This window comes from Neopelma chrysocephalum, unplaced genomic scaffold, assembly GCF_003984885.1.
Source record: "Neopelma chrysocephalum unplaced genomic scaffold, ASM398488v2 Primary Assembly neopelma1_143, whole genome shotgun sequence".
In the NCBI taxonomy this organism is placed as follows: Eukaryota; Metazoa; Chordata; class Aves; order Passeriformes; family Pipridae; genus Neopelma; species Neopelma chrysocephalum.
Genome location: NW_020897805.1, coordinates 111,930 through 253,340, shown reverse-complemented (window position 1 = coordinate 253,340; position 141,411 = coordinate 111,930). Strand labels below are relative to the sequence as shown.

Below are 141,411 nucleotides of genomic sequence, written 5' to 3'. Positions count from 1 at the left end.
CAACCCGTTATCCCTCTGCTTGGCCCTTTGTGCAGTCACTCAGATATGTCTCTAAGCTGCAGGGCTACACTTATAATCACAAGCAGTGAAGAGAAGGAGGTGGGGGCACTCTGTAGCAGGGCAAAAGGCATACAGGGGCAACTATGCTTCATGCAGACATCCAAAACCCATCCTTTTCAGCACCGCAGCCCATTCTCATTGCAAGACACTATAGCTGATGCCTCTCCTGCCACCATCACATCATTGCCTTGAGGAAAAAACATTTGAAAAGCTGAATAGTGGTAAAGTCTGTGCAGTAGATACCTTGAAGATTTCCTGTCATGTTACCATGGTGAGTTGTGGGGAAGGGGACATGCAGCCAGGTGACACTTGGTGATGGACACAGTGGACTCAAAAAGCAAACTATCAAGGAAGAAGCCTTGGGCTTCAGTTGGTTTCCTTAAGCCACATTAAGTAACTTGTAAGCTGTAAATTAACTTCCTCTGGCTTAATGATCTTGATCTTCATCACTTTGATGCGATTCTGTAAGATCTTTCTTGCAGCTGATTTTCACTCTGACTGGCATAGCCCAGAAAAGAACCCAGCCCTTGGGATTTAAGCATTAAAAAGGAATAGAAGAGACAAAAATACAGGTTTTTGCTGGTAGGAATGCCAGCTGTTGTAGGAGCAATCTGAGATCCAAACACATAGAGTGTAAGTAGTCCACTGGGGATATGTAGCATGCCCCCTTCCCAATGCCTTGGTTCATAGCAGAAGCCAAGTTCTTATCACCGCTGAACAGCTGGAAGTTCTCTTCTGGAAACTTCCTCTCTAGGTATGGGTCTGGAAGAGTTCCCAGGAAAGAGTCAGCCACTATAGCTGAGACTGCATCTACTGCAGAGGACCAGCTCAGAGGTCGAAGTGGACTTTCCTTCCCTGCCTCATGCAGAACTGAAGGAGTCAGGCTGGCTCACTGGCAGAACATCCTCTTCCAACAGGTCAGAAAGGCCATGGCAAGTGTGCAGTGACAGAGCTTTCCCTGGTACAAAACACAACCTTTTGGTTGTTGTTGTTCAAGCTTTCAGTCATAAGCAGAGTGTGCTTGGTTGGGATCCAGGTTCAAGCCCTCACTCTTCTTTCCTCTGTGTCCTTGGCCAACTCTCTCCACTGAGCATCAGCATTTGACAGAAGGCACTGTCTCTCTCTGGGTGTGCCTGTGCTGGCAGGTACACTAAGAACTGAGCTCTGAAGCATGGCAGTATGCAAGAGAGGTTGGAGTTGGCTGGATGCAAGAGGCATGGCTTATTTGTTCAGGCATAGCTCTGGAAGAATACACCCCAGAACAGAAAGCTGGCACATGCTGAACTTCTCTCCTTTCAGACCTCTGGATGGACTCTTCTGCAGGGCAGACATGCCCCCACATGGGCTTGTATCTGAATGGACTAAATGATGGATGTTATCTTGACTGAAACCTCACAGCTATTACCTGGACTCTAGGATTTGAACACATAGAAGTTTGTCTTTAGCAGGACAGGAAGTGACAGATATCAGACCTCAAGAAGAGATGTTCCATTTGGAAAGTCTTTAGGCTCTGAAGCATATGCAGAAAAACCTCTTTCCTGTAATACAAGACCATTTTAGGCCTCAAAATGCACATCTGCTGTGTACAAGATATTCACACAGTGGACAGGTTTATGAACTCCCCAGTTACACTGTTAGGTCCTCTCTCTGGCAGTAGTTGCAATGTTAGGGCCATAAATATATTCCATGAGAACAGTTGCTTATATTTCCAAGCAGTGTATTAGCATCTAATCCTCTTAGCTTCTTCGTCTCTTTTGCATAATATTATTGTCCAGTAATATGAAACATGGAAGGCCCATTTTGAACCATGGTGTTCTGCCTTTGATTCAGGTCTTCTGAATCAATGCTCTAGCCGTGGTGCTTGGCTTTTCCATTGACTGCTCCTGTTGCATTTCTGATCCGGTAGGAATGTGGCTAAAGGGCAGCTGGAGCTTTCCCTCCTAGTAAACCTAAAGTGTTTTTACTAGGCAAAGTGTGGTTCATCTGACACATTGCCTACCTGTCACAGAGATGCCACCCCTTGTCCACGTGATACCCATTTGCTTTTCATAGCACAGCACCATCAGAATCAGTCATCATCCAAGAGTGTAACAGGGCTATCTTACACAGTTGATTTGCATATGTAGATACTGGAAAACACCTGGAATTTCCTGTGTTTAAGAAGTCATTTCATCTGCCTCTCTAATGCAGACACCTCTAACATGGAACACAACTGCTCCATTAGCAAGCTATTATATGTTTCCTTGCGAAGTCTGGAGAGAAATGAAGTATATTGGTAGCCAACCAAGTTGAAATCCATGTACCCCTTCACTTGCATCCATTTGACAACTGGGACATAAAATCTAACTGGAGAGACCTAGACACTCAAAATCACCATGCTGATTGTGCCAGCACTAGAGACATACTTGCAGGAAATCAATGCACTGGACCAGTGCTGACCCAAACAAAGGGGAAAGCAAGGCATTAGCACTCTGCTTCTTAACTCTCCACAGGCTCCACAATGGATGGCTGCACCCACTTCCCCTATTACCCCAAACTAGACTGTATTGGAAAAGCCCAGGAGACCTTCTAGTCCTACATTACATATCATGCCATGGGACCAACTCCAACCAATAGCACCTTCTCCTCTGGCAGACAGACTAGGGGCTCTTCATCTCAGAGATATTTTCCAATATATAGGCAAAATCCATAGCCATTAAAGGAGTGCTGGTAAAATCACTAGTATTAAATTGAACTACTATGCTTGGGCTTGAGGGTGTTTTATTGTTTGGTTTGGTTTTTAAATTGTTGACTGGTTCTCTCATCACTGAGGAGGCTAAGGCATAAGAGAGGCAGGACACCTATTAGGTGAAAAAGCATGTGTCCAGTGGCAACAGATCAGGAGGCTAGCTTTAAACACAACCTTTTACAAATAACTGCATCTTTTAAAGGCTGTCCTTCACTAAACCAAATTCTAGTATCCTTGCTTATCTCAGAATTTCACGATTCGGCCTGCAGTCTTTTGTCAAAATTGTATGCCTGGATCTGAGTACGCAAATTCAGTGTTCTCTGCTGGAACTGCACTGCCATTAAAAAGCACAGGAATACAGAACTAGAGATTATTTAAAAAGAACAGATGGAAATGAAAACAGTCACCTCTGGTCAACCTGGAGATTTCAAAAGGCACTGAATGGCTCTGACCTATGACATCATCTTGAAAGCTGTGGTTTATGCAGCCTCAAACCGGATACCTAATTTTTTAGGAAAACCTAGCTTTTTGTTTCTGTTTTGGCTTTGTCTAGACTCAGAAAGCACCTTACATATATGGACAGAAGAAAAGCTGGGCATTTATCTGAAGTAAATGGGTGAGGATTCCCTGTTCCCAGCAGCCAAGTAAGAGCTGGGAGAGATGGACACTGTGACCCTCTCTCAAACTTCCTTTGGTTGGTGTAAACAGCAAACTAAAGGCTGACAAGAATTTTTCCCCCTCTCTCATTGTGGTCTGAATTGGGAATATTGCACAGAGGTTGATAGAGCTGAGTAAAACAGAGCACTGCAGCCAGAGAAGCTGCCAAGTGGCCATCAGGCGAGACTATGTCAAGACACAGGGACCTGGGCTAGGACCCAGCAGGTCCCTGCAGGTCCTGACCCCTTGCAGGTCCAGGACTATTCCTGTCTCTGGCAGCAACACAGCTTCCCCCCGGCCTGCCGCCACTGCCGAGATGTGCGGCTGAAGGGGATGGCACATTGAAGCAATTTGCAAGGCTGCATGACAATTACTGACACAGATGCTCCTGTGTCAATATGGGCTCTTCTCTCCATTCTGGTTACAGCGATGGGTGTGTCTGGCGGGGACTCCTCTAGGCACGGGCCAGTAGGATTATGGGGTTGGGAAGGGGCCATGTCTGCCTGGGCTTGCGAGGGCAGAAGCAGACTCAGAGGTTGTCCTCGCTCCCTCCCCTCCTCCAGTCTTTTTGTCAAGATCTTCAGCTACCTACCACCCCCATACTTTTCCCTCTGTTCCCCCCTACCCAAATACTGTAGCTTTCTCTCTGCACAATCCCTGCCTTGCTGCCTGTTTGGGGATTAGGGATGTGTTTTTGCCTGCCAAAGCCTGAAATGCAGGGAAAATGCTCACATCCAGTATTCAAATGTCATCAAACTCCATCCAAACAGAGAAACGTCACCAAGGTGACATAAGGACCTCTGATAGACACTGTTAATGCTACATATTGTCGTCACTCAGCACAGGATGTTGTCCTCCTGAATACCTTGGATGATTCCAAGACCCCTGGGGATGTGGTGCAACTAGTGATCAGGTCTGTATGAACAAAGGGTCCTTCCCCTGGCTGTAGCTTCAGCACCAGGTGGAGAGACAAGCAGTCTTGGGCCATTTGCTGCAAAGCCTGTGCCTCATGGCTGCTCTCTCACCAGTGCCTGTCCGAAATTTAGACATGGCAGTCAATGATGAAGGCTGAGATATGAAGCACTCTGCCAAACTTCTTCTGGCACACCTTGAAGTGATTTGAGATATCACTGCTTTGAGCTGCTCATCTTTGTTTACTACTCCCTGTCTCATGGGAGCACGTCGTGGTCCCCCCAGGCTGAAGCAGCTGAGGCCCAGCCACGTGTCACCCTCTGCCAGCACAGCAATGGCAGATGGGTCTCCAGGAGAGGGCAGCTGGGCCAGTGAACTGGGAGGAGGTCATGTCTGTGACCTCTCTACCCAGCAAAACAGTGTCTGCTAGGACACAGTACATAACACCGTGCCTCTCCTCCCAGAGAAGGCCATCATTGGCTTAACTCTAGGACAAAACCATCTTGGGATGCATCCTTAGTGTCTTCTGCCCTCTGAGGAGACCCGCAAAGGGGTCTGCCAGTGCTGCACAAAACTGAACAGGCCACCTGCAGCCCCAAACCAGCTTCTTCCTGCCCCTCCTCTGATGAAAAAAAAAAAAAGATGTACTGCTCCTTTAAATGTGGTGCATGTTAAAAAAAAAATTGACAAGCTCTCTCACTCTCAAAAGAGTGAGAAATTTTCATTGATTGATTTCTTCATGGCTTCTTAAACAGATAATTAATTCACCGTGAACCTGCGGACACGCCGTCGTGAGTCGTTAATATTGTAAATTCACATATACTTCAATAATCGCCTGACCCCCCCGTCACCCCGAAAAACAGATAGCTGTGCAGCGAGGAGGAGGGGAATGGGGGGGGAATCGATTTTCGAAGACATGAAGGGATCACCCAGCAAAGGGAAGCTATTGATTCTCTTTTATAAGACACCGCTATAATATTTATTCTTTTGTAAACAGAATTAACCCAGCATCATGGGTCATTCCTATCGAACAACTTTCCTCACATGTGCACAGCAATGCTGATTGTATCAGATGAGGTAGAAACATCCAAACTGTACCACCCATTCTGGCCCACACCTCAGCATCTGCTCAGCTCACGGCTGCCGGGTCCCAGCGCCATGGCGCAAACCCAGCTGGCGCCGGGCTGGCCACAGCAGGGCTCGGCTGCCCAGGTATTAGCAGCCTGGGAAGCAGCCATGCTTTTCTGACCAAGTGCTGCTGGCACTGTGGTGGTCTTGGGCTGCCGTGTGCTAGCGGGGAGATGGTTAGAGGGCTCCTGCAGCCGGAGCCACAGATCTAGCACTCATGCTGGGTGGCTGAGTTGTGACTTCCACCTACCAAGAGCTGCTGATAGATGAAAGGAGAGGGGGAATTGCGACACAAAGAGGAACTTCTCTCCATGTCCTAATCCCCTCTCACTCTTGAGAGGTTTCTTCCCTGCAGACTCTTCGAAGTCACCCAGAAACCCCTTCAGCAGCAGATGGGGCAGCAGTTGGTGTGACAACTCTATCTTATCCAAGCTCCTTTCTGCCCACCCATGCCAGGGTATGCAGACCACAGGATCTGTGCAGGGCATCACACTCCAGAGCCCTGATTCTCAGTAGCCCCTTGCACAGGGACAGCACAGGGACAAGGTGCAACAGGGCTCCCTGTTCCTGAGGCACGAGCTGCTACTTCTGAGGGGACAACTGCATTTCATCCAAATGAAAGGTCATCCCTGAAGGAAGTAAGAGCCTGAATGTCAAAAGTGACAAGCAAAAGCCAAGGGGAGGCTTCTGGATCAAGCATCCCAAGGAAGAGCCAACAAGGTGTGATCCAGTCAGGAAAGGATCTGTAAATCCTTCCTGGAGCTGTTTTCTTTCCTTGAGTTTATCCGCATAAACATAGAATCACTGTTGCCCATAAGAGACTAGTTATACACATTCAAGTCTCTTGAAGATGCATCTTTGTGGGACATAAAAATGTGTTTTGTGTAGAAAAAGATGCAAATCTTTGACTTAGGTACAAACACGCCTGAGGTCTAGAAAAGTCTGGAGGCTGTAACTGTGAAACTCCTGGCTGCCCATCAACTCCTGAATTGCCATCAAGTACCACCATGCAGTCCAAAGCAAAGACAGAAACCATAACAACACAGGGCTTCCTTGCACTTGCCTCACAAATGTGAAACCATGTTTTCCAGCAAGGACTTCCCAAGAACTTCCTGGCACGAGAGGTATGATTCAGTTTTTACAAAAATAGAAAACCACATCTCGGCCACGTTTCATGGGCTAACTCCAAATCTCACCTGCCCAGAGCCCGGGGCACCTGGGAGAGGTGCCTCAGGGGTTCCCCGGAGGAGCCCCGACCGAGGCGGGCGAGGCCCGCGGGCGCTGCCCGGGGCCGGTGGGGCTGTGCCCGCCTCGCCCCGGGCGGCAGCGGCGGGACGGCCCGTGCAGCGGGGATCCGGACGTGCCGGGCCGCCGGCGCTCCGGCTGGCTTCCCCTCGCCTTCCTCCCGGCCCGGCCGGCGGCCAGGGCGAGGGACAGCGAGCGCTGAGTGGTGGCCGCGGGTTTGGAAGCGGCGGGGGGAGCAGCAGCCGGGGCCGGGCAGCGGCGGCGGGGCAGCGGAAGCCCTAATTAGAAGCGGGGCCGCGGGCAGGCAGGGCTCCATTCAGAGGGCTGACAAAGGGAGGGTCTGTGGAGCAGAACCGGCCGGCACTGAAAGGAGAGCAGCAGAGGGCCCCGCGGCGCCCCTCTCCCGGCAGCGCAGCGCAGCGCCCCGGCCGGAGCGCACCTGACCCGGCCGCTGCGGCCCCGCACGGCGAGGGGAGGCCCGGCCGGTGGCCCGGGAGGAGGGGAGCGGGGAGCGCCAGCGCCCCAGGTCACCTGCCGGCCCCTGCCGACAGACGAGCGCCTTTCCACTCCAGCAGCGCCCCTGAATGCGCTAATTAGCCCCCCCGATCCCGGTGCTAGGAAAGGCCACACCGCTCATATGACAGCCACGAGGGCCGTCGGGGAGCGGCACCGCGCCCCGGTCCGCCCCAAGGCCCCGAGTGCGACGTGGCGGAGCAAAGCCTGGGTTGGGTGGGGGTGCCAGCGCCGTGGCACCCCCTCTGTGAGGGCACCCCTGCAGCGGCGGGGCTCGGGGAAGGTGCCAGCCCTGGAGGTGGAGGGGGCTGTCAAGGCGATTGCTATGAAAGGCTGAGGGGAGAAGTGAACAAGAGGCCCAGAGCTTGTTGAAGGGCAACATGTACATCACAATTAATTCAGGACTCTTCAAAAACAAAGGCTCTCTATCGCTTTCAACATGTTTATACATAATATAATAATGGCCCATCTTCGCGAACGAAGATTTGGGGAAAGGTCTTTTACCTTTCCAGCCTGCGCAATGGATTTTTTAGGTGAGACACAGCCTGCGCTGAACTGAGCCCACCCTTTAATCCTAAGGTTCATCTGCCGGGGCCAAGCAAGCTTGGACAATGGCAGTGAGGTCCTCAGGATGTAGGTTTGTTTAGAGTGTCCTTCTCATAGATGGATGGCCACACAGGGCTAACGACCTCCATCAGGCCAGGAGACCGGGATTTGAACCCGTGGTCGCAGCGGTGAAAGTCCTGCACGCTAACCACTAGGCCACCAGGGGTCTCGTCATGTTTATACAATAGTGGACAGAAAGAGCAGCCGAAGTGTCATCTCCATGGCCCCCTCCCTATCTGTTGTCTTTGCCTTCCCACATTCAGCCCATCTTCAGCACTGTCTCCTCTTCAGACCCTTTCTTGCTACAAATTCTTTTTTTTTTAACCGTGCCACAGACTTTGCTGTCTACAAGCTTCTCAACGTTCCATTGTGAGCCATCCATGGCTGTGATGCCCCATGTGCTCCCACTTGGGGATAGTCAGCACAGGGAAGCTCATGGCAACAGGAGTCCTAATACAGCAGCCATGCTTTAGGAAGGTACTGCTGGCAAAGGGAAAAGTCCACCCTAGCTCAGCCCTCTTTCCCCTGGACTTGAATAACATCAGATTTAAGCCTTAGCAGAGCCCACTCTATGACATGTATGAAAGCAGGTTCTATAAAAAGAGGGAAGAAGACCACCATTTCCTTCGAGTCGTATAGGAATCCCCGGGTTAAAGTGGCTGCACCAGGGCCATATGGTCTTCTCCATCTAAAGAGCAAGACAGCTGAGATGCACCAGGCTTCGCTTGCCAAGCAAAGGGACAGAGAGGTAAAGGGAGCTATATGAGACCTCAGGAATGGTGGTGGGATCAGTGAAAGAGGCAGGGAAGGTCACACATGAAAACCAAGGCATGTGGCTTGGGTCATGAATTCCTCCCCAGCCCTTCCCACTTAACTCCCCATGCAAACACAAAGTTGATGGCCTACAGCTTTCTCCACCTCATGGTCTCCATCATGAACCGGCCTAGAAAGAGGGCATCTCAGTGCACACCTACACCTCTCTGTGATGGTTCCTCTTTCCCTTCACTTTGGAATATGCACCCTAGCAGACCCCAAGACCTTACATCCTTGCAGTGAGCATGTACTGATCTCACTCAGCCAACACATACCAGTTAAACCAGGCTGACATACAGGCTTTTGTCCTAATACCAACACAGAACAAACCGCACAACTTGATTTAGCTGGATGTGTTAGCAAGATCAAGGATTCATCAGCTCCCAGACCCTCCCTTGTGTTGCTCACAGCCCTCACAGCAGTGTGGTGCCCCTCCCTGGCTCTCCAAGCACTCCAAAAACATGGCAGAAGTCAAAGCCCCTCACAGGCTCTGGTACTGGTAAGGAAAAAGCTGCATAATATAGGGGAGTAAACAGCAGGCAGTAAAACAAGGCCAAGGATTAACCAACTCGTCTTTGATTTTCCTCCCCCTGCATCTTCTCTATTCAGCTTCCAAGGGCTTCCAACCGGGGCTGCTTTCTCACCTGTACCCCCTCTGAGCCCCAGAGGCCTGTATCGCACCCCAGGACCCTGAGAACGACTGCAAAGAGCCAGGAGGCCTCACGTGAAAACCCAACAACCCTGGCGAGAATGTAATTGCCTTCAAAGCCAGCAGTGCCGGCATGAGAGGCTGCCTTTAAGTACAGCCATTCCACAATCACATGCTTCACCCAGGTGCACAGCATCTTTTGCAAAGGCCCAAGGGACTGAAACAGCTCTAGCAAGGCCTTAAGAGAAGGGAAATTGCTATCAGAGACTCCTGTCGACTCCACAGCCCACCAAGGAGGCTGCTGGCTTCTACAGGCCATCCCCCATCTGTTGGAATAGCAGGAAGTTTTACGTTAGCAATAAAAAATAAAAAATGCTGGAGTCCAACTGGTGACTGAAGTCTGGTGCCAGGCTCTGCTGCAGAGACATCACAGCTGCTTACAGTGCCTGCTCTGAAAGAGGTACTCATTAAACATTTGCCTTGGGTTTGTTTTCCCTGTTTGCTAAAAGCAAACATTCACAACAAAAATCTAAAAGGGAGGACTGCAAATCAAAAGTTTGATTTAATAAAAAACAAATAGCACCACCCATCTAACTCTGAGCTCTTCTTCCTTTGCCTTCTGCTTTTAGCCTTTAGGGGTTATTTTTGAAAAGCCATGTGGACTAGAAGTGATTTTTATTTTCTACTTGAGAATCCTAGATTTTCAACTAAGAGATCAGGCTTTTTGAGAAGACCCCAACTAACCAGTATACTCTTTAGAGCTGGAAGAAGGTGTTTCATATCACAGAACTACCTCAAGATGCAGAAAGGACTTTCCTAAGCTAGGTATTTTTGGTGGAGTTCCTGCCTTTTTGCCCAGCTATGGAGATGCTTTCAATAGCTGCAAATACCTTCCATGCATAAACCATGAATACTGGCAGATCAAGGCTGAGGAGTTGGTCAACAAACTGGACTACTAAAACACAGAACACACATCATGCCAGGCTGCTTAGAGGAAAGCACTCATCAGTAGAATTGAGACAGCAGAGCTGTGAACAGAATTTAGAAGTACTAACATCTCAATGTTAGAAATGCATAAGGTCTCCAATGGGAGTGGGAAGCCTACAGCTGGTAAGCCAGGCAGCACCCACCACTTTGCATCATATGGCCCAATAGCACATGAGCTAATACTAATATTAGTACCATTCAGCTGCATCTGAAGCAGTTTGAAAAGTTTATTTAGCAGGTTCCACACATTACCCTGAAGCCTGGTGAGCTCTGGCTGGTTGCAAGCCCATCTACTGTCATACTAAGGGCTGAGCCTTCAGATATCCCACTGTCCCAATTTCAGGAAGCTAGTGCTCCCCAGGCACCACTGCTTTTCTTGCACCCCATACCTCCTACTGCTGTGTAGCATCCATGGAGCATGACATTACCTGCCTGCAGCTCTCCTGGTGGTGCCCCTGCACCTGGAGGCCTGCCTGTCTTTGGGCCCACCCTTCTCAGCATGGCCAGCGCCAAGCAGGTCTCCTCCAGCTCTTGGGCACCTGGGGGGAAGCTGGTCTCCTTGTGGAGCCGCGCTGTGAGGCACTGACATGAATCGATCCATAAGCCGCCCCGATGTTCTCTGCTTCTGATTGCTACATTTTTTGTGACAAATTGATAAACTGCATCTCCACTCAGTTAAAGATTTGATCTCGCTCTCTTAATCCGCTATCAATAAGATATTAATCGCGCACCCGACCTGTTCTGTTCCCCGTCTGCCTGCAAATCCAATAATCATTTCAGAATTCACAGCTGAGTGGGGCACTCCCTTCAAACAATTAATTATAGGGGAGTCTCATTTATTTTCCCTGTAACTCTCTTCCCCCCCACACCCCTCCCCTGCCTGCCTATCTGTTTCCTTCTTCCCCCTCCCTCCTTCCCCAGCTGAAATTCATGCTCAGCAGAGACAGAAGGTGGGATTGCAACTTAGACTGGGAGCTGAAGAGGTCCTGTTGAACTCCCTTCCATTTGCTGGTCCACACAACAGATTTAACCCCACTTGCCCAGCCCCCAGATTTCTCTGAAGGTGGAGGCCAAATTCACCCCGAAACTCAAACTCTGAAGAATCCCCAGAAATGCATAGTCCCTCCAACACCAACCCTGGCATTTGTCCTGCCAGTGAATTGGGATTTTCACCTCTGGCCAGCCAGGACAGGGTTTATTCATGCCCAGAGCCACATGTGTCAGGACAGCTCAGGTGAAGGACAGTTGGATGAGAAATCTCTGTGTGGGATGAACTGGTGACAACTGAGCTTTATCCACATATCACTTTGACATCTTCTCCTAATAGCCCACACTGCTATCTGAGTGCATCTTGATTTGTACTTCAGAGCTTTTAGTTTCTGTCCCTGGTCCAGAAGAGAACCAAGCTTCCTGGCCAGCTGTGCTCTCAGGCAAGGTCTCACTGCACCGTTCCTTCCCTGTCCAGCCTCTTATGGCATTGCATCTAAACAGCCAGCCCATTTCAGGTGATGCTGTTAGGTACATTAGTCTTTGCAATAATTTCTAGCCACAGCATTCGTATGAAGGCCAGATACACAAATTAAAGTAGTTTGTGTCCCAAACTTGCTACCTCAAGTGCTGGAGACCAAGAACACAGCCCATGGGGAGGTAAAAGGTTGCAAAGAGCACCACAGAACATTGCAAAGTCCTTCACTGTCCATGTAACAAATACTAAGGAAAAAGTTAGTGTCCCTCACTGTCAAAGGACTCCCTCCTGATGTCCTTCTTTTGCTTCGTACTCTTTATTATCCTTCCCATTTACCTCAAAACCCACAGGAGACAGAAGCACTCTGACCAGAGATGGGAAGGGCTGGGAGAGTGGAGCTGTCACTAGCAATAGCTGCCGTAGGCATTGGCAGGAAGGCCAGAGGAAAGAGTGTCTCTGCTCTTGTGTGGGGACAGGAGCAGGGCTCTGACAAGCTCTTTAAGCTCCCCAGGCTCCAGAAAATGCTGCGCAAAGTGTTTTAGCAACAAAAGTCTTGAGAAGAACAAACACTCTAATCCCTTAATGAGCTGGCTGATCCCCCATCTTGGCTCTGGCTTCTCTAAAGAGACACACGCTCCCCTCCTCCCTGGCCCCCAGCCCCCTTCGGAGCAACCCGCTGCGGCCTCCTCAGAACTGATTCAAGGTGCTCTTCGGGATCCAATCCAATTACCCTGTGTCCTGCTGAGCGGCCCCACAGACAGACTGGCTCTTTCAGGGCAGAGTCTTATGGCCTGTTAATCCTCCCCTCATTAAAAGACCTTGTTCCTCCCTTCTCAGAGGTGGAAAAAAAAAATACCACAAAAAAACCCTCAACCCCACACTGGGAAAAGTTTACGCAAGAGAGCCCCAAAGTGGACTGTGAAAGCTGGCCTGCAAGCTGTGGCCTCTGCCCGCTCTCAGGGGTCACCTCTACGTAACTCAGGAGTATCTTCGTCTCCTCCTGCCCTCAGACCTGGCTCACGTATGAAGAAAATGGGCAGGAAACCATCCCTCGCACTGTTCTTGCACTGTGGCTTTATTGGCTTCTCTTTAATGGGCCTGTCATTAAGCCAGGAGGAGGCTGGGTGGGAGGGTTCCCATAAAACTACGGCCTCACAGCTAATGAACGCAGCACCTGGGGGGAAAGGACACAGGAGCAGCAGTTGTAGTTGGTCACACAGGGCTGAGCTGGCTATTGGCAGCCTCACAAGGACAAGGTTCCTCCTCAGAGAGGGAGGAGAGGAAATGTCAGAGCAGCCCCCTCTGCCATCCACCCCTCTGGTACCACACATGCAGGAGGGACTGAGATCTCTGTCCAGAAGGTGGCTATTCCCACACCTGGGAGTTCTTCTCAACACTTAGCTGGATGGATGAGCCAGAGACCAGTCAGCTGCAACCACCTCCTAACAAATGTGTAACAATGCCATGATTTTGCTCCTTTCTCTTCTGCTTCCTTCTGTTGGACGATGCAGTCACAAACCCCGGTGTTTTCCCTCCAGCTGCACGTGCTGTCTGAAGTCTGACCAGCTCAGGTTCAAATCCACCAGTCTGACTGTAGATACTGCCACTAGTACCAGTACTCATTAGCCCATCGATGGAGTGTAATGAAGAGAAGGACCACTCCTCTTCTGAGGGAAGATCCATTTACGTACAAGCCAGTCACTCCCTGAAGCAGATGTCTTCAACTCAGCCTATTACACATGGCAATAAGGAAGTATGGTAATGCTAAGAAAATACTTCATAGTCACGTTTTCCAAAATAAATGATAATTCTGATTGTTACTGTCTGGTAAGCTGAATTTACATCCCCACCAGCACATCACAGTGCAGAACTTCAGTCCCAGGAGTGTTAAAAGCATCGCTACAGGTGGAGATAAACATGGTACGTTTAGATGGAAGATAATAACAAAACCAGAGTTAGGTAGGATGGTAGGATAACAGCAGGGACTTCTCTGCAAAGATAAGGAGAAAAAAATGAAGCAGAATAAATCAAGTGAGAAAATTCCTGGCAGCAAAACTCACTGGGAATATTCACTATTTAAAGCTATAGAAGATTGTAATGAGGAAAAAGGCTACAGGAGTGCCAGAAGAGCCTGAGCAGATATTGTGGTACAATACAGGGCTTAGGGAATCACAGTTTTGTTCAAGAAGTCTCTTGCCAAATTTAGGACAGCCAGTCAGGGGTCTCAGTTAGAGGTAACCTAAGCGTCATGATTTCTGGGCTCAGGAGAACGTTAATAATTCCCCAAAATCTTCTCAAAATTGAGGCAGGCTCACAATTCATGTGAAAACTACTATGGAAGTGGTCAACCTCCCTCTGGAGCTGTCATAACATGTATGAAAAGGAGCCACAAGAACAAAGCAACTAATTTTTGTGTGGCGAATGGCTCATCCCATCGTGGGCTAACCCAGGCACAGGTGAATCAGGCTCTGCTCTGGCTATGCACTATCAGGAACATCTCTAACAACATACCTGGGATGCTCTGATGCAATGGGGCTCAGGATTACAGGTGACTGAGAAGGATTTCAGCAATAACAAAAGGCATTATTAGGTCTTCCCAAAATTTTGTTGTAGCAAGAAATTAAAGCTTGGACTTACTGAGCATTTTCACAGTACGTATCTGAATTTTTTTCTTATAAGACAGCAAGAGGGGAGTGAACATATTAAGCTTGAAATGACATTTTTCAGTGAGGTTTTGGTTTGAGTTAAGTTTTTGGGAGAAGGGAAGGAAGAAACATTCAAATTTCTGACATCTTCTTTTTTCCCTCCTCAGCAAAAAAAGTAATTCCTTACCAGTCTGTCAAAGGCCCCAGGGAGGTGAACTGCATGATCTAATTGGGCATTATCTCAGTCTTCTCCAATTTCTCTCTTGTCACACAGTCTGCTTTTTGACCTATGCCAAGAGAAACAACGTTGGCATGTATCCTTTTTGGCTTTGACAGAGCCTGTTTCTGCTCAGCTCTCTTCCACAAATTCTTTCCAGTTATGCCATCTCATCCATTCACTTTGCGCTTGCACATTTAACACCATAATTACAACACACAAGATTAGAAATCAGACTCACCTTTTCCCACCTACAGCTGTTTGTTTCTTGTTTTTTATACTCCCTTCAGTAGAACCAGTGAAACTCACTCGTTCACTTCACTTTTTGTTAATGGTCAGGTTCATTTTTTTATTCTTTCCTATTGAACCAGCCATCTGCAGAGAACTGCTTTGCTCAAGAACTTGGTCCCTGCTCACGGGTTGTCTGCCATCAGGTGATAATTCCTCCCCATCTGTTGTTTGAAATTATTTTCTAAATAATTTCTGTGAATGATTCCAACTGTCTTGGTCAGCTTTGACTGGGTGGAGTGGTCACACACTCCATTTCTTTCCCCATGGGTCTTCAGTCACTTTTAAAGTCATGTCTTAAGTGACAATCTTAGAATTTTTAGGACAAAATAATATTCCATTAGCTCCCACTAAATTTTACTTACAAGTCCCTTGTTCCACAAATACTCTGACTAGCAAACCTGTCTACTAGAACACCAATCAGAAAACACACATCTAAGAGAGAAATCCCAAGGAAATTTAAGTTTTTTGTTGGGTAGTAAACTAGCTGAAAATACTTTCTGTGTGATGATTGAAATTATTATAGCCTGAGTTTAGCAATGCTGCTGCAAATGCAGACCTGGTCCTTTGACACCACACAGAATGCTGAGAGCTCTGGACTTGAGCCAACAAAATATTTATGCACACGAGCAGCTTAAGAAATAAAGTGCGTGGTTAAATATCTAGCTAGATCAGGGCCAAAACATTTGGCATCTCATAGGATTGCTCCATAAAAATGCTCTTCATTTTAAAAAAGGTCATGTTTCATAAAAAATATATTAGGAATTACCAACTTCCTTTTTAGATGCAATTTAACATGGTTATCTAACATAATGTCACGCCTTTAACCCTTCTCTCTGGAGGCAGTTATGTGGAAGAAGGGTTCTTCTTGTGTCTTGTCACTCAGTTGCACCACAAAGCTAATTTCTTGCCAAGGTGTCGCCTGGGAATCCCCCCAGCAGTTGTGACCAGTCTCAGCCCATTCCAGCGAAGAAGGGAAGGTGGTCTGAGGGACACAAATATGCAAAGGCTCATAATTTATAAGGGGTATGTTTCAAAACAGTGTTTGTAGCAGGACGTCAAGGGACTGGCCCAGATGTGGAGGTCAGATACACGTGTATGAGCCAGACTTGCTCTCTCTGTTTGTCAAGCAGTTACTTGCACCGTGTTTAGCAGAGAGACTGTGAGATAGAGATCAGAGCCCTCTGTGCTAGCTACGGGCATGAACGCAGAGTTACTGTCCCATGGACCTTCTGTTGAAATAACCACAGCAAAGACTGGGAGGGGAAATGGAGCCTTTCCAACAGGCAGAGCAAAGAGCTTTCCTGTCTCTGTTTCCAGAAGCAGTTACAGGGGCTAGCGGTGAAGAAGACTACAGGACATTAGCAAGACCTTCACACTTTAAATACCACCTCACGAGTTTAATGGAGCTGACACATGGTCCACCATGTTCTCCTCTGTCCACTACCACCTTCACCAGTCTATCCCTGTACCCAGTGGGGACACTGGAAGCCCTTGGGGGCAAGGAGTTGCACCAGTATCTCCCAGAAGCGATAGGTCAAGAGGAAGTCAAGTCGAGCTAGATGGCCCTTTACTGAATCCTCCCTCTTAGGGCCATAAATAGCTCTTTCCTCTGTGACCTTCGGCCTCTCACAGCCCTTCCCCGCCTCCTCCCCCTCCCCAGCACAGGCTGCTCCTTGCCCTCTGCAGATCATTGTCTCCCTGTTAATTGCTCTGTCTAGGAGGAACAGGTCAGCAGCTTCAGGTGAGAGCCAGAGAGAGCTGTTAATAAGTAAATGATAAGAAAAAGAGTTACAGAATGAACTTGTTTCTTTCCAAGACTTGCCTTGCAGTTTGGCAGTCACAACTGTCCTGTTGCAAAAGGCCTAAAGCTCTTTTTATCTCCTCAACACAAAACTCTAAGCTCAAACATGTGACCCCAGCTCTAAAAAGTTTGTGGTTTTGTGTGTGTGCATGGGTCTTGCCAGCTTAGAGGCTGCCCTGATAGCCCCACTGTATCTTCCTGTCTGTGTTACTAAACAAAACAAAGCAGGAAACAATGTGCCCCCAGATCGTTCCTACTTTTTAATTACCCACAGGCTCCCTGGCTGGGAGATGGTTCTGTCTCTCAGGCAGTGCATGGCCAGGCATGTGCCACCAACCAGCCCCACTAGACAGCATGGACAAAACCTCCAGCCCCATCCAGCATGCCGTGCTCCCTTGACACTGTGCATGCCACACTGCTGTGCCCCATCATGCTCTAACGGCAGAGGGTGCTTCCTTTGATGTAGTGTGGCCCTTCCCTGTGATGCCCTCACTCAGCAGGAGCCCAGTGCCACAGGGGAGCCATGGTGCTGCAGAACCAGCAGTCACACCCATCTGCTCCTGTCTTTAAGAGTTACAAAACACATGAACTCACAGGAAATCTCCTCTCAAAACCCACTACGACATGAAAGAGAGATGAAGCATTTGGAGTGCACCCTAGCCAGCAGCCCCATCCCAGAAGAGACATTGCAGGAAGAAAGTTCTGACGTTAGGAGACCTCAGAACAGACTTGTTCCCAGCCCCAGAATAAAGCAACAGCCAGAGGGCCCAAATTTCCCCTGAAAGCACTACCCTGGGCTTGAGCTGGCTGGCTCATTGGAGATGCTGTGGCTCCTGCCCCTGTCCGTGCCATAGTCATTCCTGTTTCTGCCCCTTCCCAGGAGGAGATGCTGCAGGGTGGTGGCCGCACTCCTCCGCTCCCTGCCTTTGTGAGCCTAACCCTGTGGGGTCTCATATTCCTTTGAAACCTGAGTTGTGTTGATGGATATATTTGCTGGGTGCCTCCCGTCTTTCCTGGGCTCAGGCTGCCCTGTCTGGAGGTTCTGTGAGGGAGAGGGGTCTGGAGTTTAAGAGCGTTATTGTTACCAGAGGAAGGAATTTTTAGTCCTATAAATCAGAGGCAGGCAGCAGTAGGGCCAGCATACTTGGGCTATGTGAACAAACTTCATTTCCTGGGAGACTGGCCTTCAATCACCCTCTGTCATACTCCACTGATCAGAGGTGGACATGAGAGGAGTTCATTAAGGTGGAAGAAAAATAATATAATAGGTCCTCCCCATGCATGCACTATTCCCGACCCCTGGGGGTGGCAAGACATCCCTTCCTTGTGCTAAGATCCAAAAAACACACACACACACAGAGCCACTCATCCTGAATATGCTGGTATTCCTCTGCCTAAGTAAATTTCCTTCTAAAAATGGACATCTTGAACACAGACCGAGCTTTTTCTGGCTACTTTTCAGATGAACTCAGTTCCACTGCCTGTTGACTCGCTTTGTAATTCTTGGCTGCACTCTGCCGGAGAAGAATCAGGTCCAGCACTTGAGGCAAAAGGAATCGACAATTTTCCGAGCAAAATAGAACACTCAAAGCTCTCCTTGTTGATTTGGTTTTCTGACTTTCTGATTGGACCTTTTTTTTTTTTTTAGGGGATATCTCTTCTGTTTCTCTTTACCATCCTTCAGCACTACTGGTTTTGATCAGAATTAGAAAAAAGGGCAAGAATGTCAAGTAGGCAAAAATTATAAAAATAAATACATTGAATGAAAAAAACAAAATATTTTGAGTTAAAGATATGGAAAAACTTCCAAAGGGACAATTGTTTACAAAAAGTTTTGTGTTTTGAAGAACTAATTGTGAGCCAACCTGCTGTATGGAAACACAGAAAAGAGCTCTAGTAAGGCCCAAGAGACTGAGCTGGTGTCTGCCTTGGGCTGGTGTAGTGGTGATACCAGGTGGAATAAAAGTTTTTCAGACTGCTGAGCTTGGTTGGGTTGGTGGCATCTGTTTGTATGCTTTTCACAGAAAGCATAACTGAAAGAAAGGCATAATTGGTTATTTTGACTGCTTTGAAAACACATTTCTTAGCAGTTCTTATGTTTATAAGATAAAAATACAAACTAGAGTTTGGGCCCACATGACTCAGGAAATTGATATGAGATAAATTAGGATAATTTGGAGGTGCTGCCTGAGTCCAGCTTGAGGCTGGTGGGCAGCTGGTGCTCTCAACTCCTGTGTGATAAATAGAGGCACACATGAGCTCCTTGCAAGTGGTTTTAATAGATGCCTAGTTATGCTGCTGGACTCAGATCCTGGAGAAATTTGTGGTTCTGGCCAGGCAAAAAAGGGAGCCCAGGCACTGCCACCCTTGGGTCCAGTGTCTTGACTCTCCATCTGTGACATCTAGAAGGACCAAATCCAGCCAGCAGGAAATGAGGAGGGGTTTGTGTGAACTGACCCTAGAAACAGAAAACTCTGGAACCTAGAGAGTGCACTTTGGAGCCAGAGCCTCTACTCACAACCCTGACTTCACATGGCAGTGCCTCATGGTCTTCACCTTAGCACAGTCCTGCTGTTGTCATTTGTGCACATCCCAGCAGTGGTGGCCAACTGCAGCAGAAACACTCCTTCAGCCTTTGCTGGCAAGGGAAATCCCAGAGATCCACATCTGGGAAAAAAGCAGAAGGTTGGTGGTCTTACAGGGACTAAGGGATACACTGATTCAGTGCATCCTCTGTGAAGATCGTACCAAGGAAAGCCTTTTCCTTATGATCTCTTTTGAGAAACATGCTTTCCAAGAAAGGCAACAAGGTCCATCCACAAACAGGTGAGCAATCCCAAGCAACAGCAGACTGCTCCTGGTTTGAGAAGTGGCTCTTATATTGGTGGGTATAAAATGAATCATTTCTGGTTAATAACCAGAGGCTGAAGCTGTATGGCAAGGCAAAAGAGAGTAGTACTTAATCATCCCACAAAATGTTGGAGGATATTCTCAGAAGATTTCTTGTAGGGACATTTCCTGCATAGAAAAAATAGAACTGTTTAGTACTAACGTCTTCTCTAGAGACATAGATCAGACATTTCAGTGGCACTTGATGAATTGTCACTGAAGGATTTTCAGGCCTCCCAGATGAAAGAGGTTGTTAGAGAACAGGACTATGGAGTGGCTTTTCCACCCTGGTTGTTCATCACCAGAAAGGCTGTTTGCAAACCTGGCTTTCCATTTACTGCATGAAATCTTTCAGAATGTACTTTTTAGACTAGTATCTAAAAGGACAGCTGTGCAGTTGTTAATGGATATACACCTCTGTTGGCTTTGAAGCTGTTCAGCATATCTGCATTAAAGAAAAGTTCAATTGGTTTGTTGAGAAGTGCCAGAGAACAAGGATGAACTAACTGTAAGCTCTGCTGGACTGAAAAGCAAAAGGAATAGAACAACTGAGCTAAAAGGCTAAGGCCATCGCTGCAGCAGAGGGGAGAGAACAGCTTGCAATACTGGTCATGCGCTGGCTAGGGTGAAGGGACTATGGCTGGAGACATCCAAGGGTGCTGTCAGAAGTAAGTGTATGACAGAGATGTACCCTGTACCCAAACACAGCTTTGTGCCCCAGCCCACTCCCACTACATCAGAGCTCTGTTTGGGTCATTAGTGCTTGTTTTAATTTATTTAGCCAATTTTATCGCTGGAAACACACGGTGATTTACAACCCTTCCTGAATGAACAGATTAATAAGCCTTCTCCTCACTTCCCCTAGAGACAATTAGCATGTAGCCATGATGGGAAATGACTATGAGGAACACACAGGCAATATGCTGTGAGAGCTAGACATTGGGCTGTCACTGTTTTCTCCCTCTCTTCTTTCGTTTTGTGGCAGTGGCTTCTGCAGTACCAGCCAATGCCTGGCATGAACTGGGCCCTGGGGTCTGGCCAGGGAAGGACTCCCTGTGTTGGGGGCTCATACAGTGCTGTGGACACCACACTGCCACTGTGTAGGTCCTGCCAGCGTACAAACACTGTGGATGGAACTAAGCACACAGTATGGGGGGTAAATCCCTCAGCTGGAGATGTGCAGGGAAGAGGAGGAGTGAAGTTGCCTTTCTGAAGATCACCAAATCAAAACCCCATCTCAGTGTACTTCCTGGGAATGGCTCTGTGTACCTGTGATACTTGGTCTACCACCCCTCTCACGCTTCCAAGCAGGTGCATTCCTGCATGTGCTCTTACAGACTTGGATTTTAAAACAATAATCAAGAATTCAAACTTATTCTTTCAAAATCAAAGGGAAGAGAGATGGCAAAAATGTGCTGCAATTTTCTCACAGGTTTTTTTTTAATCTTACTGAAACCTTTTTTTCTCCAGTTCTGAGAACTCAGAATGACTTTTATTCTTCAAAACAGAAAAAGATTTATATTCTGAGAGAGAAAATTCGAGAAAATTTTATCAAAATTTTAGCAAACTTGCAGTCCTTTTTATCTGTACAGGTATTTTTTAAATATCCTTTCCATGTATGTTCTCATGAAGGTGAATATGGTAAACCCCACTTTATAAGCAGGAAAACTGAATCACATACAGATGAAACCAAACATTGGGATTCTGCCTCTCTGGGGCATCTTCTTTTTTTTTTTTTTCCTGCAGAATCCCATAATTAGCTACACAGTGTGCTCTGATCTCCTTGTACAGCTGAGGTTGTAAAGGTGCTGTTAATAATCCAACACTACTTCCACTGCTCTGCTGACCCACACTCATCACCTTGCTAAAGAAGTCCTGTAGGAAGCTGACAGACCTTTCAGCTGCCCTGAGGCACAATGCAGGTGGTGCAGAGCTGTGAACACAGGAGTCACCAGAGGTGACAGAGGAGTGTGTACATCACTGTCCCTCAGCAAACCCTTGGCTGCATCTGCCTGCTATCCTGTTTTCCTCCTGAGCAGCTCAGTCTTGGTTCTGTCCCAAAACCCCATCTGTGAGTGTCTCAGACTAAATCATGAGCCCTAATGAAGGTTTGGGTGTGACTCCACTGGCATCCCAGCAACTCCTTGGAGTTTGCTGGTCGCCTTTTGCTTTTCTGTGCCCTGTGGCACATGGTCATTGCCCACCAGCACAGTGTGTGCTCACTGCCTTCCCAGCAGCTGCAGCTCACAGGTCTTTTGGGGCATATGCCCACAGCAATTGTATAGCCTCCTAAATAACACTGCTGTGATTTTGCTCTCCCGTTCGGGTTCCAGTGACTGTGCTGTCCTGGCAGATTGTCCATGGCTCCCCATGGAGCTCATTGCTATGGCAGGGCCCATATGGATGTCTGTAAGGAGAGTATCTAGTGTTCACTTCCAGACATCATTGAGGAGTCCAATTTCTCTTTGCTGAGGTAGAGCCTGTCCTCTCCTGGGAATGTCTCATCTCAGCCATCTCTTTGCTCAGGCTGCCCAGGGTTGCTTCCACCCCTAGTTTCCACAGACCCCTACTCCCTTCTCAGAGCAGCAGTGAGGCTGAGGTGGCAGCAGGACTACAGTGTGTTTCTACAGCAGATGATGGGTTGGAGAGGCCAAGGGGAGCGACTTTTCGGGTGTAATGGTGCTGACTGTGTTGCCTTTCCCTCCTCTCTGAACCCAGCCCTGCTGATAGACATTAGTGGGTGGGAGGCTGGCTCACTCCAGAGAGCCTTTGACATAAAGGGAGTTTTCACCCCACCTCTCCATCAATCAAAACTTAAACTTATTTGTGCTTATATGCTACTTCTTAAGTAGAGAAAATAAAAACTGGGTTTAGGAGAGTGCAAATATTTAACAATAAAAAAACCACATTAATTTACCCTTTTTCATTTCTACAGAAGGATCCTTAATGGAGTCACATGACTCTTATTCTAAGTGATAAACCACAGGTCATAAAGCACCACTTTATCACTCTGCACAAGCAGTATAAATAACAGCTATTACCCAACCTCACTCCATCTGATAAGCTCAGAGATTTTCTAATATACATTTCTGATTTTTTTAAATAATATTCATGATCATTTCCTCTTGAGTGTTATGAGTCTCTGGCTATGTGGCCCTTGAAACCAGGGCCTGCAAGCCCTTGTACCATCTCCCTGATTTATGGCCATGTTGGTTGGGACTGACGCCCTAATGAAATCTGTGACACTGCATTAATGGGGCTGTTTGTTACCACCGGAGTTCAGCGCTGGCTGTAGTCTCAGGGCTGTGCTCAGGAAGGTACACGGAGAGTCTATAAAACCCACCTAGCGGGCAGCAAACCCACCCTACCTGCACGCACTGTGGCACCACCCCACGCCAAAGCTGTCTGGTGAGGTCAGTGAAACCCATCAAGGGTGCAGGTAGCGGGTCGTGGCTCTACAAGGAGTGCGCGACAAGCTCAGGGTCTTCCCGGGGACCACGGCTACACACACAGACACACGTCTCTCAAGCGTGTAATTAATACCCAGCCCCCGGTGTGCAGTCATTCAGTTGCACAAGCCACAGCGAATGTGCACCATCAGATTACCCACTAACAAGCGCGTGCGTACAGAGTGTAACCGACACACATCCCTTCCGCAGGCAGGAACTCTGCAGCCTCAGTGCAACGTGCAGGCAAAGAAACATTGCCCACACCTCTCCACCATCCTGTCCACGGCCGGGTTCCCTCTGGCTCCAGACCAAAGCTACAGGACAGCATGTAACACCTGCCTGCAATGCATGTGTGCTTCTGCAACAACGTTTTCCAGTGCGATCTACTCTCATCAGCTGAGATATCTAAGTCAAATAGCCACCCAGTTCTCATCACTGATGGCAGTTTGGAGGATGATTCATGTCCTCAGCTCAGAAAAACCGAGCCAGCATGTATGCAACGAAGATCTTGTATATCCACTGCACAATAAAACATATCTGCAAGACAGTTATTTTAATACCAATATACCCTATATAGGGATACATTATTGAGAACTCAATCTTGAAGCCACCATGGTAAGCAGAAAGAACTCCAGCTTTATGTAAGCAGGGTGGGTTGGTACCTGTCCTTGGGCTAAGTAATCACCTCAGAATATCTTACCACATGCTTTGGTATGTAGACCTATTAAAGGCTGACTGCAAGCCCTGAATCCCCTTTTTTTTTTGCAATCAGACACCATCAGCATGCATGTTCTCTTGAGTTTTATTTGCTCCTATTCTTCCTTGTTTAATTTTTCCTTTTTAAAAATAGTGTAGGAAACAAATGCAAAAATTTATGTTCATGCAATGCCAACTCCCATGCAACAGGAAATAAAAATGCCAAAAGGGAATATTTAGCCTTAATTCTGCCTTGGGGTAAAACACTGCTATAATCATATATTACCTATCAAATAATTCAACAGAGTACACACTTTCTTCCACCTTAGGTACATACAAGGAAGAATCTTAATTTTACAACTTTCAATGCAGGCCTATTCATTGAACTGAAAGCCTTTTTCAGAAACATTTTGGTGTGGAAAGTGGCAGTATTATGGAACATATTGTTGTGCCTATAAAATTCAGTGCCTTTTTTCAGGATTACTTTTGTAGTATTTTCAATAGTCAAAATGGCTTACCAAGAATTCAGGGCTTTGAGCAATTCACATCTTCTTGAATTATGAAATAATCACAAGTAATAAAGCATTGAGCTTAAAAATGACAATTTAAAATCAGTAATATTGACATGGCTGAGTTTCATTTATCCTGAAAAGGAAACAGCTTTGACAAGATCATATTTTTTAATAAAACGAGTGTGATATTTTTCTATCAGGTCTCTTTAATTCCAGCATCATAAAAATGTGGTATATCTTTATTGATAGACTTTAGGTGGTGCATTCTCTTCTCTACAGCATATATATGTTAATGATTTTCTCAGCACTGACATACAATATGTTTAACCAGACGATTTTTTCTTTCACTCAGAGTTACTTCTCTGAGCAGTAATTTAGTGGGCAGTTCTCAAATGACAACTCTGAGAAATACACACACCATGTCTTGTTAAGAGTGTATTTTAATGATGTCTTGCTTGACCATGTTTCTTTTTTGTAGAATTGTAAATAATTCCTACTATTCTCCTGATCTGCAGCTGCAGAGACGCAAGACTGGAGGAGACCAGCTATGCAATCACAGCCAGTGCATTTGCAATCACTTTGCAGCAGGTGTTTAGTCCAAAAGAAACCACAATTCTCTCTCTATCCCACAAACCACAGAATAACTCAAACCTGCTTGTGCTCAAAAGACACACAAAAAACCCCAAATCAACAAATTACTTGAAAAAAGTAATAGCACATCACAGCAAAATAGCAAAAGATATCTGGAGCCAGAGCATCACCCACTGCTGGGAGATGCATGGGCAAGGGAGTGTGGTACGTGAATAGTCACAGCTGATCTCACTAGCTGACTCTAGTCAGGCAGTAGATGTGCTCTCTTTAATGATATCACTGAACAGATTACATAAATGAGTGAGAATTTATGTACAGAATTTGCATGTGTTTGCAACTGATCTGAAACTTATAAATACATTTCTGTATTTACACGCACAAGTAAATTAATATTGATTTCCAACCAGCAAGCACCAGCAAAATGGCATTCAAGTGCATGTTTCCAGGTGCAAAGTATTTAGTTGGACAGCAAAGCAAGCAAATTTGCAATGAGAACAGTGAAACTGTGGATGCAGTTCTGGAAAGAATGATTTGCATTGTGTTGCAGCAGTGCTGGAGGTTGCAGATGCCCTGGAGATCTCCTGGGCAAGGCACTCTGCAATTGTATTGCAAAAGAGCTTCTCCCCAGCACACACTAGTGAGACAAGTGCCTCAGCTCAGCAACATGGGTGTAATTGCAGAGTGGGTGCTCACTCCCTGCCCAAAGAGCTTTATTGTATTGGGTGCACAGCTCAACTCAATGGGTAGGCCATTAAAGATTTACAAGCCATTGACATGAGCTGGTTCAGGGACATTGTGGCTATTGCAAGTACCAAGTCTGCTCCTGCGTTGCTTCATTTTCAAATCCCTGCACTTCATTACCTCCCTGCATAGCTGCCATCTGCACACACTCAGCACCCCTGTTCCCCAGCTTCTCACTCCCCAAGCTCTAACATATCCATGCATTCTCCAGAGAGGACTCTCTCCCTGACTACCCACATTCCTGAGCCTGTATCTACTCCTTCCCTCACTTTCCTATATAGCCTCTTACCTTTCCTAGAGCTGGGCCACTACCCTGGGCACACATGCTGGGGTCCCAAGGCACCATCCTTCACTGTCCTCCTGCAGTGTGTCCAGTCTGAAGAGAGAATTTTGGATCAGGACTGGAGAGGGCAGGGGGAAGAGTAGCTGTTGGGGCTGTGTGAGTCAAGCCCAACCTCTCCCCTCTTCACCAGAGAAGGCAATTACTTTACCGAGGTTTTGCTTTTTAGCCAAGGTTTTACAATTACATATCTCTGGATTTGCTTTTGGTTTTTTCCTTCTCCTTTCCCTGAAACTCCTCCTGATGTTTGGTGCATTTTTCTTGGGTATGCTTTGTTGTTTTGGGGTTGTTTTGTTGTTATTGTTGCTTGCAGCCACCAGAGAATTCCCCTTCCTCTTGTTAATGGCTCATTAACTAGCTCTCTCCATGCAGGAGTAGGGCCTGGGAATTGCTGAGTTCTGGAAAATCCTCACCAGCAAGGAACCTTTTGCCAGCAACAAAATCCTCTTTTCAGAAGGGGCTCTATGAGATGGGGCATCAAGGGGAGATAGTCGCTGGATGGGAGGGATAGGGACAGAGCCCACGGGAGTGTAGGGCACAGGCATTGTTGCTATTTCTTGAAAAAAGACGCTGGCTCTTGGGAAGAGGGGGGAGAGGAGACAGGAGTCGGATTGTTAGAGGATTCAATGAGCTATGCCAAATGTATTCGAAAGGTGCTTAAGACAGCCCAGGCTCCTCACCAAACATACACAACTGTGAAACAGCACAGCAGTGCCTGACGGCTGCAGAGAGGCAGCCCAGCTCCCCCTGCCCCTCGCACATCACACCCCTGAGAGACGGGCACTGCCCCCTCAGCCTGTGCCCTACACCAGCACGGCATGGCCATGGTGTCAAAGCTTCCACCCATGCCTACCTGGACTTCTGGCCACCCCAAAAGCGGTGCCTAGCCAAACCCCTCCCCTCCCATCTGCACCTTTCCAGGTAGAAAATTATTTATAGTTTTATATTGTCTTATTCAAGCAACCCCATGGCCAGGCCAGAGGGGAGATGGAGGATTTTTCATAGGTACGAAAAAGAGAATTCAAAGCAAGTCTTGGGATTGACAGGACTGAAACCTGTTTTCTGGTGGCTTTGTGTTCTGATTCCTTTCCCTCCTTCCATAACCACGACATTAACCACAGTGGACAGCTTTTCCTCCAGTGCCTCCCATTGCCCCAGAAGGACACTCAGCTTATGTGCTGTCACTGGCTCCAACCCATGTGCTGTTTGGCCACTGGGCATGGAGAGGTGGCTGGCCATCAGAGTAGTCCTGTTGCTGGCACCAGTGGGAACATCCCTTCTTTACCCCATCATTAAACACATTTTGCAGGCACAGAATAGTTTGGTGGGCTCTGTCCTTGTGTCAAGTATGGTTGACATTGACAGGTAGGTTAAACATTATGGCAAGGAAAGGGACAAATGACAGACAGTGCAATTGTCTATGCTGAGTTACCTGAGCTTAAACTGACAAAAAGGTGATGGTTTCATTTCATCAGTGTCAAAATGTACCCTCACCTGCAGCTGCAGAACATAGCACAGCTTAGGCTCATGAACATAAGCAATCAGTTTTTCACACTTTAATCAGGTAGCTCCTATCAGCAACACTGCAGAAATCACTTTTCTCAGGGGTCTTGTGGCCCAGCTCCAATGGAAAGATGAGTTTTCTTCACCCATGAGGGCTCGTATCTCTGGGCCTTCTGAAATACCGTGGGGCAATCAAAATTGAACCCACTCCCACAGTCTCTCACTCACCAAGTGAGTTCCACAGCCAGAGCAGAGATGTGCAGAGCTTGATGTCACATGTGCAGTGATTGTGGCAATCGTTTATGATTGCTGCACCAGGGTCACCTAACCCTGTGGCCATAGTCCCAGCAGGCCAGCCACCTCATTACAGGGCATTTTTGAGCTGTATAGTTCTAGCTCATCTACACATTACAACATCTGATAAAAGCAACAATTTCTTACCTTGCATTTTTCATACATCTCCAAGCTCATCACAAATGATGTAATCATGATTACCCCCATTTTAAAGGTGGGGAAACTGAGGCACTGCATGATGGATGACTCAATGTCTCCCAAAAGACTGGTGGCAGGGACCACAGAGACACTCAAGTTCCCTAAATTTCAGTGCAGTGTGCAGGCACCGGATTATCCTGTGGGCAGTATTCACTGTGTGATGCCCACGCTGGTCTCAGTGGAAGCTTTGTAACATCAGCTTTACACACAGGGTGGTCTAGGACTTGAGGGTGGCAGGGCAGAAAGGAGACATTCCCTGACAAGCTTTTGCCTCAGAGAAAGACTTGAAAAAAGTTCAGCTCAAGGTCCTAGTGAAAAGGACGCCTGCAAGGCCACCCGCACCGCTCTCTAGTTGATCCCAAGCAGTGAATTCATCTGGCTGAAGTTCTGGGGAAAGTGAAAAAAAAGTACATATGAGGAGACAGAAGCTAGCCCCATTGACCACTCACACTGTTTGACATTAAAAAGTGCTGACAGCAGAGAGGGAGGAAAGGAATGGACGAAGGGACACTTTCATCTCATGACAGTCTCCTGCCAGCCCCAGCCACTGCGTCTCCCTCTCGCCCCCCCCTCCTGGCCCCTTGCTTTCCTAGGCATTTTATTAAATAGGGTCACAGCCTGCATTAGAGTCCCTCCCACGGCCCTGGCAAAATGAAAACACTCGCCAGTCCCCATGACCCCCACTCTCCCAGATTTCCGTCTCCTTTGCTGTTTCCCCCCACTCCAGAGCTGAGATCTCCACCCCACTGCAACCTTGGAGTTTCATAGCCTAACATCAAGGCAAAGGGCTCCAGGGAGGAATAAGGTCTCCCCCATTTTTTTTCCTCTTACATTAATTATCTCATTTAGTTGAAAGAAAAGTCAAAAAATGAAACTTTTCCTTGGCAATTTATGATGCTGGAGCAGTAATTTATTGCTTGATACAACTTTATTTTGTTCCCTCTTTACACACACAGACAGAGATACATACACGCATACATACACTTAAGGAGACACTAACCTGAATTTATCACACTAAGGACCTGCCTGCTAAAAGTAAAGGACTGGACATAATTTACAAGGCAGGATGGGGAGGGGTTCACATGTGGGGGGAAACATTTAGAAGAGTTAATGTTTGAAAGTTGGTCTTTGAAGGCAGGAGGCTCCTCTAGATAGAAAGAGAAAACCTAACTAATTAAAACTGATGTATCAGTTTCAGAAGAAGAATGTGCTGGGAATGAAACTGTGCATGGGCAAAAACAACAGGCGGCTGGCTGGGTTAGCCATGACTGTGTAGATACCCCCAGAGAGAAGGTCCTGATTTCAGCATCAGACCAACAGGGTCAGAAATCTAATTCACTGGGGCAGTCACCAGAGCTCCCTGCCAAAGTGACTGGTCCGATGCAGGACACAACTTGGGTGCAGAAGCAAATGTGGGTCATCAGTAGGGTTTGAATCACGGCCATGGCATGCCAGCAATGTGACCCACTGCCGCTCAGGCTGGAGGAGGAGGGAGGGGACCCTGGGCTGCAGATATGCTGGGAGTTGTTTCAGTAGCAATCGAGCATTGTGGATGGCCAAAAGAGAGGACTTGCCTGCACCAAAATGCTGACCAACAGGGCAGGCACCAAAAGGGAAAGAGGGCACAGAGTGACTGGTCCAAGTCCACTGGAGAGCCACACTTTTGGCCAGCATTCACACCTCCCCAGCCAGCACCATAGCCTCCTTGTGTCATGCTGAGGGAGTTCAAATGGGAACATCCTGGTTTCATCTCTGTATTTTCTGGTGTACCTTCCTGAAGTGTCCTCCTCCCACTTAGGGATACCCGTGGGGGCTCTCCTAGCACCTTACCCAGCCAGCTCTCTTCTCCAAACCTGTACAACTGATGGGAGGAGAGGTCCCTCCAGATACTGTATCTGGGAAGATGAAGACAATGAAGTCTGAGCCATTAAGGATGCTGAGATGAGAAACATGTGCAAAATATCTCAACCGCTAGTTGCATTTCTTCTGTGCACATGAACTTCCCTAACCTCATAAGGCATCTCTATCTTCCAGCTAGGAATCTGAGCCATAGAACACATCCAGTGACTCAGACCTGGGTCACATAGCAAGAAAAGGCAATTAAATCTGTCAGCCAAGAGCCAGGTGAGCCCCTTGCAGCCAGACAGTTCTTCCACTCCAGGGGACCTGCAGCTGATTTTTTTGGGCATTGACTTTAACCCCTATTCCACTGCCTTTGTACAGGACTCTGCACATGATTTCCTCTGAATCACAGAATTCTAATGCACTTACAACCCTCAAATCCTTAAAAGCATTAGGAGGAGAGGTAAGTATGGGTGTGGAGGAAGGAGGCAAAAAAAAAATCATAAAAGTGATTTCATAAATGCTCATTACCCAAATGCAGATTCTTTCCAAAATGTGCCTTGATGAAAATTGTGGTCAAGCTGTGAGTGCCCATTTAAAGAGCTGGGGCTGTGCATCAGGCAGAAGTACACCAGACAATACCCCCTGCTCGTCAGTCCACCCAGCAAATTTCTGGAGCCCACCAACAAAAATCCCAGAAGATGATTTGTATGTAAACACAGAACATCCACTCCCTTTCATAGGGAAGGTGTTCTTTGTCTTACAGCTTTCCCTTTAGACATCAGCTTGTTTACAAATCTTACAGCAACACGCAGCCGTGGCATTAAACAGGTGAGGAGAATAAAGCTTTTTTCTTATTGATTTAGGGTCGGTTTCATTTGTAAGCGAAAGGGCAGCTGTCAATAGACTGCATGATCTAAGGCACCAGTCCAGAGAAATCTTAAGCACGTGAGCGCCGGGGAGCAAGGATGGGATTCAGGGTTGTTGAATCAGGGCCAGCAGCCTAAACCAGGCTTTATTTCATGTTGCATCATAATTCTATTGTTTGAATGAAAGGGAATCATTAATAAATGGGAGGATGGAAGGGGAAGAAGAAGAAAACATGTCTATTTCTTGTCCAATAATGTTAGCAATATATTTATAAAAACGAAATGAGACTAATCTTTACTCCTCTGTGCTTCTCAGGGAGCCCTGTCTACTTTGTCTGTTTTGTTTAGATTGTGCACTCTTCATGACAGAGATTATCTGTATTTTGTGTCTTGTAAAACACTGGACATTTTTATATAACAATAATAATTTATAAAATCCACAAATAAAATTATCAGAGCAAGCAAGTGACATTGCAGAATTGTTTCTGCCTGAAAATAGCAGCAAAATTCCAGTTAAAAATACCTATGTTTACCTTAATAACAAAATGTGTGTGTGTGATTGTGTATGCACATGCAGATATATATGTGCATGCAGTAGGGAAAGAGAGTCAAGGATGGAATAAGTTCATCAAATCTGTAAGTATGTGGCACCTCAGCATCATGCAAACGACCCTGGGCGCAACCAAAGCCTTCTGACGCTCCGAGGGACTCAGTGGAAGTGTGCAGGATATTAAGAGTGACAAGCCATCAGGACTGCACTATCAGACCAGTAGGAAAGGAAAACTGAAACAGAGTGTCAGCTTGAATTGTCATTATCCCCGTTCAGGAGACGGCATTGGGCAAGGCAAAGTAGTGGCAGGAAGAAAGGAGGTTGGGACATCTGGGGACTAATCCCCCATCCCCCAGGGATGCTGCACCCATTCAGGACCTGGAACCGACTGACTTCTGCATCACTCCTGGTCCTGCTTTTGTCATCTTGAGCAAGGTGGTGACTATTTGTTCCCACTCCCAGGGTGCTTGGGGTGGAGGAGCAAGGGGGCAGGTGCACCCTTGCGCCCAGGGAAGGGTGTTGGCCAGTGGGAGGAACTGTACGGTGCAGTGAGAGTGTGCAGCACTGGGCAGCACCAGGGATGGAGGGGAGGAAGGGAGGGTGGGGAGGGGAAGGCCTATAATCCCCTTGGTAAATCCATGCCTGAACTATAAAAGGATAATCCATGTGCAACCCTGGCCCCACTTATAGGATTTAGCTCTTAGTGTGGAATACTAATATTTGGCTGTTTGTTTACCCCTGTGAACTAATTTGGCAGATTCTTATGATTCTCACAGGGAGAATTTATTTCGATTTTGATATTACTCAAAGCCTTGGGTCCTGGAGTCATAGGATTATATGCAAAGCTCTGAGCAGACTTTTTTAATCCTTTTTCTTAAGAAATAACTATTTGTTGTGGATGCAGCAAAAAGCTTGAAAGCTGGCCTGCTGTTCCACAACACAATGGCATCAGAAAAGAAGCCACTTGCTAATTCCCCCTTTTTTTTTTTTTTTTAACATGGTGATTTTTAAGCCAGTTTTGCAACTGTGAAAGGTGAATGGGGATCAAGCCCATGATTTTTGAAGAGTAGGCACAGTCAAGCCAGGCTCTGCTTATAGATTCACACTGGCTTGGTGAGCCTCAGTGCCCAGTTGCCTGCTCCTAACCCAACGGCACTGCCTTGGGAGAGCGGTCTCAGAGGCAGAAATTAGATCCTGCCAGCTAAAAAAATGTGCAGAGTTTGGGGAAGAGGGAGGCATGGGAAGAAAAAGAGTGAATGTTAGGATCAGGAATTCAGCCTTCAATTAAAAAGTAACTTTCTAACCTTGGACAATGCAAAGAATGGCTTGAAAATGTGATGCACGCACCCCCTTAAAACAGAATGCCAGTACAAGAATCCCAGCTATGTTATTTTTATAATCTTGCTGGTTTGAGGGCTTGCTCTTTGATTTTTGAACAGTTAAAGTTGTTAGTGCTAGGGGAGACATCCTTTTTTAAAATGCAAAAAGAGCTTTCATTGCAAAGTGTACAGAAACAGAAGGAAAACAACAATTCTCTCTAAATGTATTTGTGGCTTTTCCTCTCCCACTGGAAGAAATCAAAGGTTGCAAATGTAATCACACATAGGAGCAGGGCAAGTATGGATACGTGCTGAAGATTTACTCTCAATTTAGGAAAATATTTGATTTTAATTTTATGCCCAAGACTGTTTCTTCTGAGAAGATTTAAGCACATGCCTGAAGTGGAGTAACTTCAGAGGGGCTTCACCAAATCAGGGTCTTGAAGAGAAAGCTGGTAGTAAAAGCAAAATTTATCATGAGAAAAAAATTCTCTCCCTAAGTAAAAACGAAGGCAATGCCTAAAAAACCCAAACCTTCATAAATCAGGCAAACAAGACAGGCAGATGAGAATCTTATCAGACAGTGGAAATGAGGCAAAAATAATTTAAATTATTCACACGTTTTGAAACTTTGCAGGACTGAGAAGAGAGGATGAAATCTTGTTGAATAGATCACGGACACAAGCAAAATCTGTGCCTAGCAGTTTAAGCTGGAAACACACTAGGTACAGATCCTAGGAGTCCAACAGCAGAAAGTTTTTAGAGGACACATGTGCATCGTTGGTACCTGCCTTACTTTCCTCCTTTTCAGATCCTGCTGTGTCTGGCTCTCTCGCACGACTTCAGCTTCTCGGGCTGCCTCATTCCCAGTGCCGACCGGAGAACAAACTCCCGTCGGGCCCGTTCACTCCCTGCCTCAGCCGGGCTCTGTGGTGGAGTGCAGAGAGAGGATGCTCGGACGGTCCACAACCCATCCTGTAATTCCCACCGATACCCTGAAAATCTGCGTGTGCTAAAATACACAGATCTGTTGTCGTTTTACCCTTCACTCAAATGTCGACAGCGGGTTCCGTCTCTGGCAATAGCTGTTAGCAATTAGTCCAAAATTACAGAGATTGGGAAAACATCTTTTAGATGAGTGATATTTTCCCAAATTTGTTCTAAAGACAATGGGAAAAGAAGCAATATATTTGTACAGACAAAAAGGAGGGAGGGTTTGGGTGTCTGATTTTCCAGTGTTTTGGACTCATTTCTGTGTCCTCCTCTTTCTGTCTCAGTTTGTTTCCTGGTGACAGAATTGAAGAACCCCAAACATTACACAAAACTGGGGGAAAAATATACTACACCAGGGATTTGAAGGGAACCATTTATTTAGATTATTAAAAAAATCAAGAGGTGACTTGCTTCCCACACATAAATTTCTTTGTAGAGGAGAAATACCAGGTACTAAAAAACTTTAATCTGCCAGAGAAAGCCATAACAAGAGCCAATGGGTAAGTGCTGAAGCCAGACAAGTCTCAATTAAAAATAAAGTACTGGACCTCTTTAAATTTTGTTTTATTTTGTCCGAGGAAGTCAGGGTGATTAACCATCAGAGCAAGCTGTTACGGGAAGCACTGGAGTTTCCCTTTCTGAAAATCTTCGGCTCAAAGCTTGTATTCTTTCAGGAAGAAAGTTATTGTGTTCAATAAAGGGGTAGCAAGGGGACAATCTCTGGCCTGTGTTACACAGGCAATCCAGTCAAATCATTGCAAAATGTTTTGTGAGCCTAAACTGAATAAATAACTTAGCACCCCTCAGTTTATTTTTAAGCAGGAGGTTTATTTTTAAAAATCAGGAAAGTGAGAATAAAAATCCTTGACAATTGAATAAATATTCTTAATACAGAAAAAAAAAGTGAAAAATTTGTAGAAGTAAAGAGGGATCTAAAGCAAAAAGGATGCCAGGATCCGGGACAGAGCAAAGCAGCGGGCTAACTGCTGGCTGGGGCTGGTGGGGCTCTCCCCCAGTGCTGTGAGCCTTTAGGGAAGGAGCTGCTCAGGCTCCATGGAGAATCCTGCCTTGCTGATTTCCAGCTGAGCAGCTTTCTGCACTCAATGGCCATCCCCGCTGCTTTCATGCAGGGATGTACTCTAGCTCGGAAGAGAGCGGTTCTGTTTAGATAGCCCCCAATCCTAGCTTTACCTCATCCCTTCCAGCAGAGTCACTGTAATTAAGATTTGTTAAGGTTTGGAAGAAATCTCATTAATCAGATAAGATCTGAACTTTATTTTCTTTTTAAAGACCCAATTTGATCTCTCTTGCTTGTGGTAATTGCTCTCCTCTTCTGACATGGAAATTCATTTTCCAGGCACATAAAACACAATAGATTTCCATTGTCAACAGCAGCAACCCCAGGAGAGTTAAAAATATTCCTCCAAAGGCTAAAAAGAGTATTGGGAGCAAATCCAGACATAGGCAGGGAGTGCTGGTGCTCTGAGACATGGTACTGTCAGAGAGAGATGGGGTGAGAAAAAGGGGTTTGTATGGCCCAAAAAGGAGCAGAGGGACACCAGGGGCAGGAAGGGCAGCAGGACCCCCACTGTGACTCTCAGTACTTCAGGTTGAGCTGACAGGTCCTACCAAGGGACCATGCACAGAGAGGAAAAAAGTTGTTGCCACTTCTGGTTCCTGACCTGGATGGATAAAAGCACCCTTCTCCTAAGCTTATGAGAAGCCACTACTTCAAAGAGCGATCAGAAAAGCTCCTGGACAGCTGACATTTCACATGAGGCAGCACCAGGATAAATGACGCAGTATGAAATATACTCCACCACATCAAATCCAATCCATCAGCAGGATTCCTGGTTTCTAAATGTCAGGTGTAGAACAGGAACTCCTCAGGAACATCTGAATCAGAGGGTGGATTCCTTCTCTGTCGCCTCCCTGCTCCCCAGGTCCCCAACTCCTCTCAGCCCCCACCATGCCTCAGTGGGCTCTGCCTTCCTATCCAACCCATGGACGTGGCACAACGCCGAGCCCAGGCAGCCAAGCGCTGTTGCCAGGCCAGGAGATGTGCACGGATAAGGCAGGCAGTCCTGAACAGGGCTGGGTGAAGATATAGCACCTCTTGCCCAAGAGACTGCAGTCTTCAGGGGAAACAGCACAGAGGCACGTGGCAGCACCCTGCCCATCCTTCAGCCTCAGCCTGCCACATCAGCCCAGTGTGTGGGCATCAAGCCATGTGCTGGGCTCACCATCTTCCCCCTGCCCAGGGCCCTGTGCCCTGCCACCCCACTGGCATGCTGGTACCCCCAGTCAGTGCCCTGCTTCTTACACCACCCCGTTCCTGATTTCAGCCTGGACCAGGAGAAGCTGAGCCCCAGCTACATCATGGGGCCAGTGGCTACAAGCAGCCTCTTTTGTCCCGAACTGTAACAGCTGAGCCACAGCTTTCCAGCACTTTCAGGGGGGCACACAATCCTGCAGCAGCAGCAGCCTCTGTCACAGCTCAGCCTGGCCACCTTCCGGAGATACTGAAACTTCAGTGGAGCAGACAGAGATGGAAACTGCTGCCAAGCTCATTGTGGGCTCCCAGAAATGGGCTCTCTCTGGGGCAGCCAGCCCACAAGGGTGACTGGGGCGGCCAAAGCAGGGAGAGTCCCCTACGCTGCTGGCCATGGGGAGGCAGAGACCAGGCATGGTGGGTGCACGCAGAGGTACTAATAGAGACCTAGGGCAAATGTCCCAGCCGTGCCTGCCTCTCTCATTCTCTTTGCAGAGAGAATCTGCAAACATATTAATCTCATCTCACACACAAACCCTCCGTCCTGATCCCAGAATCCATATATTAGGAGATTTACATAAATTACCAGCTATCAATAGGGCACATGAGGTGCAGGGGCTGAGAGCCAGCACCCTTGCCAAGAAAACAGTACAAGAAGATTGGAAAGGAGGGAAAGGGAGGGGGCTACAGAGAAGGGCTAGGAGCACAGACCTGGGTAGCAGAGGTCTGGGATGACAGTGGTTGGCTGTGCTGTCTGGGTCTCTGAGTCGCTTACTGCAGCCGCAGTATGGCTTGGTTTTGGCAGTAGGTACGTAACTAGCAGGGGAAAAGGTATGAGCTCTTCACAGCACCACTTTGCTTTATTTGGGGCATTGCATTTGCAACCCAGGTTTGAGTTTGTCTTAACTGCTGGCATCCCCAAGTCTCAGGAGCATTGGGAACCAGAGCCATTTGGCTACACTGGTGAGCTCAACAGATCCTTCACTCCCTCTCGTTTCCACCTGAAGGGCTTTGCTGCTGCTGAGAGAGGAGGAAAGCATAAGCTCAGTGGCAGTGTGATGACAATTTTCTAGGTCCATCCCCTTGACATCTGGGCCTGGGACACAGCCACATTCCTACCACCTGAAGTCTCAGCCCTGAGAAATACACCAAGGGCAAGCCCGGGGCTAGCCCTGGTCCCAAGAGGGGACGGAGATGTGTCCTTCGATCCCGAGGCAGGCAGTGTGCCTGACCTCTTCCGCAGCATCTTCTGAGCTTCCCACGCAGCAGCCCCGGACCCACCCAGCCTGTGAAGACCCCCGAGTCGGGGTCCCTTTTGTCACCAGCCTGCGGCCACCTCGGGCTGAACTCGCTCCTCCCGCAGTGTTCTGCTGCCCTCATGGGTCCAGCGCGCACATTGCAGCCCCGCACTCCGCAGCGGCCCCGCGGCTTCCGCGCCCGCACCCTTCCCTGTGGAGAGCCAAGGCACAGGTTGTTCCCTCTCCTGCCGGGAGGAAGAGCAAGGCGAAAAAGGCAGGCAGCTCGCTGCTTTGGGTCTGGACCGGGGTAAGTGGGGTGGCGAGCACTCAGAGGAGCCCAGCACCTAGTCCCAACCCAGACCCAGGTGTAAAAGAGTGCACAGGACAAGAACCACTGCCCCAGAGAGTGCTCACAGGAGTTAGAGCATCACCTCTGCTTTGGAAGGGGCATCACAGGTCATTTGTCCCTCCTCCTTTCCTCTGGACAGGCAGACATCACAGCTGAGCTCAATGTATCCACGGGCTGCTGGGGCTGTTTGATGGACAGCTGTGAGTACAGCAAGGTCCTGGAAGTGTCTTCCAAGCTGAGGTGAGGTACACTCCAGTGTTACTTCTAGTTCAGGGAAATACAGAAAAGCAGCCAGTGATGCAAAGACTCAAAACAATGTGAGCCATGAAAAACAGGCCTGGACTTGATTTACCTGCTAGAGAAGCAGATTAGGCAGGGGAGAATTTTTCTTTTGTTTTGTGGTAGTGGGGGGAAAAAACAGTAAGGGCAAGGTGAGTGACCAACATCAGCGTTCACACATGCAAGATCTCCCAGCAGTGTGACTTGAGGGTACGCAGGCCTCAGCAGGTTTGTGTTGGTATATGACAACATATGTGGCACAATGAAAATATGACTTGCACCATATGCTTGTAATTGTACACATCTAGCAGAACAGACAGCATCCTTCCTGCAATGCCAGTGTTCAGGTGTGGATACCTAGTCTCATGTACATCCTCAGCACCTCTGTGTATGGTCTAGGAGAGGCAAACCCAATCCAGGTCTAGCAGATGGGTTCTAAACTGAGGCTGAAATTGGATTCAAATTTGTGCTTGGTGTATCTGACACATCAGGGCTCTGTGCCAGGGGAGGGATTTTCATGGGAAAGATGCATCTAAGGAACCGTCTCCTACGGGACAGTTCAGAATTGGGATTTCGACCCTCCTGATAGCTCCGCTTGAAACCCCTGCAGTGGCTTGGGCCCCTCCGCAGGCCGAGAGCATCCCCCCTGCAGGGTTGCAGCAGCCCGTCCGCCGTGGCAGCCCCGCGGAGCTCTGCACGGAGCGCGGGCTCCACGCCGTGGCCATCCCGCAACAGCACACGGCAGCTCTGGGATGGGACTGCCAGCGCCCTTCCCGGTGGGTCACCTGCGGTTGTGCCACGCTCACACCGCCCCGTGTCACTTCCACACACCCCTAGAGCTGCCGGTCCCAATCCCTTCCCTCGCCGTCTTTTCTTACAGGGGAGGGGGGTGGTTTTGTCTGTCCGCCTTCCTATTAGGAGGGCTTTTTCATTGCTCTCACCCTCCACTTACCTCAGACACCTTTGTCAACACCGTTGTCCCCAAATCTGAGCACAGACACTTCAAAACTCATCCCCTTTGGGTCTGAGCTCTAGTCCCTCAGACCCACAGGATAGTTATTTGCTCACTAACCAATTATTCAGCTGCCTTTAAGCAGTTCGAAAGTACTGCCACTGCCAGATCCTGGGGCTTTCATATACCACCACAGCCACCACCTTTCACTGTAACCCTCATGCAGGGCCATAACATGGGAATTTGCCCACCCACCTCTGCTCTTTTATTGTGCCAGTGTGCACGGACACCTGCAGACATGTCCCGCATCAGGTAGATATGCTTGTCCAGGGCCTGGAAACTGCTGAGCTGATTGTCTGGTTGTGCCTTGGGTGTAAGACCAGTATTTGACAGAGCCTTTCCAGGGCAACATGTAATAAACCAGCAACAAAAATCCAGTCTCTTGGATGCAAGCGGCAATCCCAGCATCAGCAGGCACTCACAGCAGCTCTGTCCTGCTGGGGAAGGAGCGAGAGAGTCTGACAGCTGTACAGCAACTGCCAGAGGTGACAGCAAAGCCTTGGCCACTACACCAAGAGAGAGCTCATCACAGCTGCTCCTGAGGAGCAGAGTGACCCTCACAGAGCTGGAAAGTCACTTTGGGAAAGGCAGGTTGTCATCGTATCACCAGAGGCTGCAGGCATGGATAAAGGCAGAAGCCAGCCTGATGGCAAATCCTCCTGTGCAACGGGCCAGGCCAACCAGGGAGGTCTGGCTGCTGTTCAGTAAGGGCAGCTACAGGCCAAATAAACCAAAAATCAGCACAACAGCTGAAGCAGCACCCAGAGGTCAAACACAACTTGAGCATTGGGGAACAGAGCAGTGTGCCCCTTTCCATAGAGGTTCCTGACACTGACAGAGAAAGAAAAGACCCTACAGTAAACCCAGACAAATTTCAGTCAAAAATGGGATTCAGTGATGGGGTTTATAAGAAGTGATGGGAGCCTTTCACCTCTGGAGCAAATTCTTCAGAGCAGCAGTAGATTTTCTGTCCCAGTGCCTTCAAACCCTGACAGGAGGTCCTTTGGGAAGGAGTGGTTTAGACAAAAGAAACCAGGAGAATTCCCTCAGTTACACACAGGCTTACACCAAGTGACTGAACAGCTGCTTCTCAGCTTAAATTCTTTCCCTGGCTGTGCTTGAGCTGTACAGCTCTTTCAGGTGTGACAGGCAGACCTGCCTCGAGTACCATAGCCTCCATGTGGGGGGAGACAATGGGACAGTGATTCAGGTGGCTTCATAATCTGTCACTGCAACAGCCAGCACATGCACTGTATCAACCCTACCATTTCTAGTTTGCCTATGTGAGCATCAAGCCACCTGTTACAGCAAGCAAGAGGAGCTTATTTCTGGTCTTGACCTCCATAAAGAGCAACACCATCAGTTGCCTGTCTCAGGAGGGTGCTTGAGGGAGCAGTGGAGGCAACTGTCTCTACTCAAAGAGAGCAGTCTTCTGGTTCACCAGCTAATTACAAAGCCTCTCACACAATAGCTTATGGACTGTCTCCTCCCCTCTGGTCATAAGCCAGAAGGAAGACCCATGTGTCATCCTCTAAAGAACCTTCCCCAGGGTGACTGCAAGTCTGTTGTCATCCCTGGCCACAGAAGCAGCTGCCAATGCAGGTAGGACCTAGTTGCACTTCAGGCCCAGGAGCAGTTGTCCAGTTCCCCAGTTGTCCAGTGGGAACCATAAAGCTCCCCCTCTATTAGTCTTCCTCAGAGCTTGTAAGCAGCTCAGCAAAACAATCTCCCAACTAAGCCCACATTTTCCCAGCAAATTCCTAAGGAAACTGGCACACATAAGCTCATGAGTGCAGGGTCCTGCCTCAGCCCGTTGTTCATTTGCTCATGCTGAAGGGCAGTGCCATGACTGAGAACTCATACAGAAGACCCTTCCAATGCCAGACACTCCAGACCTCTAGCTAGGCCAATGCATGCCTCAGGCAAACACACGACAATAAATACTTCCAAGAAAATCCAGCCATCACACATTTACTGCCATTTGCACTTGAATCCCCTCAACCCTGGACCAAAGCTCTGCTCCCTTCACCCAGAGGCTTCCTGCCTGATCTGACTCCAGCTCTAGGACAGGATGGATGAAATTACTTCTGATGCATTTGAAATCCAGGGAACCTGAAGAAAACATAAATCACAGTGGAGAGCTTTGAGTGGTCCATAGGTCCTGATGATGAACCATGCATGCAAGGCTTGCAAGAGGATTTATGGATGGACAGAGAAGAGGGCAGATAGTAGCAGGGACTGATGATACCAATGTACCCAGAAAGAGGAAGCCTTACTGCTCTATAGTCCTGCACTTCCCTGTGGAAATTGGGCATTACATCACCACCCAAATCCCAGCAGACCTGATCTTCTCTCTCAACTGGCAGGAGGTAAGAGTTGGTGTTCTGAGCAGAAAGCTGAGGTAGGTAGGTAAATGCTTTGTTGCTCTGGGGACCATATTTACATGGTCTAGGAGATCTCTGCCTCCAGATCTATGTGCAGACTGATGAGATTAAGCAGGCAAAGGACAGGGATTAGCAACACCTTTTTTCATCTGAGAAAGGGAGGTTCAAATCCACTGGCTTTAGTGCTGCAGCAGCATGGAAATACCCAGAGAAAATATGAAGCAGACAACAAGCTAGTCCACAGCTAGTAAAGCAGAGAGTGGAACAGGCAGGGAGCTAGTTCAAGCAAATGCAGAGCAATTTAAAAGGGACAAGTGTTGAGAAGAACTTCACGTTTGAAACTGACCACAGCAGAATACTTTGCAAGTTTTCTGGACAATCCTTGGAGGGCTGACTTCATCTGATGGTTAAAAAGACAGGGGAATTCTGTAGGTGAAGGCATCTGTACTCAATAGCATTAGGCATGCCTCATCAGCTTGATTTGCTAGTTGGACAATGAATTCCCTATGGTACTCATGTATCAGAAAGAGCAAAAATGCTTATAGATGTAAACAGCATGAGTGCCTAAACCAGCAGGTGACAAAAGACAACAAATGCAATCTTTCTAATATACTACATTTAAGGAGATAAGATTAAAAGTAGGCATTTCTTAAATGGATAAAACATGTACTGAAAATAAACATTATTTAATAACAATTCATTAAAAGCTTCTCCCACCACAATTCTCACCAATTTTATTCAAAGTTGAATATGCAAGTGTGGCAGGTATGCTGTCTTACCAAAGTCCAGCCCTAGGCAGTTTGCTAGATGAAGCCAAAGACATCATCACATGCTTGCCTGTAATATCAAAGTTACACTTTGTTAATGCTCCAGGTACTTGGGTCTCAGTTTCCAGGATCAAACCCAAGAAAAGGCATGTTCTCTTGGTTGTGTATGAACCACTGTGAAAATTAAAGATCCTGTGCAGAGCTGAAGAGAACCTACTGTTCTACTCACACCAACTTAGGGCCCCACTGTGTCCCTTGCATTCCAGGAAAGCAGTCACTTATGGCCCAGAAACACTGGTTTTGTCTATTTTTATTTCATTTGGACAGATCTTACTCACAAGTTAGTTTGAGAAGATTTCTCCCCAGAGAGGATTGGAATCAGCCAGGCTTTGCTGGACCAAGCTGCCGATATTCTTGGTTTTCCCATTTGGTGCCCTCTTCCCTCCTTCAGAAACTGTTCCCCCATTAACTGATAAGCAAGTTTGTCTACCTGATCCAGGACCTCAGGGCAGTCAGTAGAGCCACCAGAGCTATATTCCTCCTAGTATTCAAGCTGCTTTCTTCTGTCCTTGGGAAAGGTACACCCAGGTGACACTGTCAAGGTGCTCTCCTCACCCTACTCATAATCTTGTCAGAAAAAGGGGAGTCAGTATACGGCAAGAGAAGAAAATAACCTTTCCAGTACTTCTGTCACTCAGAAAAAAACACTTTTGCATGCTGGCTTGTCCCCTGTATGCAGTGGGATCAAAGAGAGAGATTTGAAGACAGACTGCTAGCTGAGGCAGAGTCCCATGGTGTCAGATGTGAAAGATCCAAGTGCAGTTCCAGCAGATGACAGGGCTCCTTGGCAACGTACAAAATAGTTGCCCTGAGGAAGGATTTGGACTGCTGTTTTCTCTGCAGTATCTGGAAAGGTGCTATCCTGGGCAGCATAAGCAGATGGAGCCTGAAGGCACAGGAGATGAACAAGACCCAGCTCTCCCTTTCTGGGAGGCCAAACCAGCCGCTGACCTGCAGTGCCTCCACAGCTCCTCCCAACCTGAGCCAGGCCTGATCCACCTAGCCCATCAGTTCTGCCTCATTGATTGCACACAACCTCTTCCAAATGCTGCTGTAAACAGCAGGCTCTTGGAGGAGGCTGGAAGGTGGCACTGGTAAGGTTGATGGGCCACCTCCTGGCTCTCTCCTCTCCAAGCACAGCTACATTGCCATGTGGAGGAAACCTTTGGCAGCTGTCTTGTGCTGGGAGACAGAGCTTGTTGAGCTTGGCTGAGTAATCCCAGCCACTCCTGTCACTGCAGCTGCATGCATCCTCGTTCTCCCAACCCAAGGATCGCTGCCTCGCTGAATCACCCCATTAAATTGCTAATATCTTATTGTTCTTTAAGATTTCGAAACTTGCTGCGAAACGTTTACAGATAATTTTTTTTTGCCTGCAGTCACTGTGCCTAATGCCCAGTCATTGAGTGCCATATGTGTTTATATGCACTGCAATTTTCCACTTGATTACATTTTACCACAAACACTTTCATCCACTCCGCAAAGACAGCAGCAACACATCCATAATGTTCAGAGCAGCCCAGACAGACAGAGCCCAGGCACAAATGTCTCCACTGGATGGGCACTTCAAAATGTGAGATTCCTAAAATCAACTGACCCAGCCTCCCATTTTGAAGTCTCCAAGGGCACAAACACCTCAGTCACCTGAAGGAATGGGCAAAGTTAACTTCGTGCTCCAGCTTTCCGACTAAGCACCAGGTGCTGTTCATATGTCTGGAACAGCTACACAACATGGAGATGCTTGCCAATATCCAAGGAGATATCAGATTTTCCAGGAGATAGAGGATGACCCAGGCCTCTATAATGATGCTTAGCACCTGAACCTGAAAAAATCCACGGGGAAGCAACAGCAGAGACCAGTTCTGAAATTAGATCCTGAATCCCCAAAAGTGGAGGCAAGTTCTTATTCAGCCTTCAACTAACTGGACATAGTCCAGCTTATCCCTTGTGGGGGATTGCAGCTTCTGATTGCAACAACTTCCCATTTGCAACTAGGCAAGTCACCTTGTCACCTCATTACTCTACATGGCCAGGTCAGCCTCTGCCTGGGGACAGGGTCCCCTTAACTCCAGCTGGCTCAGGGTCACAACAGTGCTGGTGCAACCAGGCCATAGCCTTCCAGCAGAGGATAGGCAACATGATCTACACAGCAACACTGGCATCCCCACGTGAGCTCATCTTTTTCACCAGTTCAGCACAGCACCAAGTAGAGAACACCAGTTCAGCTGCAGCTGCAGCAGTGAGCCAAGCCTCAACACTGTGTTGAGGGGGCAATGCTGCTTTGGTTCTGCAGTCCTTGCCTGTGATGTCCCATCCTCCCCACTGCGAGGTATGGACACTCACTGTGGGGAAGTGACAAGCATCTGCTCTGTAATGATCAGCTCTCAGTCCATTACCATCTACCTGAGCCCCCATTACTGACTCTGCTGGCAGAAATGGTGCTAGTTTGGTGAGGAAGCTCTTCATAACCCTGGAGACCAAAACAAGTAGCCTACAACATCCTGCCATAAAGGATTCTACATAGAGAAAGGGAATAATCTGATACTTCCCTTACATCCTGAGTTATCTGAGCTATATAATCACTTTATGAAATACAGCACTTCAGCTGATGAGTTCTCTTGGGCAAACGCATAGGAACATAGAATAACCTAGGTTGAAGAGGCCTCAGGAGATCATCTAGTTCAAATTCCTGCTTAAAGTAAATAAAATTAGAGCATGTTGCTCAGGTCCTTGGCCAGTCAGGTTAATATTTCTAAGGACGAAGACACCACAACCTCTCTGGGCAAGCAAAATTGAATTTAACAGATGAAACCAAAGCGAGAACCCACTGCTACTCACCCTCAGGCCTCCTCTTTCCATGGTTTGGCCTCATAGAGAGAAAAGGAAAGCTGACAGCACTGAGTTTGGATTGGGAGGGCAAAGACACAAATTCTGTCACTGCAGTGCTATGTGATTCAAAGCCTTGAGTGCTCGCAACAGGCAGGAACTCTTAAATACACTGTCTGTTGATGATTTAAACAGGCTTTTAGGATATCCAGCATTAATTGCATTGGTTGGACTTCATACATTCTCTCGGAAAACTCCCAGCCCTTAGATAAGCTCTGCCATGTTTGTTTCTTATGTTATATCCAAGAAAGAAATGTTACTACCTCTTACTGGATGTAAACTGTCCAGGGACAGGCCATTTTCTGCCAATGAACATCTTCCATCCTTGACCAAACACATGGGAGCAAACATAACAACCCCACACTGGAGAAGAGGCACTAAAGCTATTTAGTGGTCCCTAGTCAGGGAGCCCAAAGCCATTGTTCCTCACCCCGGACCCACAAGCACAAGTCTGCAGAAAACGAACCAGATCAGTGAGCCTAGCTGCCAAGAAGGGCCACCACTGTTCTGCCAAGCATTTATAGCCTCTCATTCAACAACACTGATTAGCACCACCAGCACAAAATCAATATTTCCTTGAGAGAAATGCTGGTTGAGAGAAACCCAACAGTGACCTTGGCAGAGGTCATTCCCAAGACATGGGGCAGTATGTCTGTCACAGGGAGCACACACTGCCTGCTGTAAAGTGCCTGTTAGCTCCTCCTTTGTTTGAGACTTCCCAAATTCCAGACATCTGATGCAGTCAGCCCTCAAGGGGCAAAGCTGTTTATTCCAGATGATTTCATTGCCCTCCCTTGGAACTTAGGTTACATCAGCTTTTAGGTCTGTACCTTTTTGAGGACAAAAACAACAGGGAGGTGTAGAAGTGAGATTGGGGTTTTTCCTTAGCACCTTCACTGAACCCATTCACCCTGCTGCTAAAACTCTCATGCCTTTCATGCAGGGCAAGAACTCAAGCTCACGTGGTGGATAGCAAGCAGTGATGTTTCATAGGAGGGTGTGAGCTTCCTAGAGTCAGTTGGGAACTATCACCTGCCTGACTGCTCCTCCCAGAGGTAAAGCGGCATTGAACTTTGGGATTTGGCTTTGGGATGCTGCCTCATCCCATCTCAAGAGGTGGCAACTTCAAAGCACAGCTTATTCCATCCACCATGCTCTTCGGTCTACATGAAGAGTTGGAGCAGTCTCACTCTAGGGCCTTTCATCCAGGATGAGCCTATTCATTCTCTTCTGGGCTCAACTCAGGGCTTATTAACTTGTTTAATACATGAGATTAGAGAGGATCCCTTAGGTCACTATTTCCAGTCTTCTGCCTTATGATACCCAACCACCTTATCCAAGGTCTTTATATCACATTTCATCTGATTTCTAGTGCACCTCCTACAACTTCTTTCTCTCCTTCACTGTCTCCTCCACTTCTCTAAATATTAGTTACAATCCACTGCTCTGCAGGAAGGGTCTCTAGTCATCCCCACAGCCCCTAAGCAGAATGGTTATTCCTGGACCCTTTCTTCCCACTGTGGACAATACTGGCTTTTATGCATAAGGGGAAAAAGTATAACTCTGTAAGTACAGCCTTCCTTGGTTCCATGATGAGGAGACAATAGGTGCCGTGAAGCTTGATTACAGTGGATGATAAAATCCTTTTGGGGACATCATGCTCCCTGATCTATCCCATTTTCATTCTAGTTAGATAGTGTGGCATTTGCAATAGCATGTACTGTGGCCTGAGAGCTTCCCAGGCTGCAGGTGAATGGAAGGCATCCTTGTGACAACATGACAAGTCCAGGCGAACCATGACAGAGACTCAGAAGCAACTTCCTTCCTGCATAAGACAAAAGGGATTTTCCTAGGAAGACTTCCACATCCATCTGCAAAATCATCCCCATTCTTTTTCCCTTGATGATCCCAGTCTGCTCTTCTTTCTTCTCCGACAGTTTTTCCCTCCAGCCACTCTGTTGAAGGCTGATATTTTCCTAAGCAGCCTGATTTCTTCTCAACTGCCTTTGCACTGAAATCAAGATTTGAAGGGGAGCCTGGGGAGACAGAGGGGAGCAAAGTATGACACACTCAAGTTATAGTGAAATGACATATTCATCACAGCTAATGGGGTCCCACATGGCACCCCAACTGGATCCTGCCCCACTGCCCATTTCCCAGCTGACTCTGCTGGAGTTTCCCCCACTCTCCCCCCCCCCATTTCTGGTGGTGTCATTCCAAGGGAAGTAGCTGATCTGATTGGCGAGAGAACACGAGGGGTGTCAGAGAAGGTGCTCACAGACATTTCTTGGCTGCCTCAAGGAAATAAAGGCCATCGCTGAGCCTGTCAAAATGATTAATCGCTTACAGGGAATGAGGGGGAGGAGGGAGAGGGAGGGAAAAGGAAGGGGAGGAAGGAGGAGAGAAAGACAGATGGGATGGGGAGAGTTATAAACAAACAGCAAAAGCAGGAGACACAGGATTGCTTCTGTGCTAGGGAGGAATTGGAAGCAAGAGGCCCCAGGCTGTGCTTGGAGTGAACTTGTGGCAGATGAATGGGTCCTTCAGAGCCCCAAACTCCACTTGGAGATTCACACCCCAGGTCTGCACCACTCCCAAAGAGCACTAAGATCGGCCCCACCAGAGCAGTGTCAGACCTGACAGCCCAAGTAACATGGCCCTGTGACTCCTCAGCTCTACACATCTCTGCAGTTCCCGTGAGCTGACAGATCAGCTTATTACCTCAAATGCCAAGCAAGGCCTTGCATCCAGTTCAACAGCCTGTAGTGGCTGGCATTTGACCCAACTACCCACCAGCACCAGTAATTCTTTGCTGCCAAGAGAATTTTACCCCAGTGAAACACAGATGGTTAGGAGTAGCTTCTGAACGTCAGAGGTCCTGGCAGGGGAACTTGGAGAAGAATCAGCCCATTGCTTGTGGTACTAATCTCTTCCACAGAAACTACCCCCTTGGATGCTATTATAACCCCATGTGCCCTCTCTGTGGGCACAGGAACTGTCCTTTTATAGAAGCAAATGATTTGACCTCACCCCTTTAGCTGCTTTCAGCTCAGCTCGAGCCCTCACACAGCTCACTGCATGAGGCCAGCGGTGCTTAAGCAGCTCAGGGAGCACACAGCATGCAGCAGATCTTGTAACACAGATTACCTACACACAGGATAGCATACACTCTCCTCCCCTCCTGGCTTCCCAAGAGGTTTCAAATCACATCCAAAGCTCCTCCCTGCCAAGGCATTCAATAGCAAATCCTGACTATTCAGGAAAAAAACCCTCCACAACTGAAACTGAGATGAAAGTCACACTTGTGCTCCTGCCATCCAGCACAGTGACATTTCCTACAGTAAGGGCAATGCCCTGTCGTGTCAAAGTCTGGGATTGCTCAGGGTTTACTGCAAGTTTGTGAGGTGAATTCTGACAGCAACCCCACTACATCACAACCTACCTTACTATACACAAAGAGCATGAGGTGCACTCCTCAAAATGTAAACATGCATTTACCACGTTGCTGTGAATGAGAAGCAGCTCTTCTCTCACCTGCATAAGAGGGGATAAAATTCACTACCTGACACATCTCCCCAGCCCAAGCAATGTGACCAGTGATTCTCCTAACTTCTGTCATGGTAAGATCTGGACAAAAAGCCCTGTTAGATCCTGTCCTGAGGATCTAACACTGTTTTCTCTTTCATTTTGAGCTCCTGTGGTGAACACTAGCCATGGGAAGAAGCTGAAAAGTCAAGCTGCTATCATTTGTCTGAGCTCAGAGCCAGCTGGGAATGAGGCAACATGGCTTCAGCTCTCCCCTTTGTAAGTATCTGCTTTGATTTCCAGTCACAGAAAGAATAATCACACTGATGCAGGCCTTCACCTCAAGTGAATGACCCGGCCTTGCAAAGACAGGATTTGCCACTGAAATCAATGAATCCAGTAAGCTCAAGTCTTCAGATGAACCAACCAACATTATATGCCCCACAAATAGTCTGTCATGACCCCTCCCAAGTTATAGCTGTTGATTTAATCAGAGAAAATACCTCTTCATGTAAACTATACCAAAATGTTTAATCTGACAAGACTTTAAATGACAGATGTAGAAAAAGCAGGTAACATAGATTTCACGTGTATCAATAATTTGATAAAAATCCACAAAACCCAAACAAATGCATATACTGGATTTTGTATGATTGGATGATGAGCTAAGCCAGCAAATGACAGACACAGAGAAGTCACCACTGCCTTTTCTTCACCTGTCATGCAGTCCGTCAGGTTACTCCTTGCTCTTGTAGGAAATGACATTATCAAGAAAAGAGCCTAGAACTGCTTTCACATTGCTCATCCTAAGCTTTCTGCATGCCAGCCAAGGCCCCTGCCTGCTCTCTTCCACACCAGAAACCACAAGGCTGCATGTGAGGTGCGGAGAAAGGAGACTGAAAATTTCAGAAGTTGTTTCTGTGGGTTTTGCCGGCAGTTTGTGGCCAGACACCGACAGAAGTGCAAGGTGTCAATGGGGCAGGGACAGCACTCCCAGACATGCTCTCTCCCTTATTAAGCAGATACCTGAGAATCACTGACCAGGACTGGAAGGATTTTGCCTAGCTGCCTCTCTCCACCAGCTTTCCAACCCAGCCAAGACCCTTGCTGCTGCTCTGTACCTAGGTGGAGGGGGCTCTGTGGAGCAACAGCACTCAGTTATGCATCTTCTGGACTTCACTGTGGCTCTAGTGGCTGCCTCCGTTGTTTGTGGGATATTCTCCCCCCCTTTTCTCCTTCTAACAAAGATTCTGATTAATGATCGCTCATTCCTAATTGTCAAATTTCTTTTCCTTCATCCTGTGTCTAATCACCAGTGACAGAAGCCATTACACAAATGAGAGCAGACGACTTCCCACAACTGTTCTCCTTGGTAAAAGCCTTGTAATTTAAAGCTCTGATTTGTAGAGGAAAGCTGCGTTTCCCCAAGGCGTCCGGGCATCTGTTCCACTTACACTTCAAGAGCCTCGACTTCCGCTCCCTCCCCCCACAATTAGTCCTCTGCTTGCAACAAATATTTGACTTTGCGAGGCAGTAATTAGAACTTACTTTGCATGTGTTTGTCACAGTAACAGCATCTTTTCCTTTCCTTCTAGACAGCACTAATGCAGGGAAGATGGTGGCTTCAGGACTTCTCAGGACATTAATGGGAGAGGTGCTTTCTGTTCCGTAACAAGAACAGGAGATGAAGACCATAAACCAGAGTGCAAGGAAGCTCCTCACACGCATGTGGCAGAAGGGAGGCTTAGAGAAAAGTACTTTGTAAAAACACATCTGCAAAGGCAGTACCCTCTGCTGCAGTTGCTGCTCTGCTTCCAGGGCTGGGACCATGCATCAACAGACACGTGCCAGGAGATTGCTGAGCCCCTGAGTGCACCACCCCCATTCTAGGACTTCAAAGCACAGTTGGCTGTGTTCAAGGTCGGCTTGCTCACTGATAAGAACTGTTACAAACAAAAGAAGCAGCAGTCTCGGCACGGGCCTGCCCACCCTTCTTTCAAGAGCTGCTTTGACACCGAGGGTGTCCCACTTCAGCCCCAGCTGCATTAGACTGCCCCTGCACTGCAGCTGTGTCTCATACCTCCTCAACCCTGGCCTGATTCTGACCTGTTGGCCTCACCTTGGACTTGATTAACGATTCCAAATTTCTCTGAGCTGAGTATGACCCTAATCACCAAGGAGGTGAACCAGTGCATCTGTCTAAAAATCCATGAGATTCTCTTTCCACAGTAAAGATCCTGTAACCACGATTTACAAGGATTAAGAGACTTCTCCTTAGAAAAATCTCACTTTTCAAGGAACAGGGAAATGGGGAACGGGGGGAGGGAAAGAAGAAAAGTATTAAGGGACCCAAGGTACTAAAAGAAAAAAAAAAAACAACGCTAAAAGTACAAGTGAAAAATCTTTGAGACTGATTTGAGTTTTCAAATGACACAGTTCTCATCCCTCAGTTTCCCTTCTGTACAACCTGAGACATTTCTCAGCTTTGTGGTACCAGCTGTGCATGCTACCCAGGAGGCAAGTGCACAACAGAAAGGCTACAGGATCAGTCATAGCAGACCACTAAGTCCATTGGAACAGAAGCAAGTGTGTTCAGAGATGATGATCCCAGCAGGCACAGCAGGGAAGGCTGATCACCCATGGTCACAGAAAACTTCATGCACTTGTCTTTCCTACTGCCTTCACATTTACCCTGTCCCTTAAGAGCATGAGGAGAGAATGCCAATTGGGGTAGCCCAGGCTCAGACATCTGTCTCCCTTTCCCCCCCCCAACATTCCTCCTGTCTATTCAACTCTTACCCATTTTACTATGTTAGACATTCAGTCAGATTTAGCCAACATTTCACGACAGTTAGATGTCAAGACTTCTGTACAGATAATATTACCATAAAATAACCTGTGTCTTTATTAGGTAGAGAGGACTCCACTACCCAAGGCTGCTAACATACAAAGGAAGCTTCCCCCCCAAATCTCCTTGACAAGAGTTCATTAGACCTCATTTTGTAGTTTGCTCCATCACCTCAACAGTGACCAGAGCATAGTGACACCACTCAGGTTAGCAGGGAGGGGAATTTTTCCCTCCCCACCAACACTTGTTGATGGGGTTCAAGGATACCATCTTATTTCCAACTTTCCTTTCACGCTTACACAAGTAGTACGGAGAAAGTTGTGAAGACACACAATAATGCAGCTGGTATTGCTGTTTTGAAGGCAGTTTTGGAGACCAGCAGCTTTCACCAGCGAAGACAAGTGGAGCTGTTAGAAAGACTGAAGGTAGCTTTATACACACAGGTCCTTATACAGCTCTCCTGTAAAGCCACACACAAAATAAAGCCACACAGTTCTGTTGTTCAACATTGGTTGTATTTAAGAACTACACTTCAGAAGGTACCGTGTGTTTGTCACACCCCAACCCCTGCACACACACCCCTAGCAGAGAACACACAGCTTCCCAATACCATGGCAAGGGGCATTGAAAGCACAAGGTGAAAAGGGAAGGGGGGGAGTCAGTCCATCAGTGCATTGTAAATGAGCTTTCACAAAGTCAAGTGCAGCAAAACCTGTTCAGACACTTTAAAAGTTAGACCTTTGGCAAATAAAAGAAAAAAAAAAGGATCCTAAAAGTTCTGCAAGTACCATTCTCTCTCCACATGGGATATGAACTCCCACCCTGAGCTTCAAGAGTTGATGGTGTCTAAGCAGTACTGAGGACTACCATGTGCTGAATAAATAGCACAGAGATGGGATTTAGTTTGAGCATCTTTCAACCAAGGGCATGTGACCAACATTCCTGGTAAGACCTTGCTTTTGGCCAGTCAGCCTTCTTTCCACTTACTCAAAGGCCAAGCATTGATAAGTATCCAGCTGAGTGACCTTCATCTGGATCTGACCACAGCTCTGGAGAGTCTGCAACATGGCAGTCAGACTACTCAGTGACACAGATATATTTCTTGAACAAGGACCCTGTAGCTGCCAATTACACTTCATTTGTTGTGACCAGTAAAGCAGCCAGAAAACTTTCTCCAGGACCTCCTGTTTGAGAAGTCTTCCATCTTTATAAAAAACAAGCCCACTGCAAGTGGTGCTTGAACTGTCCTAGCAAAAGGTGGAACCTGAAGCCAAAGATGGAGCACTTCTTGAGCAGCATGTTCTCAACACTTTTATCAGAATCCCAAGTCAGAACAAGCCCAGAAGAACAACAGGGAAAACACTGGGAAGTCTCAACAAATTCTCTGCTATTTTCTGGGATGAGATATATGGGCTATGAAACAGCTTCACCCACCTCCAGCTCCATTACAACCGCATTAAATATACAAGGCCTTTGCACCACCCCCCCAAACTAGGGATAGCAGTGCAGCACACCTCAGGGAATAAAAAGCCAGCCTCCATATGAGCCAAAGGCTTCTGCGTGGAAGGAGAGGAGGAAAGCAAAATTATTTTTCAGGGTGATTACTGAGGACTCTAATCTGGTTCGTGTGCCCTGGTCTTGTCACTTCCCAGCCTGCCATGTCAAGTCCCGGAACACAGAGAGATCAAGATAAACTTAATCACATTTAAACAGAAAGCCCTGAACTCTTTCACATGACTGTACAAGGAAGGGAACCACACACTGGCATGGATTTAACTGATGGACAGGAGCCACACAACATCATACAAACACGCGCACCTGCGCGCAGCCACACACACTTGAGTTCTTGCAGTTTCGGTAAAAAGGGCACTTTCCTGTGTTAGTCCGAGGAGCCAGCACCCTTGGTGGGGAGAAGCGAGGCTCTGTACCTATCTGACACTGGTTTTGACAGTCGAGCTCAGCAACCCAGGGGAATTTAATTTAAAAATGTGCCTTAATCATTCAAGACTTGAAGAGTGCCCTGGCATTTATGCATCTCCCTTCATAATGCTACATCCCCTTTTAACCACACTGCAGCTTCAGAAGAGCAGGAGAGGAGCCTTCACTCCCCAGAGAAAGCTGTAAGAAAGGAGTGTTATCTAGACTCATACAAGACAGATGTTACTTGGAGAGCATAGGATTTGGTGCTCACACACTAGATAAATTCATTCTGATCTCTACCCTGTACTACATCCAAAGCATAGATGTCTTAGGTTGAAGAAACTGAATCATTTGTCCAGTTGCTCAACACACAGAGGCCATCTTACAGGTTAGTTTCCATTATACAAAAAGGTGCCAGAGTTGAGCATGGACAGGTCCTCTAACAACAGAGGACTGTGAAACCTATCACTTCCCACCTTATATCCACTGCAGGCACCAACACATAAACCCAGCCAGGAGGGCCAAACTCCATGAGGCTGAGGAAAGAATATCACTCCTGGTTATCCTCCAAGCTCTTCTTCAAATGCCTGAAAATCCTGAAGTAACACATCCAAGTGCCAGAAGCCATGCTCCTTGTTGTGGCAAACAGGGCAGAGGGAGGAAAAAAAACAAGTTAGTGAGCATGAATCCAGCTTCCAATAAGTGCAGACTCTTTCTTGGGAGGTTCAGTTAGATGAGAGTGGAAGATGAATGGGGTACTAATGGTTTTGCAGTTCCAGTAGCCCCCTTTATTGTAGTGGGGCCAGGATAGGCCAGGAAACCCATCAGTCTGTTAAGTGCTGCGTGCAATACTAGCGCTCAGAATCTTCCATTGCTCGTGAACAAAGCAGCTCCAACATCAGTCACCCGGGCAGCCAGGCATTAGTCATACCGTCCCTTAATCATCATATTCAACAAAGGACCCACCTGTTCAAAGCAAAAACAGGTTGTTAGCCAGGACAGTTAACACAGAAATGGCAGGTGCAGAGCCCAAGGGACACCGGATCACTTTGGAAATATTTTCTAGATAAAACACTGGTGCACCCATGAGAACATTCTTAAATACCCTACCAAAATTGCAGAATTCTCTATCAACACCCAACTTCAGTTGTCACCAAAACATTCCATCCAGGGTGGAAACATGTTTGAAATATTTTCACTTCCCACCCTAGATTCGTGATTTCTCAGTAGATGCTATTAAAAGGAGCCAACAGTCATCAGTGGTGGCTTTCTGCAGGGCATTCTTACTCACTGGATCCTCTCTGGTCCTTGGGGTCTCTTCAAAGGGGGGCTAGGACTGATGATTTTGCTAAGGTTTTGTTTTCAGTCAAGGTCACTCCCGTGTCTCAGCACTGCCTGATCATAGAGGGAAGTTCAGCATGCTGTGGCAGTAAAATAATCTCAGGGGAGAGGCTAAAGAGGAGCTCCTGCACAGTGGTAAGGGTTACAGACCATGAAAATATTTCTATCCACATCCCGTATTTCCATTTTCAGATCAGCAGATCTTCAAAGTCATACTCTAAGTACTTCAATCTGGGGTTCTTTTTATATACCCATTGGTTAAAATTGCAAAGAATTCACAGATGAGCAAGACACAGGTTAAAGAGGAAACACATTACTTAATAGGGGAGATTTCTATATTTAAGAGATTTGGATTCAACAGATGAAACAGTTTTGTTTTTTGTTTGTTTGTTTTTTTTTTTTTGCAAATAATGGGTATTATTGATGCTGCACAGATGGCTAAGGAGAGTTCAGGAGCAACACTTTCCTGGGAGTACCCAAATTCACCCTTCCCCACATACAAGAACAACTCCTTTATTGTTTGTAGTGATCCTTTCCAGAATTATAATTTTAAGAGCTTGCCTTTTTGTAAGCAAAGGACTTTCTGAAGATTTCAGGAAGAACCATTCACAGCAAAAGAGCAATCCTGCTTTCTCCTACCTTCATTCTGACACCTGCAGAGCCAAGTAGCTTGACATCTTGAGTTTTGCATTGAGCCTTAACAATTTCAACAGCAGTGACCACATGGTTCTTTCTCATACCTCTTGTGGATTTCCTAAGGCTTCTCCCAGCATCTTCTCAATATTCCTCATTATGGCCACTTTCTGATGAGCCTTTAATGGATACTCAATTCTCTTTGGGGTTGGGGCACCCTGAAATATCAAAAAGAGCTCATTTGCATGCTTCCTGAATTGGCAGATTATTCCACCTTTTCCTATTCAACCAGTTCTTCACACACAACTCAAAAAAGAAGCTTTTAGCTTTAAAGCAAAGGATTTGGTGCCATGAAGTTCTCATATTGATAATGCATGCCAATACATCTCTACCTGAGAAAATCCTCTGGGATGGAGCTATCCAAGCTGTGCAGGAAGTGGCTTATACTTACCTTGTACCAGAAGTTCACAGTGATGGTAATCCCCCCATTCAGGAGAGACTCAATGTGGTGCCACCTGCATGGAAATCACACAAAAAAAGAAAAGGAACTATTGCTGTAGCTTACAGTGAAATACCTTGGATGGATGAGTTCAGATAGCACTAGACAAGCCTTGCCCTATACCTCCAGCATCAAGACCTCAGAACTTCCGGAAAGCTCTCCTTATTTAAATATAGATCCTTATCTCACACACAGTAGTGGAGATGTACAATAACATGGTGTCAGGAAAATTACTACTCCCATCCAACAGATGGGAGACTGGCCCAAGATATCACAGAAAATACCACAGCTGCCTGAGAAGTCAAAACAAAATATTCAAGTGTCAACACGACACTTTAAGTGGAAAAAACTTTTAAACCTCTGTGTTTTGATCACTGTGCAGTCCTGCCATCCTTCTTACCAGTACATGGGTATGTACAGCACATCCCCCGGACCCACCACCGTCTCGTAGCCAACCACGTTCCGAAAGTTTGGAAACTTCTCATAGTCGGGATTGTCAAAGTCCACCTAACAGAAGAAAACATTAAGAAACTCAGAAGAACTTCCTGCAGTGACAGGATCTCAATATCAAATAATCCTGATCTTCCCTACATGGCTTTTACATTCCCATTTGTATCTTAACTTCACTGCAAGATAGGAATCCTGCAATTTGGCTGTCAGCAAACATGTGTTTGACCAAGTGATCAATGAAACAGAACAGAGAAGGTGGCAACTGCAGCCCAGTTGTGCTATCAGTAAGAAGATATTTATGGCCCTAGCACTTGCAAGTCAGGACCAGACACAAATAGGGACACCACTGGTCCTTCCATCTATTCTCAATGTATTCACCAATTAACAGATCTAAACACAGGTTTTGCAAAAGCTCAGCAAGTGGTTTGCAGCCTTAACTCCAGTGCAGCTTCCTCCCACCTAGAACCTTTACAACTGCCCTTTTCTGGCATGGAGCAGAGAACAAAGCTGCTACTCTCACCTGGCTCTGTCTGTCGCACGGATGGTGCACAGGATAAGGGTAGAGGCATTCAAACTGATCAGGAGGGAACAGGATACACCTCTTGTAACCCTTAATCTGAGCAAAGAAGTTCTGCTGCTCATCATAATGAGCTGGTGTCACATTCCCTACACAGAGAGAGAAGATGATAATCAAGACACTCTCATGTACAGGTATGAAAGTGAGAAGCATGTTATATTCCTTGCTAAAGACAGAAAATACACTCCCACATATTCAGAAAACTAAACAAGGAAAATGACTACAGGAATGTAGTGATCCCTATATCTGATCACTATATCAGTCAACCTTTATTGAGCAGTTGCTACTCCACTTAATTTCCATTCTAAGTCCATATTCAGCAACTTATGCTCTACAGGATTAGGATTTCCAGCTTGTTTTAATGAACAGCAGATGGTGAATGTTGACAGGAAGCTTTTTCATAAAACACTTTGTTTAAATGACAAGTTGTGGAATGGACTTTCAAAAATTATTAGTCTAGAGAAAGGAGTTTAACAGTCTGATTTTTAAAAAAGTCCTAGAAGTTTTGCAAGAAAACAAGTAAACAAATCTCTGTCACTAGGGCTCCCAATAGCACCCCCTCAGTCTGATTAACTGTGCTTGACTGTCACCACTAAATCATAAATTTGATCAAATCTTTAAATACAGTGGGGCATTTTGTACCCCTCACAACTGTTTTTCAGGCTGTTTGCCACTCAGATATTACTCTCTTGGCCTGCAAGAATTAAGACAACAGTTAGCCCCATAACTTCATTAAATAGATCATACAGTCACATGCTCCTGTAAAGACATTCCCTTTTCTAGCACACGCTGGTTCAAGACAATTCCTTGGTTCTTGTGCATAGCCTGATTTAGGAAGGAAGTGCTGGGAGGAAGTGCTGGTACAGTGCTTTTACATGAAGTTCTCTTCTCTCAGCTAGTAAAACAAGTGGCAAGGACAAACTATTGTAAATTGAGTATGATTTGTTGCAAAGGAGAAAAACATCTAAGTTGTGTTATTGAACATTATAATTGGATGTGATGGCCACATTAATTATAGACCATCCCACTTCACAAAACTGTGTACATTCCTTACCCAATTATTGAGATTACTTTCTGAAAGAATGTTCTCCTTGTCAAGTGTAGTGGTACCTCTGTCTTCTAAGGCACCTGCCTATGAGTCAGGCTCCATATGGATTTGGAATTTTATTCTATTCAGATACTTTTAGAATTTACCCATCTTCAAGTTCCCCAGTGCCTGCTAAGAACCTTCCAAGAAAAAATTCACCTCTTAATCAAAAGAGAATTCCTCCTCACAGTGTAGCAGCTCAAATAAGAAAAAAGGCTTCACAAAATAATAAAATTTCCTCCTGGGCAGACATTGGGCACACTAAGAAAAGCCCAAAGGACTAAACCTGCTCAGCTTGCAAACCGTTTTGCATTTTGAATCTGCAGACTCTGAGCTTTTTAAATCTATAGGTTCTGAAGCATGTAAACAGTAAACAGGTCCCAGAATATGATTAGCAGTTATGGGAAACACAGTCCTACCAGCATCACCCAGAGCCTTTCCATAAGCAGATTACATCCAGGCACTCACAATACATCCCTGGGGAAATACAGGCTATTCCTTTCATTGTTTCTTCTTTATAACCCAAGTTGTGATAACAGTCCACTCACAACCCAAAGCTTTAAACTGCCTTCTCTGAAGGAACACTCAGAAACTAAAGGGAAATCCATTTGAAAGACCTTCTGGAACTGAAATACAGAGCTGCTGACCAAATCTTCTCCCCTTCTCCTCCAGTCTGAGGAAGCTGTTTACCTTCCATGCCAATAAGAAGCAAGTTAGAAGTCAGTTGTCCCCAGCCACGTTTCCCTTGCTGCTTGTTAATCCAGTTCCAGTTGAAGCCAAGGAAATCCACCACAATCTTCCTTCCAACTGTGTCATTCAAGGTTTGCTGCAGATATAGCCTGTATTTTACAGAGAAAAGCTGAAATCAAGTATTAAGCTTTGTCATGGATATACCTCTATCTCTTCAGAAAGATTTCAAAACAAAGAGACATAATTCCTAGAGATTCTGTTCTACCACTACACACCATAAACACCTATGGAAGGAAACAGGTTCAATAAGTCCCCAAACTTTGCTGAAAGATTTCCTGGTACATAAGAGAACAGAACTCAGTTCTGCTTGAACAATCAAGGGAAAAAGAAAATTTTAAGCAAGAACAACCCTCTCTCAGTGCAGGAGGAGGAAACTCTAAACAGACTGGCTGTTATCAAATATCAGATATGCTCATGACTAATCCCTAGGTAAATGTCACCCCTCTAACTCATCTGCAGTATCAGTTTCCCCTTCCAGTAGAAGTAGATAAGGGCAAAAAAGGGCTCGGGAAAGCCTGCACGTTTCAGTATCAAGTTACTTTAAAGCCATGCTTACATATGGACACAGAGGATCAGACGAATCAAACATGTACCAACAATCACAGTATTGCAGACTGCTGTCCACAGTGCTGGAAGAAAAATGCATTTTTAAGCATAAAGACTGCCTTCTCTCTTGGAAAAAGCACATCCAAAGCTGAGAAAGAAGAGAAGGGCAGAGATGACAAGTGGACACAGACACTGCATTGCTTCCAATTAAGATACAATTAAGCATCCCTAAGTCCTTTTAGAGGACTGGTGACTGACAGAATTAACTAAGGGTTTAAGTACAGTTGCTGATAGTTATATTCCATATCCACATGAAGCTCCTCTCAGTAACTTACAACTCTGTTAATGGCACAGGGCATCACTACCAACAAATACACAGCACAACACAACTTTGCCTCGTATTTCTCAAAGAGGGTTAGCACCAACTGCCTTGGGATTCTGTGGAAAAGCCTGAGTGCTGTAGCCTGTACCTTTTCATCAGATTACTAAGCTCCTCTATCAATACCAGAGTCTGCCAAAAAAACCTGCAGCTTAATTCTTTCTCTATTCAAATCCTGCCTTGGACAGAAAAGAAAAAAATAAACTCCTGCAGCCAGTGAGAACAGTTTATTTAACTAATGGTATGACTTTTTTAATTAGGTAACAAGGGTGCTGTCAACTAATAGCCCTGCAGGTAAAGCAGGATTATTAAAAACAAACAAAAAGTTTAAAAAATTTGAGAGGATTCAATCATCAACACTCACTGAAGAGAAACTTACCTCCTACTCAGACCTGAAAAAATGGAGAAACCTCCACACTCCATGTATCACTTACCTCTCAGAACTCCCTTTTTGTTGTATTTCTTTGAGTCTGTCCACAAACTCAGCAAACTTCATCTCTTCCCTGCTCGACTTGGGTTTGAAGTTCTTAAAATTGGCCATCTTCTTCTCATCGTAGTACAAAAACTTATGTGTGCTGGCACTATACACTGAGAAGTCCCCATTGCCAATGTTTTCCTGGAGGTAGTCCAGGTCCCATTTCAGAGCAGGATAAACCAGATTTGTATCTGTCAGCACCACGGGCTCCTAGAGAGAAATAGGAAGTTTATTGATTCAAGGACCTCTTGAACTTGAGAACAATCACATTCATTACTGCACCCATGCAAACTCTCTTTGAAAATGGGGAATTGGAAAAGGGATGTGGAGTAATCAGATCCCTTGTCCTGGGGAGAAAAACAAGCAAGACGTGACAGGAAGTTTTAAGAAAGTGGTGGCCTGGAGTTACGGTGAGCTCCTGGTAGCAATGGGACAGTTTCCACTACCTACTGAGCTAATCTCTAACACAGAGGTTATACAAACACTAGCTGGGAACACTTTTAGGCCTGCTTGGTCCTGCCACGTAGCCAGGAGACATAGTAGATTCTGTCTGGTCCATTCCAGCCTCAGCTGTGAAAAGGTGTTTACAAAAAGATACCTTTGCATCCAGAAACAGCAACAGCACTTGTCTCGGACACAAACAACCTTCAGTTGTCAAAAAACTGACTCTACCCCATCTCTTCTACAGCAAAAAAACCCCTCCATGACATAAGGAAGACAAAGGACATCATCCATCTCATCTATCAGCAACCCAACCCGGAACGGCAGCGTCGTGTTCCCAAGCTGTGCATGCACAACATCCCTTCTTGCAGACTTCCCTTAAACACCCAGCCAGCGATCTCAGCAACACGAGACTGAGCTGGTCCAGAACCAATACCAGAGCCACCACGCAAAGCAAGTCTAAATGCCTGTGCTCACGCGGATTTAGAAAACAACCAACACGTGTCCGTGGCTTTACACAACGTTCCCACGGCTTCCATCCCGACAACAAAGCGCTTAAAGCAAACGTTTCCTGCAAATTTCACAACTCAGCGCTGCAGCATCGAAGAAAAACATCCACTACGGCAAAACGGAATGGGACAGCGGCAACGACCGAGGCCGCGGGGTATCCCGGGGGGACAGGGCCAGGACTCCCCGCACCTCGTTCTCGATGAGCTCCTCGGCGCGGGGGTCGCTGTGGCTCAACCGCGGGATGGGCCGCGTCTCGAACGAGTAGCGGCGGAACTGGGAGTCGCTCCAGCCAGGCCCTGTCGCCACCGCCGAGCCCTCCCGGCAGCCCGCAGCTGCCGCCGCCGCCGCCGAGGAGGAGGAGGAGGAAGAAGGAGGGGGAGAAGAGGAAGAGGAGGAGGAGGAGGAGGACGAGGCCGCCGCCATCGCCGCCTCCGCCGGAGAGCCCGGACCAACGAGCCGGAAGCGGAAGCTGCGCGCCCATGGCAACGCCGGATGCGGGGGAGCGGGGGGGCACCATAGAGAGCGCAGGACGGAGCGGCGGCGGCCGCGGCGGCAGCGCCCCCGAGCGGGGGGAGGTCGGGGGCGGCTCTGCCGCTCTCCGCGTCCTGGCCCTGCCCAAGGATTTTGGACATCTGTGAGGGCTGCGAGCACAGGCGGGAAAAGACCCACCGCGAAAAACAGAGGGGATCGTCTGTGAAGCCTCGGTGCCGAGCCCCGCATGCCATCAGCCGGCAGCCCCTTCCCCTCAAAGGTGGCGGGCTGGGCAGGAGCGCAGCTCCTCAGGCATTTCGATTTCCCCGATAGAAATAGTGCACTGCAAGCTTCCTCTGCCTGTCTGCGGGAAACGTACTGCGGAGTTCTGTGCCTCAAAACGAGAAGTTTAATTAACACTTACTGCCAAAAAATGTATGTAACACTGTCCAGTGCAACCAACATCCAACTTCCAGTGGTGACTACATTGTTTTAGGAAGATTTCATGAGCTGTGTGACTGGGGCTGGAGCTGTTATTTTCTTATTGTATGTTTATGGTGTGAGACAAAGTCTACATTTGGCTTTTAATCTGCAAACAGCAAGGACGATGATTACACTTTCCCAAGACTGCGTGCCACACTAGGCATCAGCTCTCGGGAAAGTTTTGGTCCACGTCAGTCAGTGCTTTTCATCTTACAGTAGCTGGTTGTTGTTCTGGCTGCTTAGAATTTTGCCTTCATGAGAATAATGCAGTTGATTTCCCTCTGTCCTTCCATAATTTATTAATATGCTTGGTTTCTAGGAAAATGAATGTCCCCTCACCCTTTAAATTTAAAGCACTTCTGTTGCACAGGTTAACAAAATTTTTTTACAATGTATTTGCAAACATATTAGGGTGCTTAGGAAACTTGAACCATATCTGTGGAAAACTCAAACATAAGTCAGAAAATAAATACCCAGCGGTGAAGAGCTGATGTGAGAAGCAGCAGACCACAATCCAAGCCTGCAGGGAGGCCTGAGCTCACATCTAAGGGAAGCGAAAGTCCCTACTTCCAGCACTGTCCCCACACTCCTGTCCCCAGAGCGCTGAGTGCTGCAGGGCCAGCACCAGCACTGAATGCTGCTTCATGGGAAACATCTTCAGCATCTGCACTGGAGGGTTGGGCTCTGTGTTAATAACTTTATTAGATAACCAACTAAATAGCTTCATTGCATATTTAGTTGCAAGGGAGTTGGCTGAATTAAGATACCATTCCCAAAATGACATGACTGGGCCTTTCTTTGGATTAAGTGAAAGGATCCTGTTCTAGTCTGCAACAAAGGCCCCACCTTAGGCATGCTGTATCTCAGATATGTTTTTGTGGTTCATCACTATCTTCATTCAGTTAGAAGGTTTACAATTAATGCTGTTATTAGAAGGAATAGCTTTATGACAAATTGTCTGTGGTAGTTTTTGAGCTGCAAAGGTTTATAATGTAAATCGTTATAGAGACATTACCCATTATGGCTGATGTGAATAACTGAAGGAAAATGAGTTCAACTACCAAAGAGTTTACATAATGAAGTAAACTGCAAAATCCTTTAATGTTCATATTGATTTTATTTACAATAATACATTGCTTACGTTTGAGGAATCTCATTGCTAAATTAACATCCCATTTCAGCTGTCCGCTTTTTCCAGGCTCCACGGAGATAAGGCGATTACATTTGGGTATTAACTTTAATAACATTGATACCGATACAAAAAAGGCAATTCACATAACGCCACCAGCCATGGCATCGATCCCATCGAGCATCGACCCGGCTGCTCCACAGGAGGCTGCCCCGCGTCTGGAATGCAGTGCCTGCCATAAATTCCCATTACTTCGCTTCAGAGGACGGCAGACAGAGCGAAATATCGCACCAATGCCCTTTTCGTCCACTAGCGCTTGTGTCAATATTATAATAACAGCGGCTGACTAATTAATGCCCCTAAGGGGTGTTTAAAGCCGCGGCCCCGCCCACCCATCAGCCTCACCCCTTCCCGCAGACCCCGCCCACCGAGGGACCCGCCCCTCGGCGCTGGCCCCGCCCCCGCTGGCCCCGCCTCTCCGTCCCTCAGGCGCAGCGGCCGCGCCTGCGCGCTGAGGCGATGATGGCGGGCGCGCTGCGCGGTGTCCTCTGTCGCCGGGCGGCCGCGGGGCTCAGGGCGGCCCGGGCCTCTGTGGCGGCGCCCCCCGGGGCGCGGGCGGGTGAGCGGGGAGGCGGGAGCGACGGGCCTCGGCTGGCGGCGGGGCGGGTACCTCTGGGGCGGCAGGGCTGGTGTCTGCGGGACCGGGGCGAGAGGGCGGCGCGACCTCCCCGGGCTGGCGGCGGCCGCCGGTGGGGCCCGCGCCCACCCTGCCGCGTTCCTCTCCCGCAGCCTCGGAGATGTCCAAGGACATGCTGCCCGGGCCGTACCCGCGCACCCCGGAGGAGCGGGCAGCCGCCGCGAAGAAGTACAACATGCGGGTGGAGGACTATCAGCCCTACCCCGACGAGGGCTTCGGGTGAGCAGGGTGGTGCCGTGCCCCCGCCGCCGGGAGCGTGCCGGGGCCAGCACGGCCCTCCCGGCTTTGTGCGGAGGTGCTGCAGGCTGGTAGTCCCTGGTGAATGCCTGGCCGTGCTGTGAGCTTAGAGCTTTGAAGACACATCAGTGTTTTAAAATGGGAACGAATGGAATGAGTTGGAGGCTGTGTGAATAAAATACGAGAGACTTCATATGTTGTTGTAGTGCAAGGCTAAGCCATCTCTAGAATAAAGATGTCAGAAATACTTTGACATGTGCCAAGACAACTAGCATTCCATATTTCAGTCAAGCTTGCATTTCACCTAGTATAGCCTAAAAAGGCCACTTTGAGGAATGCCATTTGTTCCAGTGACTGGTATCAAAGCGATGGTTGTTGTGCTAGTTGCTTTAATGCATTTTAAAAATGCTTATATGTAAAAGCTATAAAAACAAAGTAATATTTAATTATTCCATTTCCATAGGCCTATCCTATAGTGTTTCCCACAAAATGTATCTAAATTAGTACAGATTTCTTGTATGTTTGGTGTTTTGTTTGTTTCTCACAGGTATGGTGACTATCCTATGCTCCCTAATAAGTCTCAGCATGAGAGAGACCCCTGGTACCAGTGGGACCAGCCAGACGTGAGGCATAACTGGGGAGAGCCGGTAGGAATGCTAGTAGCACTTCTCAAGTCACTCACCAATGCAACTGTTAATACATGCATGTGGTGTTAAATTTTTCAGTTGAACTCTTTGTGTAATTGCATCACCAGTGCAGGTGTGTGTTGCCTGTGCTGGCAGGGACAATCAGTTCGAGGGAAGCTTAGGCTGTGGCCATCAGGGTAAATATTTTGAAAGTGCTGAGAATAGTTAACAGCTTATGAGGAGGGAGACTTTACAAACTTAACTTTCCCTATAGGAATAAGAAAGTCTCATCCATTTTATTTGCCTGATCTGACTCAGTACAAGAGCCTGGTTCAGAATTGTTTAGCAAAGAATCCATCATTTGAATATCCATCATCAGTGGAAGTAGCTATTGCTGCTTTATTACTCCAGGGATGTTTTGAGGTAGAATACAAATAAGGATGTTCTCTCTAAAGAAAGTTTGCAAGATGTCCTTAAGACAATTATGAATAGAGCACCTACGTTAACTTTCAGAATCTAAGTTCCTCAAATTCCTTGTCAGGAGTAATTCTTCACTTAGTGAATGTTCCCTTTGTGAACGACTGCAACCTGACTGGGGTTACTGAGCTTGGTAATTGACTTGAGATCTCTTTACTAAAAGCAAAGTTTATGTAAGTATGTGTGTGTAATATATCATAGTATGAACGTGCCAGAGCGTTTCAACACGTGTACCACAGCAAAGTGCATGTTGTAATGACTGTAAAAGCACATGGAAAAAAAAACCTATGTTGATTCTGTGTTGTAGTGCTTGCTATAGGAAGGCTTGTATACAAGCCCTTGCACGTGAGGTTGGCAGTGGGGAGCCAAGAGGAATACACTGATGCATTCCAGCTGTCAGAAGATGCCCCTATTTAGGCAACTTTGATTTCTTCTCAGTCTGGCTCTCTGGGTTCTGTGGGAGCTAAAGCTGGGAATCTGGTGGCAGTACTTGAGCTGCAAATTAATACGTTCTCTGCTCTCACTAATGTGAAAGGAGAGTAGGCAGAACGTGCTTGGCACTTTCCTAGGTATACTTCAAGGTAGAAGCTTAAATGCCTTTCTGCTTCCATGAGGAAAGGCATTAGCTTGTTACCAGCCCTGCTCTTTTCCTGGAGTAACAGCAGCAGGTGCTCTACCTGTTTAGAGGAACCAGCTTCCAAGGGTCATGTAGTTGCTTCTTTGTTTGAAATAACAGTGCTACTTCTGTTTGGATATGTGACTGGGTTTCTATAAATGAGGGTTGTCATTTATGTCATGTTTTTCTAGTGGTGCTGGGGAGCAAAGCTGAGGTGGAATGATTACGTATAGAAATAAAAGCTGCTGCTATCCTATAATTAAGCATGTTGCCTGGTATAAGCATGGGATGAAATTTGGAGTCTTTTGAATTTTACTGTAAGCAACAGTTTGTTGTGACTGTAGGTAAATCACGTACCTCCTCTGTGGCTTTATCTCCACTTTCGAGGTGGAGAAGAAGAAGCAGCTTCTGGCAGTTTTGTGAATGCTGTAATGTACTGCTTCCCTTGAGAAAAGCAGCTTGACCACTCTAGGTAAATGTGCAGTGGTTTTCCTTTGTTTTTCAGATGCACTGGCACTTTGACATGTACATTCGGAACCGGGTTGATACATCCCCCACAGTAGTTCCCTGGCATATCATGCGCAGACACTTCCTTATCTTTTTGAGTACCATGCTGATCATGTTTGCTGTTGGAGAGATCTATCCATCTTACAGGCCCGTGGTGAGTGAAACCCAAGGGTAAAGGGAGGAAGAGTAGCTGTGTTTCTTGTCACTGCCAGTGCCTAGAGAAGTGGTTTTGCTGAAGCTGAGTGGTGGATGTGAATGCAAAACCCTGCTCCTGTCAGGGGCTGGGCCAAGGGACGTTCTGTGGCCTCATCTAACCTGAGTTGTTCTCTTGGCTGGTTTGGCTCAGCTCACCGATACTGTTTCATAGTGAGCAGGTCCTGTTCACAGGGAATTAATTTTAAGCTATGCTTCTTACAGTATCCTTTCTTTGGTCTAGGTATTCTCCCTCCCTGTGTGCATCTGCTTAAGAGAGATGCTCTCTTCTCTTGCCCTTTTTTTTAGTTATATCTCATGATTTGTATCATTTCGGAAATGTAGTCTTGAAAAATGCGTCTGAATACACAAACAGCTTCTGCAATATATTGCCCTCATGCTGTGAGATGAACTGTTGATTAAATGCAAGACCACCTTGATGTTTCTCCTCAAGGACATAGATTTATACAAAGAACTCCCATTTCTGAATTTACTTGCCTCATAGTCTAATATTCTGGCTGAAGCACTTAGGAAATAGAAATTTACATTGTAAATGGCAAGCCTTGATTTGGGTGGGGGTGGGATGGAATGAGACATTTTCCTTGTACCTCTTAATTTGCTTGGTGAATGTGGTGAATTTGCCACTCTTTATCTCTCCTTGTAGGGACCGAAGCAATATCCCTTCAATGACCTGTATCTGGAGAAAGGAGGAGACCCCAATAAAGAGCCACCAGCGGTGGTACACTATGAAATTTGAAAGTTGTTCAAGTGCGATGAGTCTTGTCAGCTCTGCTAGGGATTGAATCTTCGCTAGTGTTCACTGTGGCGCATGTTAACACTTGTTCTGCAATGTTCAACCACTAACTGCAGTGAAATACATCAATGACACCTACTGTGCTAGTTGTCTTCTGTTGGTTTGAGAAGGCTGAATTACAGCTGATGAAATTTTGTCATTTTTCTAAATGGGATGGTATCTGTGGGGCAAAGTTCTGAGTGCAGTCCTAGGGCTGCTGCTCACTTAAGTACCTTGTGCACAAACATTCCTCAGCTCTGCCTGTTTATATATGAGATATTCCTGTTGCCAAGTGGTTACTGCAGATGCTGCTTGGAGTTGAACTGGAGTGTCACCAAATACTGTGAAATGACAGACAGAACCAGACTGGCAACTGCCAATCCTTGGGAGTCTTACACTGTGTGAATAACTGTCTGCCCTTCCTGGCAGTTGACTTTGATCTCTTCCTGGTCTAGATGCCCTCTCAAGTGAAGTTTGTACGACCAGTAGGAAGCATTAGTAAGGCACAGAGCCTTGCAGTGAGTACCTTGAAGCTGATAGCAGAGCTGTGTGGATGGCAGTGGTATGAAAGGGCTAGTGAGCGAGTCCAGCTCTGGCCACACGTGTTCTGCTGCCCCTGGGCTTTCATCCAAGCGCACAGGTGCCCAAGTTGCTCCTTTATGGCCTGAGCTCATCCACCTGGGCTGGAGTTATATCTGTCCCGTGAAGTCTGCCTGTCTTGCTGCAAACCACTGGTCTGGGGCCTCCTGTGGCTTCAGTGACAGTTTGCTTGGGAAAGGTATGGATATGGTTATATTAAGCTCATAGATTTGTCCAGCTCCACTCTTCCTTTAACATGTTCTTTCTTTCTCCGTGTTACTGGAGGAGAAGATGGTACCTTCAGTAGTGATTTACAGTAAATGTTCTCTCAACTCCCTTGTGCTATGCCTTAGATGCCGCTGCAGGAGTGGGTGATCAAAAATGCCAAGGGCTTGGGTTGCTCTGAGTGCTTCTTATAAACTGGATGCTGTGCTCTGCTCTCAACACCCTGTCATGACTCAGGTTTGTGCTTTAAGAGCAGCAGATGTATAAAGAAAGCAATTTATGATTTTTCAATCTGTAAAGATTTTTTAACCCCAAATTCTAAGGGATCTTTGCTTAGAGGTTTGTATAAGAATGTATGTTGAAGGGAGTTATGGGATTGAACGCTAGTAACATAGTTTTATTTACACCTCAATATTCGTAACTCCTTCGGAGGTGCTGAACAATCAGCGTTTCTCATGGCTTTTGTAAGCTGTCACCTCTTCTAGTTACAGAAATGCTTCCTTTTAAATTATGGTCAATGATATTTTACCCCAGAAGGGTTTTGAAGTGTTTTTTTAACTATGGACACCTTAAAACTGAAGTCTGTTGTGTGAGGTAAAACACTCTGTGGGGATACTTGAGTAAGAATTACCATTCCACAGCAGTTACATGACGACACTTTATACAGTGTTAGGAGAGTTGCAAGGAGTCTACAAGTGAAATGATCAGAGCAATAATAGGAGCCTTGGTGTATGTAGCACTTGCAGCGAGGCAGATTGAGGCCCATCCAGCTCTTTGCACAGTGTACCGGTGCTGTCTGCTGCTGCCCCATTGGGGGACTTCCAATCCCAGTTTGTTCTAACGGGTAACTTCATTATGGTTTTCTTCATGGGGAAGGCATAATGGGTTGGGCAGATAATATGGCTCAGAAATCCTCAAAAATGGGGTTTGTAACACAGGCAGATTTTCTGAAAACCAGGAGAGAGGTGAGCGAAGGAGGTCTGGGCCCTTCTGGATTTTTTTTCCTGGCAATTAAAACGCTTTTAGAAAAATATATTCCTTTCCCTTACGCACACTGTCCTAGGATAGATGAAATGTGTGGCTGAGGCAAAGTCCTGAGGGGGTGACTGCAGGGGCAGTAGAGCCCGGCTGCAGCTCTGGTGTCCCAGGCCTTGAGCGGCATGACCGCTCCGGGACCAGCGCACGGAGCCAATTCAGGTACCCTGAGAACGGAGACGGAGCCCCGGGCGCTGCCGAGGGGACAGCGGGGCGGGGCCGGGTTCCGGGGCGGGGCGGCGCAGGCGCGGCGGGGTGGGCCGGGCGGGCTCCCCGCGGCCACCGTCGGACGCCGGGCTGGGGAGCGAGAGGCGCGGAGGGACGGCAGCGAGCGGTAAGGGCCGCCCGCCCCCTTCCCGCCGGCCCGGCCCGGCCCCGCGCCCTCAGACACCGACCCGGCGCCAGGGGCCGCCCCTGCCCTTGCCCCTCCGCGCCCCCGGCCCCCCAGCTCGGGGCTGCTGTGCTGCCCTGCCCGCCCCCTCCCCGCTGTCGCTGTCACGACTCCGTCCCCAGGGCCCGTGGCCCCGTCCTTGCCCTGGGAACCCCGGATCCCGTTTCACCCTCGGCCGGCCGGCAGCCGGCAGGGAGCGGCCGGGGAGCTCCTCTGAGTGACCTGGGCCGCGGAAAGGCCTCTGGCGTAGCCCAGAGCCTGTGTGTGACACCCGGTGTCCGAGGGCAATGCTTTCCTCCTAGACCTTCGCTCGTCTTCACCATCTCACGGTGTAAGGCTGTTGTTCGGACAAGCTGCCTTGGGACGTACGCGCACTGCCGTCTGAGCGGTGCCGTGCAATGGCCATCAGCTTCTGAAAGTGCGCAGGGCACAAGAGGTTTTTTTATATACCATGGGAGCTGTCATGGAGGAATGTGCTGAGCCCTGCCCTGCAACAACTCCACCTTGCACACACCAGTGATTAGCTGAGATTAGTGTCTCTGTAATCGGGGTTTATAATAAGCACGTACGAGAACAGCCTGGCCATAGGGTGTTGGGGAGCTGTGAAAGGAGAGTGTCAGAGCAGTGCAAAGGGAAGGGGCAGTACAGAGATTTTAATGTTGGGATGTGGAAACTATAGGCGCAGTTTGTGTCTTAACAATTGTTTCGTGGCTGAGGTGCCTTTTTCAGGTCTTAGAGTGTCTGCTTGTCCCCCGGGTGACCTTGGACAAGTCTTTTTTGTTCTGCCCAAGTTTCACTTTTAGCTAAGTGGGGGAGATCAGCTTATCAACTCCTTTGTGTCCAGTGCTGGAAGTCCAGTATCAGCAGGAATTGTTCGGAGAGGAATGATTGTGTGTCCAGTGGCAGGAGGAGGATTGGGAAAATCAGTGGGAGGGGATTTCTGATTGATAGTATTTGGGTGGTGCAAGGGAGAGAAGGCCTCATTAGAGTGACACCAGGGATAATTATCATGACAGCTTTGAGGGTCAATTAGCTCATAAAAAAACAACCATGGTCTTTTACAATGTACTGTAAAGCCACGAGTATTTCGCTTCAACACAGGTGAGGAATTTTTGTCTCTGTCAGCATTGTTTGCATGGTCATTGTGATTTGAGATTACGTGCTTTTAATTTTCACTGTTTCTCTCCGTTTCTCTGGTGGGAAGTGCTCTGATCGGTTGGGTTTTGCTTTGCAGACACTTTAAGGTCACTGTGCAGGAAAGCCATGGCTGGAGAAGGCTGTGGGGAGATGATGCTTCTGTCCTTCCACTCCCTTTGGGGCTGAGATTCCTTAATATATTAGATCTGTAATCAGATACATGTGGAAGGAGTGTGAGGAATTGTCATGATTAATTAATTAGATGTCCTGAGAAAAGCATGAGCTTTCTCAGAAGTCTTAGAGGCTATATTGGGAGATGACAGCAGGTGGCAACCTCTCCCTAAAAATTCTACTGTGGAAGAGTTCAATACTGGTGAATTTTTCTCGGGCAGCCACAAGAGTTTGCTAAAGAAGGGCTTTTTCCTGCTTTAAGGATCGTGAATCCTGTCCTGGATACAGACATGTACAGTGTATAGAAGGATCACTACTCTAAGAGTAAGACTCAAATCAGGCATTTTTTTCCTTTCCAAACTCAGAGCCCAATCCCTTAAGGAGGATGTGCTGCTGCATCTCTATAGAGCCTCAGCTGCAGTGGAACTGAAGTGATAGGAGGTTCTTAAGAGGTGGTGTGATCCTGTGATCTTTTGGCTTCTTACATATCTTCTGTGAGCCTTCTCAAGTCTGTTGGAACCACTACTGGTTTGCCTTCAGGACCATGGACACAGTGTACCTGTTCAATACCTGTGATCCAGAACTTCTGTAGTTGTTTTGTTGACATTGAGCCGCTCTAAATGGTGTCTTGTTTGCTTTCCTGCATCTAGGTGTGTTACCATGGCTAAGACACTTTACCTTTGCATTCTGTCCTGACTTAAATTGGTGAAAAGAGTAGTGTGACTTTCTTATGTAAAACATCTATTGACAAGAAAAGCTGAGCAATTGATCCATACTGTTCTGCACAATTTTGGCACCTTATCTTTGTATGCACCTTAAATGCAAATTATGCCAGCCATGCAGTCAGTCCAGCACAGAGGTAAGGAGTGGGAGCTCCTACCATTCACCTAAGTTTTTGATAATTGCACTCTTCATTGTTTCCTTACCAGTTAATTTCCTACAGGGAAGAGGTCTCTTGGCCATTGTCTATTAATGTTTACAGGGAAGTTGCCCTCTCAAAAGCCAAGAAACAGTGAGGCCTGGATATAGTCAGCTCCTACAACTGATGGATTATAACTGGAGGAGGAAGGGGCAAGAAAGGGACTGTCAAGGAACGTACCAGCTGTCCTGCCTGCCCACATCTGTGGAATCAGGTACAGCCTTGTGCAATAGCAGATTCACCTGACTTCTGGGGATATTTTCATTCCCCTCTGCCAATGAAGGGAGGAGATCTGGACAGTGTTTCTGCACAAATGAGTAGGCACTGGAACATCTTGGCATAGGGAATATGGTGGACCCCTAAGGAGTACCACACAAAATGTGCACTGGAAATTGGAAAGTAAGTTTTAGAGATATGTTATGGTGATGAGGAGATGACCTTTCCCCTTCTGTTCCTAGGGTGCATGAAAAAAATAGTTGCACTTCTTTATTTGTACAAGAGTTCTGTTCAGATTCCTTTGGGCCTTAGCAGCTAAGTCGGGATAAGGTTAATGTGAGAATAGAAGTAGGCAGTTTGAGCTTTGGGGGATACTGCTGCAGACTAATGCTGAAAAACATTAAATAGATTCTAGTCAAACAGCATATCCTGAAAGTGCATGGGGGAGAGATAGGATGTACTTAACTTCTAACTGGTGATGGAGAAGAAACCCTAAAAAGGGTGTAGAGTTATTAGCTAGGAGGTCCAAGCCCACAAAGTAATGCTGACCAGATTTCCCCTTGTGTGGACCTGAGGAGGCCATAGCTTCATGTAAGCCACAAGGTGATGGAAGGCTTTTTCAAAACTGGGTTGGTTTTTGTTGTTTGGTTTTTTTTTTTCCCTTTTTTGGCCAGACAGTGGGCTGGCAAGCCCACAGCAAGGTACATTTATGAACTTGGTTGTGAATAAACACCTGTACTCTGGCCTGAGTAAAGCCAAACTCTGAAACACTGAGACTTGTAGCCCTGCAGCTGAACAGAAGACCATGTGATATAGATTGTAGTTTACACAAACAGTGTCAAGTAAGCAGGAGAAGTTAATCACAGCAAGCTGACAGGATGCAGAGGGTTTTGCTGTGCTGCCTGCTGATAGTTTTACTTTATTTGTCACGATACAATCTGAATGCATAGTTAACAGTTCTGATTAGCTAAAGCTATAAGGCTGCAATGCAGCCAAGCCTGAAAGGAACTGCTTATGAGAGTGACCTTGCTAGTCTGTGAATGCTATGTCCACACATCATTTATGATGCTTAGAAGATCTGTTTGTCTCCATCAGCCATGGGGAGGTGCTGGGTGCTTTCTCCTTGGCAAGAATGGGATCCTGCACAGGATGATAATTTGTATTTATATTCAGTTTTGCAGCCTCCCGGCTGCCTGCTGTTGATGTTTGACTTTCAGTTACCCTGCTACATTATTGCCCAACTAATCTCTCTCCAGTGACATGGGGAACTTTTGTTCCCATTTTACAGGTTGATCTATCCTGAGTAAATAAAAAGAATTGTCAGTGCCGAGATTGAAACCCGTAGTTACTTGTGGATTACTTCTTCTCACCTTCTACCATTTGCTCAAAGAGACTCAAAGAGAAAATCAAGGGATTTTTAGCTTTTGCTTTTCATAGGAACCAGAACAAAGTACATTAACTGAATTGGCACATGATAGCATTGCACTTTGTTTTATGTCACCACGTCACTTTTCTGCTTGGAATTTAGCCTGCTCTGACATTCCTTCTGCTCCCTTTTTGCTTATGTATATACTGACATCTGCTTGTTCAGAGAGAGCAACTAGTGCTAGAGCAAGATACATTTGTGTAAATTAATTTCTGCAGCTGATTTAAACCGGCTTGGACTGAAGACTTGAGTATGTTGTTTAATTTAGATCCCCTTTAGATCCCTCTCCTGTAATTGGGACGTATGAAAAAGAGACCCATATGTGAAAGAAAATCTGGGGTCACATAGTTAGGATTGTGGGGGGTCTTTTGTAACGAAGTCTAAAATATCCTGATTCATTACAGTAAAACTGTATTCACTACGTCAGGAAGTAGCAAGTAACTTCACTCTATTAAGAGCAATTTGTTCTCATGGTATCTTGGTAAGGGGAATACTTTGTTTCTGATGTGATTATTTTCATGTCAGCTCTATCTGTCTATTCTTTCAGAGCCTAGAAAATGAAGCTAAAAGAAATTGAACGAACAGCTGTGCAGGCGTGGAGTCCAGCAAACAACCACCCCATTTATCTAGCGACAGGTAAAGTTCTTCACAATTAGTGAATAATAAAGTATAAATCACAAAGATTTTATGTAGAGTTGTATTGATTTTAACTTTCAATAGCTTCCACCTTAACAGTCTCTGGAAAACTTACAAGCAATATTCGGAAAACATTACAGCCTTTATGTTTTTTTAAAATAACTGGTAAAGGATTACTTTTATGCCCAACTTTGACATTTTTAAAGGCCAGTGATTTTTTAAAGTTGAATACATGACTTTTTTGATCTAATTTCTAATTAAGTCTGTATGGACTCCAACACCTGCTTGCTGTTGAAAAAACAAAATAAGGTTACATACTTGCTATGTCTGTGGGGGGGAAAAAAAAGTTAATTCAAGTAATGTTTGTGTAAGCTCAGTTTTACTCGTCTGTCTTCAGTCATTATCATGTGACTTGAAAATCAAATAATAGAAACCTCTTCTCCCTAAAGTTGCCTGTTTTGGTTAACATTCAATTTTCAGTAGTTTTGCAAAACCTTACATTTAGTTTTGTTGGTTTTATTAATTATTAACAATTGTTGTAGTAATTTTATTTCCTGAAACAGAAAGTCAGCCTGTTCACTGAGTTGACAGCAGGCAAGTTTATTGTCTTTGTGGAGCTGACAGCTTGGGTGGTTTTATTGGTTTTGTGTGGTAAGGTTTTGGTAGAAGGGGTGGCTTCTCTACGAAGCTGCTGGAAGTTCCCACTGTGTCCATTGGAGCCGGGTCCAAGAGGGACCCACCACTGTTCAGGGCCGAGCCCATCAGCAGCAGTGGTAGTGCCTCTGGGATAACATATTTAAGAAAGGGGAGGAAAAAAGCCCTGTGTAACTGAAGCCAAAGAGAGGAGTGAGAATACGTGAGAGAAACAATTCTGCAGTCACCAAGGTCCATGCAGGACGTGCTTCAGGTGTCAGAGCAGAGATTCCCCTGCAGCCTGTGGTGAAGACCATGGTTAGGCAGGCTATCCTCCCACAGCCCATGGACATCCACAGTGGAACAGATACCCACCTGCAATCCAGAGAGGACTCCGTGCTGGATCAGGTGGATGCCCAAAGGATGCTGTGGCCCTGGGGGAAGCCCATGCTGGAGCAGGCTCCTGGTAGGACCTGTGGCTCCATGGAGAGAGAAGCCCATGCTGGAACCGGTTTGCTGGCAGGACTTCTGACCTTATGAGTTACTGAGGCTGGAGCAGTCTGTTCCTGGACTGCACCCCATGGGAGGAACCCATGCTGGAGCAGTTTGTGAAGAACTTCAGCTTGTGGGAAGGATTTGCATTGGAGAAGTGAAGTTTGTAGAGAACTGTCTCCCACACTGGAGCAGAGGAAGAGTGTGAAGAGTCCTCCCCCTGAGGAAGAGGAGCGGCTGAAACAATGCATGATGAACTGACTGTAACCCTTGTTTCCCCTGCACTGCTGGGGAAGGGAGGAGGTAGATAATTCAGAAGTAAAGTTAAGCCCTGGAAGAGGGAGGGGTAGAGGGAAAGGTGTTTTAATATTTAGCTTTCATTTTATCATTATTCTACTCTGATTTTGGTTGGTAGTTAAAATTAAACTCATTTTCCCAAGTTGAGACTGTTTTGCCCATGATAGTAACTGATGAGTGATCTCTCTTTGTCCTTATCTCCACTCATGAGCCTTTCATTATATTTCTTCTCCCCTATCCAGCTGAGTAGGTGAGTGATAAAGCAGCTTTGGTGGGCACCTGGTTTATAGCCATGGTCACCACACCACAGTTGTCTGCCCAGCTAGTCAGCTCTGTTTCCTGCCTGGGTTGTGCAGCACTGCAATACTGTTTTGACTTTTTTTCCCATGGATGACTGTTGCCTTAGAAACAACATTATCATTTTTGGGGTAGATAGTCTATATTATGTTTCCATAACAAGGCCAGAGTTTTGATTGAACCAAAGGTCTCAGCTTCAGTCTGTTTTAGATCAGAAACTACATAATTTCATAATTTGTACTGCTTTTTAATAGTCTCTTGGGCACTTTCCATGCCACAGGCATCCCTGTGATAACTGGGGGACAGGGTGACTGTGTGCCTGGCAGTGTCTCACTAGGCAATGTGAAATCAATTTTTAGCTTTTATTCTGTAAGCTAGGGAGAAGGAAGGTTGTCAATCATTGTGTGATTGATAGCTGTCTGTGGGTCATTGAGGCATGTTTACTGGGTTAGAGTTGAAGAACTTTACCTATAGAGTGGGTTCAGAAGGTGTGATTAAGACACGTGGTCATAGTTGAGGAGCAGTATACAAAAGTATTTGGGATCATAATTGTAGCTGGATTTCATGATGCAACTGCATCTGTAATTTAGAGAAGAACTTAATGTTAGAAGCCCTGATTGCTTGGAGGAAGGTTCGTGAGTTGTATCTATCACAAGAGAGATAGTTATCTGTGCAACAGTTACCTTGGTGCCCAGAATTTCTTAAAGAACTTCTTTCTAATTTCTTTCAAGGTCTTTGTCAGAATTGTCGTGTCTTTTTTTTTTTAGGTGTTCAGACATGTCCTCTCTTTGAACAGGCACCAAGACCAAGGTTGTGTTGACTATGAAGAATAGGTTTTCAGTGCCTTGTTCTTTTTGTATCTTGTGCTTTTGATAAAAGTGCCCACTTGTGTTGCCCTTGTACTTCTGCTAGGAACATCTGCCCAGCAACTGGATGCATCCTTCAGTACAAATGCCACCTTGGAAATATTTGAGGTTGACTTCAGGGATCCCTCCCTGGATATGAAGCAGAAAGGAACACTTCCTGCCTCAAACAGGTACTGGAGGCTCATACTGATGTATCAATCAATAAAACTGAAAAGGGTTTTCTGGTACAAGAAAGGAGAGGAGGAGATAATGTTAGTGTATAAAGTGATCTTTTGAATCAGTTGACCTCTGTCTTCAAAAATTGAACGTATTTCTTTACATGGATCATGTTGGGTATAAAAATAGAGCAGTTGGACCATTAGAGAAATTTGAAATTACTTGCATGGTAGTCAGCCAGTGAGCAGAGACATTATTTGCTGGGACTAACAATTTGCACTAAAGAGCCTAGAGGCAGAGTGAAACTTACCTTCTAGCTTTTCAAGAGAAGATGATTTCTTAGGCTGATCAGTCAGTATCATTTGCTCCCAGTGTAAAACATAGCCTTGTTCTAACTAGCAGATTTTAAAGGGGGTAAACATATTTTCCAGATAACAACTCTGAGAATGAACGCACAGAGTCATCTAATCTATTTTTCTATGTAATGTAGGCTAGAGGATTTCACCCACCAAATCCTTTGTGAGGTCCTAAAAGTTTTAAACAAACAAAACAACCACAAGGTCTTCCTTTTTAAGTTCCCCTTAAAAGTCTTTGGAAGGAAGATTATTTCTTTTTTTGCATGCAAGAGCCCAAGTCGTCTTAAAAGGGGATTGTTTAAGGTGCAGACTGATGGATGTGTTTGATAGGTCAAAACATGGATGTGAGTTTTGATAATGCAGAGGGTATCTTGAATTCCACCAAACATTGTGGCCATTGCCAGCTTTATTTTCTTCTTTTTTTAGGTTTCATAAGCTGATCTGGGGGAACTTTGGAAACGGATCTTCAGAGTCCTCTGGAGTGGTCATTGGTGGAGGGGACAATGGTGTGCTGACAATGTACAGTGTGCACCGCATCTTGACTTCGAAGAGTGAGCCTGTGATTGGGCAGACAGAGAAGCATTCAGGTCCTGTTCGAGCTCTTGACTTCAACCCTTTTCAGGTATGTAACATCAAGGTACCTGTAACTGGAGGAAAGCTAACCTTCATGTTAGAAAATATGCTTTTCTTTTGTGAATAGAGATTTATAAAGCGAAGGAAAAATTTTTAAATTAAGAGGCACGGTAATTGTGACACAAGCTTAGTTTGAGATTCATGTTTGGGTTCTGTTCACAGCTTTGCCACTGAAGTCCCCTGTGACTTTGATCAAGTCTCTTAGTCTCTATAAAAACGTCTTGTAATATTGTTACATGGTAAACCGTTGTCCATTTAAAATTAGAACTTCTTTAGTTTATTTGTTTGGTTGGTGTTTAATTCAGTGGGGCTTTGATCACACTTGAAGGGACTGCAGCATAAATGAGGAGCGAACAGAACACTGTTCTCATGGTAGTACAAAGGCAAGTTGAAAATTGTCTGCAGTTGGTCGTGGAATCCTGCATCTTCTCAAAAGAAATGTCCTTGCTGCCAGGATGCAGGGCAAAGGCTCAGCTGGACAGAGAGAGTTGCTTCCAGGCCTCTGGCAGAGTGTCATCAGGAGTAAGAGCAGCCACCTGCATGGAATAGACAAATTTTAAAGGGTCTGTACCATGGCACAGTGGAAGGTACAGAGGCCAGAGATGTACTTGGTTTATAATCCAGTTAGTATCATTCTGCTTACCAATGGCTGTGAAATGTAGCTCTCGTCTGACTTTGGAAGATCTCAGGATTTTTGCTTCTGTTTATTTTTAAGGACTCGGTCCTCTTTCCCTGTGATCAGGAAATTCATCTGAGCTTTTCCTCTTTTTTTCTACAGAGTAATCTCTTGGCTTCTGGAGCCAATGATTCTGAAATTTTCATCTGGGACTTGAATAATTTCAGTGTGCCTATGACTCCAGGGACTAAATCACAGGTAAATGAGTTTTCCTCTGGGCAATACCCCTCCAGTTTTATATCTCGCTAGGCAAGGCAAAAAGATGTGTGTCGAGACATCCTACCCTGGTCAGTGTGTGAATGACTGATGTCTGTCAGGAAAAAGATGAATGAGAAGTGAGTAGTTTCATTCTGGGGGGCAGAAGAAGTGTTGTAAAGGGAGGGGAGGTAGGCTGACAAGGTCTGGAAGGATGCACTTTACATGGATGGGTAAACTCTTTATGGATTTGAATCAAGTAACTGACCAGTTTATCTTGTGATCCAGCTGGGGCATGTGTGATGGATTAAGAAGGTTTATTGGACCTTCTCTGAGGAATGAATTTATTTCAGGCTTCAGCTGAGGCTTTTCATATCTCATGAAGTCATATTCCTAGCAGAGCCAGTGAACTGTTAAATTCATCTTGGCTATTGCTCCCAGATAATGTTTCCTGAGTTTGAAGAGGAAGAAGCTTCTGATCTGATGCTGATTATGTTGTTCAGGGCAATCAACTCCTGAAAGCAGAAAAATCATAGTAAACTTGCCTAAAAGTGGGCCAGGTTTTTCCTCTAGTAAATCTCACGGTTCTTTCCTTGCTGATCTCCTGCATTGCAGTAGATACAATAACAACAATTACCTTGAATACTTTGTCATTTTCCATCTCACTGCACTCCTGAAACATTGCACAAGGTCATCTTTCCATTTAAGTTCATCTGAGAAGTCAGGGTAGGAGCATCTATGGTCCCTCAGCTGCAGTTCTCTCTGGAGTGATTTATAACACGTTTAGCCAATGCAGAATCCAATACCTGCTCCCAAAATGCAAAAGTGCTTTTCCAGGTGACATTCCCCCATAGAATTTTGCTGTCCACTGTACTATCTGAGTAAAGGACTGTCCTTAGGCTTTCTGGTCAGTGGTGCTGGTATTTCCAGTTAGTTGATCAGTGACTGAAGAGAGGAATCTATGTATCATCAAATCCCAAATCCCTTAGTTAAGCTAGTGACAGAATCCTGTGATTGGTGTTCCCTCAGCTTGGGAATAATGGATGTCTGGCCTTTCCTGTCTTGGCAGCCTCACGAAGACATCAGTGTGGTGTCCTGGAATCGGCAGGTGCAGCATATCCTATCCTCTGCTCACCCCAGCGGCAAGGCTGTGGTTTGGGACCTCAGGAAGAATGAGCCTATCATCAAAGTCAGTGACCACAGCAACAGAGTGAGTGTAGAGAAGGCTGTGATTGTAACTAGCTTACAACATGCCACATGTGACTACAAAGCAATATCACAAACTCTTGGGAACAAGTGTTTTTATTCTTGGAACTGTTGGGACTAGTTCTCTTGGAGTTGTAGCATCAGAGCGCCTCTCTTTTTTTTTTCTCTAATGAAATGGAGAAAAAGACCCCTTATTGTTCCTACAATTCAGGCACTCTAGTGTTCAGTTTCTGTGTTCACAACTCATTTATGAGGAGCCTCCTGTGTTTTAATCCCAGCTGTCTTGCTAAGTCAACTTTGAACTTCAACTTCTGTATGGTAGTGGGGGTTTTTTTGCTGTGTATAGAAGGTAGAAATACTTACTGCCCAGAGCAAGACATTGCTAGACTTGCTTTATTTCAAGCATTCTAGGCGAGTTCAATACAGGATGCCATGGCTCTGGGCCATTTGTGCTTCTGCCAGCTTGCCTTGCTGAATTTTCAGCTATGCTATTTTTGTCACTAGATGCATTGCTCAGGAATGGCCTGGCATCCAGAAGTTGCAACCCAGCTAGTCCTTTCCTCTGAGGATGACCGCTTGCCAGTGATCCAAATATGGGACTTGCGTTTTGCTACCTCTCCTCTGAGCCAGCTGGAAGGGCACACGAGGTGAGGGCTTGCATGTGGTGTTGCCTTTTTCAAGGATCTCCATCTTCTAAAAGGAGACATCTGAGAGACTGGGCTTAGGAGAACTATGATTTTTCTGCTGGGCCTGCTTTGTTTCACAGATGAATCTGGTTGAAGGCAGAGGTGAGAACTAGCATTTCTGAGCCTAAGTGCTGGTGGATGGTGCTTTCTTGTTAACTCGGTGGCAGAGTGGACTGGATAGGAAATATGGCTCATTTCTTTCTGATCTGTTTTAGGGGAGTTCTGTCTGTCTCTTGGTGCCAGGCTGACCCCGAACTGCTGTTGAGTAGTGCCAAAGACAACCGGATCTTGTGCTGGAACCCAAGTATGGGAGAGGTACGTAACCACAGCTATAAGGACACAGTGTCTGCTTTATGGAGTTGTGTGCTATGCCATGTGTGTGTCCCTTCCCTGTATCCCTGTGGAGTGCCAATATAATTTTCTCAAGTACATCTTTTGCACTCTTCCTGTCTGGAGTGAATGAGAGTGTTGTCCATATCCAGGCTGAAAAAAAACAGAGAGGACAGAGATTTTCCCTGATACATCTGTGTCCAGAGATCAAAAAGGGAAGAAAACTTTAACTAGGACTTAATTTCAGCTAATTATGATTACTCTTGCTATACTCACACATTAGTGTTCTCTGTTTCCATGTGTTTCCTCTTCTTCCTTCTCTTAGTAAGTTTTTTTTAGGAGGAAATTTGGAAGAGAACAAAGCATTTTTTAGGGTCATTGAGAGGGGAATAAATGTAGTTAAATAATGTGTGTATGTATTCATGCTTCACATACATGCTAGATAACCATATATCTCAGAATTACCACCTCTGGAATATTTAGGTATCAACTGAATTAAAATAGGGCTGTGTAAAAATGTTTTATGCACACTTATTCATTCAATGCTGAATTTCTGGATAAAACTGAATTTTGAACTTTGAACAAAATTCATGCAGTTGATCTTGATGATAGCATAGGGAAAGTGCTCTAACAACACTGAACAAAGTCCATCTGGGAGCTCCAGGCTAAGTTCAGTTCATGGGACAATTTCACTTAGGTGACCACTTTTGCCTGGGAGGCATGGAAAAAAATTAATCAAATTTCCTAAAATGCATGAAATGTTGCTGTTGTAGTTTCATGGCATTTGATGCTCACTTTGTGCAGAACTCTAGTGGTGAGAAGAGAATCAGACTCTGAAACATTCCTGATGTCTAATTTTTACGAAAGTATTTTCACTGTCTTTTAGTAGAAAAATTCGAAGAAAAAATAAAAACAATTTTAGTGCAGCTGACTTGTGTTTATGCATGCTGCTGTAGATTTGCAGTCCAAATTCAAGTTAGACTTTTATGTACATATATTGTTAGGAGGCTGTTCTTGACTTGGTACCAATTAACAGAAAATTTCCAGGTGATACAAAAGTTGGGAAGGTTTGCAGTAGTAGGGGTAGTACAGTTATAAGAATGGCTGATCTGGTAAGTTTGGGGGAAGGGTTGGTTTCTTTGGTTTTGGGAGATATTTGGGTTTGGGTTTTAGGTTTTTTGGGGGGTTGTTTGTTTTTCAATTTGGCAATCTAGATTTTAATATAAGCAAGTTATATTAGTTTGCTTATACCTGGGAACAGAAAACACAGATCATGTTTCCACAGAAAATGAAGCTGTGATTGTCTATACTTTGTTCCTATAAAGCATAAAAGAAATCTCTTCATTTTACAAGCTGGAGGTTCAAAGTCAAGACTGTGTTAGTCAGTTGCCCAACATCAGGCAGGAAGGAAGTCTGTGGCTGGGCCATGAATTGAACTTTGCATTTTTGAGTGCTGGACCATAAACTTGTTGGCTGCAATGACCTTCATAGTTCATGTGCAACTATTACAGTCCTCTCTTCTTGTTGTCTTTTTTTTTCTGTAGGCTCTGTACATTCCTTGTCATGTTTGTTATTCCAGACTATTCTTTCTGTTTATAAGCTTTTGCTCATGACACCTTCTTGCCTCTTGAATTCTGTTTTTCTTGTGTTGTTTTCTGGTGTCTCTCCCTTGGTTAACAGCAGATGTGACAAAGCCGTAGTACTCTGATACAGTAGTACTTAAAAAGGAGGGCAAAAGTGACTTGTTGTTTTTGGATTTTGTTCTACAATCAGAATCCTATTTTATAGGAGCTTTTTGTGGCTTTCTGCTGTTTGGACTCAATGCGCAATAACTTGGTTGCAAATGCATCCTTCAAGAAGTGAAAATAAGATTTACAACGGTGATATGTAAATTACTTGCTGTGGGCAAGTAATTTGGGGAAGGCAGGGGACTATTTGTGTTGTGCTTCTGTCTTTTCTCTTTCTGTGATAGGTGGTTTATGAGTTGCCCATTCGGAGTCAGTGGTGCTTTGACGTCCAGTGGTGTCCTAGGAATCCTTCAGTCTTCTCTGCTGCCACTTTTGATGGGTGGATCAACATTTATTCTGTTATGGGTGGGAACTTGGAAGCTCAGCAGAAGACGCAAGCTGACAAGGTAAAGTCCTGTGAACGTGTTACACTTGACAGATTGGCAGTTTCTCACCTGACTGCTCAGAGTGGTACAAGTGCACATGTGTAACAGCAGGATTTTTAAGCAACACAGTCTGTCCCATGCACCAGGACATATGGCGGTGTGGTGTAGGAATCAGAAGCTACTGCCTCTTGACAAAGTGTGTAAAGAGAACCAAGATCAAGTGGAGTTTTGGGGTCAGATATATTTTATGGTTATTACTACTAGACTAAAAATAAAGCAGCACACATGTTAGATTAACAAGCTTGTCTTGTCATTAGGTTAAAATTAAATACATTTATACTAGTTAGTAGGATATGTTATTCTTCATTAGTTTAGAAGATAATTTCATGAAGTAGCTTATAAGCCACTATTAGCAATTTTCCTCAAGTCTATTGACTATAACTTGGCGTATGTCAATATTTTTGATACTGAAACCCATTACTTAGCCAATGAATAGATGGGCAAACTCTGAACAGATTAAATGTCACTACTGTCTAAAATTTTAGTTTTAATCTGGTGTCTAGTCTTTTAATTCCCTCCCTCTGTCCCAGCCAACAAATGCCTTACAATACAGGGTTTAAGAGAATACGTATGAGCCGGCTTAAATGTTATTTATATAGTCATTTACAGCTGACTGAGTTCAGTTTCATAGGATTTGCAAGAGGCAGAAAATACTTTATCAAGCAACAGCTGTGGGAGATTAAGGATTTATTTAACCCATGGAGAATTTTCTTTCTGTGCATTCTTCGTGTTCATGTGCCACACTTCCACTGTTCAAAACTGGAGAACAGTAGTATAGAATAATTCCTAGATAAATAGAATAACAAGTAGGAACACAAGCAGAAGGAGATAATGGCAGTTATGGTGGCAGGGCGTTTGTGACCAAGAGATCTCTTACGAATTCAATGATATTAGGACAAAAACTCCATTACAGACCTGGTGGTTGATGATACTGATACCCTTTTTTTGTATATTTGTTTTTTTAAGGTTTAGGGTGTTTGATCTCTTAGATATCAGCTGTTCCTCAAGAAATAGACCTCATTGCAGTCCACAACTCCCTTGTGAGGGGAAGAGGAGGGACAGGCACTGATCTCTTCTCTGTGATGACCAGTGATAGGACCTGTGGGAGTGGCATGAAGTTGTGTCAGGGGAGATTTAAGTTGGATATTAAAAAAAGATTCTTCACCTAGGTGGTGGTTGGGTGCTGGAACAGGCTTCTCAAAGAAGTGGTCACAGCACCAAGCCTGACAGTGATCACAGCACCAATGCTTCAAGAAGCATTTGGATGATACTCTCAGACACATGGTGTGACCCTTGGGGATGATCCTGTGCAGGGCCAGGAGTTGGACTCAGTGATCCTTGTGGGTCCCTTCCTACTCAGCACATTCTGTGATTCTGTGAAATATTCTTTCTTTGGAATTGGTTTCCCCTCAAAAAGATGAAACATTGCCTGTGATTTTTTTGTTCAGCAACCTTCCTTGATCAACCTTATGTTGCTTCCTTTCGAGTGTGCCGGTTAGCTGAATTTTGGAGCTATTCCCTATGGTCCAATCAAACTTGAACAGCGTTATCTCTAGCAACCGATAAATCTATGCAAACAATGTTAAAAATAAAAAATGCTTGTCAACAGCATTGTATGTATGCTTACTGACTCCCTCAATGTCAGAAATCTGGATCGGGGGCCACTTTTGACACACTCTCTTGTCTAGACAAGAAAGTTTATTTCATCAGTCTCATCTCAGCTATAAAACCTTGAGACATGCCTTAAAACTAACCCGTTTGAAGGACCCCAGCAACAGAAAGGGAGTCAGAATTCCTTTGTGAGCAAAACAAGAAATAAGTTGGATAACTTTTGACCATATGTTGTCACTGTCTTGCATAAAACAAGTAATTTTGTAACTCCTATGTTTGAGCTGGGTTCTGGGCCAAACAGTGTTTGTTAGGAAATTTGCCTCTTGCTAAGGAAAAACTACTTGAAAATCTCTCAAGGTGAAACTTTCTTGAGAAACGATTTCTGGAACTGTTTGGAAATACAATTTCTCTTGCATAGGGGCTTGGTGGTATTCCAGGAAGAGGTGCTGTACTAGCCTTGTTCTTCATCAGTGAGGAAAGTAACTAATTCCTAAGCAATAGTTTTTTGTCCATACAGAAAGGAATTGAATTATATCTTGTTCCTATCACCATCTGATTCTAGATTTCTTCCTCCTTCAACAACCTGGATCCCTTTGGCACAGGACAGAGCCTTCCTCCTCTGCAAGTGCCAGAGCAAGTAACTCAGACCACCTTGATTCCACCATTAAAAAAGCCACCCAAGTGGATTCGCAGACCTGTGGGGGTTTCATTTGCAGTAAGTGACTGAAGCATCTTTAGCTGAAAATTTAATAAATGTGTTGTCTTGTGACACAATCCTTTCCTTTCACTGGAGAAATGTTTATCTTTCTGTTACTAGTTGTTCTAATGCCTGTTTAAGGTGCAGTGTGGTGTCCCATGAAGTGAAGATCTTCTACTCAACATTAAGATATATTTCCAACAAGAAAGAGTCCTGTAGCAGAGAGTGGGAGATTATAAGTAGGAGTTAACAAATCTAAGGAAGAGTCATAAAAGCTGTCCTTGTAGGCTGACATGCATTCTCATTCTCCTCTGTCTTTTTCCTATCCATATATTTAACTTTCTTTTATCTTTGCTCCTAATTTGGAAGGCTGAATTGTTCTTTTAGCCTGTGGCTTGACTTGTTCTCTGTCTGTCTAGTGCCTGCTCTTCATCTGATAGTTTCGATCATTGCAGTCTGCCTCTCCATGTCACAAAAGAACAAACAGTTCCAAGTGATACTTTTTCCGCTGTGCCTCTCTGGGACTTGCAGTTGGCTAGACCTGATAGGAGATGCACAAGTGATGTGAACTCCCTCAATGTCCCTGCCATCCATACATATTTAAACTCTTGGGTTCCTTGTGTTCACAGCTGAGCTTGAGTCTGCCTTGCTAAATGAAGAGCTAAGTGAGTTGCTTTTACCTCTGTTTATAAAAATGCTTATTTTGTCTCCCTTTGTCTTTCTTAGTTTGGAGGAAAACTGATTACCTTTGGTCTTACCAAAGCTCCTGGACAGCAAATGCAGCAGACTTACCCACATCAGGTATTCATCAGTCAAGTCACTACTGAAACTGAATTCCTACTCCGATCCAAAGAACTGCAGATGGCCTTGCAGTCAGGGAACCTCCTCAATTACTGCCAGGGCAAGATCCAGACAGCCAAGCTGCCATTTGATGAGAACCTTTGGAACTTCTTGAAGGTAGGATGGCTGTGGTGAAATACAGAGGTCAGTTCTTTTATGGTCATGGGGAGAATGTGCTAATTGTGGTCTGCTCTAGCCCTGTGTATTTCTCTAAAATAGAATTGAATGAGTAAGGTAGTTAATTTTCTTTAGATAAGTTTTTGCAGCTAAGATCTTGGAGGTTGTCGTGTTTTTCAGTTGATATAGTCTTTTCAGTGGACTCGTTTGGGCTTCCTCAAACAGGATTTTCTCATCTCAACACACTCCCAAGCTGTATCTGCCTGCTACCTGTGGAGTTCTGTCATTATTATTTCTCAAGGCAAAGTCCAAATGGGCAGTGAGATTCCCCAGAATAAGGGAGAGAGCTGCAGTGGCATGAGGACTGGCTAGCCCTACATAGGACGGTGGTTTCATTGGCAATTTGGTAATATGGAAGAGTTCAGTAATAAGGAGTGGCCACTCTTCTGAAAAGACAGCGCTTAGTCTTGGCAGATTGTGTGGAGGGCAAAATATTGGTATCTTTTCCATAGTATTATATTTGCACAGGGAGTCTCGAATAGGATAGCCAGGTGTAGTCTAGGTGGTCACAGTGGTCTCCATTGCTGCAGTTGTCTTCAGTTGCATTGGATGAGATACATCGATCTGTCACGTTAGTCAGTTTTTATAATCCAGCTGGCCTTTGGTCCTGAGCAACCACTCCAGCACAAATAAGATCTATTATGATTGATTGTCTTAAACTACAAACCAGGCTTCTGTACAGAAGTGTCCTGCAGGACCATTTCTGCCTCTGCAGGAACAGTTTCTGAAATGGACTGTTTAAAAGTATCTTATGCATCTACAGTTTGATCAGTTCTGTAGTAGGAACAGCATGGGACTTAACTGAGACAGACAGATTCTCCTTGCAGAATGTTAATCATGCCTTAAAACATGCAAATAGCACCTGTCAATTAGACTGTGTGCAGCCTGTGGGAATCCTTGGGACTGTCTGAAATCCCCACCCAGAGAGCTTCTGTAACAATTAGTTAAGTAATTCTTGTGAAGCCAGCTAGGAGTTGAGGCAACCACCTTGTCTCAGTTTCATCCAGTCTCAGATCAGTCCATTCTCTCTATGTAGAGATTAGCTTGGCAAGTCCTAGACCATCCAGGGAATTAATGACCAAGTACACTAGATATGCATATAGTCATGATCCTGATATACAGTTGTACCTCAGTTGTAACATATTTTTTGTCTTTTTAATATCCTTTGGGACTCAGGTGAATTTGGAGCAGGATTCCAGGACTAAACTCCTAAAGCTGCTGGGCTACAGTAAAGAGGATCTGCAAAAAAAGGTAAAGGGTCTTTCCAATATTCAAAAACCTTTACAGGGCTAAAGCTACTGCAGAAAAATTGTGGGGTCCCTACTGGAACTGAGCAAGTGATCTTATAACACACAAAAGACCAAATTGTGTGAAATTTCAGCTGAGAGTCACCTGAAGTATATCCCATTAAAAAGGAAATGCGAGCACTTGTAAGGGTGTAACTGTAGCTGTACTGAATCAAACCAAAGGGATCTTGAGCCCAATTATCCTACTTTCAGTTATTGGTGCTCTTGGAAGTGTGTAACACCAGTGCAGTTGTGAGAACTTCTTTTAGCGTTCTGCTCTCTGCATCTCAGAGGATTCCTCAGCCAGGAAGAAGGTGACAGGTGGAAACAGTCTGGCTCAGCACTGAAGGATAATGCACTGAAAAGGATAAATAGCCTCTGATGGGCAGCCAGACAGGAACAGGGTGAGGTAGAAGTTTTCAAACAGGTGGAAGAGCTGGGGGAATTGTGTCTGGGGCTTGCCAGTCCCTTGGTACCTTTGCTGCGCAGGTGTTTACTTTGATAGGGGCTTCACTGTGTGCATGTCTGTTACTTTTTTAGATTGCCTCATGTTTGAGTAATGGGATCCCAGATAAACAGCCCCTTCCTGAGGTAGATGATACAAACGCTGCGCAACCAGATCAGGTATGTCCTGTACATCTTGCCAGCCTGGGAGAGCAGAGGAGGGCAGAATGAACAGGAAGGTTTAATTCCAACCACAAGTTGTTGGGCTCAATGCCGGCATTGCAAAGGGCAGTTCACAGGCCTGTCAGACCCTCACAGGGTCAGACTAAATCATCATAACTGTCCCTTCTGCCTTCAAAACAAATGGGTGAATGATGAAGAAGGACTCCTGGCTGTTAACACTGCAAGAAGGCTTGCTCCACCAGTGCTGATTTCTTCAGTGATAGAATTAGCCTCACCCCAGCTTAACTTCATGCTACAGTTCTGGATTTCCTCTATGAAGCTTCTGCTGTGGTATTTCTTTTGCATTTCTTTCCTTTTCATCTCTCTCCTTTAAAATGTCTTTTCACATAATTTTGGTATGTCCATCTTCTGATGCCTTCCAAGGCCTGGTTCACTGTAGATTTTTCTCCTCTAAAAACTTATATGTTCAAATTAGTAATCTTCTTCACAAACCTTAAACACTGGCTGAGATATTCTAGGGGTACAAATTGTGTTCTGCATTTCAGTAGAGCATGAGGCATGACTGTGATCCAACCTGTTAGTTACAGACTTCTCTTGTTGGTCTTGTCCCTGTTCCATCCAAAATTGTTCAGCTTACTCAAGGGTTGACAGTTGAGTTGATGAATGCTGGCCAGCAACACTGCTGCATGTCTTGCACTGCCAATCTCCTAAACTTTGTCAATAGCAGTGCTGCTCTTGTTGCTGCCCTGGTGAAAGGTTGATAGAGCAGTGACAGGAGGCATGATGGGTTTCCAAGTTGAAATCAGATTTATATGAGCATGGTGCAACCAAATGGAGAGCAGCCCCATCCCGCTCCATAATCCACTAAACTGTTTTGGGTAGGATCTGTGTGTTCAGTGAATTAATTAACCTCTCACTCTTTGCACAGCTTTTGATGAATTCCAGCAATGATGTAGCTGCTGTTTCCTCCTCTTCAGCCTTTTTTGATAACCTTATCCCACAGAATATGAGCACATTGGAGATTCCTGTCACAGAAGGTATGTTACATGAAGTGTGTTTCTGCCTTCTTAGGAAGAGGGGAGAGGAGGGAAAACCAGAAAAGTAGAGAGACCAGAAAGAATCTAGTCCACTCCAACACATGGATACTTTTAAAATATGTGACCACTCCAAGTGTCATGCAGCATATCTCAGCATCGAGCAGAGAAATACTTTTCCCAAATAAGAGACTCATTAAAAATTTAGGAAAATCTTCCAGATGATGGAAGACTTAGAGTCAAGTCAGTGTTGGTTTTTTTTGAGTGCGAAACCTGATTTGGGTTTCTAAATTTTCTTTTAGCTGGGCTTGCATATGCTTTTTACTGCCTTCTCTTTAAAACAAGCATTATCAATGCATCTGGGTGATGCCCCTTTGGGTTGACTCTGCTTCTCGCCTCTGTAGATACAGATGGACTCATCAGCCAAGCCCTTTTGTTGGGGAATTTTGAGGGTGCAGTGGAGCTGTGCATGCAAGCAGAGCGCTTTGCTGATGCCATCATCTTAGCTATAGCTGGTGGGGAGAACCTCCTGAAGGAGACCCAGAGGCGCTACTTTGCTAAGCAGAAAACAAATCTCTCCCTGGTAAGTGACAGTTTTGTGTGCACACTGAGTAGGGGAACGAGTGGACTGTCTTGGCAAATGTTTGTCTGAATATATGTGGAAATGCTTTGGCAGGAAGTAGAATGTCAGCAGACTCTGTGCATCTCCTCTTGATATGGCATTTACTTTAATATCTTGGTAGTTTTAGGACAATTTTATGTTGTCCACATAGAATGTCTGTGTTCTCTGTTCCTTTTTGTTTTTTCCTAATAGTTTCTGTCTCGGCTCCTCATGCTTCTATCTTGTGGAGCATACTGCCCTTTACAGCTCAACTAGGGAGTTCCTAGCTTATTAATTTACAAAGAGGGAAGTGTAACAGGGGTTGGGATATCGTAACACTGTGTTCCCAGTCATTGATACCAGCTGCTCTGAAACAAGATAGGTGTTAGATCTTTAGTCCTGTCTAGTGTGGCTGTTTCCATATTCTCTTAAGTGCTTTGTTGGGCTTTTTTGCTTTCCTGAGAGGCATCGGGTTCCAGTTCCTGTTAACATAGGGATGCTGAGATTGGTGGACCTTAATGTACAGTGAGGTAGTTGCTGCATAGCGGGAAGCGTGCTTGAAAGTGAGCTGTCGCTGTGGGTGCCCTTGCTTAGGCTGTCAGCTTATCTTTGGCTTCAGTGATTGACAGGCCTTCTGCTTCCCTTGCAGCTGCTTTCCTCCATTGTGCAGCAGAACTGGCAAGATATTGTTTGCACATGTGATCTACAGAGCTGGAAGGAGGCACTGGCCATCTTGTTAACATACTCAAAGCATGAGGACTATACCCAGCTCTGTGGTATGCAGTGTACTATGTTTGATACAATTTCCCTTGCCAGGGCACCTCCGGACTGCTTACAGAAAGAAGTGGATAGAGTTGAGGAGGGAAAGCTCAACTCATTTACAGCTACCTAGAACTTATTTGATAACTGTGGACTGTTGAGTTAGAAGAATGATAGATGCACACTGCAGCTGAGAATCATGGTGTAAAGTTATATATGCAGATACTTCCTGTCACCTCTAGGAGCAGCATGGAAAAAAACAGGACAGGCACTAGGCTGAGACACGAAGGGGGTGATAATTATTCTTTTATTCTGTGGAGAAAGGTATTTCCTTGACAGTAGAAGGTCAGGTGACTTCATTCCCTCTAAAACAGGTTTACTCTTCGAGCACCCTACTATTGCCTAGAAATTCCCACACCTCTTTTGAAAAAACAAACAAACAAAAAAAAAAGTGTTGGATTTTTTCACTGAATTCATCATCTGGGCAGACATATAAAAATTGGCAGATATAGAAGAAGTACTTTTTTTTTTCAACCAAATTTGCTTTGGGATTCCTTCATGATGCCCATTTCTCTGTGTTATCCAAGAATTATTCAATGGACCTGTTGAAGGGTCTGGAGCACAAGTCTTATGAGGAGCAGCTGAGGGAGCTGGGGTTGTTTAGCCTGGAGAAAAGGAGGCTCAGGGGAGACTTACTGTTCTCTACAACTACCTGAAAGGAGGTTGTACTTCTCTCAAGTAGCAAGTGATAGGACAAAAATAAACCAGTCTCAAATTGCACCAGGGGAGGTTTAAATTGGGTATTAGGAAAACCTTCTACACTCAAAGAGTTGTCAAGCATTGGAAAAAGCTGCCCAGGGAAGCAGTAGAGCCACCATCCCTGAAGTTATTTAAAAAAACATGTAGATGGGGCTTAGGGACATGGTTTAGTGGGACTTGGCAGTGTAAGGTTTATAGTTAGACTTGATCTTAAAGATCTTTTCTAATTTAAATGATTCTATGATTCTAATTAGGTGCAGATCCAAAGCTGTCAACAGCTTTTCATGCCAAGCCAAAGTAAGAATGCTGAGAGATGAGCATTGGGTTTAATGAGCTCTTCAAAAATGGAGTGTGTTAAATGTTGGCTGCATTTCTTCCTTTCTAGACATGCTGGGTGCCCGCCTAGAGTTGGAGGGAGATGGAACCTTGTCCAATGATGCCTGCCTCTGCTACATCTCATCAGGCAATGTGGAGAGGTTGGTGGAATGCTGGGTAAAAAACCATGAGACTTCGTCACCACTTGCCCTCCAGGTACAGGTGCTATAATGTTGGTTTGACTCCTGTTTGGGCCATTCTGGTAGCCCTGAACGGTTTGCATTATCCCATCAAATAGAGCATCTGGCTTCCAGCAGACAGTGGAGACCTGTTTGTGCTCACGAAAGTATCCCTTTCTAGCCTGGATTACAGGCTTATGTCAAAAGGAGGCTTGCACTCTGAAACGTTCAGAGTTTGCGTGTTTAGAGAGTACTGACCACATTGCACATAAATCCAGCCAGAGACAGGAGTCGTGGCCTACCCGCCTCTCTTACATACTGATGTCATCTCTGAGCTTCCTTTTAGTCAGGGAAGTTTGAGATCTACCTGTCTTCTTACTGGTAATATCCTGGGAGTACCTTTGCTACTGTGCTTATCATGTGTAACTTAATGTGCCAGTTATCTGGCTGTACCTTCAGAAAAGCCTCTGGCAAAATAAAATGAAGTCTAGACTGTGTTATTCCCACTGCAAGTAGAATGATCATGTATGGGAAGTCACATCTTGCAGATGAATCAGGGCTTTTAAGTCAATGTTATTACCTACCTGTTACACTTAAACCAGTCCTGGCTAAGTCACTAACTCCTGTTGTGTCTGTCACTCACCAGAACGAGCTAGACAAGTCTTCCACTCAGATATCTGCAGATAATGCCCTCTGCTACAGAGTACCCTGGTTTTGCAATCCCACTAGTGAGTAACAGCAAAAAAAGGCATCTTCAGCACTCCTGGTTATGTTTGAAGCTGGCCTCCTCTCACTTACCAGTGGGAATGTTTCATTCTACAGCTATAGACATTACTTTGATTTCTAGGAGTTGAAGGAGTTTGGAATAACTAAAAACCTTCTGGTCCATTTGTCTGCAGTAGTAGTTTTTCCTAGTGAATTTCTCCTGGTGTGGTTTTAATCCTTCCTCTTCCAAGCTGATAGCTTATAACTCCTAGAGTGTGTAGTAACTTCCTAGTAAAAAGATTGTAGTTGATTGGAATGTCCTTGTGGCTTCTGATTTTCTTTTTTTCCCTTACTATAAAATTAGCAGTGTCAGGGTTTGCTTCCTGGTTCCTGTGTTTCTCCAAGTGTACCTGGGGAAATGGTCATCAGTGACAGTATTTGGTAGAGTGGAGTAACTTCTGTCCGCATTGGACCCGATGTCAGCTGAAAGTGGGGAGAGGCATCTGGTATTGTCTCAGCATGAGATGGACCAGTAAAGTAGTCACGTTCTGAGTGGTCTCTTTCTTCCCTCCCCCTGTCTTATTCAGGATCTCATAGAGAAGGTGATGGTGCTGAGCAGGTCCATTGAGATACTCCGAGGCACAGCAGGACCAGCACCAGGCCCTGTCTTGGCAGAACGAATCACCCAATATGCCAATCTCCTGGCATCACAAGGATGCTTGGCAGCTGCAATGAATTACCTACCCACCACTTCTAAAGAGGTGAGTGAGAAGCAGGTTATTGTAGAAAAGAGTACTATATGGGGAAAAATGGTACTTTGTATGAAAGAGAGCTTGGGTTTTGGCGTATATCAGGACTTAAGGTTTCACCTTCATTATGGTAACTTGAGAATAGAGGTGTGTGAGGGGGTTCCAGAATATGGCTTTTGTCTTCATTTGCTTCATTGTCTTTGTAGTGCCTTTTATTCAGGGAAAACGAAAGGAGCTATAGAACTGTAAAATGGTTGATGGAGAACAACACTGGGAAGCAGCTGTCTGGAGAAGCTGCCTTTGTTCCTGAAACTAGATGGTAGAGGAAGGGGAGGTCACCTGCAGTTTGAAACAAATCTCTCTAGTGCCCAAATGTGGGGAGAGATTGGGGAGGGAATACTCTATAAAGACTGGGGGTTCCATGAGACTTCATCTGCCTGGGAATATGGCAGGTGATGTCCCAGATTGTCATTTACTATTTGTTGTGGTTTTTTTCCTGGTGGCTGTTGGGGAAATGATTAGTTTTGCAGGTTGATTCACAGTGCTTTAGGTCAGAGTCTGCTTTAAATGCCTCCCCAGCATATTCCATCTGGGGCTCTCAAAGCATTTTTTCTAAAGCACAGTTTGTTTCAGCTCCTGATTGAACAGCTCCGAGACCGGCTTTTTCATGCTCAAGGGGAGAATGTGGGTGATCAGCAGCCACCCCCTTTTCCCTACACTCGTGTCAATGTAGGGGTCATTAAACACTCATCTCCAGCAGCCAAGGGTGGTTCTGCCCTTGAAGGAGCAGCCCACAAAACAGGTCCCAGACATCCAGAGAAGGTAAGCCTTAAGCTCAGGTGTTTATGGCCTGGGGAGGGGGAGGAAGGCTACTGGGTTGTGGAAAGCATATGAAGAAATATGAGATGACACAGATTGCAGACACTGAGGAACTCATCAGTGATGTCCTTCACTGGAACAAACACAACCTCCTGTGATAATCCAAAAGTAAGCTGTTTGTCATCTTTTCAAAAAGCCCTGTCCTACATGCAGTCCCTGGAGAAGGCTGTTACAAGTGTAGTGATCCACTGAGATCTCAAATCTGAGGGTAAAGGGGTTGTGGTTCACTCTCCTATGTCCATCTTACCCTCATATCTTAGTAAAATTAGTGTAGTAGGGCTTCATCTCAGTTTCTGCACAAGAAGACTGTTCAGGAAGTTTTGCTTCTGACCTCTTTTACTTCATTATTGTTCCTTCATTATTTCCTCTAGTTGTGTTTGCAGGAGGTCACGCTATGGGAACTGGCTCCTGAGGACTAATCCTTTTGAAAGCCAGAGAATACTCTGAAGAGTGGGATGCTCATCTTGTTGAGCAAGTTATGTGGTGGGAAAGGCCTTTGATCTTGTTCATCCAGGGCACTGGCAGCAGCAGCAGCACCTTCTCTTGCCTAAGAAGTGACAGGGATAGAAAGTGCATCTGCTTGTGTGTGTATGCACATGCCTCTGTTGGCCATTTGCAAGTTCTTTGTTTTTTAATTGCAGCCCAACTATCAGTCATCATTTGCCCCTTCAGCACCATCTCAGCCTTCAGTGCCTTCCCTCTTCACGCCTCAGCCAGTGCCAGCCATGTCTGTGACACCTCACCACATTGCCACTCCCCAGGCCAGCACAGGTCCACAAACAAGTGTTTATTCCAGAGGGCACCCATACCCACAATACAACTTGGGCTTGAATCCAGCAACTGTCTCAGGGCCAGGTAAGCATTGTCTGATAGTTGTGTCCATTTCCCAAGTTTTCTGAGGCTAAAGTCTTCAACATGGATGGCTGCTCTACTTTCTTCCTCACAGGCCTATTGTACTGGCAAAGAACAAGTCAGCTGTCTGAGAGGCTTTTCAGTGCTTCTGACACATCTAGTTCTAGTAATTGTTGTTACACATCCACTGGTAGTAAGCATATGTAGGGGTGGAGAAGCCACAGTTAACTTAGTGGCAGTTTGACTGTTGTAGCCAGGGTTGTGGCAAGATATGCCTGGCATGGATATTCTACGGTATGGCTTGAAGAAGGGAAGACTTACTAGTATGAAAGAGAGCATCAAGAGTAGTTTGCACATGAAACAAGTGATGCTGATACACTCTCTTTCTTGTCTCTAGCTGTGTCACAGGCTCAGCCGTTTGGACCAGTGGGAGTCAGACCTGCTGGTCCTGCTCCCTTCCCCAGCCAGCCTCCTCTGCCAGGACAGTCCATGCCCATGACATCTCCTGGTGTTCCACCACCCAGGCCTGCCCTCTTCACTCCAGCCTCAGTCCCATCATCTCAGCTTCCTGCAGCTTGTCCTCTCCCTGTGGCAAGTCAATCTCCTCTAGATTTCTCTTCAGCACCTTTCAACAGCCCCCTGAACATGGGTTACCCTCAGGGAGGTCCTGGAGCTCCATCTACTAAACCCCTGCCGGCAGCCATTCCTCCTCCTCCCACAGGTAAGTATGGCTTGTGTGACTGGTGTGTCCAGGACAAGCCCAGATGGGGTTTGCAGTACAGAATGGACATGGATCTTCTGAGATCTGGTCTGTCACCATGAAGGCTGGATGCGGTGCTGAGGCAAACCTTACAGGCACATGGTCTTGAGTCTTGCTGTGGTGGTGAAACACAACAATAATGTCAGTCTCATTCAGCCTGTTTGTTCAGCTGTTCTGTCTCCCAGGTTGTGTTTGCAAGATGTCTCTTCAGATCCTCAGTGCACCCTGAGTAGTCATCCACTCCAAAGGCATTTGCTCTGACATAAAGGGTGATGGTTCCCATGGAATGCCTGATGGAAGGCTTGGCTGATCTCACCCTTTCTTATGCAACTTACACAAGAAGTGCATTTGAAATGCTGGGAGAGCAGCTTGTCTGTCCATGAGATATGCCTTGCTTAGCTTCAGGATTAAATTCCTCTGTCTGCTGTGCTCTAGTTCTTCCATTCTTTTCCTGTTGTCATAAAGTGCTTGTCTGGGAATCACTTCTAGATTCCTCTGTGCAGTGCTTTAGACCCCTCTGCACCTATAGTTTGAATCCAGCCCAGCATGCAAGTGCTGTGAAGTCTTTGCTAGCATTATGAAGAAAAGGTGTGTTGTTGGACCTAGTTCCCAGTGGATGGGCCTTGCTTCTTTCTGTTTCCCACAGTATCACCACATCTGGTGTTTGTTAACTCTTTGCTCTCTCAGGGAACAGGTTTAGCCAGGCTGTGGAGATCCTTAACAACAACACTGACAATCCATAAATTTTTGAGCAGATGTTTCTCCAAGCCACACATATTCTGAGAGTGAAGGAACGGAGGCTGAGGTTTGCCTCCACCTGGAATCCTTTGCTGAACTGTGTTTAACCAAGGATAGCAAATCCCACTGTGTGAAGCCTGTGGGGACTACATTTTTAAGACAGAGCTACAGCTGGACAAATTCCTTCCTGAAAAGCTGTTTAGGACAGTAGTCCAGAGACATTACTCACTGAGTAAAAGCTGTTGGTGATGATGATTTTTCCACCCTGCCTTGATTTTCAGGTTTCTTCCCTTGGCTAGATCCCCACATGGATCATGCAGGTAGTACCCAGAGAAGCCTCCAGACCTGTGGGGGAGGCAATGTTGCTGCTTCCAGTGAAATGTGGGGGGTGTGTGCACTTTTTGATGTGTGTGCATGTGTGCATGCTCATTGCTATTTGTTGTTTCCTTGCATGCCTGGGGACCTCTACAGCTGGGGTAGGGAACATATCTGTTCTGAGGACTAGTAAGTGACAGCTGAGGATATTGGAAGTGAAATGAAAGCTCTGTGCTCTTAATCATGAGTTTGGGTACAGAAAACAGGGTCTTCATCTTCTTCCTTCTTTACTTTCCTCCAGTTCTGGAGGAATTAGGCCGTTCTCAGTCTCTGTCTTTTCAGGTAGTTCCTGGGCCAGCAGGATGGGGAAGCAACCAGTTTTCCTTTCTTGGTTCTCTAGGCAAGGAACAGGCCAGTGGTTGTAACTCATCTCTCATTTTCTCCCTATTATGCTCTCAGCCTTGTGCATGGCTTTACTTGCACTTGTGCTTTCCCCACGTGGTTTGGAGGAGGTGAGTGCCAGCAGGAGCAGGGGTGGAATAGAGCTTCTCAAGCAGAATTTGGGGGCTCTGTTCCAAGGGGAACTGGAAAGCTTTCGGCTTTAGTTAAAGGAGGTTTGGCTTTGAATCTTAATTCATCTGTTGGGGAGAATTTGGACTGTACTGGTTTTCTGACTGATACTTTGTCCTTATTTCTCTCCTTGGTATTCATTGATGTTGAGGGTAGTCATCATCTAGTCTACGTTGTCAGTGGGGTAAAGGCTCAACATCTTAGTGGCCTGTCACTGCACAGTGACTGCTGCTCATTGCAGAGACCATCTGCCAGGCACAAAACTCTCAGCTTCACTTACGAAATCCAAGTACTTGATAGGCACTAACACCACCAAGCAAATCTGTCTGCGTGGAGTGAAACTCTGGAAAGGGAGTTGTCTGTTCAGCAGAGAAACAAAATACCCTAATTTTTCCTTGTTAAAGGAAAGATGATTCCATGGCAAAGATTTCAAGCACTTCCTCAAGCTGAAGATACCCTTTGGGAATTCACTGCTGCGAAATTCCCTTCTCCTTGGCAGTACTTGCTCCCAGTTTTAATGGCAATGTATGGCATGCCCAGTTTAGCAGTGCAGATTGGCTTCCTTGACAGTGCTTTCTTGCTTGCTGTTATTGTTCTGGTTTTGACTGGTACTTTTCTTAATCTGAAAAGGGACTGTAAAATCACTCAATCTGACTGGTCAAAATTTCTCACTTTGGAAATTCCTGTCTGTGATCTCTGTGAATATTATCACTAGTGCAGTGAAGAGAGATCTCCACTTACAGAAATCCCATGCTCCTGGGGAGTGTCAGGGACAGGGTGAAGGACAGCAACATGTTGGCTCATCTCCTTTCTGGCCAGGATAATCCCCGACTCCAGCCTGTGATGGTCTTGTTTTTTCTAGGACAGACATTGCTGGAAATTGCTGCCATGGGGCATGTCTTTCAGGGATGGTGAGAAATCCTATTTCACAAGTAGCATAGGCAAGATAGCATTTCACTGTAGCAAAATGTCCTGTTGTCTCATGGCTGATGATTAAGTGCCTGGCTTACAAACTATAATTTGAATAGCTGTTTCCTGTGAGGATACAGAGTGCCACTGGGTTGGAATAGTGCCAAGGACTGCTAGGCCACAGGCTCAGTGGGGGCCAGCAGAGTTCTAGGGCACAGAATCCCCAAAATAAAAAGAAGTGCCAACTTAATTAAACTACTGATCCAAACTCATCAGAGACCAAGTCTTGAAATCATGGGAAAAGGGAGGGCAAAAAGAGGCTGCCAGAATTTTAATAATAAAGGTAATTAAAGTAATGAAGCACCTTTTGCATCTTTCCCCTGTGATTTTTAAAGCTCAGTTCAGGATCAGTGGCTCATTAAGTGTGGCACTGAGCTCCAGCAATTCTGATATTGTCCCTTAGAATTATTCTATTTTCTCACAAATTATTCCTATCTCATGGGCTTGAGGTTAATAATACTGGGGTTTTGTCTAAAGATGCAGATACCTTTACAGGACAGCAGCAGACAAGGTAGTTGCAATTTGACCTTTGCAGAATGAAGTGTGGAAGTCTTTTCATGTCATGTTGTCTGATGGATTTTTAATTACCTGAAGTAAAGTTAGAGGCAAGGTACCACAGAAGAATCTGCTGAGACACCCCTCTGCTCCCAAGGCATTTACTGGTTAAGTCTATTCCCTTCTAGTTGGAGAATCAGCAAATTTTGCTAAGCTTTGGTTCTGATCAAGATTTTGGAAGGGCAAAATTTCAACCCACCGCAAATCTTTCCCCCTTTATCAGAGCGGCCTGCCTTGCTGTGGGCTGCCACTGTGAGGCATTCCTGTGAGTGCTGGTGAGAAGCCCTGTCACCTGTAGCATGGCTCTCGCTGTGGTACCACACTGCCTGATTCTCTGGGGAACCCCCTGAACACACATGCAGGTCCTGACCAAGGTTCAGGCCTGACTCTGAGGCTGACTTCTGCAGCTTGTGCAGAATCTGGAAGGCTTCAGGTAGTTGCAAAAAAGTTTCCTGTGTGCGACTGGGTGCGTGCCAGTTCAGTCTGATCAGACATCACCTCATGAAGGCTGTGCATGTTCTCAGATGCTAAGAATGCATTTAAGAAAGAGAAAGGGAAGCAAGAACAGTTCATGGGCCTGTGAGCTGGGTCTGAAATTCCTTGATTGAAACAGTCTAAAGGTGTAATAATGGAGGAATTGGAATCAAGGACCCTTTTCCTGAAGTAAGTTCTAAACCATGCAAGCAACCATGAATTGTGCTGTGGCCACCTTCTTAAAGTCTGACCTTTGTGTCTTGTTCTCTGTTCTGGCAGCTCAGGAATCTTGGAGTGATCCCTCTACTGGAAGAGGAGGCCTTCAAAAGAAAAAGGTAAGCTTTCAGCTACAATGTGTGTTGGTTCTCTTTTAGCCAGGGAGCTCCATGTAACAGATACATTCCCATAAATGCTCCCTGACAAACTCAGCAGGTCTCTCTATGTGTTGGTCTGCCTACTTCTGCACTTCATGCGTAGCTAGGACTGGAGTCTTAAGTCATCTTGACTCTTTGCCATCCGAAGTCACATGCTGTTCTCCAGGGTGGCTGTTTTGTAACATGGTTATCAGCTCTGATGTTGCATCCTCTGCCAGTACTTCCCGTGCTGTCTACAGTTGTTTGTTGTTAGAAATACAGATTTAATCTTATGCCCTTGCCTACTCAACTGTTTTGATAGTGGCTGAGGTCACGCTCCCTTCGCACCTGACAGCTGGGGGCAGCATTTCCCCTTAGCACAGTGAGACCCACAGTGATTTTCCTCAGATACTGTTACCAACTGATAAGGCACTTCTGCTGAATGAAGCTGAGACAGCTGTAGCTGAGAGCTGCCTGCTGTGTTGGTCCTGCAGCTCTCTGCCTTGTCGTGATTGCCCTGGAGGACCTGTGAGATGAGCTCTTTTGCAACAAATGCTCTCAGTACCCCATTTCTATCACTGCTGCCTGTTGGCAGGTGTGGCGAGAAGCTTCTTTGGCACCATTCCCAGCCCCCACTCCTCTTCTTTAGCTTGGAACAGACTTCTCGCCCTTTTTTCTGGCAGCATAGCTGGGAACCTGCTTCAGGCTGTGCTCACTACAACAGGATTAGCCTCTTGTTAAAGCCATCTCCTTTTGATCTAGCGCTGTTGGAGTGAATCTGTCATGACTCTCAGGCTTAGCAGGGGCAGGATGAAGTGTTTGCAAGAGGAATCTCCCCCCATGTCGTGGGATTTTCCCCAACACTTGCTCAGTTGGACACTTTACTGCTGCTAATCTCTACATTCAGGACTCGTGCCGTTGCAGAGCCAAGGCAGCTTTCTGAGGACCGGTGCTTTCAGGGGTAACGGATCTGTTTGATTGAACAATTCCAGAGGAGTTTTCTTGTTGTCGCTTTGACTGTTCATCTCAGATGCAAGAGGAAGGGCCCCATTCTCTAAGTCAGGGGGATGAAAGAACAGGGATGTGTTACACATCATCTTGAGAACTGGACACTGTTCAAGTTAGAAAGGAAGTTGAATTTGACTGTGGAGAGTGTATCCAACCTTTCTTCATTGGACTTGGTTTTCTTGATTTTTTTTTTTTCCTTTCCTTTCTTCTTGCTGACAGTTGCCTGAGAAATTTACTCCTCCAGCCCCCATCACAGCTCCAGTAATGGGCCTGCCTGCTGAGCCCCAGGCGATCCATCCTCAGCTATCCAGGTTGCAAGAATCTGGCCAGTCACCCCCAGGAGCACCCAGGGAAGGCAGCCTGCAGGTACCCAGGGGAAGTGGGGCATTCCCCAGCCGCCAGCGCCTTGTCAAGTAGAAAAACAACTCAGCTTTTGAGGTTCTTATTACTTGGCAGCTACAGAGGGCTTATGTTACTCCCTAGCCCTTACAAGACATCTCTGCCTGAGTGTTAGAGGAGTTGCCAGATTGGAAAAGTGACACCTGGGTATGGCTGTGAGAGAGGGAGGGAGGCCAGGCGGGCTTTCAGCCTGCTTGAAGTTGGAAATCCACAGAGACTTGAAGCTATATTACAGTCTGAAGACAATAATCTAACTCTGTGCTTCCATATATTCTCTGGGTTTGTGAAGGGTGAAATTCCTTCTGTTGTGTAATTCCAGGAGGGGAATCTACCTGCTCTAGCCTTTCACATTTCTGTTGTGTTCATTTCTCTCTGTCAGTATCACCAGCTACCTGTGGAGAGTGTTGAGAAGAAGGAGCTGCCCCCTGAGCACCAGGCATTGAAGGCCACATTTGAAGGATTGGTGCAACGCTGCTCTGCTGTCGCCACTGATCCAGTGAGTCCTCCCTTCCCTGATCTTTTGACTTTTTTTCCCTCATAGATGTTTGACTGGTGCTTCCTTCTTTTGTTTGGGTAAAGAGATGAAGAGTCTTGTCCCTATAGCCAAGTTAATCTCCATCTGCCTCCTTCCTTTAGGGTGTAGGCTTGTTCATCTTTGGGAACTGAGAGGAATTCTCCAGCATTTATCTACTGTTTCTCATTGCCTTTCTCAAGCAATGGTTCTGTCCTCCTGGGTTTTTCTTTTAAGGAAAGTAGAAGAATTTACTCAGCTAATTCAGCTTACTGTCTCACTGACTTGATCTGCAGATAGTTCAAATAGTTCCTGCAGAGCTGGTATTACCAACTATTCTCAGAGCTTAGAGGGAAAAGATGAGATATCCTGGCTGGAAGAGAAAGCCAAACAATCTTTTGTGCCCGAGTCACTGTAATTTCTGCACCCTGGTTCCTGGAAGGCTGTTGGCATACATGTCACATTGCGTGAATGTTTCAGGCCAGACTGTCGTGATTGCACATTGTGCTATATTGCTAAGTCTTCCCAGAGCTTGGAGACACCATAAAGCCTTTCAGAATACTTCTGCTTGATAGGTATTGGGATAAGCACTGAGCCCAAACCGCTGTCCCAGAGTCAGGCAACTTGAGCAGCATCTTCATCGTGTTTGCTCTGTGCTTTCTGAGAGTGCGGCATAGCAATTTCTGGGAGATAACCTAAAGGTTCCCTCTATGGACAGAAAGGCCTGTTGGTTTGGGCTTAAGCACTTGACTTAAGTGTCAGTTGAATGACTGGATTGGTACAGCAGTGCAATGCACCTGAACTCCTGTGGCTGCCAGGCCTGTCCCAGCAGTGCCCACAGTCCAGTTATCCATGGAATAATTTATCTAGATTATTCAAGCTGGGGTTTATGAGGTCAGTCACACCACAGCTTCAGGACTCGGGCCCTTTCCTTGGTGATTGCCTAGAGTGGGAAGGATATTCCCTTTTTATCTCAAGAAGACCAGGAAGAAGCTGTTTCTTAGGTCAGTCAGGGTGAGGCTGTCTAGTTGTCCCATGGGCCAAGTAGTGGATATTTCTCACACTTTGGAAGTACTCACTCTCTCCTGTGGTCTGCAAGCACTGGCAGAAGGGAGGAACGCCTAGGCTGGGAGATGGGAAAAAGGGCAGTCCCGCTTCCTGTCCTGGGCAGAAAATGTGTGCATTTACGTGCATGTACGCATGCACAGAGGGCATGGCTGGCTTGTATCACAGTCCCTGGCTGCCAGAGGCTGAGATGCAGCTGAATTGTAAGGTTGCTGTGGAAAGAACAGGGGGAAAGGACTGAGTGAGAACACCTTGGTTCTGGAGAGGTGGCTTTGAAGCTCTGGCAGAGCTAGCAATACCTGTTTCTCTTCAGAAAACCCGAAGGAAGCTGGAGGATGCGCTGCAGCGGCTGGAGTGTTTGTATGACAAACTCCGCGAGCAGGCGGTAAGTAGATGCCACCAGTCCTTGTGGTCCAGCTGGGTTCCTGATCCCACCTTTGCTCTGGGTTGTGGGTCTTGGTGTCTGTACCAGTGTAACCAGCATGCATTCTCTTGGGAAAACTAGGGGAGTGCCAAACCTTGTAAAGACCATGGATCCACCCAGCCTTATACGTCTTCTTCCTTAACTTTGGCCCAGACATAGTATAAGGAAAAGCTGGGGAGGTATTTGCAGGGTGCTTTTACCACCCAAGAAGGGTACTGGCACATAGAGTCCAGATGGGAAGGAGCAATTGGGGGTAGTTAAATGTGAACACAGTGTAACCTCTGGCTTAGAAAACTCTGAAGCTGCTGATGCCAATTGCTCATGCCAGCTGGCAGTTATTGTAGTCTGGGGAACCAAGGGAAGAAGCAGACTATCCTTCCTGCCAGTGCTTGACTGTGTAGATGCTGTTTGGTGAAGTGGAGAACAGTAGGGAAGGGTATGGAGGGAGAGAGTCCTGTGTTACATTGCTGAACATGTGAACTCATTTCTTCTCCCTCTCCACAGCTTTCTCCAGCCATCCTTATGGGTCTCCATGAAATTGCCCGATGCATTGAGGCTAAGAACTACCCACAAGGTCTCCTGGTTCACACCCAAGTAGTGAGCAGCAGCAGTTTCAGTGAGGTGTCTGGTTTTATGCCCATCCTGAAAGTCCTCATGACCATTGCAGGCAAGCTGAATGTGTAAAGAGTGGAGCAGCGGGAACAGTACACACCAGTGGAGCTGGTGGACTGCCTCACCTGTTGATGTGGTGCAGGTTGTGGACTCTACTTCTGACTCTGGAGAAATAGGTCGATGCCAGTGCCTGGAACGGTTCTAGGCCAGCACGCCTGGCCCCATCCACTCTCCAGACTGGTGCCTGCAACTCCTGGAGACTGTTCTTTCTCTCTCTTCTTTCTTACTAGTCTGAGGCTGCTTTCAAGCCCAGGGATCTCAGTTTCAGGCTGTCCAGGTTGCACATAGATCCTTCTTCTTCCCTATCCATGGCACAAAGTGGAACCTCCTTCCCTCCCAGGCCGACATTGCTTTTTTTTTTCAGGAGACAAACAGGGCTGGCACCTGCAGCACCACCACAAAAGAGCCTCGGGCTCTATTCCCTGCTGTAGTGTTAGCCTGCCTGAGTGGTAGCTGGGCTCTCTTGGGACCTAAGCTGGGGTGTCCCCGCTCTGTTGGGCTGCAGCAAAGATCTCTCCTCATTCCTTCTTTCTCTTCATTCTCATCCTTGACTCACCCTTTCACTCCACAGCACCCATATCCTGCTGCAACTAGGGCTAACTACTAGTTTGCTCTGGCCAGCTTTGGTTCTCTCTTTTCTTTGCCCAGCCCTCTCTTTTTAAGTCAAGCCTCCTGTTTACCCACTGTCCACCCTCCTTTATATTTTTCCCCCATAAGCTGCAGGCTCAAGCCCATTATGTTTCAGGTCCAGGGATGATTCCCCCTTTCAGTTCCTGGGACTCTCCCATTCAGGAGTGTGTGCAGGTTGGACTGCTCTGTGCACTTCTCCCCAGAACCAGTCACATCCTGTTTTGGAGCTAAAAGCTGCCCTCTCTGGCTCCTGGCCTTTTTCACTTTTTTTATGTTAGCACAGCTGGACTTTTACCCACTGGTGTTATCTAAAGGCTTCCTACTTGAGGCTTTTCAGATGGCCTAGGGACTTTAAGAGCAGCAGGGATTGTTTAAGTCTCATAAAGATTTCCCTTGAGCTACGCTGACCAGCCCAGACTTAAGCAGGGAGAGACAGCTCATTGCTCCAGGTGTGGTGCATTCATTCTGTCTACAGTAATAGATACAAGCAAAGGTGGTTCTCAAAGACCCCTTGGCACTGTGGTAGTAAGAATATGCTGCAGGAGGTGATGCTGGCAGGACTCGAAGATACGGATTGTGCTGAGACTTTTCATCGCTGTGGCATTTCCTCTGGGGTAAAATAGATGAATGAAGCATATCTGTCCTGGGGAAGAAGTCTGGGAAGGCAGATGGGATTTCAGGGCACATCTCTGTGTGTGTATATTTCCCTCTCTTCCTCCTTCCTTGCCTTCCTCTCAGCCTCCTTCTTACTAACCAGGCAGCATAATCGTTGAGCCCTAGCTGGGAGCAAGGCTCCTTCCCAACATTGGGATGCAGCCAGCCCCTGCTTCCTCTTCTTGCTGCTTGAGTGATAATGCTATCATGGGCCTGTGGTTCAGTACACGAATCAGCCTACTCTACCATGAGACTTAGTAGGGAGGAGAATCAGGGAAAGGAGGAAGAGGACGTCTCATTCTCTCCTTCCCAGGTCAAAGTGCCTCCTTGTTGCTGCTGTGTTGTTTCTATTGCTGCGGTTTGATGCACTGAGAGATTACAGAACAGTGAAATAAAAGCTGTGTTTTGTGATGTTTTTTTTCTTAGACTTGTCACCTCTGGCTGCAGGGGACTTCCTCAGTCTGCATGCACTCAGCATGAGTTCTCAGCTTTGGTGAAGGGGCAGTTGAGAACTGTGTGGGGGCAAACCAGGTTCTGGGCTCTGCTGATGTGGGCAGCATCCATCCTGTTGTGGTGAGCCCTCAGGTCTTACCTACTCCCTAAGAATGCAAGGTCAGAGAATTGATCTTCTCCAGATCACCTGCCTCAATCGTGACTGTTCATCTGCATCAAACACAAGAAGGCCCCCAGACTGGCTGATGTTCTCTTGGGGAATCACAGCAGTGTTGGGGATTTCACACTTGACATCAAGAGTTGGAAGTATGTCAGTAAATAAACAGAGAGTCCTTGATGAGATTCTCTCCTGTTGGAAATAAATATTACACCACTGAAGCCATGCAGCTTAAACAAGGATGAGTATTGGACCTGTGAGGAAATTTATACCATTGAATTGTCAGTTCTTACCATTAGTTAATAACTTACAAATCTATTAGCTGATTTCATTTAAGCTTTTAAGGAGGTGAAAAGGCTGAAGTGAAACATTGGAACTGAGATAAAGTCAGGGGGAATCAAACTAGCTTCGGATAAAAGAAAGTAATTCTGATGTGATCTCAATTTTATTTTTTTTTTATTTTTGCTGTCAGCTAGCTGGTATATTTACAGGCCTGCCAGACAGCACACATGAAACTCTGAAATATGCAGGACTGTATTGCCTGGCCTCAGGTTGGAGGACTTAGGAGGAAGCAAAGGCTCAGAAAGACTGTTTGGATGGTGAAGATTTGTTGCTGGGAAGGGACCGGGATTTATGAGAGTCAGGGACACAGCATTCAAGGAAAAACAGCCTTTTGTAATTCTGCTGCTGGCAGAGGCAAACACGAGGTGTGAAGGAGTCTTGAAGAGCTTTTGCAGCCTGACCTAAGAACTGTCCCCCATCAGGGAGATGCAAGCTGATTTTTCAAAGGCTACGCTTGTGCAGCATCAGAAGGGGTCATAACACAGGTAGCCCAAGTGGCATACATTTGCTTAATGAGTATATAAGGAAAATCCCAGCCTTCTGAGATCATTTAACAAGCCTGGCATTTTTTAGATTCTACCTTTCTTGATCCAGTTATATATCCTTTCTTGATCCCTGCGCAGTCCAGCCCTTCGCTCTTTTTAACTCAGGCCATTTCTACCACTGAGAAATAAGCATGGATTTTTCCATGTATTTCTCAGATGCATTTGATTTTAGTTCCCTCCAGCACGCACAGCTCCTGCTACCCAGGACTTGTGCAGAGACTGGCTGTTTATCCTGCCTTTGCTGCAAGTCCTTCCCACCTGCCCCTTTGTCCCACTGTTGCTCACTTTTGCTCAGGTTTACCGCTACAAGCACCATCCCTGAAGCTCTTGGGTAGGGAAAACAGGCAAGGGAAGTGAGGTGACCCACTTGAAAGTATTGGAGAGGCTTGTGGCAGAAGCCCTGCTTCTGTGGCCCTAGTGTGGTATGTTACCCTTCAAACCCCGCTGGAAAGTGCTCCTCCATTTATAGCACTATCTCTGCTGGCTGGTAACAGCTTTGGATCTGTGGGCAGCGGCCCCTCTGGTTTGCCCCCTCCCATGTGGGCACATGGTACCGCAGCACCCCTGCACTAGAGAAACCATTTTCAGCTGGGTGAGAAGGCTTTTGGGTTGGCAAAGAATGTGGGGGGGAGGTGGTGGGGGGCAGTAGGAAAGAATCCCTGGGCACGGAGAACAGAGCTCTAATCCTGTCGCAGATAACATCATGTCTGCAGGCTAGGCTTGTGTGTGTTTGGGGGAGCTGGAGGGGCAGAGATTGTTAGGCAGTATTTTAGGCAGTATTTGTTTGTAAAGCCACTTGCTCTGAAGATAATGCTTGCACTAACTTCTATTGAGGGAGCAGTGTGAGTCCCCACAAAGTCCTTTCCCAAAGTGTCTTTGAAGCCAAGAACCCATTGAAAGGAAGAAAGGCCAAGAGAGGGGATTAGTTTGTTCAGCAGCTGTGAATTTCAGTGGGAGGCTGATGAACTCCAAAGTCTTTGTTGAGATGTTTTTTGTAAGGAGCCCTGCTGGAGGGAGAGACCCACACGGGGGCCGCGGCCTTAGACAAGAAGGAATCTGAAGCGGCGGGGAGCTGTAAACGGGCCACAAGGACTTTTCCCAAACACTTTTCGGAAAAGGTGTTGTAAAGAGATCGGAGGGGGATTAGCATGTGAAATGACACTTTCCATTGACTCCACAGAGGGGAGGGGAAAAGGGCTGGCTGGCTGATTTATTAGCATTTTGTTCCCTGCTCTATTCTGCTCCCCCAGCAGCCCCCCTCCCCTCTCTCCCCTCCTCCCGAGCCCTCTAAAGAGGTTTGGATTGGAAAAGGGAGCGGGGGGCTGCCTGTTTGTGTGTCATCTGGGCGAAGGTGACCACCTGGGAAGCTGAATGTAAATATTTCTCCTCTGAGGAATGCGCCTTCATTAAACCGAAATGAATACATGGAAGCATCCAATCCTGCCCACAATGGCAGCAGGGCCTTTACCACTGAGGGCTCCCTGCGCCGGGAGGGGGGACCCGCTGCTGAGGTCAGCACATTTTGCAGCTGCGGTGTCGCCGTTTTCCCCCAGCGGAAGCAGCGTGTGGCGATGGGGCTCGCACTGGCGGTGCCCCGCACGTCCCCCTCGCCAGCAGCCCTCACTGCGCCCAGCGGGCACATCCCGGGCTGTGCCACGGCCCTCGCGGGGCAACTCTGTGGGGCAGCAATGTCAGCAGGGGAGAGACAGGGTAGGAGCGGGAAGAAAAGGGAAACGGCTTCCACATCTTCTTTTCCTACGTTTCCAGCTGGCCGTGGAACGGAGGGGAGGTAGGAACAGAAAGAAAAGAGGGTAGAAGTTGTCCTCTGCCTTGCCTTTGTCCTCTCTACCTCGCCATAGTCCTCAAGCCAGCCAGTGTTGGAGCTTTCCCTGCTGGGCGAGAGGCTTTTGCCACCTCTTTGCTCCTCTGCCCAAGGATGCAATTCCACCACGGGGAGATGGAGGAACTGCTGACGGAGATGCAAGAGAGACCTAGGGCAGGGTCGCTGTATTAATAAAAACCTCTGCAGAAGCAGCTGGTGGTTTGTGTGTGAAGTGGAAGTGTTTCAGTTTTCCCTGAGAGTGGGCTAAGATTTTTTCCTCCAGTTTTTGAAGGACCAAATTCTTGCTTGACATGAATGCTCTTGTTCTGGTGAGACTCCAGCTTAGCCTAGGTCCAAATTCCCACTCCCGATGAAGTCTTTGATAACGAAGGAAGGGGCTATTTGATAACAAAGAGACACATGCAGACTGAGTGTTTCTAATATCTGAGCTATGAAGTGGGCAACTGGGCTCCTGCCTGCCCCCTCCCATCCCATTTCCTCCTGGCAGCTGCATTACAGTTGGATGCACCCTCAAAAAAGATCGAGAAGAGAACATACCCTTTCCCCTCCTGGTAGGACCCAAGGTTGTGCTGCACGAAGTGGACTGGTCAGGTATTCCTGGGCTCAACAGATGGGTAAACAGATGGGTTTTAGTCTCGAGGACTGAAACTACAAAGACCCACAGATGCAATGGGATGAAAGAACACCCAACTACTTAGACACAAGCATTTTGCAAGCACTTGGCTACTGATTTATTGCATTGGCTATTGGTTTACAAATATTGGCTACAAGACAGGTCTAACAGCCAGTAACTTAGCTCTGCTGGCTTCTCATATGGCTAAAGGAGGCTTCAAACAGCAAAGACGTAACATTGCAACCCCAGGGAAGATCGCTGTGATGGTACAGTGAGCTTCCCCAGATGCTGCAGCTGGCAGCTTCTTACCTCCCTATCCCAACCACAGCAAGGGAACAGAGATGCATCAACCAAATCTTCCTGCTGCTTGCTTAGCCTATAGAATATATACAATAAGTAGTAGAGGAAAAACTGTTATGTGTACATCACAGTAACTGTGCAATAAATTAAACTTCAAAGTGCTTCACTTTCCTATTTACACCACCATTAAATAGTAACTGACATTATTTTCTCAGACTACAAGGAAGTATTTAGTTAGTTAGCTGACAGGGTAAGAGTGCTTGGCAAGTACACCAGGAGGTGAGGAACAGGCTCAGCTGGCAGCTCTTCTGGGAGAGATTTGGGAGGCAAAAGGGACTGGAGAAATAAGTGTGAGGGCATCTTTGTGGCATCAATCAGGGGCTTTGGCAGGAATGCTGGGAGTGAAAAGGGAGACCAGACCTGAAGGCTTGGAAGACACAGAGAAAGTATGTAAAAGCCAAGTGATGGGACCCCTTTTTTGAACAGCTGTTTAACGGGCAGGTCAAGCAGTAGCTTCAAGCTTGCTGCTGCCATTTCAAATGCAAAGTAAAGCACTGGAGAGGTTACCAAAGCTGCCAAAGGATGGGAAGTGATGCTGTGGGCCTCTTGGATGCTGGCTTTCTGCAGGAAGGAGTTGCATGCCTTTTCTATTCCCTCATAGTGTAGGGCTTAGGCAATAACAACTTTATTTTAGTGCCTTTATTTTTTAGAGTACTAAAAGCCTCTTCTCATTTAGGGATTACTGCTCTGAGTTGCCCAACTCCGTTGGTGTCATCTCAGTTTCCTTGTGCTTTCCTAAGTGTTGATCTCACTCAAAAGCCCAGAGTTGGTGCTTGTTTGGGGAACAAACAAACAAACTCAAAAACATAGGAGCCACCAAGACACCCACTGTGATTTCAGAGATAAAACCAGATAGAAACACTGGATAGAGTGACTCTAAGTTGAAGGGACCAAATCTCACCTCGTTTTTTCAACACTTGAAGGTATCCACAGAAGTCATCACCCACTGCACTAATGCCCTGTGTGGTCAAGACCTGGGGACTCATACAACACTCTTTTTCCTTGCCCAATCCCCAGTGAGGCAGCAGTGGGAATGAGACAAAACTATGCCAAATGGAAATGGTGCCAGGGGCTGATGGGGAGGGCAGGAGAGGAGAGGGGCAGGCAGGACCATGGAAGCAAGTCAGAGCTTTCTCTTGAGCTTGCGGCTGGCCCCACCACCTCCGCTCCGCTCCCGCTTCTCCTTGCGGACACAGAAGTACTTGGTGACCCGTTTGCGGCACTGCTCGCACCGCACGGCGCAGCACCAGTGGAACTTGCAGTTGCAGCTGGACACCATCTCAGCTCGTCTCTCCTCCACTGCCAGCCCGCAGTCCCCACACAGCCGCCGGCAGCTCCGCTTCTCCCACTTGCTGAGTGCCTTGCCCCTCTTCAGGCACTCCCTGCCCTCTGTGCCCAGCAGCCCCAGTGTCTTGTTCTCCAGACAGTAGTCAGGAGAGTCTTCTAAATGGACCAGTTCCTTCTTGGAGATGGAGCTGAAGGTCTCAGCGATGGCACCCCGGCTGGCAGCGCTGTTCCCTGCCCCCTGCAGCAAGTCTACCTTCAGGGCTTTGTGGTACCTCTCCTTGAGGTAAGTTCCCACCTCCCGAAACTCGGGCAACTGCAGCCAGCAGGTCTGGGTGGTGCAGCTCCCTGACACACCGTGGCACTTGCAAGTCCGCTTCATGGTCCCTTTCACTGCCTACAGAGTGAGCAGAGAGAGGGAATTCAAGAAAAAGCCCAGAGGGTTGTTTATATACTGCAGTGCATGCAGAAACATGGCTTTGGGCCTGTGGAGGAGTTTGCCATCAACCCTCCCTGCACTGTAGTCCTGAGGCTCATAGAGTTGCTTCTCCACAGTACTCTCCTCCTTGAACTGGGAGAAAGAGGACTGCAGGAAATCATTATCACTGCAATCACAAAGCTTTGCTACCTTAGAGCAAACACCACACATCACATTGCACTGCTGCCATCCTCCCAGAAGTTGTTTCTTCTGGACATGTGTTTTTAGCTACAGCAAATTGTGATTCTTCAAGGTGGATGGCCAGAGCCAATCTGGTATGCACTGTCAGGTCTGGAGGGAGAGAAGAACTCACCTTTCTACCCGCCTCATTGTTATGCAGGTTCATAGCAGCTCTGGCATCTTGTCCAGTCTCCAGGGCATCCACAAACTGCTTGGAAATGGCTTCCCCAAAGCCCACGTTATCGCTGCAGCCTCCCCACAGCCAGCCTTGCCCCCCTAAGAGAGGAGATGAGATGTTTGCTGTCAGAGAACCAGCCCCTTGCCTACCTGGCTTTTGGCTCTGGGGTATCAGAAGTGATGGGAGGGAATGGAGGCTGTGGGGCAAATTCAGTCTTTAGCCTCACAATACTCCCAGATTCCCTCCCCTTGAGCTCATAGCATTTCTACTGAGGCCTGGATAGTATGTGGCTTAGGCAGGCGGGCAGGGAAGGGGTATGTCCTGTACAACAAATGCAGGGATCTCCAGGCTTTCTACAGAGCAGGACTCAGAAGCTGTCAATTATCATGCAGCCATACAGATAAGCCTTTGGGTCTTTAGTCACCTTCTCTCAAAGCCTGACTTGAGCTCCTTCAGTCTGACTCACGGGGACAGCGCCCTGTTAACTTGGATTAGCAAACTGGTGGAGACATCCTGGTCAGAGGGAACAGATTCCCCTCTGTCTGAAACAGCCTAAGCCTGGCATACGTGTATTGAGAAGGCCCTCTTTTTGGCACACCCAGAGTTCTGGGATGATGTTTGGCATCTTAGAAGGGTCTGATTTTCCAGTTATCATAAAGAAACAAAGGAGTCAGTACAGAACTGTGAAGCTGCACAAAAATATGTGGAGGGTACTTTTCCTAACTACGTGGGAGCTTGATAACGTAGCTTGGCTGACTGGAAAAACATCAACTATTTGCTTCTTTTACTCCTAGAGAAAAATGCCAAGTTATTTATGAAGATTTGAAATCTGGAACATTCTGACCCTAACATGCCTTAGCGGTACATCTTGGGAGTTGTGGTTTAATGGCCTTGTGCCTCTCTTGAAAGGCCTGGCCATTGCCTGGATTTCCCCAGGGCATCCCCTCTCCCAGGGAAAGGCAGGAGTGCCTTGTGGGAGGTGGGTAATTGCAGTGGATGATGAAGTCCAAATCAAGAGCTGGGACTGAAGGGAGAATGGAAACCTTTCATCAAATTGGATTCAGTGCAATGGCTGAATTGAATCACACTGTTTTGGTCAAGCCAAAAAGTTTCCTATGCCTTACAAGCTTTTAATTCACAATGGAAAATTTTCGTGAAAAACAGATATGTTTGAGGGAAAGGAAATGCAGCACAGCTAACTTGGTTTTCCAGAGAAGATAAAATTTGATGTGTCATTGCCCAAAAGTCTTTCTCTGCTAGAGACAGGCATTCCCAAACCTTGGACACCTAAGCAGCAGTGGCTGTTTTCAAAACTATTAGCCAGTAAAGTGAATTACTAAATACTGGACACTCTAGAGGAGTTGTCATAAACTAACACATACTGACTGACTGGCTGGGCAGGGCATGGCTTTTAAAAGATTTTGATAATTTGAAATTTGTCCTCTTTTCATTATAAACAAAAAACCTAAATGTCAGTGTTTTCTGTGAAAGCTGAGTGGAGAGCTAGAGCGGTGCAGCCTGGGGTTCCACACTCAGGGGTGCTTTGTGGCTGAGGACCTGGGTACCACTGTGACATGAACGGTGTGAAGGCTGTGTGCTGCCACAGTGGTTCTCCTGGTTGTGCTCCTGTCTGCCTACCATGCTGAGAAATGCTGTAGAGGTTTATGAGTGCCACCCTGGTTTCCCTCCTGGTCATTCTGCTCTGGGGCCACCCTGGTCCCAGAGTCTGGGAGCCCTGAGGTCCCTGATCAGCACTGCTCTAACAACACCTGCCACTTAGAAGCATGACATCAGATCCACTCCTCTGCCCATATGATACTGTCATTGTCTCCAGCAGCTTGAATAGAGTTCTTGATTTGAACCAGGGAAACTGCAACCCCTTCTACTTTCCTGCTTATCTAGAAAGTAATGGAAAGCATCAAGGGCTTGGCCTCAGCTGGTGTAAATTGGAGGTGCCTCGGTTAGCTTCCACAGAGGTACTTTGGTTTGCTTACTTCCAAATTCCTCAGAGTTACTTTGGTTTGAACCAGGCAAAGCTCTGCTGTGGGCATTATTTCCAGGTGTGGGGACCAGGAAGGGGAGGTGTTTCTCCATGCCTCAGCAGTAGAGAGAAGAGCTTCTCCTGCTACCTGGTACATGAGTGAAGAGCAGCAGCTCGTCTCTCCTTACCCAGTTGTCCATTGCGGGAGTCATCACAGCCACAGTTGTCAAAATCCCCGAGGCTGCAGTTCCGGGTCAGTGTGTACATGACGCCTGCAGAGCTGATGGCATGGACAAAGGCAGTTTCTCGGTTCGCTGTCAAGTGGGAACACAAAGAGAGCAGATGTGCTAAGGATTTCACAGCAAGACCACTGTTAGAAATTACTCCTGCCATGCAGGAGTCTGTGTAGGAAGAGATCTGCTGTGGGGAGGGCTTTGTGGGGTGGAGGGGAGGCCCTACATGTCAGATTAGCTTACTGCATGAAGACAGAAGCTCCCAAATTTGATCCAGGCTGACTCATGCCATTTCAAAGGGTGTGGATGAGATAGCACGTGGCTGTCCTTTGGGAGCTCAGCAATGGCAATATAGCACAGGTGGCCAAATGTCCCCCAGTTCTCACTAACACCGGAGGGAATGGGCCCTCTCCAAGGGTCAAAGAGCTCCTTCCCCACAGCCCTCTTGAGCCTTACCTTCTGCTGGAAGGGCTCTGAGCAGTGACCATACCTACCCACCAGGATCAGTGTGGAGATCATCAGCTGACTTCACCGAGCCTTTGGCTTTCATTTAATACCAGCAAGGTGTGGATCTGAGCAGATAGCCTTGACAAGAATGATTCAGGGCCCTGTTCTGAGTCCCAGCATGGGACTTGACCTGCAATTCTTTCCTCACTTTGAAATCTCTGTCCACCTCTACCTGGGGCCCTGGTCCCTTATCTGCTGCCAGTCCCTCCAGAGGCCTGAGGCTCTCCTCCACACCCAGGTCTTGCCTCTACAGGGCAGGTATGAGCTCAGCCCAGCATCATATGTAGGTCTAAAGGGCCAGATATGCACTGAAATATTTCCTGGGACCTGCAAACAGGTAAGGAATGGGATACAGTGACAATGACCACAGCCCCATGCCCTGCAGTGGCCCAGGTCAAGGATGCTGGAATTCTGCCTAGGAGGATTCTGATATCTGGAAGCTGTGAGAAGACTTTTCTCCTGTCTCTTGGCCAGAGCACAGCCACTGATGAACTCTTTCCTACTCTCTTTAGCCATACCCCTCTGCTTGGCACACCACTAGCCTGTGCTAGTTCTCAGCCTCCATGGGATACCCTGGGACACCATCTAGGCATGGTGAGTCCAGCAGCCCATGTGGAGGTCAGGATGGTGCATCCTTGTGGGAAGGCATCCTTGTGTGAGTTGTCCTGCTCAAGCTGGGGTTTGGCAGGTCTGAGGTGGTGCTGACATTAAAAAGGCTGCCTTGTGTTGAGGCTAGATCCCACTGTGTGTGGGAGCTGATGGGTGAAGGGGTCTTCTGGAAAGATCCCTCTGAGGGATTCCTGGGAGGGGCACGTGCCAGGTGGGGATGGGAAAGTAAAGGAGGCACCTGGGAAGAGAGGAGGGGGCCATGGGCTCTAACCTGTAGTAAGGGGGTCCCAGTAGTGGTATCCAATGCTTTCCTTACCGCTGCGCAGCCCACCGTGGCTGGAGAGCTGCAATGCCCTCTCAGGGCAGTTCCAGCGGTCCCAGGCAAACTGGAACTTGCACTCCTCGATGCCACTCTGCGCCCCGGCCGCCACGCTGCTGGAGTAGATGAGGTAGGCCTGGGAGCAGAGCAGTGGGTCAGCACAGGGACGATGTGTATTTTCAACTGAAAATAACCTGCATGCCATCTTACAGAGACAAGACACACAGAGCTGAGGAGGTCTCCTGGGCTTGGCTTCCCTGGGAAGTGAAGATCACCAGCAGCAGCAGCAAAGGTATTTCCTGCTGTGCTGGGTTAGAGCCTGAGCCTCCTAGGGGAAGAAGGCTGAGCTCCTGGCTGTTAGCCGCATCGGGAGTTGTGCCAGCTAGCCTCTACCATGGGGAACCCCTTACCTCTCCAGCATGACAGGAGGCAGAGCCTTCTGCTCAGAGATCAGGAAACTCCAGGCCAGCAGGTACCTCAGCCTGCCTCCTTGTTCACCACAGCCCCAGGGAGACAGCCAGTGCTTTGGGGCAAGGTTGCTCCACCAGTGCATTGAGAGCTGTAGAAAGTGCTAGATGGGCCTGGAGGTGTTCTTGGGGAGTAGCCAGAACAAAAACTGGGTAAATTTTACAACTGGTCCTGTTTAGGAAAAACAGCCTCTGAAAGAGGAGAGCAAGGATGTGGGGGATCAAAAATACTGAATAAAGTCCTGGCAATTCTAGTTGTGCTCCTTGAGGAAGTATGTTTTACAAAGCCTACAGAAAGTACTTTCCAGCTGGATCAATGTGGGTTCTAATGCCAACCTGATCATCAGGAAGCAATAGATGACAGCCGAGAGCTTCAGCTGGTGTCAATAGACAAATCTCCAGAATCTGGCCCCAACTAGCTTAAAAGAACCCCAGGTCAGTATTGCTCAGGCCTGATGTAGCTCCAGGAGTTGTAGCAGGTTCTTCTGGTCCCTCTCTGCCTTGTTGCTGGAAAACTGGGTGTGAGGGGAGCTCTGGCCAAGGCTGGGTGGAGAGGAGGGGTAAGGAGGAGCCCCTGTCTCTCTCCCTCCTTCCCTGGGTTTAGTGGAATCAGGGACAGAGATCAAAGGGATTTCTCTTACCTTGGGGCCCGTCATCAGGAAATTATTCACTGACCTGGAAGACAGAGACAGTGTCAGCAGGGAGGGGGTGATGGTGGAGGGGCCTGGGGAATGCCAGGCATCCCAGAGCTCTTCTCTCACTCCCCTGAAGTCTGCCTGTCTCCTGGCTGCAGGCACTTTGGTCTTTCCTTCATCTCCCCTTGCTGCTCCCTGAGAGACAGGGCGGTGCCATCTCCTTCCCCCCACCCTGCTCCCCTCAACCAGGTTGTACTGGGCTGCAACCCCCTCACTGCTCCCTCCTTTTGCTTTCCTCTGCTCAGCTGCCCTTTGTAGCAATTGCCCCATTATTTTAATATTATTCTCTTCCTCTAGCCTTGCTTTTTACCTCATCAAACTGTTGCTCAACTTAACTCGGAGTAGCATTTCCCCCAGCCCCAGGAGCTGGACCGTGTGCCAGCGCCATTCTCCCTGTTGGACCATGCTGAGGGAAGGAGGAGGTCACACTGCTGCTCCTTTGCAGTGTGTCCCGGCTGCATCCCTCCATATCACAGTCCCTTGTTTCCTGCAGTGTCATCTCTGGCTGCCCACACTCTCCTCTTGGTCAGGTTATAGTGATGGCTGAACACAAGTATACGTCTCCTCCCTATCCTGCTGGACACTGCAGGGAGCCCTGGGGGTTTGGGATGGAGGGGGGCCTAGCCAAAATTAAACTTTCTAATGTTCCCACTGAAGATGTGGAGGCATCACCTCCAAGGGTCTGGCAGTGTGTCTGGTCTCCAACACTGTCCCCAGGAACTTGCTGAACCAATGCTGTCCAGTCTGAGTCCTTCTTCAGCAGGAAGGACTTTCAGTGCAAATGGTCAGTCAGCATTAGGACTCCATATGGTGCAGTGAGCACCATATGGAATCTGGAGGATGTCTGGGTGAATCCTGCTTAGCCATGTCATGGCAGAAAGGACTGACACTTTTCAAAAGGCCCAAGAGCCAACTCCAAATATCCCTAGACAGAAAGGAAGTGAGAAAAGAGAAATCTCTCCTACAAACACCTAATTCCAGCCTCTCTAGCTTTGCAAAATAACTCTCATCACTGTCTCTGGAGCATCTCCCCTGCTGGCACCCCAGAGAAATGGGTGAGTGCTGTTATCCCCTGGGGAGCACACTGAGGCCAGGGAGGTGTCATGAGTGGATTGAGAGCTTGCGGTGAGTGAGCGATCGGGGAAAATGATAGAGCATGTACTGATAGAAACTGGGCCCCTCCGCTTCTCCTCGAGATGATGTTTTGCTTCAAATGAGCCACAGGTATCTCCCTGGCAAGGCAGAGAAAGGTACCTTCCTTTCATGCAACAAGTGCAGCAGAGAGAGTGTGGAAGCATCCAGCGGCAGAAGCAGGCACTGCTGTCCCAAGCTGCGGGACTAAGGGCAGCCCTGTCACAGACACAGGGGCAGACAGGGAGGCAGGACTGGTGCCCAGATATCAGACGTGACAGATTGAGAGAGGATGTTGCCCTGTCCCCGGAAAACTGCTCCTGGAGTTAGTGAGCCTGTTTTACCTCCACTAGAACTGCCCTCACGGAGATCCTCTCCAAGGAACACCACAAAAAGGAGGTCTCGTTACTTTAGTTTGGTCAAAATCACAAGAAATTTGATCTTTGCTGTTACAGTTTAGAAAGAGTTGAGAGAATGAGTTTGCAATGCTTCACTCTGGCAAGCCTAACTTTTTTTTTTTTTTAATTTGGTTGGTTGGTTGGTTTTGGTTTTTTGTCAGGGTTTTTGGTGAAAATGTGTCCATATTGATGAAAGCTTGTTTTGGGAAAGATTCAAAATGCGAGTGGGCTGTGCAAGAGCAGGAGATCCTTTCCCTTTGTTCCAGGCTTGGGAATCAGACCCGGCCGTGCTCCAGCTCATGGGTACTTTAGCACGAAGTCGATGGTTGTTTTGCAGAGGAATTTTCCTTTGGAAGCTGCTTCTGCATTGTACAGCTAATTAAATATTTCCTGGGACTTGGAGAGGCGGCATCTGTAGCTGAGTGATTAGAGCATCGGGTGACCTGAATCACACAGGGCCATGAACCTGGGGCTAATCAGACTGTGTAAGCTCCATGGGTCCCCATCCTAATGCAACTGGGTAGCAGCATGAACAAGTCATTTTTCCATCTGGTTTCCCTCCTGTCCTTTGCCTTGACCTTAAGCGCTTTGCTATGGGGACCACACTCAGGATGGTGTCAGTGTGAATCTGAGCCCCTGGTAGCAGCTGTGAAAAAACTCTGGTAAAATGCCTCTTTGTAGGCAAGAACTAGAAAATTGCAAGTCCTCTCTTATCTTGCTTTTGTGGCCAAAGCAAGAGATTGTTTGGCATTGCTTCCTATGTGTGTAGGAAACCCCAAATTTACAGTGTACAAGAGGGATTTGCTTCAAGCCCTTACTGGCATCACCTTGGATTAGGAACATCTGAGCAGTTGCAAGGGTGGCTTTAGGGGGAGGATAATAATCCACAAATTCAGGGTTTACAGCAAACCAGTCTGTTAGCAGGAGCAAATTGACATAACTGCATTGAAGCAGAGGATCTGTTCCTCCCAGGATAAACCTCAAGTTCACAAAAAGGCCAAGTTCAGGATATGCCAATTCGCCATCTGCAGCTGAGCAAATGATACAGTAGCAATTTCCCAGCAGGATATTCTAAACATTTTTAAGCAGTCGTAGGGACAGAAGGCATTTTCCCTGAGCTCTTGGATCAACAGGCAGGCATGCTGCTGGGCAGGTTTGTAGGGCTTAGACAAGTAAAGGATTCATTTGGACTTGGTGCACTTGACACCTCAACATTTAACTCTTGCTGCTGCAAGTGGATTCAGGAAAAGGGAGCTGGGAGGCTAGCTGAAATTTTTCTTATTTATTGCTGAGAGGGAAGGAAAGATAATAATGGAGACAGAATCTGTGTGTTTTGTTTTTGCTCTTATGATTTAGCTAAGAAAAATATGTCTCCGTTCTGTATAATCTCCAGTGAGGGCAGAGAGCAATTAAGCCACAAGTTTCACAGATGTAGTGCAATATTGAGCATGCCACTAGAATCATCTCTGTGCTGCAAACAGGAGTCACTACAAAATGAATCTCTCTTCATTTGTTTTCTGTGTAGTGTGATTTTTTTTTTACAAAAATATTTATTTATTTCTACTAAATTTTCATAGCATTGTAAAGGAAAGCACAATGTAATTCTAAATAATTAGCTAGCTGCATCTACAGTGGATGTTAACCAGCCGAATTCCCAAGACTTCAGTGACTTTTTAAAATCACACACATAAAAAGAAATACTTGAAGTCATTCCTCTTCTCTGAGAAAGCTCACAAGGTTTCTAGCTACGTAAACCCCTTTCCCTCCACCTTCAAACTCCAGGACAGTATTACACAGACTCAAACCTCAGGAGGTAGAGAGAGGAGACCCACCAAGTTCCTCAGCCCCCTCCCCAGCCTGTGCAGGGCCCTGGCCAGAGTACACTGCTTCACTCACTGCAACTCTATGTCTCCAGGTAAAAAGCAAATCTAGGGCAAGAGATTTTCATTGCATCCGATATTAGGAAATTATCTCAAAGCTAATTAATATCTATTGCAGGAGTTCTCTATCACAGTTATTGAATCTGAAAGCAAAGAACCCTGCCAAGCAGCTGTCCCACTATATTTTACACATATCAAATACTAACAAGCCTCTGATAATTCCATTTCAGTTATGACTTTAACCAATGACAGCATCCCTATCCTCAGTTTAATGTGCCCCAAGAGCCTTATCTAATCTCCCATTAAAATATTTGTTTGATATCTTATCGCCCACTCAGGCTACTGTGCTGCTGGTTCAGCTCTTCAGAAAATTATAAAGCTGTATTTAGATCTTTACTGTCATTATTGTAAATACAGAAAATGGATAGAATTTCACTTTGGATCTGAGTTTCATTCTCTAATATGAACTCCCTAAGGTTATTAGAAAACATGAGAGGCTGGAAACTAAAGGCAGTCCCACAGCTGAAGTGTATAAAAAAGCCGTTTAGAAACAAACTGCTGCAATAGAGTTTGTCACATTATTCCCACAGGATAGGAGACTGGGCAGAAACTCAATAACATTTGGAACTTTACTTTTTTTTTTCTTCATTTCTCTTTATTTTGTTATCTTTATTTGGGGGTTTTTAGTTCCTCAGTGCAACTCTGACATTTTGATTATCTAGAAATACAGTGGTTGGACGGTCAATTAAATGGTAGAATTTAATCCATGCTCAGAGAAGGGAAGTGGCCATATGTATATAAAAAATAATTTCTGTCGTTCTATATTGCCCCCCCACCTGCTCCCAATTCTTGTCATTAAATCACAGGAGAAAATTAACTTGTGTTTTAAGCTGTTGGATCAGATAAAGAAAACCAGCACAAATTTCAAGCAGAATTATTTTATGATTCTCACAAACTTTGCTTTTTTTTCTCCTCAAGAGTTAAGGGATAGTGTCTGTAAAATGATAATTTCAAATAAAGGTTGCAATTTTCCTTTCTCTCAGGAACTCATGACCTATGAGCAATATGCGGAGAGAAGCAAGGTTATCTTGATCTATAAACTTTTCTCTTAGATAAAAACTTCTGAAAAGCAGACACAGAATTTAAATATCCAACTTTGGATTGAAAATGCTTCAGATTTCCATATTTAAGTCTACTTTGTGCACTGAAATTTCTTTCTTTTGCAGCTGTTTCTTCAAAATGTTGATTTTTTTTTCTTTAATGTATTCTAAACTTGTTTTTATTGAAGAAAGAAAGACACATACATAGGAAGGGCAGAAAAATAACAATAAAATCAACATGAGCTCTTGCCTAGCCTTTCTGCAGAACATATATATTCCCCTTGTTCCAGAAGGGAGATTTATCTTGAGTTTGCTGCTTTATAGTATTTAGGCACATACAAATTGTTGCACATTCTTTTAATGAAGGAAGTAGAAAATCTCTGAAAGAACATAAATTTCACTCTCAGATAGCAGGAATGAGTTCCTATTTATTCTGTAATTTGTCCTTCTATAATTTTGACTTGTCCATTCATGGTAATAACCCTAAAGTTCTGCTTTGGGGAAGGCAGGGGATTTTAGTCATTCAACGGAAAAAGACTTTCCTTGCCATTAGAGATAAGTCTGTAACCCACTTTGCAGATTCCCCAGGGCATCACAACAATGGATAATAAAGTTTGGATTCTCAATAAAAATCACATAGGAGAAAAATACCTATGGAGCCCATGCTCTGGTTGGGCACGGGACTGATATACTCTGCAAGGAATGATATGAGATGATGGAAGTATAATCTCTTTCTATTCATCCTTATAGAACTTCCCTGGAAATAAATATAAAACTGCCGTTAGGACAGAGCAAGTCAACAGGAGATGGCCACAGATTTGTGCACAGTGGAACTGGTCTGACGGGACTCAGGTGGTTGGAAACCAAGCTGTAGCAATTTCCGTACCAAAAGCTTCTCCCCAGGAATTCCTAATACATGAATTTCAGACATGTAATTCTGACCCTGTGTCTGCCAAGGAGCCTGCATCTCAGGCTACTCACACACAGTGACAATCCTGTGGATCTAACTCACCGCTGCTGGCTCTGAGCTCTTAATCAGGGGATTTCTTCTTCGGGGAGTGTGAGAGGAGCCCCACTTGATTGATTAAGACAAAAGACAAGCTGACTGTGAGCCTTTGGAAAAACAAGTCCCTGGCTCTTCCATTGGGTTATCTTCCCAGTTGGAAGTGAGAGGCTAGGTCCTCAGCATCCACTCTCGTCTATTTTACCCCAGCTCAGGATTTGGCCCATAGTTATTTTTGGGAGGCAGAGGGGAAAAGGGGGACTTCACAGATCTAACCTCTCTGCCAATGAGTGTGTTAGGACTTAGTTAAATGTCTGGTTCCATTAAAGACAGAACTGAGCTAAATGGGAAGGAGGGGACATTTAGGAAGGTGAAGAGGAATTCCTTCAGATATCTGGGAAGAGCACCTGCCTGTGACACAGACTGAGGTGCTCTCGATACTCACCAGGCACAGCAGCATTGGAAGAAGGGAGTGAGGAAGAAGATGGCCAGATAAGGGTCCATGTGAAATATAAAATCCAAATGAAGATGGAGAAAGGAGATCCTATAAAAAAACAACTTGGGTACCACCACCACCAGAAAAGGAAAAAAAAAAAAAGAAGCACAACTAAATTAGGGAAGGGATGGAGTTATTTTCCACCCGGCAGTCCTGGTGTGATGAAGAGGCGTATGCCTCCTGAATCCCAACTTCTGCAAAGGGTAACCAATCCTAAAGTAAGAGCTAAAGGGGGTTGGTGAAATGGAGCCGCAGAACTTCCTAAGAAGAGATTATCTACTTAATTAAAGATTTTTTTTCCCCTAAGTCCTTCAGCCAATCAGGACTCAAGTGCCAGAGAGAGATTGAACTGATGAAAAGAACACCCCAGGTTCCTCGAAGACAAATGCACCACGAAAGGGATAAGAGGGAGGGAAAAGGGAAAACAAAAAAAAAAAAAAAAAAAGAGAAAAAAAAAGAAAAAGAAAAAAGAGAGAGAGGGATAAAGAAACAGACAGCAAATCCCCTAAAGTAATCACTTGATTCAATCTGCACCAGCACTGTCCTGGCTCTCCATTCCCTGCAAAGGCAACTGGAAGGGCTGTTTTTGGAGTGCCCTCACCTCCTCCTGTCCTGCAGACACTGCCAAGGCTGGGGTGCGTCAGGTGCTCTGGGATGGGGGCTTGGGTTCAGGCTATCTGTGTCTGCTGCTTGGGCCACAGATAAGTGCACATTGTCTCTGCCTCAGTCTCCCCCAGGAGTTAAAGGGAGATCAGGGCCAGTTCTTACCTCCATATGCTTCTCCTTCATCCTGGTGACCTGCTCTTTCTTCCCACCTCCTGTTTGCATCATGCCATTCTCACCCCAGGAGAAAGGCCTCTGACTGAACCTTCCCATTGCCCCTTAATTTTTTGCTTTTGGGGTTTCTTATAAAGTCCATGTGAGGGTTAGTGGTCTCTCCCTGAGGGCTTATCCCTCAGTCTAGCAGCCAACAGCTGCTAGAACTACTTAGAAGTGCATCCAACCTGTGCCTGCTGGCCATGTGTGACATCCCAGTACTGTCACAGCACCCACCACAGACACCCTGACTGGCCCTAGATCAACCTGATCAGCTGCACCACTGTGTCCCAAAGCCATAGGAGGATCTTCTCCACAAGGCTAAACCAAATTTTATGCTGTGGATATGATCAGCCAAATCATGGTCAAGTCAAATTCATTTCACCCGGAGCGCAGCTGCCAGGCAGAAGGGTTGGACTCAGGCAGGATTTGAAGAGGACTGAGCCCCTGTGGCTGAGCCATGAGGCAGGGCTGGCTGGAGGCTGAGCTTTTCTTGGGGACACCTCAGACAGGTGAAAGTCCCTCCCAGGTCACACAGTCTCAGGGAGGGAAACGTGCCCAGCTAAGATTTGCTCTCCGATGGACTTCACAGCGAGCTCAGATATGCCCAGATTAGGAAGCTCTGGCCAGGCATGAGCTGGGCACTGCATGTAGAACACTGCTGGCAAAACACTGCCTTTGCCTGGAGTGCTGCCCACCCAGGCAGGGCAGCACCTCAGCCCAGGAGTTTGTGCACAGTTTGTGGGTACCTAGGAAAGGAGAAAATGCAGCTGCCAAAAACTGACCCCAGGGCCAGCTGTGCCACCCAGCTGTGTCCTATTACAGCAAGGCTGATGGTATTTGCACTCATTAAAGCCCCAGCTCCTGGAGCCATGGGCATTTTAAAATCAAAGGTGCTGTGTATGCTGAGAGAAAGCTTGAAAATTTATCTAGTAGAAGATAAAACCCCAGAAAGTGAAAGGTGAGGGAAACATGCCCTTTATTTATTTTAAAATTATTTTTTTATTATTAATTATATTGAAATAAAATTTCAATGCTGTGATATTTAGCAGAGTATAATGGTTTTGGTGGTCTAATTCAAATAGTGGGGGTGGCTGTGCTGTCCCTCCCAGGCTGTCCTGGACCTGGTGAAGGGAGCAGCTGCAGAAGCTGATGCTGCCCCAGGGAAGCTGAGGGGAAGCTGAGGGGCTGCCGAGGGGCTCAGTCCCACTGGGACAGCACTGGTGGGATGAAGGGGATGCCACCGCTCTGCGCTTGGCATCTATTTCCAATGATAGGAAGGGGAAGAATTTCCAGTTGTTTCTTGTAAGTCTCCAGCTCCCTGTTTCAGGACTTTGAACCCAAGTTTTCACATTTCTCAGGTCTGGCAGCATCAGCATTTTGGAATCATGTAACACTCCAGACATGTCTTGACCAACTGGAAAGGAAGGACATCATTGAGTTCAGTGGGGTGTGCTGTTTTTGTTACTCCAAGACAAATGAAGTAAGAAGATTGCAAAAAATAGGAAAAAATTAATCGTAGGTGATTCAAAATAAACAAGTGGAATTAATTTTTTTATTAACTGTTAAAAGAGACAGCCAGGCCTTTTTCCAACCTCACAGAAGCACCAGCAGCTTTGGAAACAGCAGCCTCCCCTGCCAACTTCTAATTCCTAATAAGTGCAACAGTCATTTTCCTGGAAACAATCATGTTTGTCAAACCAAAGAAGCTGGAGACAAAGCCTGAAACAAAACTGTCCCAAACATGTTTCAAAATGTTTAATTACAGCCCTCAAAAGCTGTTTAAAAGACTCTATGAAGCACTCTCTAAATAAATGGGATGCAATATCATTTTATAATGTTCTTCAAATTTTGTTGTTGTTTCTGACAAAAGCTCTGTAAATTTACTAAAATGGACCCAGAAGAGCATTAAAATACATTTTATGGTGAGGACTGGTACGTTACCCCATCTGACTCCTGGCCGATACAGATCTCTTCTGACCTTTGCACTAAGTGCTGTAATGTGTGTTTGACTATTTGCTCATCTCCCAGAACAGCAGGCAGGGCTTGAGGACAACAAGAGACAGAAAACCTATCACCACCTGTCATAATTGCTTCCAGCTTGTTATAAATAACAAACTACAATATTAATATAATACATCTACGTTTAATTTCCAGAGTGCAGAGAAAATCTTAACTGTCCTAAAAGAACTTGTGCAAGTAATCATAGAAAAAGTTAAAAAATAAGGCCTCCAATGTTCTTGCTACCTTCCACCCTGGTAGCAATATAACTAATGGATATAAAAAAGTGGTTAAGAAGTGGAGGTAATAATTCCAAGTCTGGCTCACGGATATCTCAGAAGATTCTTGGTATCAATGCAAAGTGCCCAAAGGACAGATTTTTTAAAACAAAATGTCCATTAAAAAGGTCAAGAAGGAATTCAAAGTCGCCTATGTTAAAAGATATGCAAAAAGTATGAAATCAAAAGAAAAAGGAATGAATTTTGTCTGGGCAGCACACAGAATTCAACCCCAAAAGAGCTGGAATAGTCTTAGGAAGGTCCAACTTCCAGTGCAGTAAGCAGATTTCAACTGACTTGGTTGCAGTTTTGCCTTTTGCACCAGCTAAATACAGCTTCAATAGTGCCTAAAGCCTTTCAAAACATCCACTAGCACCCCAAGAAAGTGTAAGTGTTGCTTGCAACCCTGCACTGAACATGCCCTGTGCTATTCTGCTTCTACAGTCAAGTGGCTCCAGAAACAAAGCCAAATAAAGGCTTTCATGAGATCAACTGACATGCAATGAAAGCAAACATGGGGGTTTTTAGCATTTTGTCTCTGAAAATGTAGGAAAGGTGCTGGTGTGCCCAGAAGCCTCTCTGTTTATTTTTGTGCTTAGCTATATCAGTCGGATATTGTGCCATTAAAGACAGTATTGACACACCAGGGCACGCAAATGGCTGCATGACCTCTTTGCTGTAGGCTTGATTTTGTAACCTTTATGTTCCCTAATGCTGCTGTCTGCATGGGTGACGCACACTAAGCAGCCTCCTGCAAGGTCTTCTTGTACTTTACCATTATTGAATGTACCCTGACATTCATAGGTTCTCCTTACAGTTCATGCAGGGACAGCTCAGAGGATCCTTGTCCACTGCAGTTAACTGTGGGACTGGACACATTCATCACACATCTCATAGAAAGTGACTTCTGCCCAGCTGTGGGGAAGGCAGAAGGGTCAAAGGTTTAGGCTGTTCTTCATTTGCTGGAGAAAAGCTTAAGGTGTGCACAAGAAATCAAGAAAATTATTTCACATCAGAAGGGTCAGAAATGTTGCAATGGCTATAGAAGTTTGGTTCAGGGTTCAAGGCATGAACACCTACAAAATATTTTCCACCTTTAGCTCTCTAAGTGCCTCAGTGAAACAGCTCCTGCACTTTTCTCATTTTACAGCACGTAAAACTGAGTCTTGGCAGTAAAAGTAAGCCAGGCAGTGGTTTGGGGATAGATCCTGCGTCCTAGGCTGGCCCCAGCCTCCATCTGACTAGTCTGATGTTCAAGGCAGCCAGTTTCAAGGGAAAGGCAAGGATCTTTGGGGAAACATCCTCTTTAGTCATGGTACGTAGAAGTTGTCTGTGTCCTGTAAGAAGTAAACTTAGAACACTTCAAAAGCTCTCATTCATCCTTAGTGTGGGCTACAATGATTCCTTTATCACATATTGTCAGTTACAGTACTGGAGAAATGGTCTTGCTGTGGAAGTGACTTGCACAGGCTCATGCTGTGTTGACCAAAAAAAGGTGTTCCTTTTGAGAGTTCAGAAAGCAAATATGGGTCCAGGGCATCTTTGTCCAGCGCTCACAAACCAGGCAACTGAGGGCTGTGAAAGGGACAGGAGTGCTGAGAGGTGGGTATCTGGGGATGAAAATCAAAGGAAAGTGAGGAGATGGTGAGCCATTAAAGGACAAGCAGGATCAGCTTGGAGAAAAAGGACAGTGACGGTGGGAGGGAAATTATGTATAGCACTCCAGGAAGGTGTAATTAGGATGAGCAGGACTGAGCAAGTCAAAGCACATTCCTGGCTGGCTGGCAGTTGGTGAGATAACCCCTGGAGAGGGACCATACTGAGCTCCCAGGTCTAGCAACATACCCTGGCCACTCGCCAGCCACACCTCGCTGCTGTCCCCATGCACCCCGCAGAAAAGCCTGATTCTCACGTGGAGTGGCACCCACAGAGCTCCCCAGCATGGCCCTTTGGGAACCAGGAGCCCAGGCCATGTGCTACTGCTCATCCTGGACATGGACAACATCCTTCAAAGAGCTTTGCTCAGGCCACCACAGACAAGATCAGAGTCATGGGGTATATGTGTCACGGGCACCAATGTAGGTGGATCTGTAAAAGGAGCCTCCCTTCAGCATCCACAAGGGCTCTGCCTCTCAAGAGGGAATTGTGCTTGGCCCTTGGCCCCTTCATGTGAATATTTGGGGCATGGCAAAAACTTAAAAAAAGGGGGAAGGGCTATGGATTTCAGAGATGTGTGGAGCTCTGTGGACCAGAGGACGAGGCAGGTAAGGCAGTGCAGTGTAAATAATTGCTTGTTTGGGTCTTTGGCAGACCTGAGGAACCCAAGGAAAATCTACCTGAAAGCTGCTTAAATGCTGCATTGTTGCACCCAAGACATACATTTTGTTTCCCTTTCAGGATCCCGGTGCTCCCCTCAATATTATTATTATCATCAGAAATATTTGTAAACAAAACTGCATTTCAAACTGTAAGAATCAAGCACTAAGAAGGCTTCCCAGTGACATGCTTTGAACTTCTTTAGTTGAAATCTTTCACAAGCTCTGAAGAAGCCATAAGTAGCTCCAGCCGACTTACAGCTGGATCTCCTTCACCCAAGTCAGTTTGCCCAGCCCAAGTGCAGAGAGACTAACTGATTTGGAGTCCCTTTTGTGAGGCTGACAGGAGGAGGTTTAGCCGAGGGATTTACGCAACCCTGTGATCTTTTCCATCTCTAATTTGCTATGCAGTCTAATGACCGTGCAGCGGCACCCAGAGCCCTGAATTACCCTGTGATTGTCCCTCTGACGAGCCAGCCCGCCGTGTCAAAGCCAGCAGATGGTGCTCCCAGCTTGGCCTGCAGCCGGGCTGAGGCTCAGTGCTGCTGCAGAAGAGCATCCTCGGATCGCAGGGAAATACTTCTGTGCTGGGCATGGACATGTCCAGCACAGACAACAGGATCTGTAGGGGATCCAAGCTTAAAAGTTCTCCTTTCCTCCTCTCTGCTTATCAAGACCAAGTATCTTGAGGCCTCAGCATGGGTAAAGTCCAAAAATTATTCTGACTGGCTGTGTTCACAGTAGTGGTGTGGAGCTGCTGGTGGCTGTGCCCATGGGTGGAGGACAGCAGCACCCTGGTGTGAGTTCTCTGCTGCAGAGTGCCACAGGGCAGCTGCCACTCGTGTGCACACTTCCCATAGACCAGCACCGTGGGAGCTGATGAATCTTCCACTAACACCTGGCCTTAGCTCAGGAAGGATCAGATGCTCATCAACTCTCAGCAGGGAGATAGATGTAAAGCCATCAGCAGTATGAACAGTCTGTATCCACACTTTTTCACAGGTCCTCGGACAAACGCCAAGGTCTGGGATGCACAAATCTGTCTCAGCTCTTTGCCCTACAACGGCAATAAAAACTGCTGTGGGGTGAGTCCAGTGAGGTCCTTCCTCTTTGCCTACAGATGACTATCATGACTAACCTTCTGCATTTACCCGCAATGAGTCAGACCTGCAAAATCATTAGACTGGCTTGAAAATAATATGCAGCGCGAGCTATTTGTGTCCAAGCCTTTAAGGTACTCTTGGGGCTTGTTTCCTCTGGAAATGGCAGGGCTGGGAACATGCTGTTCTCTCTCATAAAAGGCAAGCTGACAATCTTAGGCTCTCAACAACTGGGCTTTCCAATCAACACCCAATTGTCAAAAGGCTTGCCAGAAATTACAGGAGGTAGCGAGGCCGAGCAGGCACGTAGAACCTCTCTGTGTTGACCAAGACTTGCTGAGTGTGGGTCCTGGCTGTTTGCCTGAGAGAACTCAGATGTTCAGTGTTCGTACATTAAAATATTGGATCTTTTTTGCTCTGTCCTTGGCCAAGAACTTCTCTTGGCCTTCAGTGTAATACTTGTTCCTACTCTTCACTTCGGGAGTGGCTGCATTTTAGTGGTGAGCATCAGATCAACCCACGGGGTGTGGTGGCCCCCAGCGAACTGTAAGAAAAGCTGAATCATTTCCCAATAAAACCCAGGGTGCAGGATCTGGCTCCAGCTCCATCATTCCCCAGTGTCACGTACACTCACTGGGACCATCTCCTTTGCCAGAATAGTCAGATAGTCCCAATAAATGGTGGTGATGATGAGCTTGGAGGCTGAATGACGGCCAAGATGAAGAAAGCTCCAAGATGGTCAGGATAAACTGGCACCACAAAATCTATCATGTAAATGCCATTGTTGTCAGGGCCACTACCCAGCTTTCTGTCAAAATCTTAAGCATGAAGCACTTTTATTGACGACTGTTGGAAAAATGTTGCAGGCACACAGTTGTTGGCCAACCCTGACCTCTTTTATAAGTGTCCCAAGAAACCAGGATAAATAATAAAGCATCACTTTTGTTGGCCTGTTGGGGACAAGCCCCTTGGCTTTCATACTGCCAGCCAGAACAAGGTTTCATCACTGATGAGGACCACCATAAAGAGGTGCTTTATTGAAGCACAACACTCTCTGAAGGAGATGTTTCTTTTCCCGTCTAAATGGACCAGATATTTTGGTTACAGGCTAAGAGCATGGCCTGTGTACCAAGCAAGATTTTCCCTGAGTCCTAAAAATCAGATCCAGAGGGTGAAGGAAAGAGAATTGTGGCTAGAAATAATAAACCTTTTCTGAGTGCCACCATTGATTCACAGGTAGGAAAGATGACTTCATGCTGGTCAGGTGCTGCTGAGGGGAGTCAATGCATGGTGACAAACTTTGTTCTGGCCAGTTACATTCATTTGCCATAGCTGACAGCAGTCAAGTTTGCTTTGTATGAATGTTTTACAAAGTCTTTCTTATCTCACCTCCATCACTGCAGCATCCCAGGGCATGGTCTACTGCAACCTCTCAGTACACTTATGATGTATCAGCTGTTGACTAGAGGCTGGTAACTGAGGCAAGGCACAGATAGTGACTTGCCCAGATCCAAGCAGCAAAACGTTATCTCACATGGTACATCTGAGCTGAAAACAGACCAGAGAATAGCCTGCTATTAGGGAGAGAAAGAGGGAGCTGAGGGTACCCATACAATATATCACAGCTGAGAAGGAGGGTACCCTACAGTAGAAAGTGCAAGAACATCCTGGTTTCTGGCCAGAGGTTGCTGGGTGCTGAGACCTCATACACTGGGATGGCACCACCTCAGGAGCAAAAGAGGATCCTGTATAAAGTCTGCTCTTCCCAAACATTGGTGTTTATATGGGAACCTGTATCTGGTGTCAGAATGAAAATCAGCAGCAAAGTTTGCACTGCTTTTACGTTAACACATGCAAAGTAGGAATGAGCCCTATGTTTAGAGGACAAAGCAGGTATTGCCACACTAAGAGAGAAGGGGGCAAAAACCCCAACCACCACCATATTAGAAGAAACTAGTGTTCATATTTATCCACAATTGGGTGGTATTTTCTGGAATGATGTACTTTAGATAGCTTTATCCTTACCTGTTGCCACTGTGAAAGATGTGCTAACTCCCAGGCTTTGTGTTGTCCGATTACATCGCAGTACCTGTTTGGAGACAGAGTCCAACCCTTCCTCTCCACATTTTTCAGAAATATGGCAACATGAGTCAGACCTCAGGCCATCAGGGTGACCAATGAGGAATCTGTAATGCACTGTGGTACTGGCAACCTCCGACTCATTGCCCCTGCAGTTCCCCATCCGACTGAGGGATGGCGACGCTGCCTCAGCTCTTACTTCATCTAATAATGCACACAGTGCACTTTGTGAAGGGATTTTTTCATTAGCACCACAGGGTGTGCTGGTAGATGATTGCATATGACAGGAGTCATTCTTACAGCCACGGTCCACTTGCTGTTGCTACGTTTGAAGCCTTGCATGCCGCTGCTGGAACAGCCCTTACCCGCCCATGGATTGTAACCAGAGAAAGAACAGAATGTCCTCAGAAATTATGTGTGGCTTGTTTCTGGGATGCTTTTTATTATGAGCATTTACAGACTGTGTCAGTCACTGGTAGGTGGTTATGCTAAGAGGAGATAACAGATCCCACCCAGGACACCGGCTCTTGTAATTCCAGCTTAGCCTTTGATCATGGATAAATTATTCCTCTTTCACATGCCTCTGTCTCCTTCCCCCTTCAAGTGTCTACTTAGACTGTAAGATTTTCGAGACAGTGGGTGTATCCTAGCGTGCAGATACAGAATGTAGTATAGATACTGTACAGCACCCAGAACAATGCAGCCCTTGATCTTGATGGCAGCCTTCACGCACTATCTTAATAGAAGCATCAAAGTCTATATATGAAATAGTTTACCTGAACAATCCTTTGGCCACACTGACTCCAGATCAGACCTGTGACAAGAAGTGACAGAGGCAAGTGTGTGTACACAAAACCATTCTGTATGTTTGGAATGACTGAAGGCCATCTGGGTTCTGCATGGAGGTGACTGACCTCCAAGTGGCAGCACTGCACCTTAAGACACAATGTGTGTGCCATCTCCACAGCCTGCTAGAAGCTTTCTTCTGTGTAGGAAAAAGAAGTCAGTTCCAGGTCTTGGATCCCAAAGGGCAATTTTTTAGCAACGGTAGTGTTGCTCTGCAGGTAGCAACTTTTAAAGAGCTCGACTAATACCACACTGGCACCAGAAAATCAACTGATTACCTCCATTACAGGGAGATACTCTTGACCCATCCGAAGAGGGAGCAAAAGCCAAAGACTTGAGGAGACTGGACCCTCCTGCCATCCAGTCCCTTTTCCATTTTTAACCACCCACTGGAAACACCACAGGAGGTAGAAGGCATCAGTTCTTAAGGAAAACTCCCTTTTGACTAAAAATTCTCAAAAAGGACATTTTAAAAAGGAGGTTTTGACCACAAGTAATGTGAGGACCACTAATACTGCTTGACTGCCACTAAGAGAGTGAACTTCCCATCTTGTGTGGCAGAACAGCAGACACCACTGTGCACCTCACCTCCAAGCGTACATCTTCCAGCTTTGCTGGGCTGCAAGGAGCAGATCTGTGTGCAGCCTCTACCAAACAGAGCCTATTTCATTGGCATACTACCTCTCTTCACCAAGACATCCATCAGCCTGACCTGGTGGTGTTTTTCACTGTGCTTCCTCAGGCCAGATTTGTGTCTTATGTCTCCTCTGCCCCAGCTTGGCAGACCCACATCCACACTGTGCAGGATCTTTCTGGCAACACTAGGCATCCTGGAGCAACAGTGAACCTCTGTTAGTCATTTGCCAGCCACTTTCTAATCCAAGCCTTGCTATTTTTATCCAGTTTGCATTTCTTCATTCCGTTAATAAATATATAATGTGGCAATCTACCAAATGTCTGGCCAAAGGCAGAGCAGTTTGCAATCATTTCTGGCCCTACTGCCAGAAAACAACTAACTAATCAAAAGGCACCTTGTTTGCTAAGTTGACCCTGGTAGCAAAGTCTCCTCTCAGAGGAAGGACCTGGATATCAGGACTCTGTCAGTATTTCCACACAACTGGGGGTGTCTCCACCTTCTCTCCCAAATCAACTACATTAATGATGTAGTAGAGGAGAATTCAGCAGTATCCTATCATGCCCACCAGAACACCAAAGGAGCAAGTGATCTATGTGTCACAAGGAAGACTGTAGGTCCTCCAGTAAAATCACTCAGTCTTCTGACATTTCTACCCTCGATGTCCCAACAAATAAGGACACATGGCAGCGTCCACTGCCATGTCCTCTTGTGACCTCAGCCCCAGCGTGTCTTAGACGTGGTACCTCTCATTGAAAGCTGAGTGACTCTTTTGGTTTGGACCACCAGCAGATACTGTTGAGTCTTCATCTGAGCTGAGTAAAAGCATACACATTCAAAATGTGCTAAGCCCTATAATAACAGGGAGAAGGTGACCTCAAATATGTTGTTTGTACCATCAGCTAAATGCTAATTTGGAGTTGCTCTCCCTCCCACTTTGCTGGGTTATCTTGACAGAACAAAAGCTAGAATTCCCAAAGAACTAGCAATTACTAGGAAGTTTCCAAGGGCAGAACTCAAAATAATCTAAGGAAAAAAACCCTGGTCATTAAATCTCTGATTTCCAGGAAAAAAAACCAGAGCCCCTGATCTCTGAAAAGCGTGTTCTTCACAGTATCTTTGGCAGGATTTCCAAAATCACTTGTATATATAAACCTTGGTCTGGGTGACCTCTATGCAAGGCTAAGATGGTGGATCATTCTCTTATGCTCAGTCAAATATATGAATAAATTTCTTTCAGGCATAGTTAGGGTCTCAGCCTATGCATTTTGGAGATTTTGTAGTGAAATTAGCACAAGATCATAACTTCTCTGCTGAGGAAAGTTGTACCTGCTCCCCCTTCCAGGTGGGGAGCTTTGTGGGGAGTAGAGGGCAGCTGAGCAGTGGGACTTTCCTATAAAAGGAGCCTGCTGGGACAAGAACTTCTGGAAGGTTGTTTGGGGGATGTGAGTATGTAGGGTGTTGATGATGTGTGCTAGGGGAATGATGGGCTGCAGCAAAACTGTAGTGCAGGTTTAGAGATTAAGTCTCAGAAATTCTGCTTGTGGTTTAGGCCATTGTTTAAGGCTGGTAAAGCAGCTGCTAGAGTAAAGAGGAAGCAGAGGGAAACCGCTTATTACAATTGGTACTGTGTAGAGGACAGGGAGCAAAGTAGTGCATGGTCTGCTCTTGGGGAGGAAAGCATGCTTTGTTGAACAGAGACTTATCTTTTTTACTTCTCTCTTACGTCTCTCCCTTTCCTGTAATTAGGTATGTTCTGGGTAGTAAAGGGGAGATTTTGGCTCTAATACTGGGAACCTGAAGCAACCCTGAGGCTCCAGAGCCTGTGTTTCTGACAGTTTAGAGTCCCCTGCTGTTGAGGAAAGCAGTGCCCTTGTCCATGGCCTTACACGTAATGAAGGCTTGTGAAAGTCTCTCTTCTGATGATGACATGGCAGCCTGACCTCCCATGTGACATTTTTCTGCTCATTGCTGGGATATCATCAAGGTCTAGAATCTTATGAATTAGTTCTGGGGACACGGTTGCTATTTTAAGTACCTTTGTACCCTCTTCTACAGGCATAGGAAAGCTTTGTTTTTCAGGTCTCTGAATATCTTAAGAGTTGATTTGAAGGCTCTTCCCAATGCCAGAGCAGGTCTGCTGTGGGATCCCTTTGGCCAAGTCAGGAATATTTCTCAGCTGATGACCTCACAGGTAACGGAGTGGAGGGTGAGAGTCTCGAGAAGTGTCATCTGAGGTGCTGGAGTCTGAGACCATCCTTTGATGAGGTCTGTCCCTGAGCTGTTATCTTGGTTGGGTGATGTCAGCCTTAGGGGGTGTTTGTGTGCTGGCAGTGCCTGGTCAGGACATTTCACTTAAGTAACCCCTTGCTCCTCACATGGCAGTGAGTATGGGTTGTGCATCCACCAGACCTTTGCCTGGCATCAGTCTTATCTAAAGTTTACTGTTCTCGGGTTTCTGTGGTCAGCCAAAGATTCAGAAACTCTCTGGTGCTTGCAGACAAACAGAAAATCTGGCACTTTTTTTTAGTGTGACCATGTCCCTGCAGTGATTGACAGGATGTCCTGTCTGAGGGAAAATTACAGATGTTTGATGTTCAAACAGTGTCCATGGGGACTTCTACTAGATCTGAACAGCTATCATATCTCCTCTGATATCAAAAAGCAGATCCTAGCTGAAAGGCTTCCAGTGGCTATATCCTCTGTTGTTTCATCACTAAGCAAATAAACCAGTTGCAAACCTTTTTATTACATGTTGTGAAATTTTTAAAGGCTTTTTTGGTCTGAAATTTACTTTTTTCTTCATCTGCAAAAATGTAGAATCAAATAGGCTGTGGGATGGTTCAAAACCAACTGCTTTGCCAAGCCTCTGGCCATCTGGGATAGGTCCAATTTTTCCTTTAATGGGTGCAGCAGTATCACAGGCTGCAGCAGGGGTTTGTTGCATAAGACTCAGTGTGATGGGGATTAGTCCTTCTTGTGAAGAAAGAAGAAGACATGACTGAGGTTGCTCAGCTGATTAGTGGAAAATTGGGAATGAGCATCCAAACGTCTTGAGCTCCAGTACAGTTCATGTTTTATGCATAAGGTTAAAAAAGCACATTTTTTAAATCTTCGTGAGTCTAACAGAGGGAAAGGGGAATTATAAATTTCTACCTCATTGATGAAGTTGATATGCACACCTTGTTGCATACAGAGCCAGACCAGAGACACTTCTCTGAGGGGAGGGAATGGATGCAACTGGAATTTAACTTGAGTAGGTGTATAAATTACCTCATACACATTCCCTCACCCACTCCATCTGCACTGTAAGTCATTCAAGTCCTAAAGTGATGAGATTTAATCTTAAGGTTCTTGCTGGCTCCTCTCTGGCATGTCTGACAGTACAGACTTGGAGAACTCTCACTTGATACCCTAAGGCTTTTTAAATGCCACAAGAGGTGGTATCTATTTGGGTTGCTGGTAGCAGCAGTTTGAAAGCTTTAGAGGGCACTGGAGCCATGCAATCAGCCACCCTACTTGCTGGTGCACAGAAGTAAAGGCATGTTGCTTTCTGAAGTAGGAAGGTTTCTTCTTGAAGTGTGGGGATTTGACAATGCTTTGACACTGGTTCAGAGGATTGGAAAGGAGTTCCTTTAGCTCAACAGGTGCTGACACTCCACAGGCTTTCCTTGAAGTCTGAGGTAGAGGTGGAAGTATCAAAGCTAAGCAAAGTTTTCAGGACTATCTCAGCAGGACTGATATCATCTGTGTTTCATGCAGATGAAAGAGAAAAGAGGAAAAAAGGAAAGCAAGCTTTGAGAACATTGAGTAAAATTTTATGACTAATATCATTAAAGCATAGCTGAGCCAGGTCACTTTCCCCCATTCCTCGATCACACACAATTTGGCTTCTTTTACTTGAGCACTAATCAAATCCAACAGCAGTAGGCAATGTGGGGGCTCAGAAGGTCCCACAGCTTGAGGGACCTTCTTTTGCCCTCAAAGTGTGGCGCCGGGCACAAAAGCAAAGCGTTTCATTGTCTGCCTGTGCAGGCAGGTGACAGCAGGAAGTCAGCTGCTGATTGCGAAAGTTTGCTGACCGCAGCTTGCCGGGAGTGCCGGCTCTGGCTGCCTGCACCCAGAAAGCTCTCAAAGCCAGGACCTCATCAGTGAGGACAATGAGGGGGGGAGGGGTTGGGGAGGGGGGAGAAACACTGGAAAAGCTCTGCTCCTTATCTTAAATATGATGTTGCTGGTATCAGTGTGCTGGTACTGAAGGAGATACTGGAGACAATAGGAATATGCTCACCAAGCAGAAAGTTTTGCTTGAATAGTGTTTCATCTGGGCATGTGCAAGCGCCGTGCTCATGCACACACAGAGGTCAGGTGTGCATGAGGAATTTCAGTGATCAAGCTGAAACAACACCGGAAAACCTGGAAGGAAATTTTGTCTGTCAAAAGCCTTTGTTTCTTTAGTTTAATCATTCCTGTCATGTTTAGGACAGATAGTTTTGAAAATACAACCAAATGGCAAGAGATTGCATTTGATTCTCAGCTTTGCCACAAATGCTCTGGGCTGCCTCTTGCAAGGCAGCTCTGTGCCTGCATCTGTATATGGGAGTTTTGCATCTTGGGTTATAAACTCTCTCCAGGATAGGAACTGCAAGATCATGTGATTTGCTCAAGCCTTTCAGCACTTCCATGGAAGGGTGAGGTTGTTGGTAGTATTAAAAATAGAGGTCCAGATATAATCTGACTGTTGTTCTATAGGGCTCAAAGCAGCTGTTGCTGGCTGTGGTTAGTCAGGGGATACTTTTGGTCTGACTCAATAAAGCTAGTTTTGTTGCAATAGTTACTAAAACAACCTCACATTCTTTTTATAGATGGAGAAATCTGGCTGTTCCTTAATAGGAAGTACAAACTTGACAGCCCTGGAGAGATGGAAATGCAGGTTACCTGGAGGCAGATTAAGGGGGAAGCTTACAAGATAAAATGTCGTAGGTCTCATTTATTTGCAACACTTGCTACTTTTCTGCATTAGAAGTGCTGAGTTTGCATCTCTCTACATCTGTGGCAGCCACAAGGCATTGCCTATGGTGATACTTCAATAAAACAGCAGACCTGAGCAATGCCCCATGTCTGTAAAGTGACCAAGTGGCAGAGTTGGGTCTGCCAGTTCATGGACTGCAGCCATGCATTGAAGCATGCACAGGAGACAATGTGTAGGTGGTGGAGCAGAAAGCACTTAGCTGGCTCTTACATAGGACCTTCTCCCTTTGAACAGATCTTACCCTTACAAACATGCACATAGTTCCTGTCAAGTACCTCCCCAGAGCTGAATTTGACTGAGTTTCCTATAGCACGTTTCAGAAGGAGGGGCTTTCCACAAACCGTTTCATGGCTGTCCTAGCTGGGTCTGCAGGTGCCACCATGAAGAAGTATGAGTAATGTGCTGTCTTTAGCATGTTTTTCCCAAATAAGTGGAATAAATTCCTTTTTCCCTTTTACAGAATACTGTTCAGGGAAAACACAGATTACAACTGCTATTTCTTAAAATATCTTTTATTCATTAGCTGCTGTTGTTAATAGAATCAAGGTGTTATTAGTAAAAACAGGTAACTATTCACATAACACACCAGTCATTCACGTTTGCTCACTAGCTGACGCAGCCATTAGAAGGCCAACCCCAATGTGCACACTCAGAAGCAGAAGGTCATCCTGATGCACCACTGCTTTCTAGGTAGGTCTTTAGAAATTCCTTCAGAAGGCACTTTGTTTCACCACCTGTGTACATAACTCTGTATTCTTAATCTGCATAGAGCAGCCACTGCCCTCCTGGGTGTGATCCAAGTTATACAACCTGTTGCAGATGCTAATGTGTGCTGACAGCCTTGTACACCGTTAAACCCTGGTGGTCTAAGTTGATAATTCCTTGCAAATTTGTCAGAATTACTTATTTCCAAAGGTTGTCAGGCCCTGGGAAACTTTCAGATAATATCTTAGCATATATCTATCTTGACTTTGGCCTGTGATGTTTTCTGGTCACTATTTCTCTGAATCTACAGAAACATACAGAACTTAAACACACAAACTTGTTCAAAGGCGTCTTTTATGATACCAGGAAACAGTACTTTACTGGGGTGGTGGAAGGTGTGTGTCCTCTGCAGAACACAATATTGTGGCATGAGGTGGGCTTGAATTCATGGGGAATAAGCTAGAGGGATATCAGTACTTGGGCACACTGACACAGTCATCTCTACAGGAGTTGACATTTATCTACTCCAACTGTTTTAACAGCCTGTATGCAACAAAGAAAAGCTCCCTGCCACAGCCCTTTGTGTTTTGCAGACTATTTGGGGTCCCCACCCTTCCTTTGCTGTTCCTTGGACCTCTTCACCCTTTAGAGATATATAAACATATAACAAGTTCAGGTAAACCACTACATGGAATTGAATCTGGACATGCAGAGGTTTTTCCCCAGCTCTCATAACCTCGAGCAATGACCTCCTCTGACTGCTGTGTTGCAATGCCCAGCCCGACAGCTGGTGAAGAACAGAGTTCCTTGTAGACACTAGAAGGGTAAAGAGGAGCAGTGTAACTTTGATGACAGCAATTTACATCTCTGCCCTACATGGAAACTTAGCAGAGCGGGATGGCCCAAGCTTTCAAACCAGGAGAGAGCTCTCTGGGATCTTAGCCATATGTCATATGGTGCTGGTTACTCGTGAATGGGTTTGCTTGGGGCTTTCCTATACATGTGGTTAATGAAAGAGTCTGCTCCTTCAGCAGGTCTCAGTCTGGTTCCTTTCTGAACAGCACTGGCTCAGACTGATGGCTTTTCTAGTGCTCTTGGTTGGCTTTCCCTGGTCTTGCCCAGATGAGTCTTGGTCTCCAGCTGCTGAAAGAGGAAACACCATTTCTGGCTGCACAGCAAGGGTCTCCAAAGAAGTCTGGGCTGTAGTTGATGTGTAGCTGGCAAGCCTGAACGTAACGCCAGCCAGCAAGCCTGGAGAAAGGAGTGTTTATCTTCTTGGGTGTCCACAGTGGGAGAAAAGGGTAAGTGCTCTGAAACTTTTCCTAAATCCAGCCTTGCCTTTTCCCCTTCATCAAGTCTGGCCCTCTGAAGAAGCTCCTGTCCTGAGCAGCCAAAGTGGCTGGGAATGAGGGCTGGGTAGAGGGGCACCGTAACAGAGAAGTCTGTGGGCTCCTGATCACCATTATATAGACCCTTCCCTACTGCGGGATTACTCTGATCTTGTTCCCCATCTTACTAGGAGTGCTGGCTTTCAGTGCAGCTGCAGCAGACAGAGAGGACCCCGTTGGTCTGATCTGCCAGCAGCCTGATGCTCTGATCCACATTACAGTCAGTAGCTGGGGAACCAGGATGCACAGGGAGGATCTGACTAGTGTAACCAAGGAAACAGGAGGAGTCAGCTTTTTAGGAGGAACCAAAATGGAGAAACACTCTGAAGAAATAACTTCATTCACCATATAACATGGTGGAGAAAACTGAGAGGGTTGTGCTGCTGTGCTTGACAACTAACTGTGTAGATATTACCTGTGGAGGTGAACTCGGCAGGTGTGTAGGTCAGACATTGCATGCTGGCATTTTCTGTTAGGTTTCAACAGCATTCAGAAGTCCTACATGGAATTATAAATCTAAAACAGGCAGTAGTTTGTGGTTCATATGATAAAAAGTATAAACCAGCAGGAAAGTGTGAAAAGGTCATGCTGACATGTCAGTGAAGAAGAGTCACTAGCTGTGGATTTAAGTGCTAAGTGAAGTGCTACAGGTTGTTTCACAAGGCAAGTTTCTTATCCAGCTTGGTACAGAGCTGTCATTTGGGATCTCAGAGGCATGTGCAGCCCTTACTGATAAACCATCCTCTGCATTGACTTTGCTGGGGGTTTGCAGTGCCAAATGCCTTTTCTCTTCTTTTCTATTTGTTTGCCAGTGTGATGGACACCCTGCTAGCCATGGCAACTAAACCATTTGTTATCTGTCATGGCCTTAACTGGAATTAGCTCCCACCCCATTTCCCTGCTGTCTCAGCCAAGCAGCTCCTCAGCAACCAGGTTATTTCTCAGCCTCTGCTGCCTGTTTCTTGGCGATGGTCCTCTTGTAATCACTATATTACAGTAAGAACGTTTCTGTATCAGTGTCCCTATCTGCTCCAACAGGAAGAGCTGCCTAACTGTCCTCTCAGCCATGGAAAAACTATTTGCAAATACATGAGGAAGGAGGCACTTTTTCACTAGTTATAAATCTGAGCTTTTACTGGTAGGTGCTTTATCTATGCTAGCTAATCTAGAGTGTCTCAGTACTTTTCACTGAGGGTGGGGGTTAGTCTCTTTACACTAATTCACTTTCTAAGTGAGCACTGCTCTCTTTTACTGCTGCACTGTGGACCCCTTATGACCAGGAATGCATTCTTTCTCCCCAGTAGCCTTTTACAGAAGGGAAGTTAGTGCATTTAATAGGCTAATGTGCTCTGAAGTGGGATTTGTGTTAAAGATGCAATGCCTGATCCCAGACTGACCTTATAAATAATTAAGATTTGATACGCCTTGAGCAGTCCTATGCATTTAAACATTGGCAGTAAACAGCAAGCACATTTATAAGCATGTGTGGTACTACCCTTTGTGCTAGAGCTGATGCCATGAGGCCAAGAAAGCTCTCTGCCCTATCTTGGGGACCAGAGAAGGTCAGAGGCTATTGGCACTTACACCACACGCTCTGCCCAGGCAAACATTTGGGTTGGAAGTATCTGTATGTGCTGGCCATATGGGAGGGAGGTGTATCTTAATGGTGCAACTAAAGGGCAGAGCCTGAGCTTAGAGTTTGCCTGTGCCCCAGCTCCGTGACTGTGCTGCTGGGTGGCAGAGCAGGGCTGGGCAGGAGATGAAGAAGGGTTTCTCCAGCTGAATGGAAATCTGTCACAGCACAACACATACTGTGGCTGAATGAAAGTAACTCATCAGGGCAGGGAAAATTCAACTGAACTGGTTACTGACAAAAATATGTCAGGCAATTAGTGATCCTTGCAGTATGTCCTGTACCTCCTCAGGTAGAAGAAGGAGATGACAGTAAACATGCTGTTAAGAAATGAAATGTGTCCAGTTCCAATGGCAGAAGCATTTATTATCAGTCTGTGCTGTTCTGTTAGCTCAAGACATCCAGATAAAGACGCAGGTATAGAACAAGTTAGGAGAGCTGCACCTCAACTCACCAATCATTCAAAAGCATTATG

General features: G+C 46.2%; 4 protein-coding genes and 2 long non-coding RNA genes across 11 annotated transcripts; 3 read left to right on the top strand and 3 right to left on the bottom strand.

Moving 5' to 3' along the window:
- The first annotated feature begins 8,032 nt into the window (after positions 1-8,032).
- LOC113975804 lies at positions 8,033-13,583 on the top strand. The gene is made up of 2 exons (XR_003536933.1): positions 8,033-9,161; positions 9,272-13,583. It is a non-coding gene; the product is annotated as an uncharacterized LOC113975804 (long non-coding RNA).
- Positions 13,584-51,619: 38,036 nt separating this feature from the next.
- On the bottom strand, positions 51,620-61,189 carry HIF1AN (hypoxia inducible factor 1 subunit alpha inhibitor). The gene is made up of 8 exons (XM_027700079.1): positions 60,921-61,189; positions 59,740-59,990; positions 58,321-58,469; positions 56,487-56,632; positions 55,917-56,023; positions 55,469-55,532; positions 55,125-55,235; positions 51,620-54,009 (listed from the first exon to the last, which is right to left on the bottom strand). The coding sequence occupies exons 1-8, from the start codon at positions 61,152-61,154 to the stop codon at positions 53,965-53,967; spliced, it is 1,107 nt and encodes a 368-aa protein (XP_027555880.1). The 5' UTR covers positions 61,155-61,189; the 3' UTR covers positions 51,620-53,964.
- A 2,133-nt stretch (positions 61,190-63,322) lies between these two features.
- Positions 63,323-67,059, top strand: NDUFB8 (NADH:ubiquinone oxidoreductase subunit B8). The gene is made up of 5 exons (XM_027700179.1): positions 63,323-63,433; positions 63,604-63,730; positions 64,296-64,395; positions 65,973-66,128; positions 66,831-67,059. The coding sequence occupies exons 1-5, from the start codon at positions 63,334-63,336 to the stop codon at positions 66,921-66,923; spliced, it is 576 nt and encodes a 191-aa protein (XP_027555980.1). The 5' UTR covers positions 63,323-63,333; the 3' UTR covers positions 66,924-67,059.
- Positions 67,060-69,038: 1,979 nt separating this feature from the next.
- Positions 69,039-105,268, top strand: SEC31B (SEC31 homolog B, COPII coat complex component). Of its 5 annotated transcripts, none has more exons than XM_027700037.1 (27): positions 69,039-69,132; positions 73,606-73,694; positions 76,326-76,449; positions 77,218-77,413; positions 78,203-78,298; positions 79,365-79,505; positions 80,006-80,148; positions 80,403-80,502; positions 82,490-82,651; positions 84,864-85,016; positions 85,725-85,955; positions 87,192-87,266; positions 87,842-87,925; positions 88,857-88,965; positions 89,367-89,545; positions 90,213-90,339; positions 91,467-91,612; positions 92,868-93,041; positions 93,663-93,851; positions 94,550-94,763; positions 95,158-95,481; positions 96,540-96,578; positions 99,421-99,476; positions 100,722-100,868; positions 101,281-101,397; positions 102,791-102,862; positions 103,406-105,268. In XM_027700037.1, exons 2-27 carry the CDS (start codon positions 73,616-73,618, stop codon positions 103,583-103,585), a joined length of 3,657 nt encoding a protein of 1,218 aa, XP_027555838.1. In that variant the 5' UTR covers positions 69,039-69,132; positions 73,606-73,615; the 3' UTR covers positions 103,586-105,268. The 5 variants fall into 5 exon arrangements, with proteins under 5 accessions (XP_027555838.1, XP_027555843.1, XP_027555839.1 ...); XM_027700038.1 differs by lacking the exon at positions 69,039-69,132 and adding an exon at positions 70,168-70,290; XM_027700040.1 differs by lacking the exon at positions 69,039-69,132 and adding an exon at positions 71,573-71,815.
- A 4,722-nt stretch (positions 105,269-109,990) lies between these two features.
- Positions 109,991-122,082, bottom strand: WNT8B (Wnt family member 8B). Its single transcript, XM_027700043.1, has 6 exons — positions 122,059-122,082; positions 116,048-116,081; positions 114,937-115,075; positions 113,460-113,585; positions 111,246-111,388; positions 109,991-110,851 (listed from the first exon to the last, which is right to left on the bottom strand). The coding sequence occupies exons 2-6, from the start codon at positions 116,060-116,062 to the stop codon at positions 110,294-110,296; spliced, it is 981 nt and encodes a 326-aa protein (XP_027555844.1). The 5' UTR covers positions 116,063-116,081; positions 122,059-122,082; the 3' UTR covers positions 109,991-110,293.
- Positions 122,083-129,816: 7,734 nt separating this feature from the next.
- LOC113975788 lies at positions 129,817-134,326 on the bottom strand. 2 transcript variants are annotated; one of them, XR_003536923.1, is made up of 4 exons: positions 134,217-134,326; positions 132,257-132,374; positions 130,645-130,708; positions 129,817-130,167 (listed from the first exon to the last, which is right to left on the bottom strand). It is a non-coding gene; the product is annotated as an uncharacterized LOC113975788 (long non-coding RNA). The 2 variants fall into 2 exon arrangements; XR_003536924.1 differs by lacking the exon at positions 130,645-130,708.
- Positions 134,327-141,411: the final 7,085 nt, after the last annotated feature.

Coding starts and splice junctions, on each gene's coding strand:
- HIF1AN (XM_027700079.1), bottom strand. CDS start 61,154: ATGGCGGCGGCCTCGTCCTCCTCCTCCTCCTCCTCTTCCTCTTCTCCC. Junction 59,991..60,920: donor AGGAGCTCATCGAGAACGAG/GTGCGGGGAGTC, acceptor ATTTCTCTCTAG/GAGCCCGTGGTGCTGACAGA. Junction 56,633..58,320: donor GCTTCTTATTGGCATGGAAG/GTAAACAGCTTC, acceptor CTCTCTGTGTAG/GGAATGTGACACCAGCTCAT.
- NDUFB8 (XM_027700179.1), top strand. CDS start 63,334: ATGATGGCGGGCGCGCTGCGCGGTGTCCTCTGTCGCCGGGCGGCCGCG. Junction 63,434..63,603: donor GCCCCCCGGGGCGCGGGCGG/GTGAGCGGGGAG, acceptor CCTCTCCCGCAG/CCTCGGAGATGTCCAAGGAC. Junction 63,731..64,295: donor TACCCCGACGAGGGCTTCGG/GTGAGCAGGGTG, acceptor TGTTTCTCACAG/GTATGGTGACTATCCTATGC.
- WNT8B (XM_027700043.1), bottom strand. Junction 113,586..114,936: donor CCACGGTGGGCTGCGCAGCG/GTAAGGAAAGCA, acceptor CCCACTTGACAG/CGAACCGAGAAACTGCCTTT. Junction 110,852..111,245: donor ACAATGAGGCGGGTAGAAAG/GTGAGTTCTTCT, acceptor CTCACTCTGTAG/GCAGTGAAAGGGACCATGAA.
- SEC31B (XM_027700037.1), top strand. CDS start 73,616: ATGAAGCTAAAAGAAATTGAACGAACAGCTGTGCAGGCGTGGAGTCCA. Junction 79,506..80,005: donor TCAGTGACCACAGCAACAGA/GTGAGTGTAGAG, acceptor TTTTGTCACTAG/ATGCATTGCTCAGGAATGGC. Junction 90,340..91,466: donor GGACTATACCCAGCTCTGTG/GTATGCAGTGTA, acceptor CTTCCTTTCTAG/ACATGCTGGGTGCCCGCCTA.